At 38.3% G+C, this 121,896-nt stretch overlaps 3 protein-coding genes across 3 annotated transcripts; 2 read left to right on the top strand and 1 right to left on the bottom strand.

Annotated features, from left to right (window-relative positions):
* The first annotated feature begins 5,058 nt into the window (after positions 1 to 5,058).
* Positions 5,059 to 26,179, top strand: PP2D1 (protein phosphatase 2C like domain containing 1). The gene is made up of 3 exons (XM_047737796.1): positions 5,059 to 5,231; positions 11,566 to 12,629; positions 24,938 to 26,179. Exons 1-3 carry the CDS (start codon positions 5,203 to 5,205, stop codon positions 25,735 to 25,737), a joined length of 1,893 nt encoding a protein of 630 aa, XP_047593752.1. The 5' UTR covers positions 5,059 to 5,202; the 3' UTR covers positions 25,738 to 26,179.
* RAB5A (RAB5A, member RAS oncogene family) lies at positions 25,946 to 57,075 on the bottom strand. Its single transcript, XM_047737809.1, has 6 exons — positions 56,698 to 57,075; positions 53,249 to 53,504; positions 33,946 to 34,097; positions 32,951 to 33,073; positions 29,937 to 30,030; positions 25,946 to 27,390 (listed from the first exon to the last, which is right to left on the bottom strand). The coding sequence occupies exons 2-6, from the start codon at positions 53,409 to 53,411 to the stop codon at positions 27,275 to 27,277; spliced, it is 648 nt and encodes a 215-aa protein (XP_047593765.1). The 5' UTR covers positions 53,412 to 53,504; positions 56,698 to 57,075; the 3' UTR covers positions 25,946 to 27,274.
* Positions 57,076 to 61,889: 4,814 nt separating this feature from the next.
* Positions 61,890 to 115,737, top strand: EFHB (EF-hand domain family member B). The gene is made up of 13 exons (XM_047737788.1): positions 61,890 to 63,366; positions 83,353 to 83,415; positions 83,882 to 84,025; positions 84,725 to 84,905; positions 87,123 to 87,233; positions 90,759 to 90,888; positions 96,354 to 96,437; positions 97,012 to 97,079; positions 100,596 to 100,750; positions 106,929 to 107,136; positions 110,165 to 110,377; positions 112,028 to 112,209; positions 115,310 to 115,737. Exons 1-13 carry the CDS (start codon positions 62,551 to 62,553, stop codon positions 115,481 to 115,483), a joined length of 2,529 nt encoding a protein of 842 aa, XP_047593744.1. The 5' UTR covers positions 61,890 to 62,550; the 3' UTR covers positions 115,484 to 115,737.
* Positions 115,738 to 121,896: the final 6,159 nt, after the last annotated feature.

Here is a 121,896-nt window from a genome sequence, read left to right as displayed (position 1 = left end):
ATCACTGCTTCTTCCAAAGTGAATTGACTTTACCTCTGTCCTCTCCCTGGTGTGATAGAAAAGTCACGGATTTTGCTGGTCAACACGCTTGAGCTTGATTGTCAACTCTGCCTCTTACCCTAAGCAAGTTAACTCATCTTCCCGAGCTTAGTGTCTTTGCCTGTATAATGGGTTAATAGTGTCTGTTTAGGGGCGCCTGGGTGGCTCAGTGGGTTAAAGCCTCTGCCTTCGGCTCAGGTCATGATCCCAGAGTCCTGGGATGGAGCCCCACATCAGGCTCTCTGCTCAGCGGGGACCCTGCTTCCCTTCCTTTCTCTCTGCCTGCCTCTCTGCCTACTTGTGATCTCTGTCTGTCGAATAAATAAATAAAATCTTAAAAAAAAATAGTGTCTGTTTACAGCATCATATGGATGTAAGGCAATGTGATGAAATGATTAGAAATAGTCCCTGCACTGATATTGTTGTACTGGTGTTACAGTACTGCACCTGTGTGTCTGTCTTCTTCATGATATTGACCTTCTCAAGAAAAGACACCTGCCATTCCTGCCATTGACCTTTCTGTCTGGTGCCTACTCCTGTAGGTGTTCAATAGATAAAATGAAATAATAAATATAGCCATCTGATAGGAAAAGGAGTATCCTCTTGTATGGTTATCCTTCCCAACATAGTCTATCTTCTAATTTCCTACAACCTTTTCATTTGCTTTAGACATGAATTAGGAAAACAAAATTATTGGATACCTTTACAGGAAGATATTTTCCTAGAGTGTTTCTACTTATACACATACATTATTTAATTAGTAAACTTATTTTTGAGTATTTTTAGGATTACAGAAAACTTGAACAAAAAGTGCAGATTTCTCATATACACCCTAACTCCCTTCTTCCCTTGATAGTATTAACATCTTGGATTAGTGTGATACATTTGTTGCAATTGGTGAGCTAATATTGATACATTATGAACCAAACCCATAGTTTACATTTAAATTCATTCTTTGTATTGTACATTATATAAGTTTTGGCAAATATATAATAACTTGTGTCCACCATTATATTATCATTCAGAGTAGTTTTATTGCTCTAAAAAGCCCCTGTACCCCACCCATTCATCCCTTTCTTTTCCCAATTCCTGACAACCATTGATCCTTTTATTATCTCCATAGTTTTGCCTTTCCTAGACTGTCATGTAGCTAGAGTCATAGGATTTGCAGCCTTTTTAGATTGGCTTCTTTCCCTTAGTGATATGCTTTAAAGATTCACCCATGTCTTTTCCTGGCCTGATAGCTCATTTCTTTGCATCACTGAATACTATTCCATTGTATGGATGTACCACAGTTTATTTATCCCTTCACCCACTGAAAGACTTCTTGGTGGCTTCCAAGTTTTGACCATTATGGATAAAGTTGCTGTAAACATTCATGTGCTGGTTTTCTGTGGATTTCTGTGGTTTTCTGTAAGTTTTCAACTCATTTGGGTAAATACCTCAGAGTGTAAGTGCTCTATCATATAGTAACAGTACACATATGTTTAATTTTGCAAGAAACTGCCGAACTGGGTTCCAAAGTGACTGTCCCATTTTAAATTCCCGCTGGCAAGAGACGAGAGTTCCTGCTGCTCATCATCTTCTCTTTCATTTGGTGTCATCGGTGCTCTGGACTTTAGCCATTCTAATAAGTAGTGATAGTTTGTTGTTTTCATTTGTGATTCTCTAATGACATACAATATTAAGCATCATTTCTTATGTTTATCTTATTTTCCATCTGTATATTTTCTTTCTATTTTCTTTGGTGAAGTGCCTGTTCAGATCTTATGCCCATTTTTTAAATCCAGTTGTTTGTTTGTTTTATTGTGGGGTTTTAGGAGTTCTTTTCATCTTTTGAATACCAGACATTTGTCAAATATGTGTTTTACAAATATTTTCTCCCAAATTGTGGTTTGTCTTTCCATTCTGTTAGTGTATTTTGCGGAGTAGTTTTTAATTTCAGTGAAGTCCAACTTACCAATTTTTTTTCCCATGGATTGAGATTTTCATATATAAAAAGTCATCCAAACCCAAGATTACTAGATTTTCTTCTGTGTTAATCTTTTAGGAGTTTTAGAGTTTTCTGTTTTAAAAGGTTTTATTTATTTATTTGAGAGAGTAGTTTTCTGTTTTAAATTTAGGTGTTTGAAACATTTTGAGTTAATTTTGTGAAAAGTGTTAAGTTAGGTCTGTCTCTAGATTAAAAAAAAAAACATTTTATTTATTTATTTGGCAGAGAGAGAGAGCACAAGTAGGCAGAGCGGCAGGCAGGCAGATAGAGGGGGGAAGCAGGCTCCCTGTTGAGCAGAGAGCCTGATACGGGGCTCGATCCCAGGACCCTGAGATCATGATCTGAGCAGAAGGCAGAGGCTTAACCCACTGAGCCACCCAGGTGCCCCTGTGTCTAGTTTTTCTTTTTTTTTTTTGCATGAGGATGTCGTTTTTCCAGAACCATTGTTGAAAAGATTATGCTTTCTCCATTGAATTGCCTTTTTTCCATTGTTAAAGATCAGTTGATTATATCTGTGTAGGTTTATGTCTGGGCTCTCTGCTCTGTTCCATTGATCTCTTTGTTCTTTCACCAATACCACATTGTCTTGGTTACTGTAGCTTTCGTGTAAGTCTCGATGTTGGATAGTGTCAGTCCTCCAACTTTGTTCTTCTTCTATACTGTGTTGGCTATTTATATATTTAAAAGTATGCTTATTGTTTTCAGAAAAATTTTATATTTTATTAAGAAAAAATGAACAACACAGAAAAGTAATACATATGTGAAAATTTACTATTATAGAAGATAGGTTTCTAATCAATTAAGAAAAAGGATAACAACACAGTAGGGAGAAAAGTATCTCAATCATCAGTTTCAGAGAGAGAAAGTTTAGTGCCCAATATTTGTAAAAGTGCCATCCTTCCTCTTAATTTAAAATGAAAATAAATACCAGTAAACTCCTACTTTTCTTTTTTTATGTCCATTATTAATCAGGGTAGAGGAAAGGACACTCTCAAAAATGGTGTAAATTGGTATAAAATGTATAGGTGGCTATTTGGCAAAATTTGGAATATGTGTTCCTTGTGAGAAGAAATTCCTTTTCTTCAAATGGTATCCCCAGGCTAAAAACAGTGTCTGATACACAGTGTATCTTCAATAAAGGGTGGTTAAATAAATTTGAAAAATGCAAAATGCACTTTGTCATTGATAGAGGAATTTTACTCCTAGGAATTTATCAAATGGGTATATGTACAGGATTTTTTTGTTGCAGCATTGTTTTTTGTTTAGTGTTTTAAAGATTTTATTTGTTTATTTGAGAGAGAGAACACAGGAGCAGGGAGGAGGGGTGGGAGGGCAGGGAACAAGCAGACTACCTGCTGAGCAGGACCTGGGTATTGGGCTTGATCCCAGAACCCTGGGATCATGACCCAAGCCAAAGACAGATGCTTAACCAACTGAGTCACCCAGGCACTGCTTGTTGCAACATTGTTTGTAAAGTCACATGCTTTCACCCGACTAAGTGTCCATCAATAGAGGAAACATTAAACAACTTTTTGTACAATCGTACATTAGAATATTATTTAGCTATTAAAAAAGAATGAGGTAGATCTATATGAACTGACATGAAACAGTGTCAACAATACGACTACCAAGTGAAAAAAAGGAAATTATTGAACAGTGTCTCTGTAACATGAGAATATATAACATACAATCAAATTGTTTTTTGACCCATGTTGGAAAGATCCCTGTTGTCCAGGGGGTCTCTCTTTGGGTGATGGACTGAGGAAGGAAGAAAAGAACATTTCCACTTGAGAATCCACTTACTTGCTTACATTTTCCACTATAATAAGAACAAGTACAAGTTTTATGACTTTTTTCTTTTAAATTGATTTTTTTAAAGATTTTATTTTTAAGTAGTCTCTATACCCAAGGTGGGGCTCAAATTCACAACCTCGAGATCAGGAGTTGCATGTTCCACAGACTGAGTCAGTCTAGAGCCCCAGATCAATCAATTAATCAATCTGTATTTATTGTTCAAGTATAATTTATTATTCAAGTATAATTTATTCTTTTTAGAGATTTATTTATTCATTTGAGAGGGGGAGAGGGAGAGAGCACAAACGGGGGAGGAGGAGATGGAAAGGGAGAGATGTCAACAAGGCCTTCCGTCAAGAGGAATAGCTGGAGGCGAAGTGGAGGGAGCCAGGACAAGCTGGAACCTGCCAGGCGACTCTGCATCTACTGGTCATCTCACTGAACCATGATGGCATTCAGATATGGTGCCTCCAAATTCCTTTCTTGGCCAACTCTAACCTGGAACCACACAGGGAAGAGGATTCTGTGAAACAGTTTCCAGCTTAATCAAGGTAATGCTAGGAGATTCTGGAGGAAATGTAGTGAGTTCCATTTTGGACATGTTAACTTTGAGTTGACTGTAATACATCCCCGCGGAAATGTCTAGTAAGCAGTTGTCTTGTTTAAATTTCTTCATTATGCAAACAAATTGCTCTAGAACTTTAGTTTGAATCCATCCTGGGGTGAGAGGGTGGAATGCAGTTTTGGATTACAAGCCTAGGAACTAAAGGTATTGGCCAAGAGTGAAGACAATCTCAAGAAACGAAAAGACAGTTCAAACAAGGTCTATGAGTCAGGTAATTTAGACTTAGGGCAGCGAGATGGAGTGGGCAGACTCTGCAGGGCAGGTAGGAGGCAGCCTCCTGGAGGGATGGCCTGAGATAACTTACCTCCACCGACTGAGAAGAGAACTGATGTATACATTAAGCGTAGCCTTCTAGAATCAGTATTTTGAAAGTGCCATACTTACAAGAAAAAAACTCAACCTGATAGGCCCTCCTCTTATTTTTTAATCCTAGTATGCAGGCATAAGACAGTATATTTAATGAATGATTCTTCTTTTTGAAATTTCAAGCACAGGTTTGTTACTGAATACAGTTTTTGCCCTTCCTCCTTCATAGTCCTTCAGAATCATAAAGAGAGTTCTGACCGAGGTTCCAGGTGATGTCATGAACATTCCACGTGGAGAGGTCTCCCATCACATCTGTGGGACAACCCCCACCACGACCACCATCATAACCACCTCCATCACAGCTATCACCATTACTATCCAAGTTGAAGGAACAGAGACTGGGGAAAGGTGATAAAGAGAAGGCCAAGGGAGGTAACAATTCCAAATGAGCAAGGAAATTAATAGTGCTTTCAGGTAAATTTTCATTTCTATTGGATGACAAATGTAGTCAATGAACATTTAAAAAAAAACTCAAGTGTAATTAACATATAATATTACATTCGTTTTAGGTGTACAAGATAGTGATTCAACTATTTTTCATGAGCACATGAAAAAAATTCAATTTTTTTGGTAAAGATTTATTTATTTATTTGAGAGAGAGAGAGAACATGAGCAGGGGGAGGGGCCGAGGAAGAGTCAGAGAGAATCTCCAGCAGACTCCACAATGAACACAGAGCCTGACCCTGAGGCTTGACTTCCCGACCCTGACATCATGACCTGAACTGATATTAAGAGTCAGAAGCTAGGGCGCCTGGGTGGCTCAGTGGGTTAAGCCGCTGCCTTCGGCTCAGGTCATGATCTCAGGGTCCTGGGATCGAGGCCCGCATTGGGCTCTCTGCTCAGCAGGGAGCCTGCTTCCCTCTCTCTCTCTCTCTCTCTGCCTGCCTCTCCGTCTACTTGTGATCTCTCTCTGTCAAGTAAATAAATAAAATCTTTAAAAAAAAAAAAAGAGTCAGAAGCTTAACTGACTGCACCAGGCCCCCCCAGTGATTCAGCAGTTCTGTATAGTACTCAGAGTTCATCATGATAAATGTGCTCTTAACCGCCCCCCCACCTTTTTTTGCTTGTTTGTATCCAAGTTTGATGAGAAAGAAAACACAATTGTGAGAAACTGGAACACTCAGGGGTCGCTCAGGCTGAATACACTTGATAACCCTCCAGGGCAGAGGGCTGAAAACTATTTGGCAGATTCCCTAAATCAGTAAATCAGATCCCAATGTAAATGATCAAGGCCACAGACAGACAAGTAGGATCCCATGGTGAGTCTAGGAGGTGGGACTCTGTGAAAGGTCCCACCTGTTTCCCTCACCGCCCCTCAGGTAACTGTCAATTTATTCTCTATACTTAAGAGTCTGTTTTTTGGTTTGTTTCTTTTTTTCCTTTGTTCATTTGTTTTGTTAAATTCCACATGTGAATGAAATCATGTGGTATTTATCTTTCTCTGACTCACTTCACTTATCATTATACTCTCCAGATCCATCTATGTTCATACAAATGGCGAGATTTCATTTTCTATGGCTGAGTAATATCCCAATATCCCAAGTTTTATATACATATATATACACATATGTGTGTGTGTGTGTAATATCCATATATATGGTTATAAGTAATATAAGTAATATCTATAAGTATATAGTACTTATAAGTAATATCTATATCTGTATATGGATATTCTTTATTCACTTCTCTATCAATGGACATTTGGGCTGCTTTTGTAATTTGGCTATTGTAAATAATGTCCTCCATACTGTTTTCCACAGTGCCCACACCAGTTTGCATTCCCACCGACAGGAACAAGGGTTCCTGTTTCTCCTCATCCTCGCCAACACCTGCTGTTTCTTGTGTTTTTGATTTTAGCCATTCTGACAGGTGCGAGGTGATATCTATCTCATTGTGGTTTTGATTTGCATTCCCTAACGTTGAGCATCTTTTCATGTGTCTGTTGCCATCTGTAAGTCAATAAACAATTTTATCTGCAGTGTTCTTTTTCCTCCACTTTCTTAGTTATCAAATGAAATCTTGGCTTCCTGTTAGACTAAGTACATGAGGAAATGATATATTCTTCTGACTACCTTATACAAAAAAGAGGGCTTCCATCCCTCTCTATACTCTTATTCTGCTTTGCTTTTCTTTCTTTCTTTCTATTTTTAAGATTTTCATTTATTTATTTGACAGAGAGAGAGATCACAAGTAGGCAGAGAGGCCGGCAGAGAGAGAGAGGGGGAAGCAGGCTCCCCGCTGAGCAGAGAGCCTGATGCAGGCCTTGATCCCAGGACCCTGAGATCTTGACCTGAGCTGAAGGCAGAGGCTTAACCCAACTGAGCCACCCAGGCGCCCCTCTGTTTTTCATGTTAGTACTTACCCCCATCTGGTATTACACGTATGCATGTTTCCTTTATGTATTGCCTTTGTACCAGAATATAAGCTTCATCAGAGACCACGCCCGTTCTGTTCACTGTTGTATCCCCAGCAAATAAAATAGTACTTAGCATATTGCAGACACTCAAATATTTGTTGACTGAATGAAAGACACATTACACTCTAAGCATAGCTTCCTGTGGGATGAAACTGTATTATGGCTATTCCCCATATACAAGAAAATAAACCTCTGGTGTAAAGGATTGACTCTAAGTCAAATGACAGTAGTAGGGTGCCTTATAGATTGTCCCAACAGTTCATCAAGCCTCAGGAAAACTGCAACCTTTACATGAACATTACCAAATAATAGCAAATAAAAATATTTGTAATATGTTTTAGCCAAAAGAGCTCAATAGCATTGCCAGTACTCATTTCTCCCCATACTTCTCTGCTTGCCTGTCCAGTTCCTTCCCTGGGTCCTCTTCCTCCTTCCTCCTGCTAACTGGTCATTCCCTTGAATTTGCCTTGGACCCCCCTGTTGATCTCTCTCCACTGTGAGTTTTTCTGGGTGGGCTTCTCAGGTGTCGTGATGCCACTCGTAGCTAGATGAGGGGTTAAGTCCCTGGGTGGGCACTGTCCTGGACTTCATCTGACCTGTTTAATTCTTTGCATGAGCACATGAATGTCTCTGCAGACTCCTCCCCTCGAAGCTTCAAGCCTTACCTGTCTGCAAGTCTTTAGCAACATGTGCTCACCGTAGGTGGCCTGGCGTAGGTATTGAAGTGAATAGAGTGGGTGCCTGGATGGTTCAGTGGGTTAAAGCCTCTGCCTTCCGCTCAGGTCATGATCTCAGGGTCCTGGGATCGAGCCCCACGGTGGGCTCTCTGCTCAGCGGGGAGCCTGCTTCCTCCTGCCTCTCTGCCTACTTGTGATCTCTGTCAAATAAATAAATAAAATCTTAAAAAAAAAAAAGGAGTGAATGGAGGCTGATCAAATTTGTTTTTGAGACTGAAGTGTCTATCAGCGAAATTGATATAATTTGGTTTTTGCTTTTAAATAGTCCCATAAAGATAATAGAATGAAATAAGACAAAGTTGAAACAAGAATGGAAAAATATTGATAATGGTTGAAGCTGGTGGTGGGCATATGGGGGCTCATTATACTCTTCTATTTTTGTGTAGTTTTGATTTTTTCTGTTTAAAAAAACACACAAAAATTTGTTGTTGAGGCAAAGCCAGGAAGACCTACTAATATGCTAATATTTTCAGAAGCATTTATGAGGTAGAAATTTGTAAATAGGGGTGCTTGGGTGGCTCAGTGGTTTAAGTGGGGCATGAACTCAGGACTCCAAGATCAAGAGTCCCAGGCTCCTCCAACTGAGACAGTTGTGCCCCTAAATTGTGTTCTGTTTTATGTGTCCAGTTTATTATTATTTGTTAAAGTGAGTAATCATTGTAGTAAGGCAATGATATATACAGTTTACCACAACATATTAATAAATACATATAACACAATTCTGAAACACTCAGATTCAGGTACTGCTATTAAAAAAATCCTCACCCAGGGCACCTGGCTGGCTCAGTCAGTAAAGCAACTCTTGATCTCAAGGTTGTAAGTTCAAGTCCCATATTGGGTGTAAAGATCACTTAAAAAAAAATTTCCTATTGACTTATTGGTTTTTTTTTTTAAGATTTTATTTATTTATTTGACGGGGGGTGGGGAGCAGGCTCCCCACCGAGCAGAGAACCTGATGCGGGGCTCGATCCCAGGACCCTGGGATCATGACCTCAGCCGAAGGCAGAGGCTTCAACCCACTGAGCCACCCAGGTGCCCCTGACTTATTGATTTTTTTTAAAATTAGGGTTTTTTTTTTTAAGATTTTATTTATTCATTTGATAGAGATCACAAGCAGGCAGAGAGGCAGGCAGAGAGAGAGGAAGGGAAACAGTCTCCCTGCTGAGCAGAGAGCCCGATGTAGGGCTCGATCCCAGGACCCTGGGATCATGACCTGAGCTGAAGGCAGAGGCTTTAACCTACTGAGCCACCCAGGTGCCCCATTAAAATTAGTTTTATATATATTTTCCCCTAAGCGTTACAATTTCATGTGTTCATGTCATGTGAGATGTTTTAATTTGGTTCAGTCCTAAGTGTCCCTTTTTGCTTAGGGTAGAAGGTGAAGGCAGTTTTTGAGCGTCCCCTATTGCCAATTGTTTCACCATTTATCTCATTTGATGCTATAAATAATCATGTTCATTTATAGATAAGAAAGCAGATGTTCAGAGAAGCTTAATAACTTGGCTAAGGCCATATAATTTCTAAGTGACGACAGGCTTTTTTTTTTTTAAGACGGTTCTTTTTTTAAAATCCAAACTCTAGGGACGCCTGGGTGGCTCAGTTGGTTAAGCAGCTGCCTTCGGCTCAGGTCATGATTCCAGCGTCCTGGGATCGAGTCCCGCATCGGGCTCCTTGCTCAGCAGGAGCCTGCTTCTCCCTCTGCCTCTGCCTGCCATTCTGTCTGCCTGTGCTTGCTCTCTCTCCCTCTCTCTCTGACAAATAAATAAAATCTTAAAAAAAAAAAAAAAATCCAAACTCTACATTGTTCATAGTATATTGTTTTGTCTGTCCATATTCAAACTTTCAGTATGAGACCATGACTTAGTATTGAGTAATAATGGCAGATTTTAGGATGGTCTACAAAATTTACATTTCAGAAAAGATGACAGATATATTTTATAGGCAAGTATATTTATGTAAGTTATGTTAATACTATTAATGTATTATTATATATTTAATTATATTTAATATAATAACACATTATATAAGTGATATAATTATATAGAACATATATAACATATATTATTGATATATGATAATTATATTTATATAAAATGACACATATATTATTAATATATTATAGTATATCTTATTTATACATATTTCAAAAGATAGATAACAGGCCACTAACCAAGACTGGGATTTGGGAGGTGGGGTGAGACTGGAGAAAAAAGGTGAAAGTTTTTTCATTTCTAGTTTGTGTCTTTCTGTCTTGAACTTAAAAATGATTATGCATTACTTTTATGCTCAGAGATACTATTTTGTCATCAGGACTAAATGTATTCATTTCTTATTTTAACAACTATAAGCATTCTTGAATACCTGTTACTATGCTTGGAATATTCCAAGTCCCTACAGGCCTCAGACATTCTTATTGTTGTAGGCGTATCTAACACATTCAATGTACTAAGATCAAATACAACTTCTGTGAGTTGAGTTGTTGAAGTTAAATATAACTTACATGAAGTTGAGTTGAAGTTAACATATCACATGTCATAAACATTTTAAGCCACTAACTAGGGGTGCCTGGGTGGCTCAGTGGGTTAAGCCTCTGCCTTCTGTGCAGGTCATGACCTCAGGGTCCTGGGATCGAGTCCCCCATGGGGCTCTCTGCTCAGCAGGGAGCCTGCTTCCCCCTCTCTCTGCCTGCCTGCCTCTCTGCCTACTTGTGATCTCTCTGTCAAATAAATAAATACAGTCTTTTAAAAAATAAAAATTTATTTATTTTAGAGAGAGTACACCAGCAGGGGGAGGGGCCGAGAGGCAGGCAGAGGGAGAGAATCTCAACCCGACAGGGCGCTGTGTGCAGAGCCTCATGCAGGGCTCAATCCCACCATCCTGAGATCATGACCAAAGCCGGAAAATTTGGATGCTTAACCGACTGAGCCACCCAGGCACTCCTCCTATTCATTTTCCTGTGAACCCTTTAAGTAGGGAAAAAAAAAAGTATTTTCAGCAAGATAAAATGGAGTACAAAAATAATTATGCTGAAATTTTAATTCAAATACCTAGTTTTCAAGCATAAACCTTCACATGCCTGGGATACAATCTTGTGCTGATTTCTCTGAGTATTTGTTCTTAGATTTCTAGTTGACTTCGTATAGACTTTGCCTAATTTTATTCAGGCATACAAAGTTCAATCACCAATTTTTTGAGTACTTTTTGTGCGTTTTTTTTTTTTTAAGGAATGATAGAAAGATGCATCAGAATATTCAATAGTAGGCCTGCATAGAGTTTTGAGAACCTAAAACAAATTGCAAAGAAAAGGGTCTGCTTGCAAGGACTTTCAATGTGTTGGGGCACATGGGTGGCTGAGTGGGTTAAGTGCCTGACTGTCCACTTGGGGTCAGGGCTCAGGTCATGATCTCATGGATCAAGAGATCAAGCCCAGAGTGGGGCTCTGTGCTCAGCGGGGAATCTGCTGGAAGACTGTCTCCCTCTGCCCCTGCCAGGTGTTCACTCTCTCCAATTCTATGATACATAAATAAACCTAAAAAAGAAAAAAGCTTTCAATGTGTTATTCCTGGCATGTCAATATCTTTTGTCCTGTTTGCAGAGTGTTTTGGAAATCAAGGGAATGGAATGAGGGAAAATCAACATTTGAATCAGAAAGTGACATCTCACTTTCATTGAGAAGAAGGTGTTCTAGAAGGAAGAAGGAGGACAGACTGTCAGGAGACTCTGAAGACCATGAACAGCAGCGTGACCAACTGATGACATTTCCCTGTTCCATATGCAAGCGTGAAATTGATCTACCTGATGCTTTCCTCCATAAAAAGCAGCATGTGGCTCTGGCCGCCTTGGGGTTTCAATGGATGAGTACCAAGAAACCAGCACTTCCACTGGTTTCCATTCAGAGACAGTTTATGATCACTAAACTATTGTCATTTTCTATATTCACTGAAAAAATCCTCCAGAGCATTAATAATGCTTTTGAGCTACTTTGGAAGAAACAAATACCAGCATACTATAAGATCATTGATAACATTCACAGGAGTTCCATATGTTCTCAAGCAGTCTGTCATGGATTGATTAAAGGTGTAGCTATTTGTGAAGACAGAAATTCTACGTGGAAAGCTGACATGAATGATAAATTCACTGTGGTGAATAACTTTGGCAATAAACCTGATGTGTGTTTTTTCGGTTTGTTTGCTGGACATCATGGCGCCTCAGCAGCAAGCTTGACTTCAATGGAACTCCCAGTTTTACTTCTCCATCAACTTTCCAGATTTGATCCTTCCTACCAAATGACTCCTGAAGAGCAAAATGTAATCAAATCCTTTCACACGGTATTTAGGGAGGAATACATAGCTATAGAAGAACTTTTTTCCTCCGTAAAGAAAAAGAGAAAAAAGGTGAAATGTGAGTATGAGAACATACACAAAGCCTTTGCTAAAGCGTTTTGGAGAATGGACAGGCTTTTACGTCTCGGAAGGAATGAAGTGTCCAGGGTTAGATGGAGTGGCTGTTCTGCAGTTACTTGTATATTGGAAGGCAGTATTAAAAAACCCTATACTGAGAAGAACTGGAAAATCAATAAAGCTGATGACTTGGCAAAGAGTCTCCCTTCCCAGATGATGCCACAAATGATGTCTGGAGTACTCCATATTGCAAACACTGGTATGTACATGGAGTAGTCTCATTACACCTTACAGTTATTTTTTATCCCTGGCAGCAAAACTCCTCTTGCTTCTGAGCTATTTAGTGACCTATGATTTAGTGACTTATTAATCCCTTGAGATTCCATTGACTAATAAATGATCAAGAACCACAGTTTATTTTTTTTAAGATTTTATTTATTTATTTGACATGGAGAGAGAGATCACAAGAAGGCAGAGAGGCAGGGAGAGAGAGAGAGAGAGAGAGAGGAGGAAGCAGGCTCCCCACTGAGCAGAGAGCCCAATGCAGGGCTCGATCCCAAGACCCCGGGATCATGACCTGAGCCGAAGGCAGAGCCTTTAACTCACTGAGCCACCCAGGCATCCAAGAACCACAGTTTAGATGCAGATTGCAGGCACAAAAATAATTGTAATTTTTTTTCCCCAAGAAGGAACATATATGTAATAATTTGACCAAAACATTAAATTTTCTAAATGGGGTACCAATATAGCTGTAGATAAAGGCAAAGCAAACACATGACATTTGCTTAGATCTGAATGAAACATAAAACATTTCCCATACTTCCCTTTTTCAGGAGAATGGAAAGTTTTTTGAGGATTGTTACAAGTCTGGTTGTTTAAACCGGTCAGTTATTCTGATAACACATTTGGAATAGGTCACTTGTGCTCACTGGGCAAAGTAGTATCAATTTAATTTTAGAGAAAAAAATAGTTTGTGCCTCAAGTTTATAAGCATATATTCTCTTCTCCAAACATTTGGCTGTGTTTTTAAAATTGTATTTCAAGAAGCAATCCTTGTAGGGCTAAAGTTCTACCTTAGGAGGTTGCCAAAATGGAAAGCCCATATGTAAAACATTTTTAGCAAAGTTAAGCTGAGTTCCATGAGATGCTTAGTCAGGTTTCCACTACCCCTCTCATCAACAGAATTATTATTTTTAAGTAAACCCTACCCCCACTGTGGGGCTCAAACTCACAACCCTGAGATCAAGAAATCTCATGGTCAGGCACCTGGGTGTCTCAGTGGGTTAAGCCTCTGCCTTCGGCTCAGGTCATGATCTCAGGGTCCTGGGATCGAGGCCCACATCGGGTTCTCTACTTGACAGGGAGCCTGCTTCCTCCTCTCTCTCTCTGCCTGACTCTCTGCCTACTTGTGATCTCGCTCTGTCAAATAAATAAAATCTTTAAAAAAAAAAAAATCTCATGGTCTACTGACTGAGCCAGTAAGGTGCCCCTATATAGAGTTGTTATTTTTTTAAAAGATTTTATTTATTTATTTGAGAGAGCAAGAGAGAGCATGTACAGGGTTAAGGACAGAGGGAGAAGCAGATTCCCAGCTGAGCAGGGATCCTGATGTGGGACCCGATCCCTGGACTCTGGGATCATGACCTAAACTGAAGGCAGATGCTTAACTGACTTAGCCACCCAGGTGCTTGATAAACAAGGACAGTTTATTTATTATTTTATTTTATTTTTAAAGATTTTATTTATTTGTGAGAGAGAGCACAAGCAGGGGGAGTGGCAGACAGAAGCAGAAGCAGGTTCCCCACTGAGCAAGGAGCCCAATACGGGACTTGATTCCAGAACCCTGTGATCATGACCTGAGCTGAAGGCAAACGCGTAACTGAATGAACCATCCAAGCATCCCTAGAGTTATTGTTATTATTTTTTTAAAGATTTTTTTATTTATTTGAGAGTGAGCGAGAGAGAGCACAGAGAGAGAGGGAGAGAGAGAAGTGGACTCCCTGCTGAGCACAGAGCCAGAAACAGGGCTGGATTCCAGGATCCTGAGATCAGGACTTCAGCCAAAGGCAGATGCTCAACGAACTGAGCCACCCAGATGCCCCTGCCTTAGAGTTATTATTAATAGTAGTGTCCACTTATTGAATAGGGAGTATAGCCCAAGTTTTCATTTGTCTTATGAGAACCCTGGTGTCTAAAGATATCCTCATACCTTCTATGTATTGTTTTTTTTTTTAAATGCATTCGACATATAACATGGTACAAGTTTATTAAAGTATTTATATGATATTTATATATTGTAATATGATTGCCGTTTGGGTGATAATTAGCACTTCTATCATGTTACATAATTATAATTTCTTTTTGGTGGTTGAAACAATTAAATTCTCGTCTCAGCAAGTTTGGTGATTATAACACAGTATTCTCGATATTCCCTATACTGTGCTTTAGATCTCCAGGATTTACTACTTGCTGCAAGTTTGGACCCTTAAACATCTGTTCTATCTCCCACCTCCCCCCTTATATCTAAGTGTTGTTACCCCACTTTTCCAGATGAGAAATTGGAAGCTCAGAGAGGTGAGATAATTTGTTCAGGGTCTCGGAGGTAGTAGGTATTGGAGCTGGAAATCAAGCCCATGCTTGATGTCATGCTGCATCTGAAGGGAATTGCTTCCACAACTAGAAGAGGCTGGCCCCCAGCAAGTGGGATGTGTCTGAGATGGTTCCGAACCAAAACCAGATAATCACAAAGACTACCACAATGTCCAGGTCCCTGGATGTAAGCCTGTTTCTGATCAAGCTCTGGTTCTGAGCCCAAGATGAGTACTCCAGAAAAGCAATAAAAAGAAGCCAAGTCCAATGCCAGTTTCCTCAGAATTTTGTCATTTCTCAGACTTTATGCTGATGCTCCAGATGGCTTCAAAGCAGGTATACTTCATGCACAGTTTTCAGATTTTACACCACTCTGGGAACTGACCCATATTCTTGGATGTGGGACCTCCATTAGAACATGTCATTATAGGAGCGCCTGGGTGGCTTAGTTGTTAAGCGTCTGCCCTCAGCTCAGGTCATGATCCCAAGGTCCTGGGATCAAGCCCCACGTCAGGTCCCTGCTCAGTGGGGAGACTGCTTCTCCCTCTCTCACTCCTCCTGCTTGTGTTCCCTCTCTCTTGTGTGGCTCTCTCTGTCAAATAAATAAAATCTTAAAAAAAAGAAAATGCCATAATACATCAGGGTTCTTGTAAAATTGAAGGAAGAATTATGAGACAGTGAATAGACACTATCATTAAATGTCTAATTTCCTATGATTCACTCCTTCCAAGATCACTGCTGTTTGGCTGGTTCTAATCTCCAGGTCAGACATTTGTTGGATCTAATTTTCAGGCTTACATAATTGTGTTAAACTGTTTTCATTTAGGCATCCTTTATTTTAATAGAAACAAATATGTAGGGAAAAGTTCCAACTTGTGAAAAGGAGGTCGTGATTGCTCCTGAAAGAAAATGATTTAAATCGGTTACAAAATGTGAATTTTCACAGAAATTTATCAAGAGCATGTGTTGTATTTTATATAACAAGACCTATAATTATAGCATGGGAATTTACCTTTCCTGTATTTTTCTGTATTTCCTGTACAAATTTATTTAAATTTGTAAAATACCAGGGTCATCCCAACTCAGGAATTAAATAAAACAAAACAAAAACCTCACTATATAATGAAACATGAGTGCAGTAATGAAGCCACTGAATAAAAGTTGAATTCATGCATGTGGGAAAAAATATTTCCAAACTGACATTCTTGACTTTTTTATTCTTAGTGCTTCCCATTTATATTCCATTTTATAATTTCTCTTGGTGCTCTATTTTATTTCAATTAATCCTCATAGAATCAAAACACTAACAAATATATTTATACAGAATACATAATTATACTTTTCCCCTAACATTAAATAAACCATAAATTTTACATTTCTAATTAACCACACTAGTTCCTTATAAACATAAGGGATTCTTATCTGATCCCTTTGTCTCCCCCAGTGTTTTTATTTTTAATAGCTTTATTGAGATGTAACTCACAAAGCACACAATTCACCCATGTAAATTGTGCGGTCCCAGATGTGTGCAACCATCCCCATAGTCAATTCTAGAACATTTTTGTCCACTTAAAAAGACACCCAGTACCCTTTAGAAATCAGCTCTCTAACCTGCCATTTCTCCAAGTCCAAGCAGCCACAAATCTACATTCTGTCTCTATACATCTCCGTATTCTGGGCACTTCCAATAAATGTAATCATAGAATTTGAGCCCTTTTGTGACTATCTTCTTTCACTTTGCATGTTTTGAAGGTTCATCCATGTTGTAACATGCGTGAATACTTCTTTTTGTTGCTGGGTAATATTTCACTGTATAATTAGGTTATATGTTGCTTATCCATTTATTCAGCTGAAAAACATCTGAGTTGTTTCTAATTTTTGGCTATTATGAAGAATGCAGGCATGGACATTGTACATAAGTTTTTGTATGGACACGTTTCACTCCCTTGGGTATATACACAGGAGTGGGATTGCTGGGTCCTAAGGTAATTCTACACTAAACCATTTGAGGAACTGCCAAACTATCTTCCAAAAGGCTGTACCATTTCACTGTCCTGCCGGTAACCTATGAGGGTTTTAATTTTTACACATTATCCCAATGCTGTTTTTCCAATTCTAGCCACCTTAGTGGGTATGAAGTGGTGTTGATTTGCACTTTTCTGTTGACTCATGATGTCGACTATCTCTTTATGTGCTTACTAGTCATTTGAATATCTTCCTTTGAGAAATGTCTACTTAAATCTTTTGTCCATTTTTAAATTGGGTTACTTGTCTATTGAGTTGCAAGATTCTTTTTTATATTCTGAATACAAGTCCCTTACCAGTTGTATGGTTAGGAAATACTTTAATACTTAATAATTAATTAATTATAATTAATTCTGATAATTAATTCTTATCTTCTGAAGCAAAAACTTTTAATTTTGATGAAATCCAATTTATCAACTTTTTTGTTTTGATATTTGTAGTTTTTTTTTTTTTTGAGTTTAAATTTTATTTTTTATAAACATATATTTTTATCCCCAGGGGTACAGGTCTGCGAATCGCCAGGTTTACACACTTCACAGCACTCACCATAGCACATACCCTCCCCAATATCCATAACCCCACCCCCCCTCCCCCCATCAACCCTCAGTTTGTTTTGTGAGATTAAGAGTCACTTATGGTTTGTCTCCCTCCCAATCCCATCTTGTTTCATTTACTCTTCTCCTACCCCCTTAACCCCCCATGTTGCATCTCCTCTCCCTCATATCAGGGAGATCATATGATAGTTGTCTTTCTCCAATTGACTTATTTCGCTAAGCATGATACCCTCTAGTTCCATCCACGTCGTCGCAAATGGCAAGATTTCATTCCTTTTGATGGCTGCATAGTATTCCATTGTGTATATATACCGATATTTGTAGTTTTAATGTCGTCTGTGAAACCATTGCCTAAACCAAGGCCACAGAAACTTATACCAGTATTTTGTTCTAAGAGATTTATAGTTTTATCTCTTACATTCTGGCCTATTATCCATTTTGAATTAATTCTGTATGTCATGTGGTAGGGGTCCAACTTTATTCTTTTCTTTGTTGTTAACACAGTTGTATATTATTATCTCTTTTACTACCTTATTTTGAATTGCTTTATTCCTATTTATCTCATTTGTTAGGTTGTTAGCTATAACTCTTTGTTATACAATTTTTTGAGTTTATAGTGTACATCTTTAACCTCTCAGAGTCTACTGTCAAATGATATATGCCACTTTACATATAGAATAAAACCCTTACAACATCATAATTTTATTTCTTCCCTCTCAGACTTTTTTGTTCATATGTATATATATATGAACTTGTCTCTTTTTATACAAGCATACCTAGGAGGTATAGTAAGTTTGGTTCCAGACTACCACAATAAAGCAAATACCGCAATAAAACAAGTCAGATGAATTTTTTGTTTCCCAGTGCCTGTAAGTTATGATCACATTGTATTGTAGTCTATTGTGTGAAATACATTATGTCTAAAAAGGCAATGTGCACACACTAACGAAAAGTATTTTATTGCTAAAAAATGCTTATCATCATCTGAGGTCTCAATAGTGAGTTGTTACCTTTTGGCAAGTGGAGGGTCTTGCCTTGATGATGATGACTGTTGGTCGATTGGGGTGATGGTTGCTGAGGTTTTGGGTAGCTATGGCAATTTCTTAAAATAATAAAGTTTGCCACATCCATTGGTTTTCCTTTCATGAGTGATGTCTCTGTGGCATGTGACACCATTAATATTTTACCCACAGTAGAACTTCTTTCAGAATTGGAGTCAGTCCTCTCAAACCTGGCCACTGCTTTATCAACTGAGTTCATATGATATTCTAAATCCTTTGTCGTCCTTTCAGTGATCTTCACAGCATCTTCACCAGGAGTAGATCAGATTCCATATCAAGAGAGCACTTCCTTTGCTCATCCGCAAGAAGCAACTTGTCATCCATTTAGTTTGATCATGAGACTGCAGTTACACAGTCCCAGCTGCAGGCTCCACTTCTAATACTAGATGTCCTGACTTGACAACTGCAGTGACTGACGGCACTGGTCTCGAACCCCTCCAAGTCATCCATGAAGGCTGGAATCAACTTCCAAACTCCTGTTAATGTTGATATTTTGACCTCTGCCCATGAATCATTAATGTTCTTAATGGCATCTAGAATGGTGAATCCCTTCTAGGTTTGAACTTACTCTCCCCAGATCCATCAGATTACCAATTATCTATGGTAGCTATAACTTCATAGACGTATTTAATGACTTGAAAGTCAAAATTCGACTCCTTGACCCATGGGCTGCAGGATGGATGTTGTGTTAGCAGGCATGAAAATACTAATGTTGTTGTACATCATCAGAGCTCTTGGGTGACCAGCTGCATTGTCAATGAGCAGTAATATTTTGAATCTTTTTTTTCCCCTGAGCAGTAGGTCTCAATAGTGGGCTTAAAATAGTCAATAAACTGAAGACACACACTGTCATCCAGGCTTTGTTGTTTCATTTATAGAGCACAGGCAGAATGGATTTCTTAAGGCAATTTTTTTTTTTAAAGATTTTTATTTATTTGACAGAGATCACAAGTAGGCAGAGAGGCAGGCAGACAGGCAGGCAGAGGGAGAGGAGGAAGCAGGCTCCCCGCTGAGCAGAGAGCCCAACGTGGGGCTCGATCCCAAGACCCTGAGACCCGAGCCAAAGGCAGAGGCTTTAACCCACTGAGCCACCCAGGCGCCCTAGGATTTCTGGGATGGTAAATGGGCACTGGTATGTGAATGGTTTACTTTATCTATTCAGTATCTGTCTAGTTTGTACATATTTGGGGTTTTAAAACAATATTTTATTTTTATTTATTTGACAATGAGAGACACAGTGAGAGAAGGAACACAAGCAGGGCAGGTGGGAGAGGGAGAAGCAGGTTTCCTGCCAAGCAGGTAGCCTGATGTGGGGCTTGACCCCAGGACCCTGGGTCATGACCTGAGACGAAGGCAGACGCTTAATGACTGAGCCACCCAGGTGCCCCTCGGGTTTTTTTTTTTTTTTTTTTTAAGACTTTATTTTAGAGAGAGGCCGATCACAAGAGAGTGGGAGGAGGGGGCATTGGAGGAAGGTGAGGGAAAGCAAGAATCTCAAGCAGACTCTGTGCTGAGTGTGGAGCCTGATGTGGGTCTCTATCTCATGACCTTGAGACCATGACCTGAACAGAAACCAAGAGTCTGAGCCACCCGGGTGCCCCAGTGCATATTTGTTCTTAACTCCATTCAATGAGGCCCCAGAAACTACTTTTGTACTAGTGATGCAACCTTACATAATTGGTGAGCTTCATTCTTTTTACGTATTTAAAACATGCATATCCTTACCTTGAGGCTGTATTAAAGCAATCACTTGGTAACCTTGAGAAGAGAAAGACAGCAGCTTGAGGTGGTCAGCAATTAAGGCATTGTGAATAGTAGAAAAGTATTGGGAAAGCTATGACAGGTCTCTGGAACTAGAATGAGCTCATTGGACAGAAAACTAGAGCACTAGAAAACAAAAGTAGTTTCTGATAATTATTTCCAGTCCCATCCTTTTTCTTTAAAACCTAATTCAGGCGCTGGGAGACTCCCACATTGGGCTCCTTGCTCAGCAGGGAACCTGCTTCTCCCTCTGCCTGCCACTCGCCCTGCTTGTGCTCTCTCCCTCTCTGACAAATTAAATAAAATCCTTAAAACATAATTCAATTCCAGAATCACCTTACTCTATGCAGGAAAAGAAACCATATTCTTAAATAACACTGACGTTTTTATATGCTTTACCTTCCCTCTCTCCTTTTTTTGGGTTATGTTGGTGGTGAACTCATATATTGTTAGGCTCTAGATGTACAATAGCGAATTTGAATTTCATGCTCATACAGCTGACAATATGAACAAAGGGATCTTTTAAATAATCAATGAAAACTGGCTCCCCATCAGCAAGGCTCTCATACTGATCATCAGTAGAGTCATAAACCTGGTGCCCATGCATACAAATTCAGCCTTTCTTGCCAAAATCAGTCTTGCAGAAAAACTGGATATAAGTTGTTTCCCTGACTTCGTTCACATAATTTCATTATGCTTCCAATTTAGGTACACCTCAGTTTGAATTTCCTGTTTGTGCATGCTCCTTCTCAATTGCTTTTTCTTTCCCCAATAACGATTTCATTTCCCAAGCTCTAAGTTATTGCTCCTTACTACTTTAAACCCATTAATCTACTTCATAAGAATTAAAAATTTTTTTTTGTAAATGTGTCTGAAATCATATATTTATAGCTTCATCTCAATCTTTTTTGGATTGCCTCTCTTCTCCTGCTTTCCCCTTCATGGGACCCAAAGGGGAAAAACAAACAAACAAACAAACAAAAAAACCTTTATCAAGTTTCAACTTATTAAAATCACCTTCTTAAATCTTCACAGTAACAATGAAAAAGTAACACTGCAGGTAGAAAACTCAACTCAGGGAAATAAGTGACTAAATGAAGGTCACACAGACATAAAGTTGGAATTAAAGCCCAACCAAGTGTGTCAGACTCCCAAGTGTTTCCAATTCTCCATGCTGTTTCTTCCAAACCAAGCTAACTTTTTATTTCTGGGTACCCCTGCATCCTAGATATGCTTCTTTTTCTTCCACCACATATACTTTTTCTTCCATTTTCCTCCAGTTTTCTTAAAATTTTCCTATTATCTTTAATAGTGAGTGGCTTTATCTGAAAAAAAAAAAAAATCTTGATCTTGCCCATTCAGATCTAGAATTCATGATTCTAAGGTCACTCCAAAGTTTACAGGAGTACTCTTCATTTTCACAAGTTGAAGATAACCCAGCAATTAATTGCAGGAGGCAGTCACATCATTGTTCTCTGTATAAGGAATACTTTGCCTGACTACACATACAATTTTGAAAAGGGCTGAGTATCATCTCAAAGCAGTTTTTCCAATCCCCATATTATTAATGTCCCTCTTACAGTAATCCTGTTCCACTTTTGTTCTGATATTTTCTGAAGGGCACAATCTCTCCAAACTGCTGAAGCTGGTAACTTTGTCTAGGAATTTGAAGTATTTATGCCCAGATTCACAGAAACTTTTGTATAAGAGTCTACAGATCAGCTCACTGTCTATTCTCATTCCCTCCAGAGATGTTATAGGAACCTTTCTTTAAAGTCAGTCTTTGGGAAGCCTGGGTGGCTCAGTTGGTTAAGCGGCTGCCTTTGGCTCAGGTCACGATCCTGGATCGAGTCCCTCAGCGGGGAGCCTGCTTCTCCCTCTGCCTGCCACTCTGTCTGCCTGTGCTCACTCTGACAAAAAAAAAAAAAAGCCAGGCTTTAAATTGTCATGAACTGTTCCTTTCCCCTTTCAGTTCCCCAGACACGTGGACATAGAGTGTCATTTAAATCTTCCTCCAATTTCCCCTCTTCCTTGGGACTTTTTGTTCATTAGTCTATCTTAACTTTCAGTTTAATGTAGTCATCTGCTTTCAACAATTCCACTTGCAGCTGATAGCATATGCAACGTAGGCTCAGGCAACAAGAAAAAATTATTAACTCTGCACATATAATTTTCCTTCTTGTTTGTCCCAACAGTACTCCTCCAAGGCTTGAATCTTATTTACCCTCTACTTCTTAGACTATACGTGAATAGTTGAGTATAGTAAGCACCTCTTCCTCACGTTTTTCTTCATGCACCATTCACATAGGAAAGGATGTGAATTATTCAGAAGGCACTATTTCCATTTACACCAGGATGAACAAACTGTCAACTAATTCAAAGCCAGACAGCAAGTAAATGGTAGAGTGAAAAGAGCGACCAGGATTTAATGACCCTTCTTCTAGGAAGTTCTATTGTACTCAGTCCAAGGGATGTTCACAACAGTAAAATAAGCCGAACTGGCATTTCCTACGTCGAATGAGCAATTGGGAAATGAAAAAAAAAAAAAAAAAAAAAAAGGCAAATAGTGCATAAGGTTATGCTTACCAATTTCTGCAGAGGCAACTAAAATAAAAATACCAGTTTACCACTTTTATTGTAACAACATAATTGTATTAAATTATTTTCAAATCATACAACAGAAGAACAGTACTTTTTCTTTTGCTGAGTGGTCTTTGAATTGCCGCATGCAAATAAAACATTTAGGAAATCAGTGGATTTAACTATTCTGAGCCAAATAATGTCCCCTGTGTTTTCAGAGCTATGGTTGCAATTATTTCTAGTGTATGTACACACATAACAGAAATTTTCTAATTTAAAAGAGATACTGAATCATATGCCCTCCTAACAGAACATCTGATTACCCAGGTGGCATGTTCATTACCAATCCATGCTGTTTTGCTGGTACAGTAATAATTTACAACTCAGCAAAAGTCAAGAATTATTTTACCAATTTATCTTCTGCAGAGTTTAAGTAAAATGACCAGCAGAAAAGACTAGTTAATACAAAATAATAACCAAACTACAGAAAAGTAAAAGAGGTCATGTAGTTTTTAGGATCACTTACACAGTTCTCTGGTTTTAAAAATATTTTCCAAGGATGCCTGGGCGGCTCAGTTGGGTAAGCATCTGCCTTCAGCTGGGGTCATTATCCCAGGGTCCTGGGATAGAGTCCCACATCAGGTTTCTTGCTCAGTAGGGAGCCTGTTTCTCCCCCTGCCTGCTGCTTCCCCTGCTTGTGAGCTCTCTCTCTGACAAATAAATAAATACAATTTTTTAAATTTAAAAAATAAAAACATACATTATCTTTCTAATTCCCATTACGTAAATGAGCCAACAGGCTCAGCCTATGTCTGACACTGATGCTTCATCAACTTAACTCTTTAGGTCCAACCATATTATAGTTGGGTAGACTTTAGCCTTCTGAAATCTCAATTTCTTTACCTCAAAAACAGGATTAGAACTGAACCCCTGTAGCAACAAAATTCAGATTCCAGGTATAGTACCATGCTTGAAACCAGATATTCTAATGTAAATTTTGCATGATCCCAGGGATTTTAATTCTCAAAGGTACTGTAATATTCAAACATCATTAACTCTATCTCAGAATAATTTATATGCCCTCTTATAAACAACGATTCCATATCAAGAAAAACTTGCTTATGCTTGAATATATAATCATGTTCCTGAAAACTTGGGGAAAATTATTTTCTTAAAAAACTAAAAAATCTTTTTTTAATAAACCAAAGGAAGTTTTAGTAGTACAACCATCCCTTAATCTGTTCAGATTATGTTTAGATTTTCTTATGATTTCAATGAAGTACACATCACAAGTTCATCTGAACCATGATAAACTACAATCAACTTTTAAGACTTCAGTTTTCAATCAAAGGGTTTAATTTAATGTTGGCTAGCTATTATCCATGTAATACATTAATAATACATTTTTTTTTCTTTACAGGGCTAATTGACTTAATTTCTTTTTAACCACACAACATGAAACTAGTAAGACTGACATTAACAGTGGCATTATAATTTTCTTCTTTGCCCACACCTATAATGTGCTTAAGTTTTAAGTTTTACCAGGTACAAAACTATCAAACTCCACTTAAAAAAAAAAAAAATCAATGCTGTGTTTTTAATTAAAAAGGCATTTATTAAAACATTTAAAAAATGTCTACTCTATAGAATATATGTTGATCATAAAAAAGTTCAACTCTTGGCTCTATAAAATATTCAGAAGCTGTTTCATAAAAAAATTAATAGTTATTTTGTATTTGTAGTTTTAGTTATTTTAATATTAAGTGCCGTATTTTAAACACTAAGTTACTTAAAAATTAGGGATAAACTGGCCTCTCAGTTCCAAATGTTAATTACCATTAAGTCACTTATTATTATCAGTATTTCACATTACGTAAAAAATATTTTAAAATGGCCTTTCTACTTATGCACTGAAACACAGAATAAAATTAACAGCATATTTTGATACAATTGGCTGTTAAATTTCTAAGATCAATTTTTTTCTCATAATCTTCTAGGTAATGTACAAGCAATCTTATGCAGAAATGGAAGAGGCTTTTGCATAACCAAAGAACACACTACGCGAAACATAACCGAAAGAAGACGACTACTTCAGAATGGAGCAATGATCAGTTCAAATGAACCATATGGGCTCCTAGAAGGGCAAATAAAAACCACACGAGGACTTGGATTTCATGGAAATCTCAAACTGAAAAAATCTATTATACCAGCACCTCAAACTATCTCTGTCCCTATTGATGACTTATGCCAATTCCTTATCTTAGCTACTAATGGACTCTGGGAAGTTTTGGATACAAAGGAAGTCACTGCACTGGCAATGACAATATTTCAAGTATATAAAGAAGCCTATTATTCTAACACAAAAAATCAATCTTTACCATCCAAAGAGCCTTTCCTAATCCATGAACCAAGCAATTCTGTATCAGAAAGTAATATCCATATATTGTTTCAGTATAAACCTGAATCTACAGAATGTGTATCAACTATAAATTCAAAGGAAGATTTGTTTGATTCAACATGTTCTAACCCTAAAAATGAACAAACATTTCCACCAGAAATGAGTAATCATGATCTTTACGGTGAGAAAGAAATCAATGGACCAACCAGTGTAGACGATGTGTCCAAAAATTCAAGTGAAAAAGAATCACGCACTCAAAGTTTCTATGAAGGTGCAGCCAAGTATATTAGCCATGAACTTGTAAGTGCTGCTTTAGTAGCTGGCTCCAGAGACAACATTACAGTCATGGTAATACTTCTCAAGGGAACTGAGTATCAGTTTCTGACTGACAAAAGATAAAGTTCCGATTATCAAGAGTATAAAAATATAAAGACAATTCCTCAAAGAACCAGATATTAGGATAATACTTCAATACCACATAAATAATTTTTAAGAATGTATTAAAGAAACTATAAAAGCATATTTTAGATTACATAATACCATATATATATATATATATATATATATATATTCACTGTTCCATGCCAAAAAAGAGAAAAACAAGTACTTGCTTTTTTATACCACTTTATTCCAACCTGAGCACCTCAATATAAAACTAAACACTGGTGAACTGTTTTCCTTACTAATTCTGAATTACTGTAAATGTACAAGTTCTGCTAGCAGTTCAACACTTAAATAGATTAAATCATCTCTGACACATGGTAGATTTCATATAATGAAAATACCTAAAACAATTAGTGCAATATACTGAACTGATCAAAATAAAATGAACTTTGGAAAACAAGCCTGCAAGATTGTTACTAACATACTGTAATACTTATGTTACAAATTACTGGTACATTGTTTATTATGGTTCTAAGCCATGTAGGAACAAGAGAAGCCCCTTCCTTTTAAAGGGAGAGAGAAGGAAAAATTAGCTGTTTTAGTAACTGTACATTTTGTATACTTTTAAGTAATTCTTAAATATTACAGGAAAGTAATAAACATATATGGAGACTACAGTGCAGTACCCTATTTACAGTACAGCTGAAGATCGAATTTAAAATAATCAAGTTTGAATGTACATAATTGTTAGTGCATTGACTATATTATGTCCAAAGGGAACAAAAGCTCCCTCCCTTCCCCCAAACAATAAAACCTATGTAATGGCCAGCAGTGATTAAACAGAAATCACAGACACCTGGTTTGTTCCATTTCTGTTGAAGAGCTTACATGTTTGAAGGGAACACTATCCATTAAGATGCATTTATCAGTTTTCATATTCTTAAAACAAGATGAGGTTACATTTGACTTTTTTTTAACCCCACTAAAAATATCAGGACTGGCTATACTTTAGATACCACTAATGTTCATGTTTTTCCCCCTGAAGATGTGGGACTGTTTTCTTGTGGTTAATTTGTTAAAATGTGGAATGTACATTTTAAATATGCATACTAAGAAATTACCAGTTGCCTGAATACTGTAGCTAAGCATAAATATTTTTAGAACCTCCTTCTAAAAAAAAGACTGTTTTTGAAAAGCCCAAATTAATAAGTTCCAAATCTTTTACATAGAAGTGGCTGGTTAACTGTGGGTTTACATCATCCTTTGACTCTACCCCTGGTGACGAGAAATGATTCCCTAACCGTCCAAGGAAACAAGCGTACACACACACCTCTCATTCCCCCCTTCTACTTCTGAAACATTAGTCAGAGGGTCACATGCATGTTATTAAAAATTAAGTTCAAAACACTTAAAATAATCCTGTATTAGAAACTTGACTCTATCATAAGTCTCTTCTTTTTGGAAGTCATACTGGGCTGGTTAAATGCTCCAATTCCACTGTCGTTAACATTTAGGAAGCAGAAGAAAATTCCAGCAAGTTCAAACTGGAGGTTTAGTTACTACAACACTGACTCCTGGTTGGCTGTGTGGGTTCAGTAAGGTCTACTCCTCTTCCTCTTGCAGAATTTGCTCCTGGGTTCTGTGGTTCATTCTTTGGCAACTTTTTAGCTGAGAGATAAATTATTAAAATACACACAATTAGAATATTCATGTTAGAATTATTTTCATCTGCTTACTTATAATCTTTTTTTTCCCCCCGCTGGGTTAACCCAAACTATCACAGAGCTATTTGGTCATTCTTCTGAAGTGTTTATTAAGTATCTACTAGATATTACCAAATATTATTCTTTCGTCAGTCCTTAGTGAGGTTAGTGGGTTGAAGGAAAGGTAAGATGAGGAACAGTTAGAGACATACAACTAAAACTTAAGTTGACTAGAGCTATATTTAATTCTTTATATTCAGTTAGTATACCAGAATAGTAGTATTTTATTTCATAATCATTAATACCTCTATTGTTTAAAGAAAATCTAAGTCAATAAAGATGATGGCCAGCCAATGTTTATAAAGAATCTTAGCTTATATCAATGGTCTCTGGACTGCTACATAAATACTTTTTCACCAGTAGCTCTGCCTACTCTAAGCAGACTTGATTCTAAATGGTCTACCTCAAAAAACTTTACCAATTCTGGGCTGCATGATCCTGGCTTGCCACGTCTGGATAAAGTCCTCAACAAGCAGTTATAGTTTTAGCTCCGCTAAGCTCTATATAGCTAATGGCTGTTCTCTGGAGCCTGGATCCCACTGATTTAAAAACATACCTGTTAGATGTAGTCTGCTTGAATCCCAAAGATTCTTCATGTGCTGCATTCACTGAATATTAACTATCTCTAGGAGTACCAATTATAAAGGTGACTAAAAATACTGGTCTTATCAACCCTGGGCAGAGACTACTATGGTTGAATTCTAGCTTTACCTTAGCCATGGCTCCGGTTACCCAAAAGTTGAACATGCTCTACTTCAGTATCTAAACGCTCAGTTGCATTTTGGATCTTTTATTTGTTTTAATATTTCACATCAACATTAATCATCTTAAGAATCAATGGAAATTTTGGAAGAAAAGCCTTCACCTTGGGCTAATTCTCTAGAAACGGTGCTAGGGATGGTAGGGTAAATGATAATAAAATGGCAAATTTCCAGTGAAATATATTTTCAAACAAAGGCTTGTAGGGACAAAGAGTAAACTAGCATTTATAAACTTTATTATAATTAATACTCTTAGATTTTGAACTGAGATTTCTCCCTTTACCATACTTTTCAATGAGCTTTCTGTAATTAGATCTGAAATTACAAGGTTGAAGGAAATAAAGTAGAATGAGAAACTTTTAATCTTCTACTGGTCAACTTTTACTGTGAGAAGATAAAATAAAACATAACTTAGAGGTCTCAGAAGCAGTCTTCTGTCTCACATCTTATTATTACTTATTATTACTTATTGTATTACTATAGTAAAGGTGATAATATTTGTTTGGTATATGGAAACTGGAGTTTACCAATTTGCCCCTAAATTAGGATTTTAAGAAGCTAAAAAATCCCAGATCAAGTTCATGAAGACGTACAATGAAAGCCATGTAAGCAAAATCTTACCACATTGAAAGCAGATGATAAATTTATTGTAGACTTTTTCCCACTAAATAACTACTCCCTATAGGAAGTCATCAAGAGTGAAAATAACCAGTGTACTGTGTGATCTAAGTTACTAATCTGGTAAACGAAATAGGCCACAATTCAATTTAATGCTTGGTATTTCTTTAAAGGAAAGAAACATTGTAATTTCAGGAAAATAACGAAGTTCTAATACATAGGTTACTTTGTGACTGGAAAAATATATTAGCACATCTGAATAAAAAGTACAAATTAAATAAAGTCCAAAAGGGGGTGCCTGGCTGGCTCAGTGTAACATGTGACTCTTGAACTTGGGGTCATGAGTTCAAGTCCCACACTGGGCACAGATTACTTAAAAATAAAAAAACAAGCAAGCAAGCCCATCTGGTGGTGTCTTAATACCATTAGAAAAGTTTAAAAGTTCAGCCTGATTTGATGGACCTATTATTTTCTTGATTTCTGTTACTAGCTTTTCAGATGTGATTTCTGGGTGTAATCTTATGTTCTATTTATAAAAAGAGCGTAATGTCACACAATCCTTCACAATTATTTCCCTAATAAACTTTGAGCCTGAGCTTTTCAGTAAAATATTTTACTCTCCAACAGTTAAGTTTTTTTCCTATTGAGCCTAAATGGGCTACCATTAATTTCTCTCACTTAGTGGAAGATATTCTGACAGTATTTGTAGCAATTCAGCCTCTGAACCAGCTGTTACTTGGTTAATTTGCATGACTTCAATAAAAGGAATATTTCTTTCTTGGGCATAAGTCTGTGGGCACCCCTGTTAATAAAAATGTTTTGGAATGAGAAGAGTGCTTGGTGCATGAATAGTGCATAGACAATAAAATGCAAGAGCCACCAATGTAGACAATTTCCCGATGCAGGACTTGATCAATCCCAGAACCCTGGGATCATGACCTAAGCCAAAGGCAGATACTTAACCAACTGAGCCATCCAGGTGTCCCAATCAAGAGTTTTTAAAAAGAAGACAGTTAAACCAAGTACGCCACAATGTAACTTGCTTACATCTACTGCTTGGAAAAAAACTTACCTATTGCCATGAATATTTCATTTACATTCATCGATGTTTTGGCTGACGTCTCCATGAATAATAAACTGTTGTCATCTGCATAGGACTGTGCTTCCTGTTTACAGAACAAACAAAAAAAAATTATATACATCCTTTGCACATACCTGACTTATTTTTGTTAAAGAATAAGAAGCTTCTTTATTACTACTCCAACTTGATTACCTATAATCAGCAACTATGTAACAAGCAACTATGTAAAAGAGGTAAGGGAACTCCTGTATGTACCTTTTCTTTTTTCTTTTCTTTTTTTTTTTTTTAAAGATTTTATTTATTTATTTGACAGAGAGAGATCACAAGTAGATGGAGAGGCAGGCAGAGAGAGAGAGAGGGAAGCAGGATCTCTGCCGAGCAGAGAACCCGATGCGGGACTCGATCCCAGGACCCTGAGATCACGACCTGAGCCGAAGGCAGCGGCTTAACCCACTGAGCCACCCAGGCGCCCTGTATGTACCTTTTCAAATTTCTTTTGCCTTAACTTCTTGCATTATCCCATTCTGATTCTTCTGGTCTCACATTAAATTTGATTTCAAATGGTAAGTTCCAGAGGGTGGAAAATTAAAATTTTCTTCAATCTCCTGGGGGCCCCTGGGGGGCTCAGTAGGTTAAAGCCTCTGCCTTTGGCTCAGGTCATGGTCCCAGGGTCCTGGGATCGAGTTCCGCATCAGGCTCTCTGCTTGGCGGGGAGCCTGCTTCCCCCCCTCTCTCTGCCTGCCTCTTTGCCTACTTATGATCTCTGTTTGTCAAATAAATAAATAAATAAATCTTAAAAAAATTTTTTTCTTCAATCTCTATGGCACATATTATTTATGCTTATCATTTGCAATGAAATCAAAGGGAATCCAAGTATCTAATACTGGCCTCAATCACTAAATGGCTGGCTATACTTTAATTTTGAATACGTCACAAATCATTCCTTTAAAAATATTACTACTCCGTATTTTTGTCATGCTTTACAATTTACACGTATTATTGCCTTGATCCTCAAGTTGTTGTGAAGAGCAACCAATTACCTTTCCCATTTAATGAAAAAGATGAGTTTCCTTTGAACTGTTATATGAGAAGGCCACTTCTGACTATAACTTAACTGTTCTATCTCCCCCTCTATGATGTAACCAACTTAGAAAGAATAGGTATTATACCTCACATGATTGTAACCAGAATTAAATAAAATCACATGTGCAACATGCTCGGCTTACTACCTACTGGTGCCAAGAAATATTAGTTCCCTTTCTCAGCCCATGTACTCCATCAACAGCCATCATCAAAGACAATTTTCCCATCATTCATATTATATATATAAAATGACCACAACAGGGAGCCTGGGAGGCTCAGTGGGTTAGGCCTCTGCTTTCGGCTCAGGTCATGATATCTGGGTCCTGGGATCGAGCCCTACATCGGGCTCTCTGCTCAGCGTGGAGCCTGCTTCCCCCCCTCTCTCTCTGCCTGCCTCTCTGCCTATTTGTGATCTCTGTTTCTGTCAAATAAATAAATAAAATCTTTTAAAAAAATAAAGTAAGATAAAATAAAATGACCACAACAAACTTTTCTGACAGAGAAGCTGAAAGGGAAGAGAAAAGAGAAAGTTTAAAAATGTCTAACTAGAGACATTTGTTTTTAATTGTACTTTGTCTTGTAGCAGGGACCATTCTTAATTAGCTATATTAAATAACATATAAAATGGAATTTTTTTAGCCTTTGTTATTGAAGGATCTTTTTTGTTGGTTTATTGAAGTTTTTTGTTTTTTTTTTTTATTCATTTTGAGGGAGACAGTGAGAGCATGAGCAGGGGAGAAGGGCACAGGGGGAGAGGGAGAGAGAGAGAAAGAGACAAAGAGAAGAGAGAGGTTCCCTGCAGAGCAGGGAGCCCAATGTGGGCCTCAGTCCCAGGACCCTGAGATCATGACCAGATCCGAAGGCAGAGGCTTAGGCAACTGAGCCACCCAGGCACCCTTTTGAAGGCCCTTTTAAGAACCATGTAAGTGAGGGGCATCTCATGATCCCAGGGTCCTGGGACCGAGCCTCATGACAGGCTCCCTCCTCAGTGGGAAGCCTGCCTCTCCCTCCCCCACTCTCCCTGTTTATGTTCCCTCTCTCACGGTCTCTGTCAAATAAATAAAATTAAAAAAAAAAAACAAAAACAAAACAAAAAAATTTAAAAACCACGTAAGTGTAAGCTGTATGTATATGTGTATGTTGGTATGTTTATGTGTGCTGAAATAAATACTGGCAGGTAAATAAAAAAGGTTAGGAAAGATATCAAGGTATGTGTGGGGGTGGAGGGATTAGGTAAAAGGTGATCACCTTTTGCTTTATATATTTCTGCATTATTTGTCAACAATTACTTCTTTTGTAATTGTTTAGATCAACAAAATTTTTTAATTTAAGAGACGTAGGGAGGGGGAGAGAGGGAGAGAGAGTCTCAAGCAGACTCTACACCCAGCGCAGAGCCTGATGTAGGGCTTGATCTCATGACTGTGAGATCATGACCTGATCCAAAATCACAAGTCAGATGCTTAACTGACCAAACCACCCAGGAACCCTGGGCAACAAAATCTTTGAACCAATTTATATATTACAATGTGTCAGGACATCTAAAAATTCAGACTTATCATGTGAAGCATTATATTACATATAGTAGATCTACATTTGCTTTAAAAATTGTTTTCTAGGGGCGCCTGGGTGGCTCAGAGGGTTAAAGCCTCTGCCTTCGGCTCAGATCATGATCCCAGGGTCCTGGGATCGAGCCCCACATCGGGCTCTCTGCTCAGCAGGGAGCCTGCTTTCTCTCTCTCTCTCTCTCTCTGCCTGCCTCTCTGCCTGTGATCTCTGTCAAATAAATAAATAAAAATCTTTAAAAAAAAAATAAATAAAATAAAAATTGTTTTCTATTATTTGCATGGTTTTAAAATTATAAATTTAATTCATATGTGGACACAGAAGAAAAATTTACAATACACATGTGCTTTCAAACATACCTGGAAATCGACAGCTCTTTTATTTGCAAGGTCAGCCTTGTTTCCTGATAAAGCTATTACAATGTTAGGACTGGCTTGCCTCTGAAGTTCTTTAACCCAGTTTTTGGCTCTGGCAAAGGACTCCTGAGAAACAAAGAAACAGCTATTTGGCACATGCTCAAAAAATGGTTAGGGAGCTTTTGTAACACAAGGCTTTGAAGACTCTTCAATGTGACTCTTGGAAAGAAATTCTTAGGACTATTATATTATTTGTGACACTTTAATCTCTCTTTTCTTAAAAATCAGCTCTTCTAACTCCTAAAAGCTTTGGCAGAAATGTCATGACTGGCTATCAAAAAAAAAAAATGATTTTTTTAATCTCACAAAACAAACTGAGGGTTGATGGGGGGAGGGGGTTGGGAGAGGGGGGTGGGGTTATGGATATTGGGGAGGGTATGTGCTATGGTGAGTGCTGTGAAGTGTGTAAACCTGGTGATTCGCACACCTGTACCCCTGGGGATAAAAATATATGTTTATAAAGCTGTAAAAAAAAAAAAAAAAAAAAGAAAAAGAAAAAAGGATGGATACCCAAGTTTTGTAGCAACATGGACGGGACTGGAAGAGATTATGCTGAGTGAAATAAGTCAAGCAGAGAGAGTCAATTATCATATGGTTTCACTTATTTGTGGAGCATAACAAATAGCATGGAGGACAAGGGGAGATGGAGAGGAGAAGGGAGTTGAGGGCAATTGGAAGGGGAGGTGAACCATGAGAGACTATGGACTCTGAAAAACGATCTGAGAATTTTGAAGGGGTGGGGGGTGGGAGGTTGGGGGCACCAGGTGGTGGGTATTGTAGAGGGCACGGATTGCATGGAGCACTGGATGTGGTGCAAAAATAATGAATACTGTTATGCTGAAAAAAAAAAAATGATTTTAAAAAATCTTGAATCAAAATTCTGAATACCAAAAATGTATTTGTAAACTATTCTCATTGTTGGATACATTTCTACTTACCTCGTTTGTGATATCATATACAACTATGGCTGCTTGTGCTCCTCTGTAGTACATTGGTGCTAGGCTATGGTATCGTTCTTGACCAGCTGTATCCCATATTTCAAACTTTACTGTTGTGTCATCAAGACACACAGTCTGGGTTAGAAAAGCAGCTGAAAGAAGAAAATGTCTGGAATAAGTTTATCGTTCTTACCCTAATATTTTCATAATATAGAGAACACCTGGAAACATGATATATTGCATAGCACAGTTAATAGTGGCTTTAGATACTTGCAAGATCTGGGCCTCAAAGTTTGGTACACATATATGCTGATGTAAGACTTTCATAGTAAAATCCCAGATTCAAAGATTTTTCTAAATTCTGAAAAGTTGGGACGCCTGGGTGGCTCAGTTGGTTAAGCAGCTGCCTTCGGCTCAGGTCATGATCCCAGCGTCCTGGGATCGAGTCCCACATCGGGCTCCTTGCTCATCAGGGAGCCTGCTTCTCCCTCTGCCTCTGCCTGCCATTCTGTCTGCCTGTGCTCGCTCTCTCTCCCTCTCTCTCTCTGACAAATAAATAAATAAAATCTTTAAAAAAATAAATAAATAAATAAATAAATTCTGAAAAGTTATTATAATAGTAAATAAGTTTAATAAACATTTCTCAAATTGTTTTACACATTGTAAACTTAAAAAATTTTAATTAAAAACAATTAAAAAATATATATATGTATAGATATTCTTGAAAAACTGCATGGAGGGGGGAGGACACACAGAGAAAGGATTGGCATACCTATATAACTATCATCTACACTGTCAACACAATGCCCCCTGCTCCCTTCTCCTAGTAGTTATTGGCATACTCTGGGAATTTAGTCCCATGCCTGTAACACTAAATATTTTTTGTTATAATATTTTCCCCTCAAAACACTTTTTTATAATTGCTATAATCTCAATCTAGACTTAATGTGTTAAATACACTGTTATTATCTCCTAGCTGTTTCAATCCTTGTACAGATTTTTTTGCATTTGTGCTTTTTCATTAGTTCTTTTCTCAGATTTTAACAAACCCAAGATCAAAAGGCACAAGCTCTACCGACTCAGCCAGCCCGACACCCCAAGAAAGTATTACTTTATAGTGATATTTTTGCTTTTAGGGTTAAGAAGTTGTCCAATCTTACAAATTATGGTATCACTTATTCTCTGAACTGCTTGTTGACAATAGTATGAAGTAAAATGTCCATTATGATCCTCTTAGTTTTAAAAATAAACATCAGGAAAAACAATGTAATGGATATTTACAAAAAATGAAAATCCATCAATTTAATCAATAGACCTGAACTTTAAAATACCAACTGTTAGACTAAGTTTCTAAGTGTTGTTAGCTGCACTAAAAGATACTTAGGAACAAGACCTACAACATGTAGCTATTTTTAACAGCACACTGACACCTTAGTTCTTTTCCTTCATTAACTTTGGTAGTTAACCCTCTGCTGCTCTATCATTCATCATGTTAGTATGCCCCTCCTTTTTACTTTTTTACTTTACTTTTACTTTTTACGTTAGTTTAAGAGTGTGATGTTCAAGTCATTCTCCCAAACTGGCATGGAATTAAAGTTATAAATTTTGTTTTTCTGAAACTCTGTCCTATCATGCAAGAGAATTATGATCCATTTCTGTAAACTATAGTTTATCTAGTGATGTCAATATTTCATAAGCGATTCACTAGTTAATATCAAAACTGCTGAATAAGCCAAGTCTAATTAGATATATATATATATATATATATATATTTAAGATTTTATTTATTTGAGAGACAGCCAGTGAAGAGAGAGAATGAAAGGGGAGAAGGCCAGAGGGAGAAGCAGACTCCCTGTGGAGCTGGGAGCACGATGGTGGACTTGATCCTAAGACTCTGGGATTCTGACCTGAGCTAAAGGCAGTTGCTTAACCAACTGAGCCACCCGGACACCCTAATTAGGTATCTCTTACATTAAATATAACATTTATTTTCCACAGTATTTTTATCACCATGGTTGTTGGCTTTATATTAGCAAATATAACCTCAGTTTTGCAAACATCTTAATTGGAAATGTCTTTATTTTAAGCAGATTCTAATTAATAGCTCTGTGAATTCTCAGAAGTGGCTAGACATAATTAAAATGTATTTGAATTCATTGAACTTTTTAACATACAAAGTTAAGAAATATCTATTTTCTTAAATCCTGTATTTATGGTAAATAATTCCAAAAAAGGACTATGTCACTTTTTCAGTCATGAAAGGTTCTCCTGCAGTCAAAAAAAAATTCTTAAACCCTTTAAATTAAACCTCTAAAACAGTACTTCTTCCATAAAATGAAAAGGAAAAAAATGGATCACATCATAAGCCATTTCTCAAGTACAGTTTGATGCACCTTAAAAAAAAAAAAAAACCTGGATTACAATTTGCATTCAGACTTTGTTTTCTATGACCACAAAATACACTAGTAAAAAACATTCATTTACACTTACATAAATCAACTTTAGGTTCAGAAACATAACTACTAGTTATACTGACTCAAAGGAAATATAATCTGATTCTCAAACACAAAAGATATCACAAAAGGTTACCAGTCTTTTTTATAAATGTATATACAAAAATGACAAGTAAAATACAGGCAAAGAAATTTCCACAAATACATTAAAAGAACAACAGCTATGACCAAGTAAGATTCAGAAACACAAAGCTATCACACCAACAGGCTAAAAATGAAAAATCATGTATTTAAATAAATTACAAAAAAGCATCTGAGGCAATATCCATTCCTAATATACATGTAGGAATCTTCCTTAAAGTTTATCAAGTATTCATTCTACCTGTAAGCCTGAAATTAGCATTTTGATAATAGTACAGCTGTTAAGCAGTCTAAATCTAGAAACAAGTAAGACTGTCCACTATCAGCATTATTTTTCATTATTTCAAATATCCTTAGACAGATTTTTGAAAAGAGATATTACTTGTAAGAGGCAAGACTGACTAGAAAATGCAAAGGCATCAGCTAAAAAAGTGCAGATAATGAGTTCTTTAAATTGACCAGAATTGATTAAAGTCAACATCCTTAAAACACGCTGCAATAACCAGGTTTTCAGTGTTATGCTGGAAGAACGAATCCCAGTCATACTAACAAAGAACAAGAATAATCAATTCACTCAACTCTTAGAAAGCATTCTTTATCACACCCGATTTTATAGCTACCATCTCTGTGCAATGAATATTTTCACAGTTTTTGTAATCACTGATTTATATAATCTTTTTCTTCTAGACTGGGAGTTTCTTGAGAAATTATTGTTAGCTATTCTTCATACGCAACATCTAATAAAAATCCCAGGTCATAAAACTATTCAAAACGTTCACTAAATGAAGTTCACAAAAGATATGTGGCATTATTTGGGGGGTATCTTAGATAACATTTGAATAGACAGTTTCCAAATGGGAAAAAAAAAATGACATTTCCAAAGGCCTCTACTCAAGTCATTATGTAACTAACACAATCTCAAACAAAATACCATCAAGATCTTTTTTAACTTGGTAATACCATAGTTTTATTCATATGGTATGATAAACAGAGCATAAGGTTGGAGGAGGAGAAAAGGACCAGTATTTAGCAGCCAGGGGAATGGGTCTTAGGGTGCATCAAAAACACATTAAAACAATTAAAAGTGCTGTAGGGCCACAAGAACAGAAATATTGTCTGTTGTGGGATAATCCAGTATTATTACTGATGCTATATACGGCAAGACCATCATGATTCCTTAAAGATCTCAAATTTTCAAATACTTCCCCCATAAAAGTCAGTGCAGTATAGCTGACATCTTGAAATTCAATGCTTCTAAAATTATACTGCTAGTCATTTATAAGGTTATAAAAATAAATTCTGACACTCAAAATATAAACTACTACATCAGTACTGTTTTAACATTAACCACCACAAACTTACCTGAATCTGCACAACCACTTTAATTTATCCAAAACGTCTATTTTCTGGCTAAGAACCACCACTTTCTTAGACCTCTTCATTTTCTCTTCACTTCATCACCAGCACTAGCAGTTGGTTTTCTTTTCGGGCCCATATTTCACAAAGAAACAGCTTTTATCACTTTGAGAGTTACTGCGTGCGCAACGCCAAGTAGAGAAAAACAAAGCTGCGTTGAGATGCGGGTGCTGGCCTCTCTAATAGGCCAGCTACATGATCAGCTACATGATCACTTCCTAATGGAAAGGCTGGCAGCAAGCAAGTAATATTTCAGTCTCAGCAAAACTACAAATTAGCAAATCATAGACCTTGTAGTCAGCTGGTAACAGCTGAAACTGTAAATGTTAAATCTGCAAATACCAAAGGCCTGTAATGCGTAAGACCTTCATAAATACTAAGTAAGAAAGACACTGCAATATACTGGACCAGAGAAAAAAATATACAAAAGGTGAACAACTAAGAAAAAAAAGTTTAACCTAACAACTAAAATGAGTCTACAAGAAGTAAATAGAAGGGCTTAAAAGAGAAAAATCAAGGAACCAATACCACCCCAACTTCTTTTCGAATTTCTTAAGAATACCTTCTTAGAACTGACTATCCTATGAGACTGTTTCATTACATAAAAAAATTGAGACTTTGTTTGCAAACATGTATCATTACTCCAAACACAGGAGTGAAGACATTTTAGGAAAATTTCTACAGTGGATACTAAGAGATTAAATTTTAATATATAGAGAGCTCATATAAATCTTAAGAAAAACTACAAAAGCATCAAGGACAAAAGTGTAAAGAAAATTTGCAAAAGGAATAGAACATAAAAAGTCAACATCACTAGTAATACAGAAAATCATTCCTAAAGCAAAAAGTTGAAAAGAAAAAGGCCATTTTTTATGGGGTGCCTGGGTGGCTCAGTGGTTAAAGCCTCTGCTTTTGGCTCAGGTCATGGTCCCAGGGAGCCTGCTTCCCCTCCCACCCCTACCTACCTCTCTGCCTACTTGTGATGTGTCTGTCAAATAAATAAAAATAAAATCTTAAAAAAAAAAAGGCCATTTTTTTACCTCCTATCTTAGCAAAAAGGAAAAAAAAAGTGTGGCACAAACATATTGCTGGTGACACTGTGTAGTTTTGAAAACAATTTTGCCAACACGTAGCAAAACTATAAAAATGCTCAAACTTGTTAATCTGACATCTCATGGAATCTCCAAAAGATGGTACGGGGAGCAGGAGAGTAGGGAGAACAAATCTTTATGCTTAAAGAATTTTTGTATTTAACAAGTAGAAGCAACCTAAGTGTATAAATAAAAAGATACCGGTGTCTTGGTAGGTATATTAAGTAGCAATTAAATTAAAAAATGGTTATAAAATGACCTGTTTAATGGCCTCTTTTTTAAGTAAAATATAAAATGACCTCTTTTATATTTTATAAAATATAAAATGACCTCTTTTTTAAGTAAAAAAGAAAAAAAATTAATTAATTTAAAAAATATATAATTTCCTGATAGAGATATGGTACATCTATGTAAAATCATGACCAGAAAAGCACAGAAAGGGGCACCTGGGTGGCTCAGTGGGTTAGAGCCTCTGCCTTCAGCTCAGAGGTCATGATCCCAGGGTCCTGGGATGGAGCCCCTCATCGGACTTTCTGCTCAGCAGGGAGCCTGCTTCCCCCCCTCTCTCTGCCTGCCTCTCTGCCTACTTGTGATCTCTATCAAATAAATAAATGAAATCTTTAAAAAAAAAAAAAGCACAGAAGAAATTAAAAAAACAGTAGTGTCCTCATAGTAGGATCATGATCGAATGTTCTCCCGTATGTAATACTTCGAGAAGCAGTAGATTTGTGGCCTTTTAAAACTGAAAGGTAAGACTGTAACTGCCAGAGAAGAGCAGGGCCTTGGTTCAGTTTTTCAGAAGCAGATCATAAAATCCAAATTAGAGAGACTGTTTGGAAGTGATTTACAGGAGAAACAAAGGTTTTTAGAGACAAGGAATTTAATAACTGAGTTCACTGGATCTGGACCGAACTTCAAGATGAATAACCAATCAGGGAAAAGGATGGCAGGAATTGACCAAGTAGCATCAAGAACCAGGTACCAAAATTATCAGGGTAGAAACTGGCTTTGGGAAATATCCATAGCAGTTATCTAATACAATGGATTTTCTCAGATGAGCACTGACTTCATATAAAATTATAGAGAGAGAAGAAAATATGGATATTCTAGAGCTGACAGCAGTCAAAATAAAAAAACTGCCCATTTTTACTTCCCATTAAAATCATATGTGCATAGTGAAGAATACCCAAGTTGACTATGGCAGCAAAACCATACATTCAGGAAAGAGTTACAGTTCAATTAATGTAAGAGAAGGGTGATAAATACTAACTGCATGGGATTCATTCTTAAAATTATCAATGCGCATCTGGTAAGAGATTAATATCTAGAATGTATTTAAAAATTCCTACAATTCAGCAACATGAAACATCCACACAACACAATTAAAAATAAGCAAAGAAATTTAACAGACTTTTGTCCAAAGAAGATATACAAATGAGCAAAAAGCAAAGATGCTTAACATCACTGTCAGGAGAAAAATGAAAATTCCACAATGAGATACCACTTCACACCCATTAGGACAGCTATTAACACAAACAACTGAAATCAAGAGTTGGCAAGGATATGGAGAAACTGGAACCCTTGTGCACAGATGGGAATATAAAATAGTGTACTGCAAGGGAAAATGGTAGAGATTCTTGAAAAATATCAAACAGAATCACCATATGACACAGCAATTACACTTCTGCTATACACCCAAAAGAATGTTCACAGCAGCATTAGAAGAACCAGGAGGTGGAAGAAACCCAAGAATCCAAAATTAAGTATCAATGTAAGATAAGCAAATTGTGGTATTACACGTGACAGATCATTATTTTGCCTTAAAAAGGAAATCCTGACACATGAGAACATGGATGAACCTTGATGACATGCTAAGTGAAATAAGCCAATTACAGATAAATACTGTATAATTTCCCTTACAGGAGATTCCTAGAGCAGTGAAATTCATAGATGGAAAGTAGAAATGGTATTTGCTATGGACAGAAGTGGGGAAGAATGGTTAAGTTATTGTTTAATAAACAAGAGTTTCAGTTGGGGGAAGAAGAAAAAGTTCTGAAGACAGGGAGTGTTGATGGCTATACAAAGTTAATGTACTTAATGCCACAGAACTGTACACTTAAAATTATGTTTAAACTGTAAATTTTATATTATGCATACTTTACAACAGAAATCATTTAGCAATATCTAAAGGTAACTTAGATGTTGCCAAATGAATTGCAACCTTGGAAAATATTAAAGGATGTCTGACTATCCTAAGGGAATCCACTAACCAGGACATAAAGTAGTCACACCTCACCTGTCAAACATTACACTAGTATTTCTGATACTAAACTAATGCACATTTTAAAAAAATTAGTCTTAAGAGTTTGAGTTTAATTAATATTAAGTTTGTGCCCCAAACCTGAATACCCTAGAATGAACTGATAAAACCAGGATCTGAATCTTAAGACTAAGAGCCTGTGCTTGCCCCACCAAGGGCCCAAACCTTTTAAAATCTTTACTCAATAGACTGGATTTACATGACAATGATGCATCAAATAATAAATTGGAAGCAGAATGATTGCATTACAAAGAGGAAAGGCAAAGAGATGGGAGAAATGGGAGAGGCTGTTAGAAGTTATTAGGAGCACCTGGGTGGCTCAGTGGGTTAAGGCCTCTGCCTTAGGCACAGGTCCTGGGATCGAGCCCTGCATCCGGCTCTCTGCTCATCAGGGACCCTGCTTCCCTTCCTCTCTCTCTGCCTGCCTCTCTGCCTACTTTTGATCTGTCTGTCAAATAAATAAATAAATAAAAGTTATTAAATAGTATCAGACAAATGCTCTCCAAAGAACAGAGAAAAAGTTAATAAAATTACCTTAGCTTTACAGGATATGTGTGAATATGAGAGACTATTTTTTTATGAGACATTTTATCTGTGGACAGTAGATATTTTACTAAATAGTTTAAATAATACTTTATTAAATTCCCATAAAATTCAAGGAAAAGATGACTTCTGATTTCTGATTCTGCATGTATGCAGCTTAGAAGTCACCACCCTATCCTAACATGCAAGAAGATGAACAAACTGAAAACTCAACAACTCTTCTTACATCTGTAAGAAAAGTGAGGTCACAGGGCAATCTACTGCTCCCAAAATTAGAAAAGTGGATATGGTAAGGACACATTTCAGATCAGAAGGCTGAGGAAAACCTGAACTGTAATCAACAAACTGCTGGAAATTAGTGTAGACAAGTCAGTTAAAAACTCTAGAGGAAGCAAAAATAAACAATTCAGACTACATCAAACAAAAAAGCTTTTGTACTGCAGAGGAAATCATCAACAAAATGAAAAGGCAACCTACTGAATGTGATCAAATATTTGCAAATGATATATTCAATGAGAGGTTAATATCCAAAATACATGAAGAACTCCTACAACTCAACACCCAAATAATCTGATTAAAAAATGGACAGAGGACCTAAATATGTTTAGAAGACATACAGATGGCTAAAGGACACATGAAAAGATGCTGGACATCACTCATCATCAGGGAAATGCAATTCAAAACCACAATGAAATATCACCTCACACAGTCTGAATGGCTAGTTAAGAAACAATATGTTTGCAAGGATGTGGGGAAAGGGCAATCCTAGTGCACTGTTGGTCATGCAGCGTTGGTGGTATAGTGGTGAGCATAGCTGCCTTCCTAGTGCACTGTTGGTGGGAGTGTAAACTGGTACAGACACTACAGAAAACATTAAACATTAAAAAAAAATTACAAATACTAAAAACAGTTAACACAGAATTCAGTAACCCCACCTCTGGGTATTTACCTAAAGAAAATGAAAATGCTTATTTGAAAAGGGGGAAAGCTTGTACCCCACTCCCCACCCTTCTCTTTAGTGATACACCTCAACTGGGTTCAAGAACCTAGCACTTAATGCTTCCTAAACAGAACTGCCCAGATCTTTAAAGGATCACCGGCTGTGAAAATGACTAATACTTAGCAATAAACCTATCCACTAAGTCAGCTTAAAAGTGCTAATATATGAGAATTTTAGAACACAGGAATGGAAAAGGACAAGTTAAAGAAGGGACAAGAAGGATGCCCGGGTGGCTCAGTTGGTTGAGTGTCTGCCTTTAATTCAGGTCATGTCTCAGGGTCCTGGGATTGAGCCCCATGTCAGCCTCTCCACCCACCCACTGGGGGCCTGCTGCTCCCCCTACTCGTGCTCCTTCTGTCAAATAGATAAAATCTTAAAAAAAAAAAAAAAAAAAAAAAAAGAGCGAGCGAGCGAGAGAGAAGGGAGAAGAGACAAGGAAGACTTAAACTCTCAAGAGTAACTGTTACGGGAACATGCAATCCCAGAATACAATTATGTAAGCCAAGCAATACTTAAAAAACTGAAGTATCTCCAAGGGAGGAAAAAAGTAATGAGAAGACTGAAATCCTTTTGATCCCACCATCATTTGATAAAATTACTTTTGGTTCAGTAACCACATCTAGAAATCTTACAGAAATAAGTCCAGAGTGGAAAAAAATTCCCAGAAAATTGCCACTATTAGATAATTTTCTGAAACAGCAAACAAAAATACAAACATTAAATGTCCAACAATATGAGTACAGTTAAAGAATGTGAAATTACCAGTTACTAAAATAAATATGAATATAACACAGAGATATTGAGAAATTACCATTAATAAATGAAATGGTATATAATAGCATGACTATTACAAATGAATTCAGACTATCATGGAGCTATAGTTAACAGAGAAAGGAAACACAATGGACTCTAAAATAAGATTCTTGATCTTGCTCATATTATGGGAAAAAGTACAATAAAAAATGCAGAATAGTAAAATCTACAAGTCCCTTGAGATAGTAAAATAGAGTAACAGACATTCTGTACACTGTTGTTGAAGGGCTGTCTGGAAAATTTTACCAGAATTACAAATGTATGTAACCTTTGACAAACAAAGGCAATCAACTTCTAGAAATTTACATAATAGAAATACTTGGGATATATGAGAAATGACTATGAATTATTTACTGCACTTACTGTTAACAGCCAAAAATATAAAATAATGTGCAAATCCAAAACTAAAGAACCGATTTAAATATTGATATGATTTAAACATTGATATGATCCATGCAATGAGATACCGCTACAGCCAAGATAAATGAAATGCCCTTCCTAAAATGATATGGATAGATCTTTGACAGATTGTTTTCCAAGATGGCTTCAACAACATTTCCTACACCACATTCTTCTTACATGACACCTACACTCTTTTGAATCTGTGTGAGCCTGTGACAATAACATAATTGATGCTATCTATGTGACTTCTTGGGCTAGGTCATGATAGGTCACCCAGCTTCACCTGCTACTTTTTGGGACACTCATTCTTGAACCCAGCGATCATGCTGTGAGGAAACCCAAGCCAGGTGGCAAGGACCACATGTAGGTGTTCTAGCTGAGGCCCCAACCAACAGCCAACAGCTGCTGAGCTGATTCTAGCCCCAGTACCAACAGCAACCCATGAGAGATCAGAAAACCATCTACAAAGCCCACTCAACTCCCAGAACCATGAGAGAGAAAATGGTATTGCTCTAAATCATTAAGTTTTGTGATCATTTTTTTCTCAGCAATAAATAACTAGGACAGTATTAGAGTAAAAAATATGATACAGTACAGTGGCCCTGATGTTTCAAATTCCACAGCATAGAGACTATATAGATTTAAAGTAACAGTAACCTCCCAAGGACATACAACGAAGTTACATTGTCTCTGGGGAAAAGAACTGAGTGGGGTAGGAGAATATAGAAGGGAGAGTTTTCAGTGTATTATCATATAGCCATGGTAAGGTCCACATGAAACTTGTAAAAACACTGAAAAATGTTAAAGGTGTCCAATTATTATACAGAGACTTGAGTTCTATATCAACAGATTATCCTCTTCTGAGTCCAAAAGCACCTGCTATCTTCAACGATGGAAACCAGGAATAAGTGGTCCCTCATCTTGCTTCTACTTATTCTTCCACATCTATATTACCCTGGAAAGAGGGTGAATGCTGTTCATCAACACTTACTTCAAAATATTCTGTTGTATAAAAGTAGTAAAACATGAAGCATAATTCCTTATTTCCAAAATCCAGTATGTGACTTCAGTAGCACACTCTCTCATCTTGAGGAATTTAATAATTTATTTGCTAGAATTCGTATTTGTATCAAGATAGCCAATGATCAAAATTCCCTAACTTCTGGAATTATTCCTATTGCTTTTCTCACATTTATACATTCTTATCCTCCTCCACTAAGAGGCCTGTCATAAAAAGCTCTATGATGACTCCAAATTATGTCATCCTATAATAAATTCAGTGTGTACCACAAAATTGCATATAACATTAGATTATTATGGTATAAGACACAAAAGGGAAAAAAGAAACATCTTTCAACAACAAAACTTCCTGTTTATTTTTATCAAGTCAGAATTCTTTTTCTATTAAAAGCAAATTTTAAAAAAGGTTCTCACCCCACCACACCCAATCATTATCCAGAACAAGTATCATTTATGGGTCCCTGGTGTCTACAAAAGGTCAATTATCCACAAACCTTAAATGTTCAGAACAGAGTCAACAACAGAAAGGTAGCAAAAATAGACTGAATGCAGCCAAAACACATGTCATAAAGTCCAAGCATCAAAGCTTTTGAAAACTTACAGATTTTTCCAGTATGTAACTGACAATACACTTCCTTATGTATACATATACGTACTCTTTTGGAATATATGTAATAAAAAAAACAGGAAGGCCAACTGGAAATTTAGGCATAATTTACATAGTTGTATGTGGGGAGCCTGGGTGGCTCAGTCTTAAAGCTCTGCCTCTGTTTGGCTCAGGTCATGATCCCAGGGTCCTGGGATCTAGCCCCACATCAGGCTTCCCTGCTCAGTGGGACGCCTGCTCCTCCCTCTCCCACTCCCCCTGCTTGTATTCCCTCTCTTGCTGTCTCTGTGTGTCAAATAAATAAATTCTTTAAAATAAACAAATAAATAGTGGTATGTAATACCATTTTTCATTCCTTATGTGTACTCAATCTGTCTCCCATCCCAAACCATAAGGTCATCTTTAACTTCTAGTGCTTAGCACAGTGTTAGGAGCTTGGTAAATTCATTGAGTAAATGAATTTTAAAGAAGTTTCACAATCTTACTTCCCAGTATGTGACAGAATAAAAGCAGCAAATTAGTCAATCAATAGAGGCTGTTCACTATAGTTAGAACTAACTGGCAAAAATCCTACCAAAGAGCTTTGAGCACTTCAGCAGCATCAGAGGACAATAAATGAAGTAAGTAAGATGGGACAAAAACTTTATAAAGTTAGCTCTAGAAGGATCCTTATTTATAAGTTCAACCCTCTCATTTTACAAACAGGTCTCAGAAAAGTGTTCATAGAAGGGTACCAGAATTAGAAACAAGCTTACAGACTCCTAACTGACAGCAATATTTAGTCATGTGTAACACTTTAAACTAGGATACTGGAGAATAACGATGTTTAGACTATTAAAAATTCATTTTTTAGGGCATAACTGGTACAAACTGATGTAAAGTAGCAAATCTCTACCACCTTCTCAGAGTAATACAACTTACCTCAAATACTGACTGAATACAACTTTCTAGAAGTGAATACTATCATGCATAAGGATATTCTTCCACTTGAAACCAATGATTAACTTTGACAATTTTAATTCTCACTGTGTTAGAAAGAACAATGAACACTTCACTGTTTTCCTCACCAATCGAAGACCATATGCTAATGGTCTATCTCTAGGTTTTCTGTTCTTTCTGAAAAGTTTTTTAAATTGAGGTGCGCCTGGGTGGCATCCAACTCTTGCTTTCTGCTCAGGTAATGACTTTAGGGTTGTGAGATCAAGTCCCATATAGGGCTCCATGCTTAAGATTAAGATTCTCTCTCCTTTTCCCTCTGCACCACCCCCTTACTTGGACATGCTCTTAAAAAAAAAAAAAAAAAAAAAAAAAGCACTTTTAATTGAGAGCAATGTGTGGATGAAAAATGATAAAGGTAATAAATGCACAGATTATAGTACAGGTCTTCCTGGACTCCTGATGGGGTTATTCCCAATAAACCCATCGTCAAGTTGAAAATATGGCAAAAGTAAAAAATACACCTAACCTACCTTAGTTTACATGTGCTCAGAACACTTATGTTAACTTACAGTTGGGCAAAATCATCTAACACAAAGACTATTTTATAACACAGTATTGAATATCTCATGTAATTTTTTGAATACGTACTAAATATGAAAAATGAAATGGCTTTTACCGGTACAGAATGGTTCTTTCAGTTATTTACCCTGTGATCACGTGGCTGACCGGGAGTTAGGACTCCCTGCTACTGCCAAGCATCACAAGAGTACTATATTGAATATTGCCAGCCTGGAAGATAATCAAAATTCAGAGTATAGTTTCTACTGTCTGCATTGCTTTCATACCATCATGAAGTTGAAAAATCTTAAGTAGAACCACTGTGAACTGGGGATTATCATCTATATACAGATGGGTTTTTCTGAAGGCAAACAATTGAAGGGCAACAGAAAGCTTATTACTACAGGAAGAACATGACTTACTCAGATTCAAATTTTCTGGCTAGGTTTTCTTTCCCAGTTTAGGAAGTAAGTTTAATATCCAAATACATTTAGTATTCTATTTAACAGTGTAATTTCTCCCTCTGAGAAAATTTCCACAAATAACTTAGTTCATGTGGGTGGCCTGCATTTAGTGTAATATACATGACTAACCACTTTTGTGAAAACCAATAAATGGAGGGGGAAAATTTGTAAGAATTTACCATGCAGAATTTTAAGAAACTTAGTTGTAAATGCTCATACTATCTACTTGAATGAATCTGCAAAAACTTCATTTTTGGAAGGCTCAAATTTAATGCAAGTATTTGCTTACAAGGTTTTTAAAATCTTGGGTTAAGCATCTGCCTTCGGCTCAGGTCATGATTCCAGGGTTCTGGGATCGAGGCCCACACTGGGCTCCTTGCTCAGCAGGGAGCCTTCTCCCTCTGATTGCAGTCTGTTCCCCCTGCTTGTGCTCACATGCTCTCTGACAAATAAAAACCTCTTAAAAAACTCTTGTTTGTTCCTATACTTTTTTTAAAAAGGATTTTATTTGACAGAAAGAGGCACAGCAAGAGAGGGGAACACAAGCAGGCCAAGTGGGAGAGGGAGAAGCAGGCTTCCTGTGGAGCAGGGAGCCCGATGCGGGACTTATCCCAGGACCCTGAGATCATGACCTGAACTGAAGGCAGACGCTTAACGACTAAGCCTCCCAGGCGCCCGTTCCTATAATTTTTACACTTGATCTTAGGCAAAAGGCCGAGAAGCGACTGTTCCTATAATTTTTAATCAGAAGGTTTGTCTTCCAATAAAAGAAAATCTAAACGTAAAGTTTTTTTTTTAACATTGTCAAATCCTAAATCAAACACTATGCACTACATGGAATAGTTATGATTCCCAAAATAAATGTCATGTTTTGACAATAGAACAGTGACAAAAATGACTCAGCAAAAAGTAATGGTGGTGGGCGCCTGGGTGGCTCAGTGGGTTGAGCCACTGCCTTCGGCTCGGGTCATGGTCTCGGGGTCCTGGGATCGAGTCCTGCATCGGGCTCTCTGCTGGGAGGTGAGCCTGCTTCCCTCTCTCTCTCTCTATCTGCCTGCCTCTCTGTCTACTTGTGATCTCTGTCAAATAAATAAATAAAATCTTAAAAAAAAAAAAAGTAATGGTGGTGATGGTAGTGGTAGCAGCTAACATTTAATAAGCATTTTACTCTATGCTAGGCACAGTAGCCAAGAAATTTATATGTACTTTCATTTAATCTTCACCGAAACCTTTTCAAGTTAGGTACCATTATTTTCCTTTCTGTAAGAGTAAAATAAAGCTGAGTATGAGTTGCCTAAGAGTATGTGCCATGTACTGGAACTACAATTAAAAAGGCACTTGTTTCTCTAACTTAGGGTATAATCAGTCCTTGATTACTTGTGACACTAAGGGGGAGCAGCATTGGTACAGATAACTGAAAACTACAGATACTCTAAGTTCCTTAGGAGAGACAAGGGAGAGCAACCTAGATGGGACAGAGAAGGGGCCATATTCTCCTGAAGGGCCCAACAGGTTAACAGATTTGTGGGAAAGGGTTTCCATACAAACAGATACAAATAATATATGATGTAACTGGACAAAATACTTTGTATCTTCAAACTGGAACAGTTGGATAAACAACTTATTTTTAGAAATCCTACCCAAACTCCAGTTCAAAAAAAAAAAAAAAAGGAAAGCAATTATTCCAAGAACCTCAGTTTAAAAGTAATATTGACTACTCAGAACATAAAAGCAGTTGTTCTCAAACTTCAGCACATATCAAATCACCTGGAAAACCTGTTAAAATATAAGATCACTGGTTCCACTTCAGGATTTTGATTCAATATAGGATATAGGAATTTGCACTTTTAACAAATTCTCAGGTAATGTAGATGCTCCTGGAACAGAGAACATTCTGAGAATCACTGCTCTAAACCAAAGTTCAAAAATTACAGTACCTGCAAAGAGAATGCTGTTAATGTTCTCATGTATAGTTCTAAAACCTAAACCATGTGTCCTCTATTCCTCTGACGACACTGCCTATAAAATTAAACTGTGGTGTAAAACATTTATCTTTCAAAAGAAAAAAAGAGTTGAATGACTATGTCTTATTTCACTGCATACCCTTATGCTGCTCTTACACCAAAGATCTATCTACTTGTTTGTAAATAATACTTAAATGTGTTTAAAAACAAATTCTGGTTCTTTTTTTTGACAAGAGTAACTCACTTGAAATCTGTAAAGTCTTTAACTACTCAAGGTGTTAAGTGAAAGACGGCCAGCCCTATCCAACAAATACTAACTGAGGCAATACTAAGCCTTCAGATGAGAGAGCAGGAAGGAAGACAACCACCTGAGCCTTAATATTCGTTGCCAACCTTCTGGGCTTGTCTTAATAAGAACAAAAAATGTGATGCAGACTTTAAACCCCTATAAATCAGCTAGAACTCCCCAAAGTGCTAAACCCATCACCTAATGACCTAACCTCATTGTGAGTGTTATAGGATCAAGGGGCAATTGTATGTCAAATTGTGAGACAACATGGATTCTTAAATCAAACTTCCATGTTTAGGAAGAATCACATAAACTACCCTGATATTCTTGATGAATGTAAGGTTCTAGAATACACAAATTAAAAGACTACAGCATATGAGCCCCACCGTAAAACACAATCAGAAGAGAATTTTAATTGAGCTCTTCAGACCATGACTATTACCAAATATAAACAATCAAAAAATAAAGCATAGATAAAATGCAAAACACTTGGCCAGGTTCATTTGTTAGCTAAGTCTTATCACACATCAGCCAAAACAAAAATACTTATTTCTTAAAAGTTACAGACCTATGGTATTCATCATTAAATATCTCAAACCTTGAAATCCTTAAATAGACTACTACTATAGTTCCTAAGGGTGAACAGCTGTTAGCAAACAGAATAAAAGAACAGCACTCACTATAAAACATTAAATCACTGTCTAACACCTTAATCTTACACAATGTCTTATGTCAGTAATGTCTCAAAACCAAACCAAACACTGGTGCTCACAGGTATAATTGTAATGGCACTTCATACCTCCTAAAGATATTACTATGTAGTCAAGGTAGTTAGAAAGTGTCCAACAACCACTGACACAGAAATTTGGATATAAAATCCTTATAGAGTTGGTTTTAAAAGCAAGATTTGATCTGTACAAGTAGAAAATATTAAGGAAGCTTTACATGTAGGAACAAAAAAACCTGAAAATCTCATTACTGAAATGTAAATAATCTAATTTGTATTCAACGGAAATGCAGACTATATATATGCAAACACAAATATCAGAAAATATGTGTACTTATGACACTGATACAGGATTAAATTTTTCTTGTAAACGTCCTGCTTGAAATGTCAATTAGGAAAAAAATACATTTGGATGATCATAATACCAAAAAAAAAAAAAAAAAAAAAAAAAGATTCTAGTCTTAAGCTTCTGAGGCTCCTGCAGTTTCCCAGGAATTAAGTTCTTTACTATAGCACTTCAGTGTTTTTGTTATTTTGGTATGTACTGTGAAAAGGGGGAGGGTGGCATTTATCAATTCTATCTGGCCCATGTATTTATAGCCTCAAACTCATAAGTACTTTGGGAAATGCTGCCACTGACAACCACTTGAGAAGTGTTATTACCTTGATATTTCATTACTAAACCAGATGTGTGTGTCTGTGTGTCTACACATACATAAATGTATATGTGTGTGTGTATATATATATATGTATATGTATGTATGTATGTATATATACGTATATATGTATGTATATACATACATAAATATACATAAATCTATTAACAAAGAAACCACAAGAATGTATATTATTCATTATTATTATTCATTAGATTTCTAACTCAAAAGCTCCATACCATGGACTACATTTTTCATGCTCATTATAAAAACACAAAACACTAGGAGCACCTGGGTAGCTCAGTCAGTTGAGCAGCTGACTCGATTTCAGCTCAGGTCATGATCTCAGGGTCCTGGGACTGAGACCTCTGATGGGTCCCATAATAAGCTCCATACTCAGCAGGGAGTTTGCTTGAGGATTCTATCCTTCTCCCTCTGCCCCTACTCACTCCCACCACTGTGTACACACACACACACTCTCTCTCTCTCTCAATAAATCTTGGAAAAAAAATACAACAAACTAAAACATGTAACACTGTGTAACTTGATAGATGTACAAACAAGAGATTGACAATCACCACCACACTTCTCTGAGTCTACTGAAGTGGAAATATCACCTATGTAGGATACTTCCTGTATACAGGGAAAGACCAGGAGGTAGTAGTATAGTTTTATAAACTATTTTATTGGAAGGGTCTGAACTATGAACAAGATCCTCAAGTGTACTTGAGAACATACACTAAATGCAAGACAGAAAGTTACACTTCTGAAAGATCTGAAGTTGGCTATGTGTCAGTATCGGTCTTAAGTATTTCAAAAGTTTGACTTTTTATATGTATGACATTAAAATATATCATGTATACCCTTAAAAATATAGTACTGCTTAATTATATACCCCTTGCAAAATATTGTGATCTTAAAACTGTGTTTCCTCTGGTATTACTCAATTCAAAAGCTTCATTTGACAGATGAAACAGGATGCTTGGAAAAGGCTGTTCCGGGGGTGCCTGGGTGACTCAGTTGGTTAAGCCACTGCGTTCAGCTCGGGTTATGATCCTGGAGTCCTGGGATCGAGTCCCACATCAGGCTCCCAGCTCTGCAGAAGTCTGCTTTCCCCCCTCATCCTCTCACTCTCACTCTCTATCAAATAAATAAAATCTTTAAAAAAAAAAAAAAAAAAAAGGAAAAGGCTGTTTTGCCCCACTGCTATATAGTTGTGAATTTGATTAAATTCAATTTATCAAATTTCCCGTCTTCTATCCATAACACTGCACTATTAGCTGTTACCTTTCTCCTGCCTCTTACCTTCCCCTCATTTCAGCTCTACCACAACCACTGTATTCAACCTTTCTTTCGTCTTTCTCTCCAGGTCCCATTTCCCTTTTTTGTCCCTCTTCGTTGATCATTGACTTTTTCTCTTCCTTCACCCTAGGAGCATTCTTAAACAAGTTTAATAAAATTTAATTAATTTTACTAATCAGTGTAATTTACAAATAGTCCAGTTATTTAGAATTAGAATTTTAAGGTTAACTTTTATTATTTACTTTTACTATTTTCTTACTCATTCTAAAGCGCTAAAACATGTATTAATTTGAAGAAGCCTCTAATTACTATCAAGGAACAGGTATCAGATCAAATCTAAATACTTGGGATATTGACTCTCTTCATGCTTGCATCTGTATTCCAGCTTATACACAACCATCTTGGGGATAACCAGGAAATCAAAATGTTGGAAGATACTATCTAAACAAAAATCAGCGTAAGTTTTAAAGCCTAAAGTCTGCTGACCAGTTTTCTTCACTATGCAACCTATTTAGGTATTCATCATCAAACAACTAGAACCGCAAAATTTTTGCCAATGTATAATTTAATTAAATGAAGGGAAAAAAGAAAATCTCACCCCCTATGGTACTCTCTTGAAATTCATGAAATTGGCCCTTCACAAAACGAAGCACTAGGCTTGATTTCCCAACAGCAGACTCTCCCAGAAGTACTAGTTTGAACTGGCATATTTTATTTCCAGTATTTGGCCCATTGGGTCTTGTTGCTCCTCGATTAGCCATGTCCAAATTTGAAAGAAGTCCCTAATTTCAGTCTCTTAAATGAACTTCCAGGATGCAAGGTGTCAATTTTTTTCTTTCTAGATGTAGAGAAACCTGTAAAGAAAAATTAAATATACAAATCAGGAAACAAAACAAATCTAATGTTAATCACTTCAGCAAATTTTGCCTGTACCATATTATATCGCATGATAATCTTAACATTGACATGACATTGAATGTCATTTAAATTCACTACCTTATAAGGTATGAGATTTAAGCCTAAAATCCTACTGTAATTTTCAGAATTAAAAAAAAAATTCTATAGCTAATCTTTATTAAAGACTTAACTTTGTGCCAGGTAGTTAAGTACTTAACATAGTCACTCAACAATCCTATAGATACTACAACCATTAAAAATGAGGAAACAGGCACAGAGAGGTACAGTAACTTGATTGAGGTCACACAGTTACTGTGACAGAGTTGTGACAAAGCCATGAAAGAGCTGTTTCAAACTCAGTCAACCTGAGAGATGATTCAAGAGTTTAGGTTCTGGAACCAGACTAGTTGGACTAGAATAGTTTTAGGGAAAATGAAGTTTGTAAATGGAAAGTTCTTACAAAAGATCCTAGAACACAGTTAAGAGCTCAATAAATGTTGCTTATTATTACGGGAAGGCCCCTGTAAAATTATACATTTTTTTTGTTTAACTAATGGTAAATTGGAGCAACAAGTATTATAAGGCTCTCAGGTTTGTGTGTCCAGTGGCTAAAAGACTTAAAATTGTTTCATGTGCTCAAGTACATTATACATGGAAGTGTTAACAGAGGTCCTCTATGTGGTAATCTTATTAGTGTCTTACTTTGTTACGCTATTCTGTAGTTTGGGCCTAACAATTAAATATGTCACTATTTTCTATTTAACACATCTAGAAAAACCTAGCCTAAATGGCAACTTCTCTTATCATCTAATGCTAATTTTCAATCTCAAAGGAATAATGGAACATTATTCCAATCTACTCACAAATCACAATGGTTTCCTCCCATCTTTAGCTACAATCTGATCATGTGCTCCTTAAACCTGATGATCCCCTCCTTAAAATAACTGTTATATTTCATTTAGGTACCTCATGTAAGAAATTTGCCTTCCCCATGAAATGAGTTTAGATAAAAATCCCTTTGGACAATGAATTCATTAATAAATATCCAAGCGATCTTACACTGGAGACAACAAAATCACCACTGACTTACCTAAGCGGCAGCTTTGCAGAGTCCTTTTAGTAATGCATACCAAACTATTCACACTTGAAATGATATGTCTGAGTTGCTTCCAAACAGTAGTGATGTAAATAAAACATGACTGGCCACAAAATAATTTAAATTGGCGATGGGTTCACTTTACTCTTCTCCCTATTTCTGTACATTTAAAAATTTTTCTGTAATAAAAAATGCTCCGGGGAGCCTGGGTGGCTCAGCCATTAAGCTGCTGCCTTCTTCGCAGGTCATGATCCCAGGGTCCTGGAATCGAGCCCCCGCATCGGGCTGGTTGTTCAGCGGGAAGCCTGCTTCTCCCTCTCCCACTCCCCCTGCCTGTGTTCCCTCTCTTGTTCACTCTCTCTGTCAAATAAATAAATAAAATCTTTAAAAAAAGATTAAAAAATTTTTAAAAATGCTCCGATCCTCACATTGACAACGCCCCCCCTCCCTAAAAAACATACCAGATTTGGGATCTAATCCTGGCTGGCTATACCAAAGTCTCCATTTCCATAATACCTAAGTTACATATCTACTGGAAAATTAGATGACAGAATCAATCAATCTACCTATCTATCCATCCAATACAGGGGCCAACACATAAAAGGGACTGAAAATTGGCAATTAAAGTGGCCCTCTGATGAAATAATGACCAAAAATCAACAGAATATCACGCAGAATGAACACGTACCAACACACCATCAGATACCTCAATACCAACAGAAACACTTCCCAATTGTTTCACTACCTCCAAAACATCAAATTCAAATACTTGTCAAGGACAACATGCTCCAAATTTCCATGGTCCAAAATTTCAGGAAAAAAGACATTCCCATAAAAAAATTATGATTTTAGCTTTGCCTTCTAAGGGTTAAAGCTGTTGGACTATAACTCCCTCCAACACCCTCTAGCAGAAAATAAATGTAATTATAAAAGATACAGGTAGCCTAACATTAAGGTTAAAAATCATGTGCATTCGCTTGTATTCACTACTGTTTTGTTTTGCAAAACAAAAATTTTGCATAAAATGCTTTTTAAATGTTTTGAAAATGAAGTGGTAGTCTATAAAGGTCTCTAGGTGTTCTTTAATGAAAATAGTATTAACAACAGCAGCTAACATTTACCGCACACTTATGTGCCAACCACTAGTCCATGAATTTTGCTTACAGCAACCCTATGAACTCATATTATCCCAATTTTACATTAAAAATAAAGTTTCTGAGCCCTCCTGAATTATCATAGTGCTGTACACGTGTTTTTTGTTTTTTTTTTTTCTAACTGGTTATGACACTGACAAAAACCAAAATTGGTGAATTATGACGTTCATAGCGTCTAAGAGTCTGAAAGTCTCGGGAGGGTAACCAGCTTCTAAGGGAAGAGAACAGCCGGACAGGTTTCATAAGGTCTCTCTCTACCCACTGTGCGTGCTCAGCGGCCTAGTTGTCTCGAGTTCTTTAAAGTTGCGGTTCATCACCTTTCATAGATGAGACAGCCCCTAGGCAGACTATGTTGATGAGCCGCCTCCTCCCTCCATTACCGGTCTTTGGAAGTCGAAGGTAGGCGGAGCTCCCCAAATTCACACCTGCTGTAGGCCCCAGTTCCTCCTTGGAGAGCACCTGAGTAACTGATACCAAACTCCGGATGGCCCGAACAAGCAGGACCCGCCAGGCCCCCTGGCCATCTTTCCCATCCTGCTTCCCCCATCCTGGCCTAGCTTCGGCTGGGACCACCCCCTCCAGGACTGCCAGGACAGGGGCCAGACGGAACCGCGGCCTCCAGCACTCTCTCACGGCGCCATCTTGAGAAGGGAAGAGGGTGACACCCGTCGCTCCCTCAGTCAGTCCGCAAATCCCGATCCCCAGAGCTCTTTGAGGAATGAATCACCACGGCCGGCAGGACGAGATGCCCAGCTCGACAGCTCTGGTCCAGGGCACTGGGGCCAGGTGAAAGAAGAATGGGCGGGAGACATAGTGCCGGCAGGGCCGCGGACAGACTGAGAACAGCGCATAACCTGGGGTCCCGGCTGGCTCTTGGCAAGGGAGGGAAGGTTTGGTTACCTGAGACCGCAGCACGCGGAGCCGCGGGGTTAAAGCCTCCCGGCAGCAACTCCCAGGCGTAGCCCGAGAAGAGGCTGAAGCTGTGGCGGTGGCTAAGACGGTGGCGGCGCGTCTCCTTCTCAGGCCGCTCCCCTCAGACTGGACCGTGCGGGGATCGTGCCGTGGTGCCGCCCCCGTCCGGCTCCGTCTCCGCCTCTCTCCGCTCCGCCTTCCTCTTTCCTTTCTCCTCCTTCACCGCCGCCGGCGCTCGAGTTCCGACTAATTCTTCCTCCTCCTCCCTCCTCTGCCTCCTCCCCTCAGGCTAGCCGCCGGCTCCGCCGCGAACCAAAACACAAACACTCAAGTCCCAGCGCGGGAGCCACTTCCGCCGCTCGGCGCCGGCCTCGCCGCCACGTCGCTGCACGTAGCAAGCTACGCCCCTTCGTCACTTCCGCGGTAGCCAACCCCACCTCTCCGTCCGCTCCCCCGCCCCTTCTCAAAGCCCTCTCAGCTGGGGCTGGTCTGCGGGGCCGGCTGGGGCGTGTCATGTGACCTCTGCGTTCAGCCGGGGGCGAGCCAGCCTGCTTCCTCCATCCCACGTCCCAGGCAAGCGCGGCCCCGCCCTTGCAGGCGCCATTGTCATCTGGGTGGCGGTCGTGGCCTCCCGGCGGTAGGGGGTGGGGGAATTCTTTTATGGCCTTGATTTTGGGGGAGCTCGAGAACAGGGGTTTGTTGCTCCCTGCCCATGTGGGGCGGAGAAATTCCTTTTGTGAATGTGAGCTCACAGTCCCAATTAACCCTACCCTACAGCACCCCAACTGTGGTAACACGGGTTAGGGGGCTTTTGGGGGAGGACTTTTCTAGTCTGAGAGAGCCTCCCCAGCCCTCCGAACGTGCCCTGAGGGGAAGCCTGGGTCGTAAAGGTATTTACTCCTGCGAAGAGGATTAGAACGTCCCCATACCAAAAGTCTCTAGGCGAGAAAATCTTAAAATAATAAGCTTTTATTGCTTTTATTCAGTTTACCTGTTTGTGGTGGGGGGGAGAAAATCTTAAAATAATAGCTTGCTTTTATTAAGGATTTTCCTTTGCGAGTTATCCTATTTTACTTTTACACTTACAAGGCCTCACTCAAATGAATATCTGAGACTAATTGCCTTCCTACATTAGAGTATTAGCTCCCCAAAGTGGTCCTCAACACTGTGTAGCACAGTGCCTGGCAGCTGGGAGTCTCTAGTCATGGTTGTGTAATTAATGAGTGAGGCGTGCCTGTTTTAAAGGTAAAGACTTTGAAGCAAAGAGATGGTGTAACTTGTCCAAAATCACCACTGCTAGCGAAATTGTATTCTAATCTGCAAGCTGGGTCCTGAGTTCTTACGCAGGATTCCAGTAAAAAAACAAACAACCCCCCCCCCCCCCCCAAAAATCTCAAAACATTATCCTCCGCTGCAGATGTACATAACACAGTCTTCTTTGGTTAAATTTCATACAGTAGTTTCCGGCCAGGTATCTGAAACAAAACAAAATAATTCGTTTTGTAATTTGGTAGAATGTTAAATTGACTTTCTTTCAGGATAAGGGCTACTTTACGGTTTAGTATGTATAGCCCTGTTTTGAGAACATCAACATTGTCTAGGATGTATACTTAGGGTAAGGTGTCCTGGGGATTCTCTGTCAACATTATGCAACGAAGATGATTTGAACCCTTGAACAGCCAGTCTTCTAGATCAACTCCCCAGTTACTAACCAGAAGAGCATAATGTGTCATACCTAAATGGTATCTGTGGCACTTTATCCTCAAGAGCTTGTTCCAGTGTAATGTGTTAGTCATGTTAGTACCTCTTGGACAATCCAAGGAAGAATCAGGAAATAGGCTATGTCACATCAGTTGTGGCATGTTAACACTATATCCCAAACCAAACCTATTCCAGCCCAGATCTCCTCCTGCTTAGTTGACTGGTATTAACAGACTTCCAGTCACCTGGACTTGAAAGGAGAAAATCATCTTCCCTCTTCCCACTTTCCTTCATAAACCATTGTCCATTCTAATACCCAAATTTCTCTAATCCCCAAATATGCGATCTAATCCCAACACCTGTGATCTAATCCTAGCATTATGATAGTATTCATATAAACTGAATTAATGCATAGTCCCATCTTTTCAATCATTTTTTGCATTTCAGCCAGTAACTCTCCTCAAAAATGTTCAATGATAACTCACTTGCAAAATAGAGTCCAAAGTTCTTTTCTAGGCCCAACCCACATTTCTGTCATTCTATTTCTATAGTTTCCCTCTCCCCAAACTCTTGCTTTGTACCCTAATCATACCAGTATACCCAGTGTTCCCAGAATGTTGCCTGTGTGTTCTCATCTTGGCATATTTAATCACTTTGTTCTCTCCCTCCCAGAACACCATTAATGTTCATCACTGCAGGTTTCACTTTCGCCAATAAACCAAATGCTCTTGATCACATCTGAGAATATAGTTGACCCTTGAACAATGCAAGTGTTAGGGGAACCAACTCCCCACACAGTTGAACATCTGCATGTAATGTTTGATGCCCCCCCCCCACCAAATTAAGTACTAGTAGCTTACAGTTGACTGGAAGCCTTACAAATAAAATATTTTATAAGTTATATTTATTACATATTCTACTCTTACAATAATACCTAACTTCCTCATTATTATTATTATTATTATTATTATTATTATTATTGGTATTTCTGGGCAATATCATTTGCAAGTTTTTTTTCAAAATTTTGCAGGTCTCCAAAAAATCTTCTGATATATTGAAAAAAATCCACATATAAATGAACTTGCACAGTTCAAAACTCTGTTGTTCAAGGGTCAACTGTACTTCTACTGGATTTATCTTTTTCCAATAGTTTCAATACTTTGCTTTACTCTCTATGATGGTTCTAATATCTATCTGCTTTATTTTATAGTGCCTAGACTTTTCTCCTCACATTTTTATTCCCATTGGGGAATCTAAAACTCATTGGGGGAGTAGGCCCTGAGTAGGCCTCCTGACGCACTGGGCATGGAGCCAGCTTAAAATTCTGTCTCTCCCTCCTTCTCTGCTGTCTTCCAATCAATCAATCAATCAATCAATCAAAAAAATCTTATTAGGATTTTAAAGTTCTTAAGGACCAAGACAACAATTTATTCATCATTTCAATTCCTCACAAAGGATCTTTGACAATAGGGACCTCAAAATATTTGTGAACTTAATTGCATTTAAAATGATGAGCATTTGACTGAGGAAGTCCTCACAAATAACACATGGATAGTGTAATTTATAAATTGTTAGGAACACCCCATTTCATTGTTCTAGGATAATGCTTCCTCATTTATTTTTTCTACCAATTTTGTTTTTTAATTTACCCCCTTCATAAATACATTTCACAGTATTTTATAGTTTAGTCATAATGTTTGCCTTGAAGAGGGCTGCTCCCGTGGCTAGCACTTCTAAGTTCCACTGGCAATTTTGGAGAGACTGATATGCCACAGTACATCTTTGCTCTTGGTGCTGCCACTCATAATATGCTTGTGTTTTTTTCCTCACCCCCAGGTAACTGAGGATAACAGATAATTGTATATTTTTAGTGTCAAATGTGGAATCCTATTTATTGATATAATTTGTTAAGGAAGCTACAAAGTGGATGGGCCTTAAATGAAGTTATAGACTTGAACACAGCCCTCAGTGCTTCCTTTGCTCTCAAATCTCTAAATACCCACTCACAAATTCCTAGTACTTTGCATCTATCATCCCCAGCACTCTTACGTATCTGTATCTTCTACCTTCTCTTCCGGGAAATGTTTCCACCATTGTGTAGTTGAAGAATGAATCAAAGATGGTAATGACTGGTAATGTTCTTTTAACTGGGACTATCTGAGACAAACCTAAAGGTAATTCTAACTGAAGGAATTGCAGGCATAGTGGCAAGGCAATGAGAAAAAGACTATGGGAACTTGAGTTATTCATGTTTAAAAAGCGGGGCTTAAAGCAAGCCTCAGTTAAATAACTTCTAAGCCCACAAATTCTAAAGCAGCATCCCTTTATGGGAAAGTATTTTCTTCACTTCACTTGTCAGTATGTGAAATGATCTTATTTATTGGTTTACTTGATGGTTATCCATCCCCACTAGAAAGTAAGTTCCAAGGGATAGGGATTGGCTTTTATTTCACAATATTCCTAGCACTGACACAAAGTAAGTACTTAATAGTTATTTGTAAAATGAAAGAATTGAATGAATGCTTATACATAGACATGCCTTCATTTATATGCTATCAAGTCATTTAAAATGCTTACGGGGAGAAGAATATTTATATTAATTATCTGAAAATTACAGTATACAAATTTTTTCAAATGTGAAATAATATCTCCTAAACATTTTTTATTTTTTATTTTTATTTTTATTTTAAAGATTTTTTATTTATTTATTTGACAGAGAGAGATCACAAGCAGGCAGAGAGGCAGGCAGAGAGAGAGGAGGAAGCAGGCTCTCCGCCGAGCAGAGAGCCCGATGCGGGGCTCGATCCCAGGACCCTGAGATCATGACCTGAGCCGAAGGCAGCGGCTTAACCTGCTGAGCCACCCAGGCGCCCCCTAAACATTTTTTTAAATTTTAAATTTTACAAGTCCTTCATAGTTTCTAAAAGACTGGAATCCTATAAATTCTGTTCTGATTCCAAGCTAGGTGCTGTATTTCCCATGTATGTGTAGAACATTACAAATATTCACCAAATAGACTTTCATTGACAAAGGGGGCTGCCTGGCTGGCTGTCTGAAGAGTATGCTACTCGACTTTGGGGTCGTGAGCTCAAGCCCCACCCTGGGTGAAGAGAATACGTAAATAAATAAATGTAAAACCTGACAATTTAAAGAAAATCCCATGCTGGGGTGCCTGGGTGGCTCAGGCTGTTAAGCCTCTGCCTCAGGTCATGATCCGGAAGTCCTGGGATGGGTCCCTGCATAGGGCTTCCTACCCAGCAGGGAGTCTGCTTCTCCCTCTGTCCCTCACCCTTCTCTCACACACACTCTCTCTCAAATAGATATTTAAAAAAAAAAAAAAAAAAAAACCCGTGCTTAAAACGAGTTTGAGTTTGCCACAGTATTTTAAAAAGTCAGTATGCATTATTGTGTAACACATCTCAAACTTTATTTAAATGTTATTTAAAGCCTGGTTATTAAAGTGTGAATGTTCTCAAAGACTTTGTTTCTGTACCGCAGGTACCAAATATAATAACAGAATTCAAGGTAGTTCTTTAGGCTAAAAGAACTACATGCAGTATGCATGTTCTTGCATAACGAAGGACCTAAAATTAATGGTCACCACCAGAAAAATGGCTACTTATTCTCTGTTCTCCAGTAAAATTAATAGGCAAATGGCCAGGAGGTGGCCCGTGGCTAAACCCATCCTAGGGAGAGTGAGTTGCTTGCAAAACGGAAGAGAAGTTGGTGAGCATTTTCTCTAGTGCCCAAGACCATATCCTTCAAGTTTTCTTGCCCCCCAGATCTAGTAAGGAAGGAGGAAGAAAAGAGAAGAGAGGGAGGGAAGAGAAAGAAAAAGAGGGAGAGAAAGGAGAGGGAGAGAAACGGACCGAGACAGAGTGGGAGATATGGGTAGGGACCAGCCTGATGAAACAATTGAGCGACAAGCCACGCCCCTGTTTCCTAGGTAACCCAGTAAACAGACCTTCATCTGCTTCTCGTCTGTGAACTCCTCTAGGTGTAAATTGGTAGGCAGGAAGCTGTGGGCAGGGAGTCCGAGTGGAGATCTGTTCTTTCGTGAGAGTGGGATTCCCTAAAGGGTTGGGGTACCCCAAGGGCTTAGGAACTTCCATTGAGCCAGGTGCAGCTTTCCCCTTAGAGATGAGTGCAGCTGGAGGAATGAGGGTGTCTGAGAGGAAATGTCCCCAGAGTATGGAGGTTGGTCTCACAGACGAAGGAAAGGATGACTCAGGAGAGAGGGGGGTCCTCATGGGAACAAAATCTCCCACGGAGTTAGGGTTCAGAGTGGGATTAGGAAAAGATTCCTCATGTAGGGAGAGCCTCCTGGATAGTAATAAATTTGAGGAGAGGATAGCATCACCAGAAACAAAATCTCCATTGAGCAAGGAGCTTGAAATGAAATTAAAAATACAGAATCTTTCTAGGACCCTCCCGGAAAAGAGTAATTTAGGAGTCTATGGGGTCTCAGCCTCCCAGGAAACAAAATCTTCTCTAGGTATGTTACCAGGAAGAATGGGCTTAGAAAATGACTGTCTTCTGGCAGGGTGTTCTGGAAGGATGATACAGCCTCACTTGGGCATGGTATGCGAAAGTCCACAGGCTCTAGGGAGCAGGAGAGGTTCTGTGGCTGGTTCCTATGGAGGGGTAAGGGCTTCACTGGGGAAGCAGCCTACTTTGGATATAGAACCTAGACAGGAACTGGGAAAAGAGACCTGTGTGGTGATCAAGCCCAGTGCAGAGATGAAGCCTCCTGTGGAGGTGGACACTGGTCTACCCAAACTAGAAGAGCCAGGGCCCCAAATAGGCTTGGTGATAGAACCTTCTGAGAGCCAGTTTGCCCAACAACCTGAAGAGAGAAAGGAGGCTGAAAACACTGAGCCAGGAATAGAACCTCCAGATCGCATCAGACCCATATACTCTGGGAAATTTTTTGATCGGATGCCTTGCTGGCCAACTGTAAGTGTTTTTTTTCTAGTGCTTTCCCTAAGAACTCTGTATATCCATGTCTTTATCAAGATGATAAACTGATGAGACGTGTTTGGATTCACGGAGTCAAATTGCAAAGATTTCGCTGAGCTGCTGATAATTCCTTGTTCCATTGGATTCTTTCAAGCTTTCACTTTGATATTTTCTCATTCTTTGCCTCCCTTCCTAGATGTCAGCTTTGTTTTCTGTGTGTACCGTACCGATGGTTTCTCCTGACTTCTCCTGCCTTTCTCCTTTGACCTTCATTTTATTGATCAATCTGCATTTCCTCAACACTTTCACCAAGATACATGTTGTATCCTAATAGTCATAAAATGAAAGAAAAAAAATTCCCCCATTGATTATATATTCTGTGATTATTTATTCTTCCAGCAAAGACTTGTGGTGGTAGTAGCCATTTTGCTGGATACAAGAAAATATACAACAAAAACCACATTATCCATACACTCTAGGTTTAGACACTCATTCTAATGTTAGAGACTGATAACTGAACAAATGTTATATAGGTTTCCAAATGAGTAGAAAACAAATTTGATTCTTCCTTAATAGATATATACTCTAAGCACAGAGCTCAGTGGAAAGATTGGGCAACTCTGAAGGAGATGGGAAGGCTTTGCAGAGCAAGTAATATTTGAGCTAATTTAGAAATATTTGAGCTCAGGGCACCTGGGTGACTCAGTGGGTTAAGCCTCTGCCTTTGGCTCAGGTCATGATCTCAGGGTCCTGGGATTAGCCCCGCATCGGGCTCTCTGCTCAGCGGGGAGCCTGCTTCCCACCCCCCCTCTGCCTGCTGCTCTGTGTACTTGTGATCTCTCTTCCTCTATCAAATAAATAAAATCTTAAAAAAAAAGAAATATTTGAGCTCATTTGAACTAATTTGTTGGATGGAAAAAAAGATTTGAGCACTTGGCAAAGAAAGGCAGAGAACATGACCAAAGTTTCTTGTATCTGAGAATTATAAGCAACTCTTTTTATTCAGCATGGTGTTAAGAGATACAGATGAAAATGAAATATGTGGAAGAAATCTAAACATCCAGAACAATGGAAACAGAAGCAATGGTGGATAAAATTTGCCTTTTGGAAAGATAAATTTGATATCAGCAGTAATGGTGGACTCGAAGGGGGTAATATTGGATGACAGGAAAAAGTTAGAAGGCTTTATCAAAGTAATTATGGATGAAAATTCATGTAGAGTTAGGATAGAGAGGAAAGTGCAATTTTGAAGGCTTTGTAGATGATATTGTTAAAAATTGCCATCCAGGGACATCTGGGTGGTTCAGTTGATTAAACCTCCAACTCCTGATCTCAGTTCAAGCGTCCATCTCAGGGTTTTGTGTTTAAGCCCTGTGTTGGGCTCTGTAGTTGGTGTGGAGCCTACAGAAGGAGAAGGAGAAGGAGGAAAAGAAGGAGGAAAAGAAGGAGAAGGAGGAGAAAAGGAAGAAGAGGAAAAAAATCTTTAAAAATAAAATAAAATAAAATAAATAAATAAAGTTCTTAAAAAGGAAAAAAAAAAAAAAAAGAATTGCCTTCCGGTTGTTGTTCTATGTGGTGAAAGAAAGGAAAGCTAGGAAAGCTGATGGATGACTTAGGGATTTCTAGTTTGATAATGATCTCTTCTGGTTTGGTGGCAAATGAATATCTGGTGTTAGCCATCCTGAATTTGAAATATCTGCAAGATATCAGATGAAGAATCCAAGGTTATGGTTAGTAATGTGAGACATTTGGAGCCATGGGTAGGATAGGAGAAGAATCTAGGCAAGAACCTTGGGAAACACATTTATGCAGTGGTCAAAGAAAGAATTGTCAATTAGGTGAGCTTTTGAGGAGTGGGTCTTTACCTTATTTATTGTGCAGCTTCATGGCATATCATAATGCCTGGCATATAGTGGTCATTTAGTAAATATATGATGAAAGAAGGCAGGATGATTAAATTGGAGAATGAACAGAAGAAAAAAGTGAGTCCAAGAGGGTGGTATTGAGGAACATTAAAGAAGCATCCTTGGGACACCTGGGTGGCTCAGTGGGAAGATTGGGCAACTCTGTTTGAAGGAGATGGGAAGACTTTGCAGAGCAAGTAATATTTGAGCTAATTTAGAAATATTTGAGCTCAGGGCACCTGGGTGGCTCAGTGGGTTAAGCCTCTGCCTTTGGCTCAGGTCATGATCTCAGGATCCTGGGATCGAGTCCCGCATCGGGTTCCCTGCTCAGCAGGGAGCCTGCTTCCCCTCTCCCTCTGCTGCTCCCCCCACTTGTGCTCTCTCTCCTTCTCTCACTCTCTGTCAAATAAAGTCTTAAAAAAAAAAAAAGAAGCATCCTTGAGGTATTCTGAGAATAAAAGACTCCACACAATGCAATTGTGACAATGCAATTCTGCTGAAAGTGGTCAGAGGGATTCTGCAGAATTTTTTCTATGTCTGCAGACTTTTTGTTCCCCTTGGGACTCAGAGTGTTCTTTTGTCTTTGACCCACTTTGCTTTTTGGTTCTCTTATTGGATTTCCCCAGCCACACTCTTTCACTTGACCACGCCTGCTTCTTCTTTCTGGATTGGTTCCACAGTCTATGGCTTCAGACCTGATCTCACACATGGGCAGATACCAGCTTCTAGTTTCCAACAGAGGCAATTCTAAACCTGTGCTTCCTCTTCCTCTCACATCCTTCTTTCTATGTGTGATAGGACAGGGTAGACAGTTTCAAGGAGAAAGTGACTAGCAGTATTAAAACACCTGTGATAGGGTAAAGAGGATACAGATTAATTAGCTTTGGACATTAAGGAAATTAGCAACGTTGGTAGAATGGCATAATGGAGAGAGAATTCAGATTCCAATATACTGAAGAGTGAACAGGAAATTCAAATTGGAGAAAATTATTGTGAATTTTGTTTTTTCCTTAAGAAGTGTGACAGTGAAAAGAAGGGAGTAAAGACTCCACTCAGGAATTTATTTATTTAGTTAATGAATCAGTAGAGAAGTTTAAGATAATACACAGGAAATAATGGGTGGAACCAGATCCTAGATAAACAGGAGGAAATGAAACTAGGATACAAGTCAAGAGAAGTCAAGATTAGTGTGGACTAGAAATAATAATTTTAATATTTAAATATCCATTTTTACTATAAAACAAAAATAATAGTATTTTAGAAAACAGGAATGAAAACACCCAGAATCTTATTACCCTCACACAATGCCTACCAGTATTCTGCGGCATTCACATGAATGTTTATTAGCAGTTTACCATATCAACATCACTACTCATGGAGCTTTGCAGGTATAAATTCTTTGGCTGTCATAATGAAACTATGAGACAGCTGCTATTATTAAATTCCATTTTACAGATGTGGAAACTGAGGCAAATTAGATAATTTGGCGAAGGTCATATAGCTAGGAAGTGGTAGTCCCAGGATTTGAAGTCACAACTTCAGACTCAAGAGTCTGAATTCTTGACTACATTTCTTGTGACACTTTTTTCCAAATGTGTTTTTAGGTAGTTGTGATGCCAAACATACAAATTGTTTTTCTTGGTTTTTCAATAATTATCATTTAATACATCTTCAGTGTTAATACAGAGACCTTAAAAGATCTTTTAATGCTAAAAAACAGTATTTCTTTAAGCTAATATATGATTTTTAAGCTAATTTTCTCTCATGTTGGACATTAGATTTTTTCCAGATTTTTCTATAAAAATAGCCTGTGAACATCTTTATGTATATATCTTTTTATATGTCTTGGAATATTTCCTTAGGGGTAGAGTTTCAGCAGAAGCCAAAGGATGGATCTTTTTCTAGTTACTGTTGCCAAATCCCTTTCTAAAAGATTGTTCCACTGAATTTTAAAAATTAATAATGATTTGTAAGGCATTGTTTTAATTCACATTTATTGGATTTGTGATGAGACTGAAAATTGTTCCATAAGTTTGTTTTCATTGTTATTCTTGTATCTGGTCATCTTGGTCAACTCCTGTTTGTCTTAATTGCTTCTCATTGTGAAGTGAACTCAAGGGGTTTGCTGCTTGGGGTACATCAAATTGAGCACAACCCAAGGAAATATTGAAAGCAAAGAACTTTTTATTGTTACAAGAAAGAAGACAGGGAAATAGCTCTCAAAGCACTGTCTCCCTATGGGGTTAGTATAGGAAGCTTTTATTCAGTGTATTGGGGGTGGGGACAGGGAATTTGCATATGCACTTTTGGTTTAATTGCACATGCCTCACATGTAAACGTGCTAGTGCATACATTGTATGTTCAAAAAATGACAGAAACTCTGCTCATAGGAAGGGAACTTATATTATAATGAACTAAAGGTATCCTTAGGACAACTCAGGGGGTTTCTGCACAGGTCTTCACTTCCATCCAGTTCAGCTCAAACTGGCTCAAGGTGTTACCATGCAGGACACACATAGCAAGGGGCTAGCTGGCAAAACACCTAGTTAAGCATCTTCTTGGCTGGAACTGTTGGTTCTGCAAAACAAAACACATTCCTTTCCCGCTTTTGTCCCTTCCCCTCCTCCCTTCTGCTGATAGTTTTCAAACCTCTTATTTGCGTCCTACCTAACAATTATTTCTTGCGTCCTGCCTAACAATTATTTCTTTTGGATTTCCTAGGTAGGCAATCATATCGATACTTTCTTTCCTTCTTCAGTATGTACACCTCCTATCTCTATTTCCCATCTCATTGCATGCTTATGACCAATAATGCAATATTGAAAGTGAGGTCTCTTTTCAAATTTTAATGGGAATGATTTTTATGTTTCTTTTTTCTTTTCTTTTCTTTTTTTTTTTTTTTTAGATTTTATTCATTTATTTGTCAGAGAGAGAGGGAGAGAGAGCGAGCACAGGCAGACAGAATGGCAGGCAGAGGCAGAGGGAAGAGCAGGCTCCCTGCCGAGCAAGGAGCCCGATGTGGGACTCGATCCCAGAATGCTGGGATCATGACCTGAGCCGAAGGCAGCTGCTTAACCAACTGAGCCACCCAGGCGTCCCGATTTTTATGTTTCAATGTCAAGTATTATTTTTGCTGGAGATTTCTGATATAGCAAATTAAGGATACCTATATTCATTCCCAGTTTGCTAAAAATGTTTAAAAATTAGGAATGGAGTTTGAACCTTGAAGAACTTTTCCCCACATTTGCTGAAATATGTGTTTTCTAAATTAAAACCATTAATTTTCTAATAGCAAACCATCTTCATATTTTTGAGCTAAGTCCTACCTGGTTTTAATATATTATTATTCTAACATATTCCAGGATTTGATTTGCTCGTATTTTGCTAGCATTTTTGCGTCTATGATCCCATGTAAGATTGAACAGTAGTTTTCTTTTTGTACCATATTTCTTTGAGTTTGGTGTGAGAGTAATGCTGGTAAAAGGATTTGGGAAGCCTTCCCTATTTCCAGTTGTCTTTATGCTTGTAACTGTTTATCCATTATGTATACTACCTATTTCTTGGTAGGCTTGGTAGAATTCACATAGCTGAAAGGGGAAGGACAGGCGATCCCTCAACATCCTCACCAAGGGACGAGATGGTTACCTGGTTGGTGACCCTGAGTTCATACAGTCTTAACGAAGGAAGGAAGTGCATATGGATGAGTTCAAAACCCAGTTTCAAGCACATGACTGTGAGGAGTGTTCAGATGGAAATTCCTATTATGAAGAACCCACTAAAAATCCTTGAGGACAATTGCTTTGCATTAAGGTGTATTCAGGGAATTGGTGAGCTCATCTTAGAAGCCTTTCTGGTGTTGAGGGGAGGGGAGCAGACACATCTCATGGGAAGGACACTCATCCTGTTGTTGAAGTTGCTGCCCAAAGTTGGTGTTGAGCTGTATGTGAAGGTCTGCTCTGATGGATTTATGAGACCCCCATTAAGCCGTCTAGTCCCTAGTAAAACAGTCATTGGTGTAGTACAAGGACCTGTATTCAGGAAAAGTTTCCAAGAAATGGTGGCCTGTGGAGAGATTTTTAGAGTGTCCTTCAAGAACTAAAAATGTTCTGATAAAGAGAGGTCCTCTCTATGCAGCTCATAAAAGGGCTCTTGGCTCTTAGCACTCTGGTAGAGATCAAAATCTCTATAATGGTTATTTCTCCAAGACATCCTGAGACTGTCCCTTGATCACCATTAATGCACTGACTGTGACAGAAACATTGAGTTATTAGACAGAACTGAACCTTACAAAGTGCCTTGGTAAACGGTATTGAGCCCTGAGGTACAAAGGGGAAAAAGGAAGGAGAGGTTCAAATAAAGGTTAAAAAAACTACATTGTCTACAATGACTTGACAGTTTTTAGGCATTATAGCTACAAAAATGCCTGCTTTCAAGGAACTTAGAGACCATGGACCTGAGATTGACAAATGATTTTATAATATAAATGTCATGTGATGGGGATGCCTTATTTTTCCTATTCACTAAGTGTACCTCATAGCTATTTGCAGAAAATATTCATTTTGTCAGAATTTGCAAAGAACCAATGTCTGTAGAAATCTGAGAAATGGGTGGTTTCATTTGCATATATTTTCAGGGCCTTCTGAGCAGAAAGAAATTAATGTTATCACTCCTAACTTTTTCTCTAAGAAATTCAGAATTAGGGTTATCTCTGGGTAAAACAGAGTGATCTTGACCAAGGCCCAGTGGGAGAGATGGAACATTATGCTAGCCCACACTGAGTTTGGTAAGAGGAAAGTGGTGTGATGATTATGGGTCAGTGGGTCTTCAGTAGTTAAAAATGTCTTGTATCAATCTTCCTGAGTTGACCTGAATCTTGGGAACCAATCACATGAGATGGTCACTAAAAGCTGTAATAATGGGGACTGACTGGGGAGGTGGCCAAATGAGGCTGGACTGGTGTGATTAGGAACTGAGAAAGGGGGTGGCTGAGCGAGGAGTTGGTCAGTGCAGTTGGGAATTTGGTTACATACAGAAGGCTGAGATGTGGGTATATTGAGGACAATAGGAGCCAGGTTTCTCACTGAGAAAAAAGTTACCCTAATATGAAAAGGAGAAGGATAAAAGGAATCCTGTGTATTAGATTGTATTTGGATGTGTTGGTAGAACCTCGTGGTATGTGTCCATGTCCAAAGCCATATTTATGTATCTACATGTATTTAGCAAAATAGAATATTATAAAATTGATAAAGATGCTAGTATGTGGGGGAGTGTATATACACATACATTTCTTACTTCTGTCCTCTAAGAGGACCTAGAAGCAATGTTTATCTGGTAGCAATGAACACACCAAAACCAGATCTTGATTTTTTTTTTTTTTAAGATTTTATTTATTTGTCAGAGACAGAAGGAGAGAGAGCGAGCAAGCACAGGCAGACAGAGAGGCAGGCAGAGGCAGAGGGAGAAGCAGGCTCCCTGCCAAGCAAGGAGCCCGAGGTGGTACTCGATCCCAGGACCCTGGGATCATGACCTGAACCGAAGGCAGCCACTTAACCAACTGAGCCACCCAGGCGTCCCCAGATCTTGATTTTTTAATACCATTCTGTATTAAAAGGAATCAGGACTCTGGAGGAATGGCTGACTCTGGGGTTGGTGCTCTATAATATGATCTTGGAACACTTTAAGAGCCAAAAACTAAGAAAATTCTCAAAGAATAATTCAAATGTGTTAAAGGGGCACAGAAATAAGCTTGAAAGAGCTCTAAGTAGACCAAACTGTTATATTTGGGGCATTGAATAAAATTGCCATTGAGTTAAATAGACATCCATGAGCCCAGACACATGTAAATACATGAATGATTGAATAAATAGCAAGAAAACTTCCTTGTAGTATAATGCCAATTAATAAAAGTGGATGGAATGTTAGAATTAGAACGTCACCATTTGGCAATCATCTCATAGTTGTGATGATTTAGGCAAGAATCATCAATGGATATTAAATAGTAGGTGAAAGTTTGGTGAGGAACTAGATATTTACATGAATAATTATTAATTACAAAGGAAACATAACTTTATAGAAGAGAAACCTAGCAGGCATCACCTTCATTTAGTAACGAAAGTTAACATTATCAGTAATAGGACAGATTAACAGTGTGTCCTCCCTGACAGAAGAATACAGCAATGTTTCTGTGATATCCAAGACAAAAATGTATAACTTTAATCATAAAAAAACACTAGTAACCTAAACGGAGGGACATTTTATAAAAAATTGGCCTGTCCTCAAAAAATGTCAGGGTCGTGAAGGACAAGGAAACATTAGGAACTGTTCCTAACTGACGGAGACAAAAGAGACATGGCAACTAAATGCTATTCAGGTGTGGTGGCTATGGAGGTGCCTGGCTCCTACGTCCCTTCAAGAGGACCTGCTGTGGGGAGCATGGCCAACTGATAGCTTCTTCCTGCTGCCCCCATGAAGCTGTTGCCACACTGATGCTCCCAGTGATTGAACATGACAGGGATCCTAGGACTGGACGGATTTCTTTAATGGGAAACTTAGTCTCAGAAACCACTCATTGGGCTGGCCAAAATTTTCTCAGAACTGTGAGGTAGTCTGAAGCTCTTCTTCCTCCTCCTCCTTCTTTTTAAATATTTATTTATTTGAGAGAGAGTGAGCGTGCACACACGAGTGTGTGAGCTTGGAGAGAAATGGAGGGAGAGGGAGAGAAAGAGAATCCTAAGCAGACCACTGGGCCAGACGCGGGGCTTGATCCCAAGACCCTGAGCAAAAATCAAGAGTAGGTCACTCAGCCAGCTGAGCCACTCAGGTGCCCTTCATGCTCTTCCTTCTTAACACTTCCTTCTCTCTCTCCTTTCAGGGGTATCCTAGTCTGAAAGTTCTCCCTACTCACTCCTCCCCTGTTATCTTTCATAGGTGTTTTCCCTAATAAATCTCTTATATGCCTAACCATAGTATCTGCTGCTCAGAGGAACCAAACAATCACACTGTACTCTTGGGTTTGTTCCTTTTGTTATAAAGGACAATATTGGAGCAACTGGTGATATTTGAATGGTGTCTGTAAATTAGATACTAATGTTATATCAGTGCTAATTTTTTGATTTTTGATGCCTGTAATGGTTTTTTTTTTTTAAAGATAATAAACCATAACAAAAAGTAAAATAGAGAAGAGAGACAACAGTTAAGAAATTCCAGTCAACTTTAGGGACACCTGGGTGGCAGAAATGGTTAAGCAGCTGCCTTTGACTCAGATCATGACTCAGTCATGATCCCAGGGTCCTGGGATCGCGTCCCATGTTGGGCTCCCTACTCAGCGGGGAGTCTGCTTCTCCCTCTCCCTCTGCCCCTCCTTGTGTGTGCGATTTCTCTCTCTCTTTCTGACAAATAAATAAATAAAATATGAAGAAAAAAAGAAATTTCAATAAACTTTAGAAAAGAAGCAATGGATATATGACAACTGATTTTGTAGCACGGAAGAAAATGAAATTTGAGGGAAATCAGGTGGTAATTTCTACCATGTATGACCTAGTTTGCCTGGAATAATCCCTGAGAAGCTCAGGCCTTGGAAGAAAGTGTAGTAAAGCTTGGATCTGTAAGTCAAGATTAGTTGAGTGTTCATATTCAGCACAGTTCGGTTTCTAGGTCCACTTTTCCATCCTATGCTGTCCTGACTCCCTACCTCTCCACACCAAATCTGATTCCCTCCCTTCCAACAAATCTGTGGATTTATTTTCTCAAAACAGTTTTTAATGTCAAAGATGCCAAGGCCAAGGGAAGTCATGGGTATAGGTCCATGCTGAAAATGGAATAATATTTCTTAAAGATTTTATTTATTTATGACAGAAGGCAGAGAGGCAGGTGGCAGGGGGCGCTGTGGGGGAGGGGAGCAGGCTCCTTGCTGAGCAGAGAGTCCCATGCGGGGCTAGATCCCAGGACCCTGGGATCATGACCAGAGCCAAAGGCAGAGGCTTAACCCACTGAGCCACCCAAGCACCCCCAAATGGGACATTAATAAGTCAAAGTGTACTTTCTGTAATGCGGTTTCCCTAGCTTCTTCTCCCAGTGGGCCCCAGGAGGGCCAACAGCGAGGAGGAAAGCCAGCCCTCTCACCAGTAGGCAGTGCATAGAGGCAGTGGAGGATCATGAGTAAGAGGAGAGATTTGAAAGCCAGCCTGCTTTGGTTCAAGTATCTGCCAGTATATTAAGTAGTATAATTCTGCCACTCAGCCTCTCTGTGCCTCATTTGCACACCTACTTTGTGGAAATCATTGAGTACCAAATGAATTAATACATATAAAATATACATGCAAATAAATACATATAAAACACTTAGAACAATGTCCAGCACATTGCTATGTGGTCTGTAATTATCAGCTATTATTACCATTATTACTATTCTCTGGAAGTTCTGAATATTCTAGAGGGAAAAAAATGATACTGGGGATTCCACCAAAATAAAGGCTGTCTCATCATCTGATCACCTTATAGGAAAACCTAAGACTCAACAAATCCTGCAACACACACACAGAGCTACTAATCATCTTTGTGGTGGTTAACTTTTTAATATAATGATCAGACTTAAGCTTGAAAGCAAGGGGCCAAAACAAGGTAATAGAAAACACGCAAACACAGAGGGAACAGAAGAAAATGTAAACAAAAGAGATTACTTGAGAGATAAAGGATGTTGCATCCATACAATGAGATGGCAACTTTTAAAAGGACAGAACTTTAAATAAAATCTTAAAAAAAAAAAAAAGGACAGAACTTTTCAGAACTAAATATAGTCTAACTAAAAATTCAATGTAATCTGGAGGATTAAAAAAAAGGCATTTCCCAGACATTAAGACGAAGATTAGAAATATTCAGATACATTTGATTAAAAGTAGGTCCAGAAGCAGGGGCGCCTGGGTGGCTCAGTTGTTGGGCATCTGCCTTAGGCTCAGGTCATGATCCCAGGGTCCTGGGATTGGGCCCTACGTCTGGCTCCCTGCTTGGCGGGGAAACCTGTTTCTCACTCTCCCACTCCCCCTGCTTGTGTTCCCTTTCTTGCTGTCTCTCTCTTTGTCAAATAAATAAATCTTTAAAAACAACAATAACAAAGAATTAGGTACAGAAAGAGAGAATAGATAAAATGAAGTAGAGAAAGTTATCAAGGAAATACAGCAAAATTTCTTTGAATTTAGGATACAAATAAAGATTACAAGGAGTTAATTCCAAATGAAGGGAAGAGAACCCATAGCATGCATCATTGTTATAAAATTTCTGAAAACTGGGGATACAGAGATGATTCTAAATACTTCCACATGGAAAAAAAAAGTCACACACAATGGAACAAAATTCAGAACTGCATTAGACTTTGTGTTTTTTAATGTCTGCTTTTTTTTTTTTTTAAGATTTTATTTATTTGACACAGAGAGAGCATAAGCAGGCAGAGTGGCAGGCAGAGGGAGAGAGAGCAGCAGGCTCCCTGCCAAGCAAGGAGCCTGATGTGGGACTTGATCCCAGGATCCCGGGATCATGACCTGAGCCGAAGGCAGCTACTTAACTGACTGAGCCACCCAAGGTCCCAGAACTGCATTAGACTTCTAAACAGCAAGACCACCTCTTTTTTTTTTTTTTTTTTAATTCCAAGTAATGTCTTCACCCAGCCCACTGTAGGCCTTGAACTCAGAATCCCAAGATCAAGAGTTGCATGCTATGCTAATCGAGCCCACTTGGTGTCCCAGAACACCTTTTTTTTTTTTTTTTTTTTTAAAGATTTTAGTTATTTGACAAGCTGGTGGAGCAACAGGCAGAGGGAGGGGAGAAGAAGGCTCCATGCTGAGCAGAGAGCCTGATGTGGGCGCTGATCTCAAGACCCTGGGATCATGACCTGATTCTGAGCTGAAGGCGATATTTAATTGACTGAGCCATCAGGTGCCCCCCATACCACCTCTTAAGGGCCATTGGGTAATGCCTTCAAAATTGAGAAAATTATTTGCTACTTTGTGTTTTATACCTAGCCAGACTATTAACCAAACATAAGGATAGAATAAAGATATTTTCAGGAATCTGTTAAAAAATTCAACTGAATAAATTGGAAGATCTAATGGGCTTTTTGCAGCAGGTCATGAACCAATCAGCATCCCCTTTAGGAAGTGGAAAATAGCTCCGAGGAGCTGTACAAAATGGAAGGTTTTTATAAGCAGAAGGGGGTGGGGACAAGGAAGTCATTAATAGAGAAGATTATTACTGGCAAGGTCACCTTTCTTTGGGAAAGGGTGGAGTCTATCAAGCAGATGACCTTAATAATGTTCAGGAAATTCCAGAGTGAATGATTTAAAATTCCATTCCTGGGACTGGCTGAGACTGCAATTAGGTTAGATATCAAGTCCTAGTTTGCTGACATGGGGCTAAACAGAAGTGGCTCCATTTTGAGACCATTTTTTTGTTTTGTTTTGTTTTTTTACAGATGGAATCAGAAGTTGACTTTTCATGCATTCTTTCTTGGGAAATGACTAAAGAAATTACTTCAGTGAAATGGGGGTATACACCCAAAAGAGTAATAGTTGGGTTTTAGGGAATGGGCAATTTAGCTCTGAAGAATGGCAAAAGAAAAATTCCCAGGACAAGAGCTGTGCTCCAGACCTAAAAGCAACCAGCTAAGATTAAACCAGGAGGAGGAAGGGTTATAGGAGTTTATTAAAAAACAAACAAACAAAAGTACTCTGGAAATTTGACAGATCAGTTGGAGCATTTGGAAAATTTTAGAAATAGACATGTTAACAAAACAAATGCAAAGACTATGACTAGGAAAAAATAATATAACATGATATAATATAATATATATAATATACCTTCTTGGTTCAAGAGTGAACAGTTATGATAATATAAACACCATTGGCTTTATTAAAAAGTATAATGTACCCATATTAAGGATGAGAGAAGGGAAGTAGTGGTGGTGGAAGAGAGCTACAACCTTCTCCACCATAAAAGGGTAGCAGTTATCTGAAATTAATCTGTTTTTTTTTTTGATTATCTGAAAGTAATCAACATATAACAGTATAAGGGTTTAGAAACATGAAGATAAATATCAGAAGAAATGGCTGAAAGTATAGAAGACAGCTGGCCCTAGAAAGTAGAACTAGGTACAAATGGAGGAGAGAAATGCCATTTTTTATTACAACCCTTTGATTTTTGAGCAAAGAACATGTATTACTTAGACAAAAGTTAATTTTGAAAGAAAGAAAGAAAAAGAAAGAAAGGAAGGAAAGAAAGAGAAAGAAAATAATAACAGGCTTTCATTTTTCTAGTGCTTTTGAACCAGATGTCATCCTCTCTGTATCTGTAATTATGTATAAATGTTTGACTTGAACCTGGGGGTGCATGGGCTTATCCTTCTGGGTGATAGGTGCGAAAACAATACTATATGGAGGTAAGTGATAATTCAGGTGGGGAGTCCTTTCTGCAGGAACCCCAAAGATGTAGATAAATATTTCTTGTAAAACAGTTTCTTTTATCTTCCTTGGGTTTGAGACTTTATCTACCTCTCTCTCTCTCCCCTTAGAAAAATCTACCAGTAATTGTTAAAGTATTTATTCCAGGCTGGCCTTAGTTATATTGTGCGGCATTAATGTAAGTTTGAACCCAAGAGTTAAGGGTGCAGCACCTCTTTCTCTAAAATCAATCTGTGGTCGAGATATAGTAACTGGAAGAAATCTTTAAGAGAAAGAGGACAAGATTTATGTGATTGAAAACCCATTGTCTTGCCTATATGGAGATTTTTCTTTGTTTACCAACCTTGGAAAATATGACTTTTATTTTTATAAATGAGGTCAATAGTAGAAACACTGAGAAAAATGAAACTCCAGCTGGGGTTTCCTATATGACTTTGCATGCAAGGTTGGTTTCGTGTCACAGATAAATAAAACCTCCAAGGTCAAATTAGTGGAAAATCACTAAATGATCCTTCCTTTCGAGATTTAAATGTACATTACTAATCCAGCATTTCTCAAGTTTTTGCCAGCAGAGTTAAAAAAAAAATATATATATATATCCATTAATTATAAGTGTCCATGGGATTAAAATTTGGGAAACACAGTGCTAAGGAGCTCTACTCATCCCTGGCAGTGCAAGAAGAGGTCCCTGCTAGGAGTTCACAGTATGAGAGAGTGTGTTTTTTGTCTTGTTGGCGGGTAGGGTTACACTTAATGTTTGGTTACATATCTTGGCTGGATTCTGATACCCCCTGTGGCTACAAAAAGTCTCCAGGAAGATAATTTTTCTTCTCAGGTTAGGGTGGTCCTTAGGATCACTCTAAGCCGCCTTTTAGATTTCAGGAAGTAAAACTTAAGGTGACCATTAGAGCTGCTCCTAAATTCTGTCTTGGGTCTGGATGTACTTGATTATCATTTTTTTTTAAAGATTTTATTTATTTATTTGACAGAGAGAGATCACAAGTAGACGGAGAGGCAGGCAGAGAGAGAGAGAGAGGGAAGCAGGCTCCCCACTGAGCAGAGAGCCCGATGCGGGACTCGATCCCAGGACCCTGAGATCATGACCTGAGCCGAAGGCAGCGGCTTAACCCACTGAGCCACCCAGGTGCCCCTTGATTATCATTTTTAGTTTCTAGTGCTCTTGCTGCTGTTTTTCTTCTAGTTGATGTTGGTTATAGACTTTTTGGTCATTTTATTGCTTTCTTTTGCTTTATAAAAGAGCAATACATAGTAATAAAATATTGAGAATAGTACAACCAAAATAAGTCACTTGTAATCTCACCTCTCAAGCAGAATACAACTAGTAATTTTTTGTCTATGTATTCTGTATGTACTGCTGCATATAGAGGTGTGATTCTGTGTATTTGTATCATGCAAATTTACATCTTTGTTTTAATTCCCATTTTGTCATGAACATTTTTATACCATTCAAAATTATTTATATACATCATTTTAAATGATTCTACAATAGTATATCAATTGAAGATACTGTAATTTATTTATTTGTCTATTATATTTAGTGTGTTTAATTTATGTCTATATAGATAAAACACAATTTCATTGTTTGCCACTTAGTGGACCAGAATGAAAAATGACACAACAAACTTTCACCAAACTTGGAGAGTATGTTTGGAATAGCTAGATTCAAAGTGTAGGCTTTGAAGAAAAAAAAACATATTTATGTTGTGGGGCTTGGTAGAGAAACTATAGGGGAGGAAAAATAATTTTCTCTCTATTCTTCTGTGTTCTTGGCTGAAACCCTCTGTTATAAAAGACAGATTAGCAAGAGTAAAACAAACAGAAGTTTTAAAATATATATACCTCATGAATATATGGAATATACCCAGAAAGACTGACTAACTCCCCGAGATGGCCCAAGCCACCTCCTTAAATACCATCTTAAGTTAAAGACAAAAGAAAGATGTTGGGCCAAAGGGAAGTCAAGTTTTGGGGAGTTGCCAGGAGAATGCTGGTAAACAAGGGTAAAATTTGTTATGCAGATTTAAGTCAGCTTTCACCATTGAAAGGACTGGAGACTTAGAGTCATTCTTTTCTTCCTGGTACAGAGAGGAAGATAACTTTACAAATAATTTCCTTTGTAAAATGTAAATATCCCTTATGAAAGGGTAACTTCTACTCTTGTTTTTAGCACTTCTTTCTCATCTGCTGTTTCTTAGAATAATCAGCTTGCAATAATCTTTATTCTGCTACCCTTCATACCTCAAATTGGTGAATAGGCCTTTGAGAACAACTGAAATCAAAAAAGATCCATGACTGAGGTGGGCTGAGGGAGAGTTGTCAGACATATTATGACACTCTAGATAGAAATCAGACATAATGGCTTCCATTTTTGTGTCTCCAGTCAAATGGCGTAAGGACATCTGATGTCCTGCTGATTTGTAGTCAAATTGCTTTCATGTGGGCAAGTCTGTGAGGAATTCTAAGGGCATTTCTGTCCAAAAAATGTTTACAATGATGAAAACCGAGATTCTCTACTGTCAAACATTTGGAAGGGAAGCCAGTGAGAGCCAAGTAGAATTACCCAACAGGCCACAGACTGATTGATCCGTCCATCAATCCATCCTTCTTTCTATCTCTCTATCACTCACATTAGTAGCTGCCCAAGTATCCCCATGTTCTTCAGCCTAATGAGGCCATCTTTCCATTGAATATTTAAAAGAATGGCTGGAGCTCCCACAAGAGGTATAGCAGGAGAGACTTTATGTTTCGTGATATTTCTGAGATTTCTTACAATTTTTAGCTGAATTAAAAAATCACTTGTATATCTCTTCCCTTTTCTGTACTCTGCTTTAACCCAATTTACAACACAGTCCTTATCCTTTTTTATGCAAGTTTTTTTTTTTCACATAGTGTAGTTTATGAGTAAAATTTACTTAAGATTTGGCATTAAAGTTGGACTCCTTCTCATTGGCTGATTTCTTGTCTTATGCCTCCTGGCCTCTCACTAGCTGCAAGATCTTTTCTTCCTCCCACCTTCTCCTCAGTCTTATTTATTATTTCCTTTAACCCTTCCTTCCTTAGTCTAACCCATCAATAGTTCATTTTTTTTTTAAGATTTTATTTTTTATTTGACAGAGAGAGGTCACAAGTAGGCAGAGAGGCAGGCAGAGAGAGAGAGGAGGAAGCAGGCTCCCCACTGAGCAGAGAGCCCCATGTGGGGCTCTATCCCAGGACCCTGGGATCATGACCTGAGCTGAAGGCAGAGGCTTTAACCCACTGAGCCACCCAGGCACCCCAATAGTTCATATTTTTACCTACTTTTTAGCAAAGCAGTTAAATTCTCTGCCTAGTCATGTCTGTGGGCTTCCTCTTTTATACCCGGAGATGTTATCTAGATACTCTCTTAAACCGATGGTTCTCCTGCTAAGAGGAATTCTGCACTCAACACTTAACATAATAAAAACCTTCCACAACCCCATCTATATCTATGTGTCTCTTTATATAGTTTTTTTTTTTTAAGATTTTATTTATTTGTCAGAGAGAGCAAGCACAAGCAGAACAGCAGGCAGAGGCAGAAGCAGGCTCTCCATTGAGCAAGGATTCCAACGTGATCCCAGGACCCTGGGATCATGATCAGAGCCAAAGGCAGGCGCTTAACCGGCTGAGCCACCCAGGTGTCCCTATACAGTTTTTAAAAAAGATTTATTTATTTTAGAGAGAAAGAGAGCATATTCAGGGTGGGGGAGGAGCAAACAGAGAGGGAGAAAGAATCTTAAGCAGACTCTGAGCTGAGTACAGAGCCCAATGTGGGACTGGATCTCATGACCCTGACATCACCACCTGAACCAAAGCCAAGAGTTGGACATATGCAGACACCTCATGTGTCTATATTTTCATCTAGCCATCCATTTATTTAATATATCTATCCCCCTGCCAACATCTACACATTCATTCATCCACCCAACTGTTAATCTCTCTGCTTTTTTCCATCCTGATTTCTCCATGCTCCTCCGAAGACCCAAAATACTCATTATGGGAAGTTTTTTTCCCTTAGTTTTTAATTTTAAAATTTTATTTATTTATTTGAAGACTTTATTTTATTTTATTGATTTGAGAGAGAGAGATTGAGAGAATGAGTGGGAGGAGGGGCAGAGGGAGAAGCTGACTCCCTGTGGAACAGGGAGCCCAATACTGGACTTGATCCCAGGACCCTGAGATCATGACCTGAGCCAAAGGCAGATACTTAACCAACTGAGTCAGCCAGGCAACCTATTTTATTTATTTATTTATTTTTTGGTTTGGCTATCAGGGTATTTAAAAATTCTTTATTTAAATTCAATTTAGTTAACATATACTTTATTATTAGTTTCAGGAATAGAATTTTTTAAAAAAAGGAATAGAATTTAGTTGTTCAGCAGTTGCATATAACACCCAGTGCTCATTACATCAAGTGTCCTTCTTAATGCCCATCATCGAATTATTCCTTCCCCTGACCACCTCCCCTTCAGCGATCCTCAGTTTATTTCCTACATTTTATTTCCTACAGAAGCATCACTTATGCTCCCCCCCCATTTTCATCTTATTTTCTCTTCCCTTCCCTTATGTTCATTTGTTTTGTTTCTTAAATTCCACATGAGTGAAATCATATGGTATTTGTCCTTCTCTGACTTATTTCACTTAGCGTAATACCCCCTAGTTCCATCCACATTGTTGCAAATGGCAAGATTTCATTCTTTTGATGGCTGAGTAATATTCCATTATAGATTCTGTTATATATTATATATTATTATATATGTGTTATATATGACACACACACACACACAGGAGAGGAAGGGGAAACTTCTTAAACTGTTGGTGGGAATGCAAGCTGGTGCAGCCACTCTGGAAAACAGTTCCTCAAAAAGTTGAAAATATAGCTACCGGGACGCCTGGGTGGCTCAGTTGGTTAAGCAGCTGCCTTCGGCTCAGGTCATGATCCCAGCGTCCTGGGATCGAGTCCCACATCGGGCTCCTTGCTCATCGGGGAGCCTGCTTCTCCCTCTACCTCTGCCTGCCATTCTGTCTGCCTGTGCTTGCTCTCTCTCCCTCTCTCTCTCTGACAAATAAATAAATAAAATCTTTAAAAAAAAAAAAAAAAAGAAAATATAGCTACCATCTGACCCAGCAATTGCACTACTCAGTATTTACCCCAAAGAAACAAAGGTGGTGATCCAAAGGGGCACTTGCACCTCAATGTTTATAGCAGCAATGTCCGCAGTAGCCAAACTATGGAAAAAGCCTAGATGTCCAACAACCAATGAGTGAATAAAGAAGATGTGGTGTATATATACACAAGGGAATACTACTCAGCCATCAAAAAAATGACATCTTGCCATTTGCAATGATGTGGATGGAACTAGAGGGTATTATGCTGAGCTAATTACTTAGCTTAGTAAATCAGAGAAAGAAAATTATATATATCTCACTGATTTGTGGAATTTAAGAAACAAGGCAGAGGATCAAAGGGGAAGAGAGGAAAAAATAAAATAAGGTGAAACCAGAGAGGGAGACAAACCGCAAGAGACTCTTAATCCTAGGAAACAAACTAGAATTGCTTGAGGGGTGGGGATGATGGGGTGGAGTGGCTGGGTCAGGACATTGGGGAAGGTGTGTTGTGGTGAGTACTGTGTATTGTGTAAGATTGTTGAATCACAGACCTGTACCCCCAGAAGAAATAATACATTATATGTTAATTTAAAAAACCTAAAACATATCCTTTCCAGAAGTAAAGATCAGCTGCCTTGAAATGACAAAGGAGAAATAGATAAAAAGTTCACTGCTGGGAATAATTGTAATCTTTGCCTTGGGCAAAGGAAGGACAGATAAGACCCGAGTTAGAATTAAGTGAAGGAGAGCGCCTGGGTGGCTCAGTGGGTTAAGTGGCTGCCTTTGGCTCAGGTCATGGTCCCAGGGTCCTGGCATCGAGTCCCACTTTGGGGGTCCCTGCTCTGCGGAGAGCCTGCTTCTCCCTCTTCCTCTATCTCTCTCTCTCTATATCTGATGAATAAACAAATAAATAAATAAAAATCTTTAAAAAAAAGAAGTCTAAAAAACAATTAAGTGAAGGAAACCAAGTGCATTGGGGCCATTCACTGAAGGAACTTGGCCAGAAGTGACATATTTGCCTATGTGAAAAGTTAGGGTGTTGGTGGAAATACACTCATATGCAAACATACCACACACACACACACACACTCAGAAGTACCTAACATTTTATCTTGAATTTAGCTTGAACACAGCCATACTCCCATTGTACTGATGACATAGTACAACTGATAAACATTGTTTCTGAAAGTTGACTCCCTCAGCATGTCACAGAGATCCCATAACTGGATGGAATCACTGACAAAGCTAGCACTGTAAAAAAGGTATACTTATATATATTTAGCTTTAATGTTTGTATTATAAATCAGGATTACTTTAGATTTGCTGTATTGCATCTTTTTCTTAATTGTGTTAAACCATTGAAAGTAACTTTCTAGCATTAGATGCATAGGCAAGATTCAAAATAAATGCCATTCTTCAAAATACTCCCCCTCTTTCCTGACAATGGCCAACTACTTGTTTGTTTGTTTGTTTGTTTCTCCCCTTAGGCAGGAAAAGTTATTCCTGTTGGAGACAGAGTTGCAACCTGTTTGACTGAAAAACTTCCCAGGGTGAGCATTTTCAATAGGCATTTTTGTAAACCCTTAGGTTTGTCTCTTAAGTTGTCTCTTAAGACAACTAACTCTCAATGCTCCTTAAGAAAGCTGTATAAACTTAATGTGGTCAATTTTGATTCTTTACTGTATTTTGAGAACTTCTAATGATTTTGTTCAAGGAAGTGAAAACTCCAGGCTTACAATTTTTAGCTGTATAAAAACCACTGGAGATACCTTTTATTTCTATAGAAAATAGTCATTTATGGTATGCTTTTTAACCTGGGTACTTCTTGGTTGTTTTCTAGATATAACTTTTGAAATATGACATTCATTTCTATAAAACACATTTTAGGAAGTTTCACTATAGTCTGTAGTTCCTCATGTACTTATTACACTCATGCAATGGTGTTCACTGATTGGGATAGGTTAAGCCTAATATTTAAAAAACTGTTCTTAATTCTATTTTCTTGTCTCACTATAGCTAATTACTCCACCTGAGGCAAAAAAGTTTTTCAACTATAGATATCCACCTGCTGGAACTGAAAGAGTATTTTATGGCAGAGCAAAGGATCCCCGAATTGCCCCTTATTTGACACATGGAACAAGATCTAAGATTTCAATACCGGTAACTTCTTTTCCTTTTTTCCCTGTACATTATTAACTGACTAAGGTGAAAATGCATGAATGAGGTATTAATGAAATCATCGGTTCCAATTTCCTTCCCACTCTTACTTTTGAGTAGTGAAAAAAAATCCAAGCAGCAACAGCCAAGAGACTGTGGAGAAATTAGACTGTAGAGACAATCTACGTATTTTCACCTCAGATAATACAAGCCAAGTTGCACTCCATTTTCTCAGGGTAAAGAGAAATGCTGTCAGGCTTTGTTAGAGAACGGAGAGGATGATGGCTGGGTGATAGAACCTCGAGGCCTAGCGGAGAGCTTGTAGAGAATTTGGGGGAGTGGGCTGACTGTTACCTGTGTTAATTGGGCGGTCTAGATTCTGAAGACCCGATCTATACCTCTGGAGAGCACTTGTGGCAATGGCGTGATTCCTGTACTTGTCATTTCCGCTTTTCTAGAATCCGCATCAAATAACCAGGGCATTCTTCTTATAAACCTTAGGGCCTCAGTGAAGTTCATGTAGGGCCTGTTTCGCTACATAGCTCCAATGCTGACAGTTGATTGGAAGAGATGAGCAAAGGCAAGGACAATTAAATGTTTTCCCACAATCCCTTTCTCTTCTCCCCAGCTATGGATTAGTTTTAGTTTTCAGATTTTTGCTTTTTTTTGTTGTTATATCTGTGCTTTATATGATTTCTTTAGGCAAAGGTATTGATCAATCCGCAGCCTATAACAACATTTCAACAGAAACTTAAAGATAAAAAGGAATCAGTATATTTTAGCAATCAACGGGCACCACTAGGAAAATCTCATGATCAAACGCCGGGATTACCTAAAGGCCTGGATGTGCTCAATACAACATTTGGGACAACAGTCATCAGAGGTAGTAAAAAATTGATGGGGAGTTGGATGGTGAAATGTCTTCCAAAAGAAAAAAAAGAAAAGGAAAATCAATGTCTTCTTAGAAAACGGGATTAAATATCTTGTTGATGCGGCACTTGGTGGTGGTGTAAATGATGATTCATAGCAAGAAAATGACTCTCAGATCCAGAATCCTTAGAGTTGATGTGTACCAAGGCAGTAAAAATTCAGCTTTTGGAAACAGATGCAATGAGTATAATAGAGATGGTATAAAGAGATGGGAGAGAGAGTCAAGAAAGTTGATACTGGGGCCAGCTATGAAGTCCTCAATCCCTTCTCCCTGGACATGTATTTATGTGTTTTATTTCCACCAATGCTTCTGATGTGTTCATAACTTTTTTTTTTAAAGATTTTTATTTATTCATTTGTCAGAGGGGGGGGGGGGCAGAGAGCCAGCACACAAGCAGGCAGAGTGGCAGGCAGAGGCGGAGAGAGAATCAGGCTTCCTGCCGAGCAAGGATCCCAATGCGGGACTCGATCCCAGGACCCTGGACCCATGACCTGAGCCGAAGGCAGCGGCTTAACCAACTGAGCCACCCGGCACCCCTGATGTGTTCATAACTCTTCACTCTATGAAGCAGACCACAGAACAAATAAGTTTGTCAAATGCTGTGTACTTTTCTCCATCTGAACAGACCCACAGTGTCTACCCACATATGCCAAATGCAGGCAGCTCCTAGAGCAGAACTTCACTCTCATTATGAGAGGAAGTAGAGTGCATCTTTCAATGAACAACAACTTATAATGGAATTGGTCACAGGCCATTGTTTCTTCCGAAGCCCCAGTCTTCTGCCATGTTGGGCATTTTTCCTTCCACCTGTTTCACATTTATCTCCTCCTCTCTTTTTTATGTCTCTTCCTCTCTCTCTCTCTAGTGGTCTTACCAAAGGGGACCTCAACTTCCATTTTTCTTTATCCTGCAAAGAAATTTGGTTCTCTTTGTTTTTCTGCACCCATTAAGGCTCTACTTCAGGAATCTTACATTATTTTTCACCAAAAGGTCCATTAGATTATGTTCTTTAACATAGTGTCACCACTGTGGAGATAAATTATGCCTCTCTCTCGGGATGTAAAATTTTCAAATTCTACAACTTGATCATATAAGATCTAAAGTTAAAATTAAAGTTCAAAACTTTAAAAAATGTATTTTAGAGCAGATGATGTATCTTTTTATTTTATAATAGGATTTTAAAATTGTATATATGTAGACATGGCATTACAGCATTACAGTAATTATAACTGCCATCTAGGATTGGACCATTTAATAAGAAAGTACTGTCAAGGTGCACCTCATTTAAATATATAATAGAAGGAATGTTCCAAAACGTGTTATCTGTCTATTCATAGGTGTAATAGTTCATATATCAGACAAAAAATACTGCTTTACAGGATTATTTTGAGTTGACCCACTTTCTAGTATTCTTAATTATTTGTTTACAGACCCCAAGTCTTAGCAGAAGTCCAAAAGAAAGAAAACTTCTGAATCTATCTTATTGGGTTGAAAGAGAAGAATGAAATTATGAATGGAATTATATTTAGAAATCATTACATAAACAATAAAAACAAAATAATTCACAGTATATAAAACTGGGGTCCACCAGTCTTGGGAAGGCAGCTATTAAACAAATAACTTACTGCTCTAGGTTTGGGATCAGTAGGAAGAATTTCTTCCTGATTCCAGTGCTTTCCCTAGAACTTTTGGCTACTTTGAAGATGGATACTCAAATCAAAACAGACTTAGGGTATATGCTTCAATCTACAGCTATCACCAAATTTATTCCCACAAGGCATCAGGGTTTCTGAAACTGTGATTCAAATTTGCTTAGAACATTTTGGGAAGTTTGGAGCAAACTAAAATCAAAATCATCCTGAGTGTCTCAGAATCAGAAAATTTAACCAGGCTTGGAATACAGCTCAGAATAACCTAAATAGTTAGCCAGCCAATACACAGTTCGGATATTCTTTAGAATTCGAGGGAGTGACCAGGTCAAGTGGGGATCCCTAGGACAGTAACATGCAGGTGGTGTCCTGTCTTTCTTGCTAAATCTTCATTTGTGTTCTCTCAGAATGCCCATGTAGTTTGTATCATTGGCATACCTCATTGTCACGTGTTCTGGTCAATTTAAATATAAATAGATAAAATCTACCTTAAAACTGATTTCATTAATTCTTCCTTCAGACTCACCTGCTAGAGATGTGGTGAATCCACCAAAATCCTACAAAGAAGTATTTAAGGAAGGAAAGGAAGGACATGATTTGTATATAGTTTCTCACAATGATTATTATGTGGGTAAGTGTCTTTCTGTGTAAAAATAGACCTGAGGATATAGGACTCTCAGATTTGCGAAGAGGAATAAAAGAGATTATGTGCATAAAGTAATGCCTGGCATATAGTAAGTGATCAGTAAATAGTAACTTATTCATAAGGTCATAAACCCTCATAACTAGGAACACATATATTTAGACATTTTGTATATCAAATGTAGAAATGTATGTATTATTAAAAAGAAAAACATCTAAGAAAGGTTACATGTTAGTTTTAGGCTTAAAAAATACTGTTCTTATTCAAATGTCAGGATTACTCTAAGGACTTAGATTGGGTAATGGTCAGTACACAATTTTTTGAATCAGATAGAATAGTTTCAAATACTTGCTTGTCCATTAATCTCTTAAATGGGGATAATATTGTGAGGATTAGGTGAGTACCTGCAAAATGCATCCGTAGTGCCTAGAACATAGTAGGGGCTCAATTACTACTACTACTACTACTACTACTACTACTACTACTACTACTACTATGTGATCTTGTCTAATGCAGCTCATTACTAGAAGTGTTCTATAGCACAACTAAAAGGCATTAGATGTTTACAGTGCTATGAAATACAACTTAGTTGTTGACATGTTGATGCTAAGTGGAATCTTGATATAATAGATTGGGAATTAGACTCTGATGTATGTCCTGAGAAAGCCAATGGATTGTATGTGATTGATTCATGGACTCAATCCTCATTAGCTAGAAGCAAGACTTGCCCTTTACTGCAGCACAAGGACCTTCTCATCCTTTCTTTCTCTAACTCTTTACTTTTTCTCCTCCTCCTCCATCCTCTCACACCAACCATAATTCTTCTATGTGCCCTTCCTCCTAATTCTGCTCATAGCTGGGGCTGTTTCCTATGCCCATTGCTCTGCTGCCTAGAATCTGTCATTCTCTTTTTTTTAAGGCCAGTCTTTGCTGCTTCCCCTACACTTGAACACATCCAGTCTTGAGATTATCTCTGCTTCCCATTCATGCTGCTCCTGCTTCCCCTTACTCCATCACCAGTCACTGGTACCCCATCTACTGCCCTGTCTCCCTCCTTTTCTTCCTTTCCTTTCAGTCCTCCCTTCCCCTATTCCTCCTTTCCTCTCTCCCTCTCTTGTGAAAATATCTTAATCATTTTTTGAAAAAGTTTAGTATGTATTGCACAATAAAATCCAATGACTTTTAATTGTTTTCAATACAACCTGTAAAATACAGGTAGACAACCTGTAATTAGATATCTTATATGCATTTAGCAGTTGGAGGAAAATGAGTATAGATTTTTTTTTTATTTTTAAAAGAGCTCTAATAGACTATCAAACGACTGACATTACCTTCATTTGCTGATTTTTATGGAAGCCTCATTGGCCTCTTGAAAAGGCACAGAATCCAATCTATTTAATATTGTCCTTATTTTTTCTCCTAATGAAAGTAGCTTTATTTTTTTTTATAAAACATGAAATAATTGTAGAGAATTTAAACATCTCGATAAAATGGGGCAGGCATCTGGCTGATTTAGCTGTTAGAGCCTGCAACTCTTGATCTTGGGGATATAAGTTCGAGCCCCATGTTGGGTGTAAAAATTATTTAAAACAAATCTTTGGGGTGTCTGGCTGGCTCAGTTGGAAGAGCATGTGACTCTTGATCTCGGAGTCATGAGTTCAAGCCCTACATTGGGGGTAGAGTTTACTTTACTTAAATAAATATTAAAACAATTACACACACACACATATATACAAATCTCAAAAAAAATGAGAAAGTAAATGTAACATTGAAATTCCATTAGCCAGAGATAACTATATTTGATATATTGAACATCTTTCTAACCTGCATGCAATAAACCATCTATCTTTACTTAAGAGGGATGATATTCCCCATGCTTTTGGGGAACCTGCTTTATACATTAAATGTTTTTTATTTAAAATACTATGTCAAGAGCACCATTCAATAACAATAAATATATAGCATCTTTTAAATACACTTAATTTTAGTCATTACAAGTAATTAAAATACAAAGAAAATCTTCTTTAATTCCCAATCTTTCACAGGTAATACTTTTTTTTTATTTTAAGATTTTATTTATTTGACAGACAGAGATCACAAGTAGGCAGAGAGGCAGACAGAGAGAGAGGAAGGGAAGCAGGCTCCCTGCTGAGCAGAGAGCCCGGTGTGGGGCTCGATCCCAGGACCCTGGAATCATGACCTGAGCTGAAGGCAGAGGCTTTAACCCACTGAGCCACCCAGGCACCCCCAGATGATACTTTCATAGATGCTTTTCTTTGTGTGTTTGTATATGAGAATATACATGTGCTTTGTTCCCCACTGCATATACTTTTTTCTATTTCCTTTTCCCCCATTTAATGAAATACCTTAGTTGCATTTTCATGTCAGTTATCTATACCATATTTTTCAGTATTACAAGTAACGTTGCCTATATATCTTTGTGAATATCTATTTTTTAAGGATATATTCCTAGATTTATGAGCATTCAAAATATTTACTCTTAGAGTCAACCATTCACCCAAATAGCTGCCCCACTTTGCCCTCACACCCATAGTATATTAGAATTTGCATTTCTCCACATCCTCCTTAATAGTGAGCTTTCCCATCTTCTTTATTTTTACTTAACTGAGAGACAAATTATGATTTCACATTATTGTTTTTATTTACATTGTTTGGGTTACTAGTGAGGCTGAATCTCCATCATTTCTTTAAACTTTTAGTTGATCTTTAGTTTTAGTCTTTTCTTTTTTTTTTTTAAGATTTTATTTCATTATTTGACAGAGAAAGACACAGCGAGACAGAAACACAAGAAGGGAGAGTGGGAGAGGGAGAAGCAGGCCCCCCACTGAGCAGGGAGCCTCATGCGGGGCTTGACCCCAGGACCCTGGCATCATGACCTGAGCCGACAGCAGACTGAGAAGCAGACTCAACGACTGAGCTACCCAGGCACCCCTAGTCTTACTTTTATCTAGAAAATAGAAAACTAATACTACATCATGACTTGAAAAAAGTACAGTATTAGATCTTAAATATAAAGACCTCCTTTGGGTTCTCAGGCTTCAGTTCCTAATATGAGATAAGTGATTATAATGAAAAGGGAGGGCTGCAATGTTCTGATGATCTCACCAAATCTCTGTGACAACAAATACACAACAACAGCCTCTCAGATCTTAGCAGTGTGGAAAGGACAGCTGGGGTCTCAAAGCACTGCAGTACCTCACCTGACCTTCAGGATTTCTGTAACATTAATGGGGCCTGAATTTTTCATTATTTATATGTCTTTCTCCTACATCATTTCTTGACTTACTTAACCAAGTATTAACACAGGAACTCTTGTCTTGCCAGTCTCCCAGCTAACATAGGAGGGTGCTTGTCCTCTGTAGCCAAATCCGTGCAATCCTGGCACTGTTACAATTGCATTTAGTTCCCATTCTTCATTTTCAGCGTCAATGAGAGCATAATGTGCTTCTGGCAAGATAAGGTTATTTGTGTTGCTTCCTCTTTTTTTCACAGGAGAAGCAAAGAATCGAAAGTATAACCCATCAAGTTTCCATAGGTTTAACTTGTATGGGGTTCCAACACCACATTTTAATGATGGAAGAGCCATGGCAAAAACTTTATATTGGCTCCATGAGCTACAAATGTAAGTTTAATTATATTGGGTCTTGAAACAGGTACTAAATATTTGTCACATGGACTTTAAAGAAGAGTTGTTGGGGTGCCTGGGTGGCTCAGTGGGTTAAAGCCTCTGCCTTCAGCTCAGGTCATGATCCCAGGGTCCTGGGATCAAGCCCTGCAGTGGGCTCTCTGCTCCGCAGAGGGCGTGCTTCCTCCTCTCTCTGCCTGCCTCCCTGCCTACTTGTGATCTCTCTCTCTCTGTCAAATAAATGAATAAAATCTTAAAAAAAAATAAAGAAGAGTTGTTGATTAAATTTATTTTTTAAGGGGTATAATACATTGACATGGTTCAAACATAAAACTAATAGGAAAATATATATAGTAGCATGTCTTCCAAAATGTCCAGTTCTTGCAGAGATAACCATGATACTGTGTATGTGTGTCATTCTAAATTACTTCATGCCTTTATAAATAGCAGATCTGAAGATATATGTATGTTTTTCATCTATGGAATCAACCCTATTCATGTTTTTTTCTTTTCTTTTCTTTTTTTAAAGATTTATTTTAGAGGGGGTGGGCAGAGGGAGAGGGGAAGAGAAACATAGGCAGACTCTGCTGAGCACAGAACCCAATGTGGGGCTCGACATGGGGCTTGATCTCATGAACCCAAGATCTTGCGACCCCAAGATCACAACCTGAGCTAAAACCAAGAGTCAGATGATTGGTGCACTGTGCCACCCAGGCACCCCAACCCCATTCATGTTTCTTAAAGATATGGCTTTCTGATCTCTGTAAGACAGTCTTATCACATACAATTGTACTGTCATTTATCATTCAGTTTTTTTAGTAGTTATTTGGGCACCTGAGTATCTGATTTAACTCTTGCAAACTGTGACATTTTATGGCTTAATTCTATATATGACTACTTACCTAGAAAATTAAAGTTCCTTAATTTTTTATTTTCTGTGTTATATTGTATATATAAGCCAATATTTACGCATTGAGAGGTTAGCAATAAAAATTTATTATTTCCTACTATGCTTAAAAAATCAGAAGATTGGAAATACTGAAGTAGTGGCTTGAATGGTGCCCTCCCCCCAAAAAGACACATATTTATTCTAATTCCTAGAACCTATGAATGTTACCTTATGTACCAAAAGGGTCTTTGTAAGTGTAATTAAGTTAACAATCCTGAGATAAAGAGATCATTTTGGATTATCTGTGTGGACCCTAAATCCAGTGATAAAGGAAGGAAGGTGGAGGGAGATTTGAGAAAGAAGAGGAAAATACATAGAGAAGAGGTGATAGAGATGTTCATGGAGGAGACTGGAGTGATATGACCTTAACCCAAGAAAGGTCAAAGAATGCCAAATAACCTCCAAATGTTGGAAGAACAATGAATAGACTCTCCCCTAGATCCTTTGGAAAGAATACAGCCTTGCTGACATTTTGACTTCTGACTTTTGGCCTCCAGAGTTGTGGGAGAAGGTTTTTGTTGTTAAAAGTCACTGGTTTGTGGGAATTTGTTGCAGCAATCACAGGAACCTATACCTTGCACTTGCACTTCTACACATCAGTGCTGGGAGTGGATTTGTTTTGCCCTCTGCCCTCTTTAAAGGAGACACTGGCCATCCAAGACTCCATGGGTCTCAGTATGTATATAAAGTCTGCATTCCCACAGATACCCAAACTCCTGGCTCATTTGTCTGTCTGGTCCCGGTGATAGGAGCTCCCTGTTACAGATGCGGAGGGCTAAGTGCTTTACATAGTAGTGAATTAATCCTACCAATAACTCTGGGAGGTAGGTGCATTATAATTTTTATCCTTTCCATTTTACAGATGAAGAAACTGAGGTCCACAGAAGTTAAATCATTTACCCAATAGTGTGCAGCTAAGAAGTCTTAGGGGTAGGAATAAAACCCAGGCAGTGTGGCTCCAGAGACTGCCCCTAACCACTATACCAGGTTTATAGCCACTGGATTCTGTGATCACAGAATATTGATTTCCATTCCTCTTCTACTTTTTTATTAAATGAGTTTCCAATACTTGAATTATTCAAAAACAATAAAGGTAAAACACAAACACCAAGTAAGTTCTTATAATATTCTATTAAACCCATATGAGATAGTTTTCTTTGGAGTACAAAAGAGGCCATACAACAAATATTTGTTAACTGATTAATATTAAAGCAGTTAAACCACATATAAAGGAAAAATGAAGAAGTCATTTAAATATTTATTTAAATATTTAAGTACTGTTGATAAATATTAAATATAATATAGAAATTAATGCTTAGTGGGTGATAACAAAATATGGTTTATCCCACTTAGAAACCTGCTATCAATTTATAAAAGACCTGAAATAAACACATTAACAATAATATGGTTCTTTTTTTTTTTTAAATAGATTTTATTTATTTATTTGAAAGAGAGGGAGATAGCTCAAGCAGGGGGAGCGGCAGGCAGAGGGAGAAGCAGGCTTCCCCCTGAGCAGGGAGCCCAATGCAGGACTTGGGCATCATGACCTGAGTCACCCAGGTGCCCTGATAATGGGGTCCTTAAGAAAATCTTAAGAGCAGAACCGTTAGATTATTAACAAGGACATATTTATCAATGTTTTGGTGGGATAGTCATAGAAAAATACACTGAGTATACCCGAAACTAATGCAATGTTATATGCCAATTATATAAAAATTTAAAAAAATACACTGAATTTGTAAAAGCAGGTAATATTCAGGGTTCATTTTCATCCAACTTGTTTCTATCCCCAAGGAAATGTTGTTACTGGAACTATGCTTTATTTGATCATACTTCTTATATTTCAAAACTTAATTATTGCTAAAACAATAATTCTTTATTGCTTTGGCTTGCTGGATTTTAAAAAGAACTCACTGGGGCACCCTGGGTAGCTCAGTGTGTTGAGTGTCTGACTCTTGGTTTTGGCCCAGGTCATAATCTCAGGGTTGTGAAATCAGGTCATGACCTCAGGGTCATGAGATTGAGCCCTGCAACAGGCTCTAGGTTCTGGGCTCCACACTCAGTGTGAAACCTGCTTGAGATTCTCTCTCTCTCTTTCCCTCTCCCTCTGTCCCTGCCCCTCCCACTCTGTCTCTCTCTCAAATAAATAAATAAAACTTTAAAAAAGAACTCACTAATTCACCCTTAAGTATGTTTACATTTTAAGGTATCTCAATTTTATATTTTTATGTAAACTTGGTTTACACTCAACTTTTAAGGGACATATTTCCTCTGTAAAGCTACCTCTATCTGTACTCTTCTTACGACCTTTGGTTTGATAAATCAGAATCTTCATGTGATAGGTGAGTGTGTGTGTGATTGAAATAATTCACATGGAGGCCTTTATTTCAAGTTGTTTAGTGAACGCTGTGAGGCTTTGCAATGATGTTGCAGTTATGGATATTTCGACATAGATGACTGCTTGCAGATACTTCCTACTTCTCCCAGAAACATAATCCAGGCAATTTTAGGGCAAAAGGAATAGGCTTTGTGACTTATATTCCTTCCCCGCTTCATCCCTGCATGTTCTTAATTATGCCTTTGGAACTGGATTTTAGAATATCAACTTTATTTGTTCAAATTATGGCCCTCAAACTGCCATTGATTTATTGCGACTATACCATATTGTTCTTTTTTCCCTTTTTTGAACTCATGGGAAGTAAATGAAGACAGAAGAGATGAATTACTTTGTATTTCATCTTTTGTTTCTCCACAGAGTGTCACTCTTCTCCAGAAATTTATTCAGCTCGGTATTTCTATAGTAGAGGAAATAGTTTTAAAAGCAAATGGAGTTTAAGAATTAAATGTTCATTGTTTTGTGCTCGCTTCGGCAGCATATATACTAAATGTTCATTGTTTTTAGTCTTAACAAAACAATAGAGAGTTTATTAATTTCAATGTTATTAAATAGTAGTGTTGTAATTTTCCAGTTCTCAAAAGAAACCTTGTTCATTTAATCACAGTGATAAAAGTAATGAAATTATGTTACAGAAAAGTGGCAAAATAAAATCACCCATAATCTTGTCACCAAAATTCAACCATTATCTTTTTAATGTGTTTCTTTCTAGTGTAGCTTCCTGTGTAAACGTTTGAATAGCTTTAATCAGAGCACAATCCTATTTTATATCCTGCTTTTTCACTTAACATAAAATAATTTTATATTGTTGTGTATTCTTAATAACTAACATTTAAAATGCATGTGAAGTGTATTCTTATTAATGTGACATAATTGCCCTCCATGATCAAACATTTATCTTCTTTTTTTTCCCTTTGTAGTCAGTGAGGCTACAATCATTTTTATATCTATAACTTTCCCACATTTTAAATTATTGTGTGGATTATCTTCCTAGGACTGGTTCCCAGACATAGATAAAAGGGAATGACCATTTTTATGCTTTTTGAATCATATTACCAAATTATTTCCAAAAGGATTATAGCAATTTGCACAAGCAATCTACCAAGTGTTTTATCATACGCTGTGTCAATCAGTGTTGGGTATTCTCTCTTTCTGTCTGTCTGTCTCTATTTGCTTATGTACTGTGTTCAAAGTACCACTTTCTTATTATTTTATTATAGATTTATTAGTCTCCATATGTTTGTTTACTAGATGTGAATTATCTGTTTATATCCTTCTGTTATTTACTTATTTGGTGCTTAATTTTCTTCTAGAAATTTTAGTAGTTACATTTTTGATGATGATGTTAACACCTTGGTTTTGTTTACTGAAAAATTTTTAAGTTTTTTTTTAAGATTTTACTTATTTATTTGAGAGAGAGAAAGAGAGAGAGAGAGCATGAGAAGAAGGAGGGTCAGAGGGAGAAGCAGACTCCCCACCAAGCAGGGAGCCTGATAAGGAACTCGATCCCGGGACTCCAGGATATGACCTGAGCTGAAGGCTGTCGCTTAGCTTAACCAACCGAGCCACCCAGGCACCCCTGTTTACTGAAAAATTTTTAAATCTGCTTGTCTTATTCTTTAGACCAAATGTTTTATTCAATTGTAAACTTATCTTTATAATAGAATATAAGTGATAGAAGAATGAACATATACAGCTTTTTTTTTTTAAGCATATAACTTTTCTTGAAATTATGTGTATGTTTTGATAGCCCAAATGATACTATGGTATTCCAAGGGGCACCTGGGTGGCTCAGTTGGTTAAGTGTCCAACTCTTGATTTCAGCTCAGGTCAGGATCTCAGGGTCTTGAGTTCAAGCCCCATGTGGGTCTCCATGCTGGATATGGAGTCTGCCTAAGATTCTCTCCTTCTTTCTGCCCCCTCCACTCCCTACTGGTGCTCTCTCTCTCTAAAGTAAAGTAAATAAATAAATAAATAAATAAATAAATAAATAAATAAATAAAATAATAAGAAGAAAAAAAAGAACAAACGAGAGTTGGGTATTCCTCATTGTATATATGTATTTGGCTGCCAGGAATCCTTGTAATAGAAATGCTTGACAGTTTTCTAATTTTATAGGAAAAAAGGAGCTAAGATTGTATCCAAAAGAGTTGATGATTTCAAAGAAAAGTTTCAGCATAAACTTGGAAGAGTTTTAGACCCGTAAGTTAATAATTGTTTAAATTGATAATGTCTTTGGATGAAGTACTCTTGGGGTAAATGTTGGTTTGTTTTTTATTAAGTTCTATTCATTAAGTAAGAAAGTCATCCCTTTGTGTTCATCAGGGAACTCTCTTAGCTTCTCTAGGGCCTGGGGTTCTAGGAAGGTGCTGAGTCCTCTGAGATGAAGAGGGCATTCAGAGAAGGAGGGCAAGAGAATTTTATGTAAAGCTTTATTTCTGGGTGTTAGAAATTTAACTTACCATGTTACATTTTTTCTATCTCTCTTCCATGTCTCTGTCTGTCTTCTTATCTGTCTCTATTTCCATATTCTGCTTTAAGTTTCGTTCTTAATTTTCTTTTTAAATCCGGGCTTTTGAAAGCCAGGGAAGGTGTTTAAGTATTGCCTGTGCAGTGGAAGATTAGACAGAAGATGGGCAGGAGAACTTCTGTTTGATCTTCATAGTTTGGTTACAGGAGAAATACAGGCTATTAAAAACATATGGCAAGCATATTTTAAATTCCAGAGATGCCATGTGGTGAGTATTTTAACTAAAGGATTTGTTTTCTTTGATAGCATTGCAGAAACAATGAATGTTCCCCCAGACCACACGTTTGGAGCTTGTCTCCGTGCTGAGGAGTATGGTAAATATACAAACTTTCTCCTTAAAAAAACAATAACATCCTCACAAAGTTATGTGGTTGAATTCACCATCTCCTTCCTTCAAACTTCTAATTTTAAAGGCTTCAAATGTTACATTAACATTAATGAACAGTTTATAGCACAAAAAAGAAAAAAATGTTCATATCGTGTTTGAAATAGGTACAGTTTAAAGCTTTTGTGAATGAATACCTAAAGTGTAGTCAAGGCTCAGAACTTTATTTAGAAAATAAATATGGCTTGTATTAAATAAGCCAAGGTGATTTGAGGCAGCTTTTTGATGAATTCAAAAAGGCCCTTGTTACTCAGAACGTGGTCTGCAGACTGGCCGTGTTGGTGTCCCCTGTAAGTTTCTTAGCATTGCAGAATCTCAGGCTCCACGCCAGACCTCCTGAAACTGAAACTGCATTTGACGATATTCCCGGATTAATTCTAAGCACATGCAAGTTGGAGAAACCGTTGTACTCTTCTATCACAGAATTAAGAACCGCTCCCTTCCGACCAGCCAATCAATCAGTTAAGCTATAAATTGGCAGAAGAAACTTGCCAGGATTTTGTCTTTATTTCTAAGCAATCTATATGGTAGACATCCAAAGGGAAGACTATGCTAAAGCTTATCAGGATTGGGTTGTGTATCAGTGGTTTTCAAAATATAGTCTGTAGTCCACCTGCATTCAAATCATCCAGGGAATTTATTAAATACGCAGGCTCCTGATAGCTGTGCCCAGACGTTCTGATCCAGTAGGCTCTTGTGTACGCTAAGGTTTAAGAACGGCTACTGAAAACGTTTTAGCTGAAGCCCACTCACTGACAAAATATATATTTATTGAGCTTATGAAACAGTATTTTAGACTATCACTAATTGCATTATTTAGGAGACTGTATTTCAGTTCTGTCTTCAGATGAACTGTTACATGTTTGATGTATGCCTGTTCATCGTAGAGGCTGTCTTACCGGGAAGAGTGGTTAAGAGACGATTTAGGAAATCCATCAACTGGCCTAAAAAAATAAATAGGTCATCGTGGTAAATACTGCTTACTTGAGGGAGGCTTCATGCTGGTGGGTGCTCTGTCTTACTGTCTGTTGGATCCTCAGGGTCTAGCACACAGTACATTTTTCACAAATATTTATGGCATGAATTGGTGAGTCCAACACATGGTTTATCATTTTGACAATTTGACAACATTGACAAATTTCCCAATAATGGATCGAAGTTATCCCTACAAATGGAATGAGAAAGTGTTACAGAATGAAAAGGAAGAACACTGACATTAATAATTTTAAAAAATATATAAGTATCAATAGCAGCACTGGTGCTGCATAGTTTAACTACGAAAGGGGACTCCGAGGCCTCTTTGGACTTTTCCTGGAGTTTATGGATGGATGCAGATTAACTCTGGTTCTCTCCTTTTGTGACTGTCATTGGGGTCAACTGGTAGCATTTAAAAAAAAAAACAACAACAACAAACCTGATAGCATTTATTCTGCAGAAAGCTGCTGCTTCTAGAAACATCTTGATTTCTTAACTGGGCCTCAATTTCTCCTTTACACTTACTTATGGAAATAAAGGCAGCACTACAAGGAATATCTCATCTCTAAGGCCTGGAGTTATTGGTTATGTTAAGAAACCTCCAGGAAGAGTGCAAGGGCTGTGGCCTGCTCCTAGGATGCACCAGAGCAGAGGCAAGTAAAAGGAAATTCCAGGACCGGTGGACAGTGCTGCTGAATGGGAATTGGTTGCAATTAAAGAGCTTGCTTGGCTTTTCTGACAGCCATGGTGTGGTAGCTAGGTCATAGGTCTCCCAGGGCCAGAACTTGTGCTCTTGATTTTGGCTAGAGAGAGATGACTCGAATAATTACAAGTGATGTGACAGGAGCTTCAAACATATTCTTTCAGGGCAGAGCCAGAAGAAGATATCAGCATACATTTCACTCAACAGAAGTTACACCTAGTGGGATTATGGTGGGAAAACCAGGTGGAGTTGAAAAAACAACCAATCAGATGGTTATTTTTGCATGTTAATAGAGAGGGAAGGCCTCTGAAGATAAAAACTCAACCAAGGGCCATCTTGTAGAAGAAGGAAGATCTCCATTATACACAAGAGCCACCCACAGTGTTTATATCAGAGGCAGGAATGTGGAGGAGGAGAGGAAGCCATGCTTATTTGTCAAAAATCGGTCTCACTGTCTTGATTTCCTCTCACAGAGCCTTGCTTGTGTTTGGCCCACTTCAGGATGATCTGATGGTAGCTGATTCCATTTCAGATGTTTTGGTCTGAGGCATTTGCCCAGTTCCTGGAACCAGCATTCTTGAGGGCTTCTTACCCCTATCTACCTGTAAAAATGTGACTTTTATCAGAATATGTGAGATTAGCTCCTGATTTTATAATAAGTAAGAATCTTAGAGGTGCAGCGGGTATCTATTGAAAGAGACTCTTGACAGAGCCTAATACAGGGCCTTACACAGAGTAGGTATAATATTAGTTGCCGTAAACTGCAACAAATGTAGCGATTTAAATTATTCCATCTAGAATATCATAGCCAACTGCCAACATAATCCTGCCCCAAGAAAGCAGGAAGGGAGGAGTATAGGCCAGGAGAAAATGAACTGAGGCAAAAGGTTCCTTCTTGTGACATCTACCAAGCCATAACATCTGAAGCAACATGGTCAACTCTAGTCTGATCGCTGTCACCATTAACATCCATGGAATGTTTCCCAAAAGGGAGTGGCAAGGAATGCTTACAAGCAGTGTCTATGTTTGTACTTTCTTTGTGTCATAATCTGGGGAAGTTCCCCTAAGTCATCAATGATAAATGGAAACAAGGATCAGGCCTGGAGGGATGTAGCAGGTGGGTTGGAGAGTTTATTACTTCCAGATAACGGAGGGGTTGTGGGTCGGGACTCAGTTAATAGAATTGTGGGTGAGGGTTGGTGTGTAGGTGGTTGTTCTCAGGAAGCAGGACTGAGAAATGCGAGCTTGATAGGCATACTGGAGGCAGACTGGAAATTCATATTAGAGGGAATAGGGTATTTGAGTTCAATTTTTGCAAGGGATCCCAAAGGTTTAGTCAACTTCAAGGCATATAGGGTCGCCCCCACATGGACTCTGCCCTAGCTTTCAGATCCTCAGCATTGTAGGCAAATGTCTGCAAAGAGGTAGAGACAAGGGCTTAAAGTCCTAGGAAAGATAGTCAAATAGGACTGATGATTTTCCACTCCCCCTACTCCCTGGCCCAAATTCATTTTGTTAGAACTTTTTCACTGAGCAGAGAAGTCACATAAAATAGAAGTATTAAGTCTTATCAATTACTTTATGTACTTTTTTTTATACATAAGGGTTTTCTGTCATGCTGCATAATAATGTCAGATTTAGGAATGAGGTTTTTTTTTTTTTCATTCACAGACTTTGCTAGATCTCTCTTTTTAAGGATGGGAATAATATTAACAGACTTTAAATTGAGATAAAAGACTCCCCCCTCCCCCCTCCCCCCTTTAATAGGAGCTGGTGATCTCATCCATAACAGACTTCCGGGTGAATATCTTCGAGGCAAGGATAGACAGAGAGCCCTGATTGCAGCTGTGCGACATCACTTGAAGAAATTTAACTACCAAAACTTTGACACTTTGCTGGCAGCCTTCAGGCACTATGATAAGGCCAGTATTTGAATGGAGTTTTTTGGACTATGCGTGACTTATAGATCCTGGCAGGTTGGTGTAGATCAGGGGTCAGCAGACTATGGCTGGAGAGAGTCAAATCCAGCCCACCACCTGTCTTTGTAAATAGTTTTACATGACAATTTGTTTTAAGTATTTTCTATGGCTGCTTTTGCACTACAAATGCAGAGACTGAATGGCCTACAAAACCTAAAATATTGCCTTTTGGCCCTTGACAGTAAAAGTTTGCTGACCCCTGGAGTAGATCAGTGGTTGCCAAAGTGTGGTCCTCTTATCATCACCAGGGTTACTTGGGAACCTGTTAGAAATGTCCATTCTAAGGCCCACCTACTGAATTGGGAACTCCAGGTTGGGGCCTAGCAACTGTGTTTTAACAAATTCTACAGGCCGTTCTGATACAACTTGAGAACCACTGTGGCAGAGTGAACTGTGGTGTGCTGGGAGCAAGGGGGTGGTGGTGGGGCAGAGGCAGGCATCATAGATCCTCAGGGAAGACTCCTGGGTCTAGGCCGTCTATACCTAAAGCTGAATATGTACACGTAGTACATATTCAGTCTGACAGTCTGCATCCAAGTCAAGCTTGGAATGCTTCTCCCCAGGGGGAGCAGGATGTAGTTTCAGTTTTGAGAGTGTAAGATGATTCCATTTTCAACATACTCTAAATTGTGTCCTTTCATAAAGTCAGATCAATCTGGGCCTGCATAATTACCTCACACCATTTTAGGCCATCACAGATTTGCTTTCACAAAGCTGCACTGCCTTTAGCTATGGTAAGGTACACTATTGTATAAACCTCTTGTGAAACATCACACAATTTTGTTTCTATGCCCATGGTGTTGTTGTTTATTTTTGTCACATGTATCCTCTTTATTAAGAAACCCAGTCTTCCTAAAGGAAATAAGTATGCTTCATTTATGTATCTGGTTTGTTTTTACCTCATAAGCAGCATGAATTTTGTACTGATTGTGAGTACCTTTTTGACTTGGCCACTAGGAAGCTCAGAGTGAATTCAACAAAACACATCTAGTTTGTGAACATGATCTTAACAGCACACATTTTGTGTGCTTCTTCTTATTTTATTTCATCTTGATTTTCTCTTTGTCCTGATTTCCTCAATTTTGAGGCTCTGTTTAATGGTACTTATTTTTCTAGGCAGCCTGAAACTACTTTAGAATGAGTCTAATTTAAACAAATAAAAGCTCATAAATAAACCTGCAATAATGCAGTGCATCATAATCTTGTTATGAGAAGGGAAAAAAAGTAGAATAATTTTATTTTATCTCAAAAAGAAAAGGCAATATTTGTATCCCCCTTCCAATGTTGAGCACAATTTTAGAAAAGTCATACTTCACATTTTTTATCTTAAAATAATCTTGATTACTCATTGGCTTATTCAGTTTAATCCATTCATTTTATTTGTTTTTAGATTAGAGGCCTGTGTGCATGTATTGTACTGATGAATAAAAAGTGGGTTAAGTATCTCATTTAGGTTTGTACCAATTATGCAGGGACAAACACCAATCAGTCACTCACTATATGTCTCACAAAGTTGTGTTTAAAGAAAATGTAAGTATTCAACTGTTTCTCTGGTTTTTAATAGAGACCAATTGCTATTTACAGGTAATTTAAAAATGAATCTTCAGAATTAAAATATGTAAGCTCAAATAAGTACATTTTAAGCTTTACATAAATACAAGTATCTTACAAAGATGATAGATGATAGCGGGATAAATTTAGATAGCCGTGATATGAATCAGAGAACATACCACAATACATAGTGCTCTGCTTTTTAAAAATTCTTTACTTTAAATGTAATTATAGGCAAGACGATCATCTTAATAGCTGTTGATTATCTTAGTGAACCACCAGGCATTTTCCTTATGATAAAATTAAATTAAGCAGGGAGGAAATTACTGAGAATTATTTAATGTTGATGTACCTTTTAAATAGTTAACTTTTAATATGCACAATGCAGTGCTCAGTGTCCTCTAGGAGCTTTCTCTTTTTCCTTTTTTCTGAGAGGGTAATAAGATGTGGGTCTTCTAGTACAGCTGTAGGATAATTTTTGATTATTTGAATCTTTTATTATTGAATGCCCAGATTTACTTTAATGAAAAACACAAGACAAAACAGAACAAGTAAGCCATGATTTCCTAAATGAATCTTCTTGGCTTAGAGGATTAATTCTGTTATTTATTGAACACTCAGTGTACATCAAACATTATTCCAGATAATGTGCAGTCTTTCCACTTAGGAAATTTAAAATCTAGAGAGGAAATAAAAAGACTCATCATGTCAACAAGTGGTCACAGTAGGGTCCCAAATTTTCAAAATAAGTATATTATTTCAATTCCTTTTATTATTTTTTTGAAAATTTTAATATCTTTTTATTTTTTTCCATCACCCAGTTTCCCCATCCCCCACCCTCTCCCCTCCAGTAACCTTCACTTTGTTTCCTAGGATTAAAAGTCTCTTATGGTTTGTCTCCCTCTCTGGTATCATCTTGTTTTATTTTTCCTCTCTTCCCCTATGATCCTGTCTTGTTTCTCAAATTCTACATAAGAGTAAAACCCTATGATAATTGTCTTTCTCTGATTGGCTGATTTCTGTTAGCCTAACACCCTCTAGTTCCATTCATGTCATTGCAAATGGCAAGATGTCATTTTTTGATGCCTGAGTGGTATTCCGTTGTGTATATCTATACCACATCTTCTTTATCCATTCATCTGTTGATGGACATCTAGGCTCTTTCCATAGTTTGACTAATGTGGACATTGCTGCTATAAACATTCGGGTGCAAGTGCCCCTTTGGATACTACCTTTGTATCTTTGACATAAATACCCAGTAGTGCAATTGCTGGATCAGGTGGTAGCTATATTTTCGACTTTTTGAGGAATCTCCATACTGTTTTCCAGAGTGGCTGCACCAGCTTGCATTCTCATCAACAGTGTAAGAGGGTTCCCTCTTCTCCACATACTTGCCAACATCTGTTGTTTCCTGACTTGTTAATTTTAGCCATTCTGACTAGTGTGAGGAGGTACTTCATTGTGATTTTGATTTGCATTTCCCCGATGCCAAGTGATGTGGAGCATTTTTTCATGTGTTTTTTGGATGTTTTCTTTTCAGCAATTGTCTATTGATGTCTTCTGTCCATTTAAGGATTGGATTATTTGTTGTTTGGGTATTGAGTTTGACAAGTTCTTTATAGATTTTAGAAACTAGCCCTTTATCTAATAAGGCATTTGCAAATATCTTTTCCCATTCTGTTGGTTGTCTTTGGGTTTTGTTAACTGTTTCCTTTGCTGTGCAAAAGCTTTTTGTCTTGATGAAGTCCTAATAGTTCATTTTTGCCTTTGTTTCACTTGCTTTTGGAGATGTGTCTAGCAAGAACTTGCTATGGCTGAGGTCACAGAAGTTGTTGCCTGTGTTCTCCTCTAGGATTTTGATGGGTTCCTGTCTCACGTTTAGGTCTTTCATTCATTTTGAGTATTTTTGTGTATGGTATAAGGAAATGGTCCAGTTTCATTCTTCTGCATGTGGCTGTCCAGTTTTCCCAACACCATTTGTTGAAGAGACTGTCTTTTTTCCCTTGGACATTCTTTCCTGCTTTGTCAAAGATTAGTTGCCTAGAGAGTTGAGGATCAATTCCTTTTATTCTAATCATTATCCAGGAAGGAGCTGAGATAAGATTATTCCTTTTTGGAGACAGCTATATTCAGTGATAAAACTGGTTGTGTGAGGCAGAAGCTGGTGAGGAAGATAGACAATTTTTGAAAAGTTTTTTCTAAAGCTCAGTCCTATCAGGTGTCTGTGGATGGCTGGGTGTAGGAAAGGTTCATTGAATACCTGGACTGACAGCTCATTGTTGAGTAACACTTTGGATGTAAGATACATCATTGTCAGGCAGAGAATGGTCCAGAAAGCAAAACACATGAGTTAGATTAATTTCATGGGCCATACGCTTATGCTTGGAGTTGGCTGATAAAACTGGGATAGCAATTCCATAGATTGAAAATGTGTCATTATTATGATGCACCACCAATAGCTTTGAAAGGGGACAAAGGTTCCATGTAGTCAGTATGCCAGGAGCATGAAGGCAATGTCTTATGTGGATGTGTCCTCCCCCCATGAGACAAACTAGCCAACTTTCATCAGGAGTCACAAGTATGGCATGTGGTGTGGTAGCCTTTGCCTCCAAAACATAGTGTGATTTACTTTGTAATGATTAGTGTGTTACCATGTCTGGTACAACAGTGGATCCAGGCAGCAAAGGTGGTAATATGGATGGTTTAAGTTCAGTCAGAAGCTTGATTTCTATCTGAGAATGAGCAGAGAATAGACCCTTATCATGTTTTCAATCCATACAAATTGCTATATTGGGCAATGAAGCCATCATTGGTGGTACCATCTATTACAGTTTTGAGGACCTCTTGATTCAACTGCCATATCCCATGTAGCTTTTCAGCTAGGGCTATGGAGTTTGCATTTTTGGTTGACTTGGGCTTGTAGCAGAAGTTTTCATAAAGGAGTCTATAATCCAAGGCCTTTGCAACCCTTTGTCAAGATAATATGTTTAAAATTCTCATCCTGTTTCAAAATAAGCATCAGGGATGTTTTCCAGGCCTACGGATCCGACTGCAGGAATTTATCGAGAGTTTGTTGGGTGAGTTCCTCATTCTCCAGGGATCACCTTCATAAGCATTTTAAAACGAATCCTGAGCATAAGAGCTGAACACTAGTCAATGAGTCATTTATCTTTTCTCTTGGAAGTTTGTCTCAGAAACTTCTCTGAGAAGGTCAAAGCTCCCTTAATAGCCGTTGGGGGGTACCTGGGTGGCTCAGTGGGTTAAAGCCTCTGCCTTCAGCTCAGGCCATGATCCCAGGGTCCTGGGATCGAGCCCCGCATCGGGCTCTCTGCTCCGTGGAGAACGTGCTTCCTCCTCTCTCTCTGCCTCTCTGCCTACTTGTGATCTGTCAAATAAATAAATAAAATCTTAAAAAAAAATAGCAGCTGGGACCCACTGCAAAAATACTCAGATCTTTCACTATCATCTCCAAGTGGGTTTTAGGTTTACCCCCGGGAGGGGCTGAGGGGTAAGACACCTCAGGTCTTACCATTCTTTCTTAACAAGCGTTATGTGGGGCACCGGGGTGGCTCAGTCTGTTAGGTGTTTGCCTTCAGTTCAGGTCATGATCTTGGGTCTTGGGATGGAGCATGAATCTGCTGAGCAGGAAGCCTGTTTCTCTCTCTGCCCCTCTCTGCTGCTCTGCGCGCTCTCTCTTTCTCAAATAAACCAATACAATCTTAAAACAGCAAGCATTATGTGTTTGGCTCCTTTGTCTCCCATCCAAGTGCTAACCAGGCCTGACCCTGCTAAGCTCCCAAGATCAGATCAGATTGGGAGTGTTCAGAGTGGTTTGGACATAGACTACCTTTTTATCTCCTAAGTGAACCAACTAGCTCCTGCCCAAAGCCTTCATAAATTTCCCTCCTTTTTCACTTAGTGTAGGTGCTCCTGTCTTTAACTGTTGTCTGGAAGAAGGTGGAACTTCCCCTGCTCCCCATACCAGGATGAATTTTAGTGCTAATTGTTACACTGTGGCCAGATTGCTAGCATGTCCCTCTTGCCCACAGGAGTGTTGACAACAAACAGGCAATGGTCTTCGAATCTACCTCCCTGTGTTTGGCCTATAACTACTTCCCCAATTTCTCCTCATTACCAGACAAAAGAATGGAGGACCATTTAGTGCTCAGTTGGAACACCAGAGGTGTTAAAAACTTTGAAAGCATGGGAAAATGTAGAAAGCTATCAAGAGTTCACAATGTTGGTTAAATGAAATGTCAAGCACAAATCATGGTTACACCTGCCCTGCCACAGTGTAAACATCATGATTTAAAGAAAAAAATGTTAAAGTAGAATGAACAAAGGTTCTGTGTCACATCCTGCTTCAACCAGGGTTCAAATTACTGTGTGCATATCAGGTTAACACAATGAGGATCTCGCTTAATATTTGACTGCTCTTATGTAAAAAATAAGACAAATTCTTTGAATTTATGTGATCTCTTTCTTTTTTCTTAAATGAGATAATAAATGTTGCATACTCTTCTCTTAAAGGCAATGCTTGCTTCATCTTTTTCTGCTTTGTGTCTAACAGAATGGAGATGGGGTGATAGATAAAGCCGAGCTTCGGGAGGCTTGTGAACAGGCCAGCTTACACTTAGATGAGAAGCTCCTGGACCAGCTCTTTGACTACTGTGATGTGGATAATGATGGGCAGATTAACTACCTAGAATTTGCAAATTTTCTTAACTGGAAAGATAGAATGCCTCTTAAAGAGCATGAAGAGAGGGTCATTATTAAAGGTATTTAATTTTTGAAAGTTTGCTGAATTCTTACATGGGCTTTTATATTTTCAGTTTTCTAGGAGCTTGACTCTTGTCAACTTTAATATTTTATATTAAAAAAATGCACATAGATATATATTTGCTTGTTTATGCATAGAATATTTGTGGAAGGACAGGAAAGAATTTGATGATGTTTAAGGGGAACCAGGTAGCAAGGGGACAGGGTGGCAGCAAGACTCACATTTTAATCTATGTGTTTTATGTCTTTAATTTGGAGCCATACAGTAACCTCTTAAAAAAAAAATTATAAGCAAAACAGTTTACACCGAAATCCAAAATATGAAAGATAGTTCCTCAGAAAGCTGTTTGAAAAACCATTGTCTTAGAGTAATTACCTCCCCTCCCCCAGGAAAACTCAATAGTAATATAGGATTTGACATAAGAAAATTTATTCTTTTGCATTTTTTAAGAGAAAGAAAAGCAATCTTTACCTTTATTCAAATATTTTCCTGTTTCCACCTTGACTTCCTGCATCACTAACTCTGTGTGTGTGTGTGTGTGTGTGTATACATACACACATAGATGTACTCTCTCTATATAAAATCATAGTGAATGTACCATTTTTATTTGGCTTTTTAAAATTTAGTTTTCAAATTTCTATGGAATTAAGAAATAATTTTATGGTAAACTTTTTTATGAACTTCATTTTCAGTTCCCTCATGCAGATGTAAGATGAATTACTAAGCTATTTCCTCACTCTTTGAAATTTAGGTTATTTCCAGATATTTTAAAAGTAATATCAGTAACGCTATAATGATTATCATCTCTCAAAAATTTTGTTTCTAATTTCTAAAAAAATTGTTTCTAATTATATCTAATTTCTTATGAATGTTATTATTGTCCCAGAAGTAACTATATTTTCATTTTGCTTTTCTAAATGATTGTACCAATTTGCAATTTTATTAGCCATATCTGTGAGGTTTTATTCTAACTTTGCTACCACTGAGTATTATTTCAAACATTCTTGTAATTTAGTTATTATTATGACACTTTGTTCACTTTAATGTTCAAATCTTGATTATTAGAGAGGATTAACTGATTAAAAAGATTGTTTACATTTCTATCTCCTCTGGAATATTCTCCTCTAAAAAGTGAAGTTATTACTGTTTTTACTTTTATTCCTGGGTCATGCCTTTCTGCAAGGCCAAAATCAAATTTGGGGCCTTATTTATGATGGGAGCCCTTATGAGTTTCTGAGATGGCCTTTCTGTTCGAGCAGCTAGGACAGTAGGGGGATTTTGTTTGCCTAATGAAGATTTTATAGAAAACAATTCTACCCTAGTCCTTTCAGAAATACAAAGGGGTGATAGAGTTTTTTCTTCTTGGCACAACTCTTCGAGTAGTGGGGGAAAGTAGAAGCCTGTTTTCAAACCAGATCATTTTTCAAATTGTTCCTAGTGTTTGGGTTCTGACTTCATCAGTCGCTTTCAATGGAGTCCTTGAGATTTTCCATGTTCTAAGACAGTGGCCAGTGGTTCAGTCAGGGGCTCAGGAAAGTTTTGCCAGGAATTTTCTCATATCCAATTCCACTTACTGTTGACTTTCAGAGGAAAGGGGTAAGTATTCTTTCTTTCTTTCTTTTTTTTTTTTTTTTTAAGATTTTATTTATTTATTTGTCAGAGAGAGAGAGAGGGAGAGAGAGCAAGCACAGGCAGACAGAATGGCAGGCAGAGGCAGAGGGATAAGCAGGCTCCCTGATGAGCAAGGAGCCCGATGTGGGACTCGATCTCAGGACGCTGGGATCATGACCTGAGCCGAAGGCAGCTGCCTAACCAACTGAGCCACCCAGGCGTCCTATCTTTCTTTCTTTCTTTTTTTTTTTTTAAAGATTTTATTCACCTATATGACAGAGATCACAAGTAGGCAGAGAGACAGGCAGAGGGAGAGAAGGGGAAGCAGGCTCCCTGCCAAGCAGATAGCTGGATCCCAGGACCCCCGGGATCATGACCTGAGCCAAAGGCAGAGGCTTTATCCCACTGAACCACCCAGGCGCCCCAAAAGGGGTAAGTATGCTAAGGCAGTGGCTTTCAAACAGTTTTCCGAGACACTGTTTCTCATACTGGTCCAGATTTCTGCTTTTTGGGGGGCGCAGGGAGGAGATTAGAGGTTTTGGAACACAAAGCCTGAATGTGTTCATGGCAGATTGCCAGGAGCTGAATGGGGGCTCCAGACTTTAGATAGGCATGTCTTTTCTGGTTTGCCACAGTTCCCACCCCAACCGAATACTGGGGCACCAATTTGCCTTTGTAACCCTTGCTTGGGCTTTCCCCAAACCCCAAGCGCTCGTCAACAGATTGAGAGATCACAGCGCCCTCTAGTGATAGCGGTGTAGCTCCCAGCTCTGTGAAAAAGGTGTGCCAGGAATTTACTCCTAAATTTCAGAATGACTCAACAAAGCAGATCTTCAAAAGGACAGAGTCTTACAATTTGAGTTTTACCTCAGGGTTTTCTTTTATACACCGATGTGAAGAAGGTTATTTATATAATCGGTTCCTGAGCTCACACTGTGTTCTCATTGCCTCGCCAAATGTTGCAATATGTGGGGCTCCCCGTCACCATCAGGTATGTGTGGAATTTACAACTCCACATGTGTCTTCTCCAGTCTCTCCTTGGGGACAACTCTGGAAGCAACTCTGGTAATCCTGTAGTTCAAGTTAAATATAAAAATAAACTCTAATTTTTTTTTAAAGGGAAAAATAGGTTTCATTTTTTCATCTGGTCTCTTAGATGTAAAAGCTTTATTCTAGACTAAAGTGGGTGGAGTGGTGAGAAGAAACAGGCCACGTTCAGATTTCCTGGTGTATGACATTGGCCTGCCCTTGCTTTTCCACAGTGGGGTGCTGGCATCAGTGACCACCAGCTCAGTCTCAGTCTCTACCAGCAAGGAGAAACTAACCAGGAAAGCTGATTTTGTTGCAGAGTATCAAGCACCCAATAGTGATTTCTTCCTGTAATTTGCCCCCCACCCTCAACTCTTTGCTTAAAGGTAGAAAACCAGCTTGTGCAAATCCTGATGAGGCTAATGTTGAAGAATCTGAACCAACTCTCCTGATAAAGCCAGAAGATATTGTCTTAAAAGAACCAGGGAGCTCAGAAAAGACTCTCCGGACACTTGTGAGGCCAAGTGATAAAGTTTCTAGTCACTATAAGACAACTTCTTCTGAGATCAATGCGGTTGTAGGGGCTCTTCCTTCTACTTGTGAGTATGTCACATTATTTGCTGAGTTTTCGAAGTACGATCAGCAAACATAGAAGTGTCCTTTGTCTGTCCTTGTATTGCCCCCAGCTGCTACCTTCACTAGACTGTTTCTCAAAGCCTAGGACTTTTCATTCAGTTCTGTATTTGAACCGTCCAGGAGGTCTCAACTCAATAAATGCAGGCTGAATGGAACTATTGTTAATGATGACCCAAGTAAGATGATTCCCTTAACATTGAATGTTACACAGACTACGCAAGTGTTAGAAGATTCATAAACCATGTGATTCTTAGCTATACGCAGATTACCTTCAAACATTTGAAGAGCTTTTGCAAAACAATTCTCTGTATCTTCATTCTCCATCTGTTAGTTTGCTAGGGCTGCCATAACAAGTACCACAAACCTGAACAGAAATTTATCATCTATGGTTCTGGGAGATGGAAGTCTGAGGCCAGGGTATTGGTAGGGTTGGTTCCTTCTGGGGCTGTGAGGGAGAATCTGTTCTGGGCTCCTCACCTAGATTCTGGTGTGTTGCTGGCAATCTTTGGTGTCCCTTTGCTTTTGCTGCATCACCCTGATTTCTGCCTTCAACTTCACATGGTGCTCTGTTGTGTGAAAGCCTGGGTCCAAATGGCCCCCTTTTTAGGGACTCCCAGTCACATTGGATTAGAGACCTACTCTATTCCAGTGTGACTTCATCTTAATTAATTACAAAGGCAATGACTCTTTTTCTTTTGAGTAATTTCTACACCCAACATGGGGCTCTAATTTATACTCCCAAGATCTACCAACTGAGCCAGCCAGGCATCCTGCAATCGCTCTATTTTTAAAGTGACATTTGGAGGTACTGGTGATTAGGATTTTAACATATAAATCTGGGGAGAATATAGTTCAACTCATAACACCTCATATCTTATTATTTGTTTATTTATTTATTTGTCAGAGAGAGAGAGAGAGATTGAGAGAGAATAAACGCAGGCAGATTGGCAGGCAGAGGCAGAGAAAGAAGCAGGCTTCCCACTGAGCAAGGAGCCAGATGCCTTACTCGGTCCCAGGACCCTGGGATCATGACCTGATCCAAAGGCAGTGGCTTAACTGACTGAGTCACCCAGGCATCCCAACTCATATCTTATTATTGAGCATGATGACTCTTGGTTAGTTAGAGACTATTTTATGTTGGCTAAGATCACTTCCTTAGACTAAGGACATGTTTAAAGTTTTATGCATTTTTCTTAACTGGATTTTATAGACATGCTATATATGTTCTAGTATAATGAGATCTTGCTACTCCCTTTAGAATAGTGTTGTCCAATAGAAATATAATTGGAGTTCTATGTATTTAAAAATTTTTAGTGGCTACATTAAGCAAAAGAAACAGGTGAAATAAATTTTAATAGTGTATATACTTTAGGTATAGTATATAGATCTTCCAAATATTTTTCAACAATTAATATAAAATGATTAAATATGCCACTTTTTTTGGGGGGGTACTAAATCTTTGAAATTCAGTGTGTATTTTATACTTACATCACATCTCAGTTTGGACTAGCCCCATTTCAAGTATGTACTCAATTGCTACATGTGGCTGGTGGCTACTATATTATACAGTTCAGTTTTAGAATGGTTTTTTTCCTTTATCATTGGTGTCTTAGGTTATCCCATCTATGGTGTTCCAACCATTCGGTCTGATATTCCTGCCCCCCGAATTCGTCGTGTCAGTGATAGAACTAATTATGGCGAAGAGGGCAATGCCTATTCCTTACTACATCCTACCATCTTTGGCCAGAAAGGAGTGTTTGAAAGAGACTTCTTCAAGACCAGATCAAAAAAAGAGGTACAGCATATTATTCCAAAAGATTTGGAAGAAATGTCAGCTTCACACAAACACACAAAGATGAAAATGTTTATTTATCAACAACTGTTTAATTTTAGACTGTTTAAAATGTGAGCTTTGACATTACAAAAGTCATCAGGATCCTCAAATACAGGATTCTTTTTTTTTTAAGATTTTATTTATTTATTTGACAGACAGAGATCACAAGTAGGCAAAGAGAGAGGAAGGGAAGCAGGCTCCCCACCAAGCAGAGAGCCCGATGTGGGGCTCGATCCCAGGACCCAGGAATCACGACCTGAGCCGAAGGCAGAGGCGTTAACCCACTGAGCCACCCAGGCGCCCCCAAATACAGAATTCTTGAGGATAATGTTCAGTTTGGTTGTTTTGGTTGATGTTTTCATACGATTCTTGGAGCAGTTTTTCTTCTATCGTAGGAAACATTACATTCACATTATATATCTACTATGACCTACGCATAAAAAGAAAAACATTTTCCTGAGGAACTCAACACTATTCTTAGTTGAGAAAAAGCAAAAGAGATAGGTCCCTTCCTTGTGTAAGTATCTTATGGTTTTGTATCTCCAAAACCAAGGAGTAAGTATGAGAAGGGCCACTCTGCACCCTCTTTATGTACCGTGGCTATCTTCTGTCTTAGATTATCTGTGAAAGCACTGATTTATTTATTCTGTCCTGTTGCCACACCATTTGTCAACCCATGTATCTGGTTTTTGTTTGTTAGAAAACATGGTCCTCATATTGAAGGTGATTTTCTTCCTACACGGGTTATAAAACAGAAACAACCGGCTAGGTCAGAATAGCCACTGAGGTTCTAAGGGCCAAAGATTAATAGCAATGCTTGGCCAACCTGCCTTGGTCTGCACTCATAAAAAGCAGGGTGTAATCTAGGGTGCAACTGCTTCTTCAGAATTTTCATATTCAGAACTAGGAAGGGTTGAGGAGACAGAAATAGTCATATGGTACCTTCTGGCACTTCAGATGAAGGATTGATGGCTTGAAAACTTACTAACTACGACCTTAATTATAATACATTCATTACAACTTTTAATTCCCACTGAGGTAGGGGACAGAAGGAAGAAGGGAGGAGAAACTCAGAGGAGATGCCTGCTGGGTGTTCCCAATGAAGGAACTCAAAGTCCATTCAGGGGTCAGAGAAGGGACACTCCCAAAGTGTTTCACTTCCCTTGATTACTCTAAAGGGCCTATGAAATAGTTGCCAAAAGAAATAAAAATCATGCTTGTTGCATGATACCTAAAATTCTTTTAACTAGGAAGTCGTCCTTTAATTCACACTTCTAGGAAAAAAGAAAACCCGAATGAGTGGTTGAGTAGTAATGCTAACTTGAGAGTGGATGGACTTCTGGAAAATAATAGCAAATCAGTGCACTGTGATGGAATAGGGAACTAGGGGAGGGATGCCTCCTGAGGAGCAGGAAAGGAAATGGAGGTGGAGGTCTGGGATGCTCAAGACTGACTTGGGCTCTTTCTGGAATTCGCTCTGTCGGGACAGTCCGTACCTGCCCCTGGATGGGGGAAAATCACAGCTCTGCACTTGGGCTCTGAGGTGTTTTTGTTGTACAACTGCAGTGGCTGGCAGCTCTGCTTTTCTGAATTTCAAATGTATTTGATTTATACTGTTAATTTCCCACATCATTTCTAGGGGATCTTTTAATTTTGTTAAAATTTTGTTTAATAGATGTATTCTGCAGCAATTCTATTTCTTTGGCTTTCCTATTCACTAACCTTTCTTTGCATTTCCCTCCTGGCTTTTTTTCTGTATGCCTCAAAGTAAATATTTTTCCTCTTTTAAATTTAGTTTTGGGGCACCTGCATGGCTTAGTCGGTTAAGTGTCTGCCTTGGGCTCAGGTCATGATCCTGGGGTCCTGGGATAGAGCCCCCACCCACTGCATCAGGCTCCCTGCCCCTCCCCTCACTCATGTGTTCTCTGACTCTCTCGCTCAAATAAATAAGTGGAAAAAAATCTTAAAAAGATAAATTTAGTTTCATTTTTTTCCCCACACCTTTTATTTCCTCTACTTATTCTAACATTTCTTTCCACTGCTGGTTCTTATCTTTCCTTTCTTAAATTTTCCCTGGGATGTAAGAAATATGTTTTCCCATGATAATTATCATTGCAGAAAAATTACTAATAACCAAAATTTGCTGGTTTTCAATATGCTCAAATTTTAGTTTGCTCAGTTATTCATGCATACTCTTTCTGACATTTGCACACCTACAACTATAAGGTTTATAACAGGCCAGAGACATTTTATAAATGATCATATTTTAGAGAAGAGAAACTAATTTTTAAGGGGTTGACACGACATATACAAGTTCCTAGTGATAAGAAGTGAGATAGAACTCAGATCCAGCAAGTCTTCTTTCAACCAAAAACAAAGAGTTGGAAGCAATTTTGTATATGGGCTAGTATAGGTGAATATTCTCTTCTTCATATTAACAAAATGATTCCTGAATTGAAAATACTGGGATTTTTGGTAGCTGATTATTATTATATATAACAGGCACACATGTACACACACGTATGGGTGCACAATTTTGGGGGGATAAATATCCATAGTATTAGATGTTATAAAGATATTTTTATTTTTTTTTAAAAGATTTTATTTATTTATTTGACAGAGAGAGATCACAAGCAGGCAGAGAAGCAGGCAGAGAGAAAGGAGGAAGCAGGCTCCCTGCGGAGCAGAGAGCCCGATGCGGGGCTCGATCCCAGGACCCTGAGATCATGACCTGAGCCGAAGGCAGCGGCTTAACGCACTGAGCCACCCAGGCGCCCCTATAAAGATATTTTTAAAATACAAATTTAAAGGGGCACCTGGGTGGCTCAATGGGTTAAGCCACTGCCTTCGGCTTGGGTCATGATCTCAGGGTCCTGGGATCAAGCCCCGCATTGGGCTCCTTGCTCAGTGGGGAGCCTGCTTCTCTCTCTGCCTCTGCCTGCCTCTCTGCCTGCTTGTGCTCTCTCTCTGTCAAATAAATAAATAAATAAATAAATAAATTCTTAAAGAAAAAACAAATTTAAAAACACAAATCTTAGTCTGACCTTCATTTTTTTTCTAGATTGCAGAGATATTATGTAATATTGGTGTCAAGCTTTCTGATGAAGAATTTGAAAATGTATGGAATCTTGCATCAAAAAAACATCACAGAGGAGAAGTTTGTGTTGAGACCATCAGAAATGTTCTGGATGAGATACAACATGCAGACCGGGTCAAGTGTAAAACAACCATGTGATATTTTTGGAGTTCATTCATTTAAACAAAAGAATTGTTAAATCCGAATTCATCAAAAATGTTCAGTCCATTCTGATTTTAGATATTATGTTAGAATTCAGCAATCACTGTAGTAGTAGGACTCCTGTGTCTGTGTATATTGTTAATAAATTTGATTTTGGATTTTAAGATTTATTTTATATTCTATAAAACACCAAGAACTTGACAAGCACTTAGAGTTAACCTTTTACCTTACCAAAGGTAAGGTAATGTTTAGAATACTTAAGAAGTCTATGCATTTAGTTGGTTGACTGAATTTCTTTTTTTTTATTTATTTTTTTTTATTTTTTAATTTTTTAATTTTTTAAATTTTTATTTATTTATTTATTTATTTTTTATTTTTTATTTTTATTTTTATTTTTTTATTTTTATTTATTTTTATTTATTTTATTTTATTTTTTAATTTTTAAATTTTTTTTTATTTTTTTATTATTTTTTTTTTTAGGTTGACTGAATTTCAAAGTCTAGTTTGTGATACCAGGTTGACAAAATTTTGCTTTCAACCTTTTGTTCTTTTTCTCTTTAGGTGTCACTATAACAGAACGTAATAAGCTTAATAATAAGTTTAGTAAGCTTTCCATCTCTGTTAGCGTCTGAGGAAAAGAAGCACATACAGGAATCAGGAGCTAGAGAACAAAACGTGGAGTTCCATAAATGACATAATAGCCATTAGTTTTGCTATCTCCCTATGGCCATTTATAGCAGCATTAACAACAATAGCTAAACTATGGGAATAGCACAGGCGTCCATCAACTGATGAATGCATAAAGAAGATGTGAGATATGTGTGTGTGTGTGTGTGTGTATTCATATATTATGAATAAAAAAGAATGGAATCTTCCCATTTGCGGCAATGTGGATGGAGCTAGAGAGTATTATGCTAAGAGAAATAAGTCGGTCAGAGATAGACAAATACCATATGATTTCACTCATATGTGGAATTTAAGAAACAAAACAAGCAAGCATAGGGAGAAAAAATGAGAAGCAAACCAAGAAACAGACTCAACTATAGAGAACAAACTGAGGGTTACCAGAGGGGAGGTAGGAGGGGGAATGGGTTAAATAGGTGATGGCGATTAAGGAGTGCACTTGTGGTGATGGGCACTGGGTGTTGTATGTAAGTGTAGAATCACTAAATTGTACACCTGAAATCAAGATTGCACCCACTGGAATTTAAATAAAAACTTAAAAAAATCTATTTTCTATGGCCAAAAAACCATATTGTCCTAAAAGAGGGCACAGCTGACCCACCATCACAGGTAGCTTTAGAAATTATCAGTGGCAAATTGTGTTGAATCATTCCCTCCCTCGTGCCTTGGCCCTTTGGTGGGAGGGTGTGACCTCAGTGTATGTGTTCTTTCTACTACATCAGAGGTTCCAGGTGTGGGTTGAAGCCACCAATGAAGCTTGCTTGATTAGTTATATAACTTGATTAGCATGTATTCTATCAGTGTTTCTCTGTGATAGACCTTGAACTTTGTGGTTCATTGTGTACTGGTATGAAAAATTACTGTTTAACTTAGATATTATGGTTAAAATATGGTCTACCATTAATTAGAGAGAGAGACCTAAGGTTTAAAAAAATGCTTTACCCAATACCTAGAAAAAGTAATTTTATAATTCATTTATTATATAGGTAACTTAAAAATTGTTAACTTTGAAATAATTTCAGACTTAGAGTAGATTTGCAAAATTGGTACAAAGCATCAGGCAGTGGTGTGCTAGAACTGCTGTTAATGGTTCACTATAGTCAATTGTGAGTATTTCTTTCCTCTGCTGCATCCAGTGACTCCACACTGATAGTTTGAAATTGCCTACGGTGTGAGTATTTACACTAAGGAAACAAACAAATGCTATGGATCATGGATTTTTTCCCTTCTGAAGAGCCAGTTATTAAACATTTACAAACACATCTCTATCCATCCATCTATCTATCTACCTATCCATCTTTCTGTTTTTGTCCTTACTGAGCCTGCATTGCTCAGTTTTTTTTTTTTTTAAGATTTATTTATTTGTCAAAGAAAGAGAGAGATTGAGCTCAAGCAGGGAAAGGGGCTGAAGGAGAAGCAGGCTTCCTGCTGAGCAGGGAGCCCGATGCGGGATTTGATCCCAGGACCCCAGGATCATGAACTGAGCTGAAGGTAGACACTTAACTGACTGAGCTACCCAGGGCCCCTGCATTGCTCAGTTTTAGTAAGAATCCTGTGAAATCCAGAGTGAATCTTCCTACTCTTGATATCTGATTACCCTCCCTACCTTTATGTCTGATCAAATTCCTCATCCCCCATCTTTGATGTATAAAACCTTGGTCTGTCTTTAGCAAAAATTCTTGTCTATTTTGTAAGAATTACTCCTACCCTTATGTCTTCTCTTAATAATTTTCCATGCACTGACCTCCCCCAACCTGCTTCTTGGCTATAATTACCCACTTTTCCTTGTTATGTTTAGAATTGAACCCAGTTCTTCACTGAGGTCTCTATTCCCCTGTTGCAACAGTTCTGAAGAAAACCTGTCTTTTATTGCTTTAACTACTGTCCAGCCCTGTTTTCTTCAACTCTGCCCATTCATCCATCCATCCATCCATCCATCCATCCATCCATCCCATCCATCCTCCTACCCACCCATCTGCACATTCACACTGTACTTCCAAGTACTTTGGAATGTCTTTTCTGAAAACAAATGTAGTCTACTATCCAAATATAGTGCAATTTTCAAAATCAGGAAATTATCATTACTATGACATTATTTTCTAATCTGTAGACCATATTCAAATTTCCCCCCAAATTCTTTGTGATGCTAATGCTTTTTACAGCGAAAAATATTTTTTTTGGTCTAGCTTGGATCTAATCAATGATCACATGTTGCATTTAGTTGTCATGTCTCTTTAGTTTCCACTCATCTGAAACAATTCTTCTATATTTAAGCTTCGTGACCCGTGATGTAATCCAAGCCTCTAGGGACGAGAGGTAATGTAGATGTTGTATCACAGCCTATTGTCAATATTCTCTTGTGAGTGGGTTCCTGCAATCTTGTGCCCAAGACTGTTTCCATTGCTCCTTGGGTTGGAGTTGCTTAGGATTCAGAAAACTACATTCTATGAAGGTTCTTTTCCCCCCCATGAATTAAATCATCAGAGTCAATGGGGCACCTGGGTGGCTCAGTGGGTTAAAGCCGCTGCCTTCAGTTCAGGTCATGATCCTGGGGTCCTGGGATTGAGTCCTGCATCGGGCTCTCTGCTCAGCAATGAGCCTGCTTCCTCCTCTCTCTCTCTCTCTCTCTGCCTGCCTCTCTGCCTACTTGTGATCTCTCTCTGTCAAATAAATAAATAAATAAAACTTTTAAAAAAATCATCAGAGTCAAAGTGGGGCAGATGGTTGAACTGATCCTTGAGCCACGTGAATCCAAGTTAAGCTGATTGATAATTTGCTACCTGCCTTGAATGCAAGGTAGCATTTGGGTGATGGACCTAGTGATGTCTAGCTGGGCAAGCCTTATTTAAAAGCTAGAGACTCGGGGCGCCTGGGTGGCTCAGTGGGTTAAGCTGCTGCCTTCGGCTCAGGTCATGATCTCAGGGTCCTGGGATCGAGCCCCGTATCAGGCTCTCTGCTCAGCAGGGAGTCTGCTCCCCGCCCCCCACCCCGCCGCCCCTCATGCCGCTCTGCCTACTGTGATCATTCTCTCTCTCTCTCCCTGTCAGATAAATAAATAAATAAATAAATCTTTAAAAAAAGACTTCTGGGAAGATGGCAGAGTAGGAGGCTAGGCTTACCTCGTCTCAGTTCCACAGAGACACCTCATAACAATCACATCAGAAAATGATCTGAAGAGTGGCAGAACAAACTTTCCATAGTTAATCATAGAGCGGAGGCCATATCAAACAGGGTAGGAGGGGCAGAGACAGCTGGGAACCAAACTCCCAGGGAGACTAACTGCACAGAGAAAGAAGAGACCCCAATACTCCATACCAGGCAAAATAGGCACATGACATGAAAGACCTTCAACTGAGAAGACTAATCCCCACATTTGGTTTTGAAAACCAGTGGGGCTTAACTCCAGGTATTTTAAAAATCAGCAGGCTTGCCTCTGGGAGAGCCAAAAGGCAATAAGAAACAGTCCTCACCCTTAAGAGACTGCAAAACAAACACCACCCCCTTCCCTGCCTACACACACAGCGAGATAAGAATAGAAGCACAGTTTGAAAAGCACCTGGATGTAGGTAGAAGTTTTTGTTTGTTTGTTTGTTAAGAGGATTTGTATACTAATCTCAGAATGTGTGCTGGAGAGTCAGGGATCTTTGGGAGACTTCTCCATGAACAGAAGAGCTGGTGGATGCTATTTCCTTCCCCACTCCTCAGCCTAGAGAGTTGAATACGTGTGGGAAGCTGGCAAACACTACCTATCTTGGTAACACTGTGCACCCCTGTGTTCTCCTGTGGATCCACACCATCCAACCTGCCCTACTCATCAGGAGTCCCTCCAAAGTGGCTTGGGACATAATCTTGCAAGCAGGGACCATCACCACTGCAAAGCGACTCCTACCTTGGGGAGAGGGGATGAGAACCACACACACCAGTTCAACTGCAGCCACAGCAGCTGAGCTTTATACCTAGCAGTGCAGAGAGTGCCCTGCCAATCCGCATGTCTGCAGCCCCAGTAGATGGTTTAGGGGCAGACATGCCTCACCCACTGAGGTAGGCCTCACCCACCAATAAAAACATCTCAGGGAGCAGCACAGGGAGATGCTCTGCAGTTTGGGGGTCACTGCAGCCCAGGCAGATGGACTGGGGGAAGGCATCTGATTTGTCTGCATGTCCTGCCCACCAATGAAAGCTGCTCCAGGAACAACACAGAGTGCCCTGCAGTTCATTGTGACTATGGCCCCAGTAAATGGGCGGAAGGCAGCCCATCTGATTTGACTGCTGACACCATCCAACTATAAGTCCATGACAATCCCAAACTAGCCTCTTAACAGCATAGGAACTGAACCTTGCCCCCAAAAGGCGAAGTGGGCCATTGCAACTGACTGTACTGAAGGCAAATGTAGTTTAGACACAATTGTAGGGCACATACAACCCACATAGGACACACCCCTGCAGCTCCTTGTTCTGGTGAACAGGGAACATTGTTATGTATAGAATATCATGGGACATCTTCCTCATAAGGTCACTAGTTTCAAGATTAGAGGACATAACTGACATTACTAATACATAAAAACACAGGAAGTTAGACAAAATGAGATACAGGAATGTGTCCCAAATGGAAGAACAGAACAAAACCATAATAAAAGAGCTAAGTGAGGTGAGGATAATATGCCTCATAAAGGATTTAAAGCAATGGTTATAAAGATCCTGGAATTGAGAAAAGAGTGGAGGACCTCAGTAGGACCTTCAACAAAGAGAAAATATAAAAAAGAATCAGTCAGAGCTGAAGAACTTAGTAACTGAAATTAAAAATACACTGGAGGAAATCAATAGTTGTTTAGAGAAGGCGGAAGGATGGACCAGCTCGCTGGAAGACAGGATAATGGAAGGCAACCAAGCTGAATAGCAAAAAGAAAAATAATAATTATAAAAATTATAAAAATTATAAAAACTGAGAATAGGTTAAGGGAACTCAGCAACACAGTCAAGTGTAATAACATTCACATTATAAGGATATCAGAAGAGAAAAGAGAGAATACGTGGTAGAAAATTTATTTAGAGAAACAACAACTGACAACTTCCTGAATCTGGGGTAGGAAACAGAAATCCAGATCCAGGAGGCAGAGAAAGCCCCCAGCAAAATCAACCCAAGGAGGTCTACACCAAGACACATAGTAAAAGGGGAAAAAGTAGTAATAAAGAGAATTTTAAGAGCAGCAAGAGAAAATGTTTAAATACAGGGGAACCCCAAGAAGAATATCAGCTGATTTTCAGCAGAAACTTTGCACGACAGAAGAGAGTGCCATGATATATTCAAAGTGCTGAAAGAAAAAAACCTCCAACCAAGAACACTTTGCCCAGCGAGTTGATCATTCAGAATAGAAGAAGAGATAAAGAGTTTTCCAGATGAAAGCTAAAGGAATTCATGACCAATACGTCAGTCTTACAAGAAATGTTAAAGGAATTTTTTTTTGAATAGAAAGGAAGGGCTATAATCAGAAGCAAGTAATTATGAATGGAAAAAATTTTACAGATGAATACAAACATAATAAAAGTAGATTAATCACTTATAAAACCAGTGTTTTATAGCACAAAAATAGTAAAGTCAATTATACATAAATCAGTCAAGGTTTTCACAAAAATAAAAGGTTATAAAATATGATATCATATACATAAAACATGGTGCTGGGGATAAAAATTTAGTGCTTTTAGTGGGTTGAAACTTAAATGACAAT

This window comes from Lutra lutra, chromosome 1 (assembly GCF_902655055.1).
Source record: "Lutra lutra chromosome 1, mLutLut1.2, whole genome shotgun sequence".
NCBI lineage: Eukaryota > Metazoa > Chordata > Mammalia > Carnivora > Mustelidae > Lutra > Lutra lutra.
This window is presented reverse-complemented; position numbering and strand designations above follow the sequence as displayed.

Coding starts and splice junctions, on each gene's coding strand:
- PP2D1 (XM_047737796.1), top strand. CDS start 5,203: ATGAGCAAGGAAATTAATAGTGCTTTCAG. Junction 5,232..11,565: donor GAAATTAATAGTGCTTTCAG/GTAAATTTTCAT, acceptor TCCTGTTTGCAG/AGTGTTTTGGAAATCAAGGG. Junction 12,630..24,937: donor ACTCCATATTGCAAACACTG/GTATGTACATGG, acceptor ATAATCTTCTAG/GTAATGTACAAGCAATCTTA.
- RAB5A (XM_047737809.1), bottom strand. CDS start 53,411: ATGGCTAATCGAGGAGCAACAAGACCCAATGGGCCAAATACTGGAAAT. Junction 33,074..33,945: donor TATATGATATCACAAACGAG/GTAAGTAGAAAT, acceptor TTTGTTTCTCAG/GAGTCCTTTGCCAGAGCCAA. Junction 30,031..32,950: donor AAAGAGCTGTCGATTTCCAG/GTATGTTTGAAA, acceptor TTCTGTAAACAG/GAAGCACAGTCCTATGCAGA.
- EFHB (XM_047737788.1), top strand. CDS start 62,551: ATGAGTGCAGCTGGAGGAATGAGGGTGTCTGAGAGGAAATGTCCCCAG. Junction 107,137..110,164: donor AGAGAGGGTCATTATTAAAG/GTATTTAATTTT, acceptor CTTTGCTTAAAG/GTAGAAAACCAGCTTGTGCA. Junction 112,210..115,309: donor AGACCAGATCAAAAAAAGAG/GTACAGCATATT, acceptor TTTTTTTTCTAG/ATTGCAGAGATATTATGTAA.